Source organism: Natrix helvetica, assembly GCF_964273705.1.
Source record: "Natrix helvetica genome assembly, chromosome: 9".
Lineage (NCBI taxonomy): Eukaryota > Metazoa > Chordata > Lepidosauria > Squamata > Natricidae > Natrix > Natrix helvetica.
Window position 1 is genome coordinate 12,204,076 of NC_138560.1, and position 144,179 is coordinate 12,348,254.

The 144,179-nt window shown below is 41.9% G+C and overlaps 3 protein-coding genes across 8 annotated transcripts; all 3 read left to right on the top strand.

The window, feature by feature from the left end:
* Positions 1-10,158: 10,158 nt before the first annotated feature.
* MECR (mitochondrial trans-2-enoyl-CoA reductase) lies at positions 10,159-33,365 on the top strand. Its single transcript, XM_081962491.1, has 10 exons — positions 10,159-10,363; positions 18,392-18,489; positions 19,852-19,983; positions 20,321-20,464; positions 22,617-22,719; positions 24,730-24,832; positions 27,189-27,262; positions 29,537-29,597; positions 30,197-30,269; positions 31,213-33,365. The coding sequence occupies exons 1-10, from the start codon at positions 10,218-10,220 to the stop codon at positions 31,374-31,376; spliced, it is 1,098 nt and encodes a 365-aa protein (XP_081818617.1). The 5' UTR covers positions 10,159-10,217; the 3' UTR covers positions 31,377-33,365.
* A 5,255-nt stretch (positions 33,366-38,620) lies between these two features.
* On the top strand, positions 38,621-50,584 carry SRSF4 (serine and arginine rich splicing factor 4). Of its 2 annotated transcripts, XM_081962484.1 has the most exons (8): positions 38,621-38,916; positions 40,610-40,767; positions 44,596-44,738; positions 45,012-45,253; positions 45,611-45,723; positions 47,067-47,281; positions 48,656-48,745; positions 49,103-50,584. In XM_081962484.1, the coding sequence occupies exons 4-8, from the start codon at positions 45,223-45,225 to the stop codon at positions 49,965-49,967; spliced, it is 1,314 nt and encodes a 437-aa protein (XP_081818610.1). In that variant the 5' UTR covers positions 38,621-38,916; positions 40,610-40,767; positions 44,596-44,738; positions 45,012-45,222; the 3' UTR covers positions 49,968-50,584. The 2 variants fall into 2 exon arrangements, with proteins under 2 accessions (XP_081818610.1, XP_081818609.1); XM_081962483.1 differs by lacking the exons at positions 40,610-40,767; positions 45,012-45,253.
* A 9,411-nt stretch (positions 50,585-59,995) lies between these two features.
* Positions 59,996-110,132, top strand: LOC309396434 (lethal(3)malignant brain tumor-like protein 4). Of its 5 annotated transcripts, XR_014176114.1 has the most exons (21): positions 60,255-60,424; positions 70,818-70,914; positions 73,815-73,962; positions 74,692-74,746; positions 75,963-76,051; positions 79,622-79,726; positions 80,451-80,586; positions 81,357-81,448; positions 82,681-82,832; positions 84,057-84,133; positions 86,842-86,927; positions 88,003-88,113; positions 89,363-89,477; positions 90,098-90,200; positions 91,679-91,843; positions 93,809-93,943; positions 94,570-94,634; positions 96,242-96,408; positions 100,118-100,180; positions 107,751-108,888; positions 108,921-110,132. XR_014176114.1 is itself a non-coding variant. In XM_081961571.1 (20 exons), exons 2-20 carry the CDS (start codon positions 70,874-70,876, stop codon positions 107,877-107,879), a joined length of 2,034 nt encoding a protein of 677 aa, XP_081817697.1. In that variant the 5' UTR covers positions 59,996-60,176; positions 70,818-70,873; the 3' UTR covers positions 107,880-110,132. The 5 variants fall into 5 exon arrangements, 4 of the variants coding, with proteins under 4 accessions (XP_081817697.1, XP_081817694.1, XP_081817695.1 ...); XM_081961571.1 differs by lacking the exon at positions 60,255-60,424 and adding an exon at positions 59,996-60,176 and having other exon boundaries at positions 107,751-110,132; XM_081961568.1 differs by having other exon boundaries at positions 107,751-110,132.
* The last annotated feature ends 34,047 nt before the right edge of the window (positions 110,133-144,179 follow it).

Consider the following 144,179-nt stretch of genomic DNA (forward strand, 5'->3'; position numbering starts at 1 on the left):
AGAAAAATCCACTAAGCCCACCCCAAGCATGGAAAATATTGCGTTCCTGGTGAATGTTGAACAGAACCAGAGGGAATTGGATTTGCTATTCAAATTGTTAATTAACCTGTAGGAAGCTCATATTAAGCTCATGGAAGACGTATTTACTTGGGTCTATTTAACAAACCAAACAGGTGGTTTTCTTGATCCAGTTCGGTATTTATATAGCTTTCAAACACTTTGACACTTGCAGAATGCAGAGCAATAAATCGCTTGGCAAAAACTATGGCGCCAGAATATTTCCCTTGCTACATAGGTCAGTTTGGGCCTTGTAAATTCTTGTTTGTTAATTATGTTGATATTTTGCCTATCTGTGTTATTATTTCTTTATTTTTCTTATTGATGTAGCCAACCATCTCATCTGTGTAATTCGGGGAGGGGGAGGGGGCTTACAAACAGTTAAAACAATGTAAAAACCATCAAACATAGAGCTGAGGTGGCGCAGTGGTTAGAGTGCAGTCCTGCAGGCTGATTCTGTAAACTGTTTGGAGAGGGCTGTAAAAGCACTGTGAAGCGGTATATAAGTCTAACTGCTGAGTGCTATTGCTAAACAGTATCTCAATGTATTGTTTGGATTGCCACTGGTAACAAATAAGTTAAAATCTACATAAAAGTAGCCAAACATTTAAAAAATACATTAAAATGTGCAAAAGCTAGTAAAATATTAAAACACTGCCAAAGCAATATCCATCCATCAATCCATCCATCATCCATCCAGAAGCTTGTAACTCAGTTCTGGTTGTCTCCTCTTTCTTCATAACAACTCTATGAAACAGGCTACCTTGGAAGCTGACGATGAATTTACCTGGCCTCAAATTTCAGCTGCCTCTTTCCTCAATGTTATTCCAGCATAATAATATTGATATCAGTGAGCCAGTCTGGCCTAGTGATTAAGGCACCAGGCCAGAAACCAGGAGACTATGAATTCTAGTCCTGCCTTAGGTAATAGACATGAAAGTTGGATGGGTGACTTTAGGCCCATCACCAGGAGACTGTGAATTCTAATCCCGCCTTAGGCAGTAAACCTGAAAGCTGGATGGGCCACTTTAGGCCAATCACAGGGAGACTGTGAATTCTAGTCCTGCCTTAAGCAATAGGCATGAAAACTGGATGGGTGACTTTAGGCCAATCACCAGAAGATTGTGAGTTCTAGTCTTGCATTAGGCAATAGGCATGAAAGCTAGATGGGTGACTTTAGGCCAATCACCAGGAGACTGTGAGTTCAAGTCCCACCTTAGGCATGAAAGCTGGATGACTGGCTGAGTGACTTTGGCCCAGTCACTCCCTCTCAAGCCAGTCCACCTCGCATGGTTGTTGTGGGGAAAACAGGAGGAGGAAGGAGTATTATGTATGTTCGCTGTTTGAGTTATTTATAAAGTAATAAAGGAGGGTTAAAGCTCTAATCAATAAATAAAGGAATAAGTAATAAACCAGAAAGAGTAAGCTATGGTACATGTCATTGTCACCCAATGGTGAAATTTCCCAATACACATAAGCAGGATTCTCCTGAACAAGAATGTTTATCTTAGCATGTAGCAAAAGGAGAGCCATCAATCCCACTGTTTTCTTTAGAGGAAAAACTTGCATCTTTTAAAAACTAAAGCAGCAGCATACCAGAGCCTGGGGGAAAAGCAATTGTTTCTGAGCCTCTGATTAAAGATCAGAATCTCCTGAAATCTGGAAAATTTCAGAGAAGCAAGCAGAAAAGTTTGTGGCAATAACTCCTTTATCTCTAAGGGATAGGTAACAAGTTTGAACTGGAAAGACGGTGTAAGGTTACTTTCATTCCCAATGTGATATGCTATTAAGGTTTATAGTCTCTGATATCTGTTTTCTCTGATGTTTATTTTCTATGCAAGCTTAGGAGCTGTATGTCTTAGATAACAGACCAATTTTATGTATTTTTTTTCCACTGGAGATTATCTTGAGATCCGTTCATGGGCTTCATGTCTTTCTACTTTTATTTTCTCTGCCACTGGTTATTTCATGTGGAAATGCTTAAGGTTAACAAGGATTGTTTTCCCTCCCACTCGCTCATTCCCCTTTGCTTCAAACACATTTTGTTTATAACCTGTGAACTTGTTCCAACTTCTTAGTTACATACCTCATGCCATGGAGTCAGGATTACAAAATTTATTTCATTTTTTCATTTCATTTTTCAGTTATTTGCCCTAAAGGCACATGAAGATTTTTTCTCTGGTAACACTATACTGCTGACTAGGGCATACAAAACCTTTGCTAGACCAATCCTTGAATACTGCTCACCTGCCTGGAATCCACACTGTATATCGGACATTAATACAATAGAGGGGGTCCACAAGAAGAGTACTTAACTGGCAATAAAATATCTTATGCCACCAAGCTTGAAATTTTATGGGATTAAGGCTTGATGGTATTAGCCCTTTACCCATCTCCGCACAGGGCACCTGGGAAGAAGCAATGCTCAACCAAACTTGGACTCAAAACACAGCCTAGAGAGTTGCCCCTGCCATGTGATCCTGTCCACCATTAAACCATCTTTCCAAGTAGCCTCCATGTTTCCAGTGTCTTTTTCCCCACTTGGAACTGAACCCAGAAGGACATTTTTTTCCAACAATAGTTAGGAAATGATTTATCATTGTCACTTTCTACGTGTTTCCCCACCCCCCCAAGGCTTGTCTATAGCCTATGGAATTACTAATGTTTCCCAAGTACTAACCACGTTTAGTCCTAGTTAGTTTTTTGAGATGAGTGAGGTTGGTTCAAAGCAGCTGCAACATGCTTAATGTAATTTGAATCTCCATCATCCTTTTCTAGTCTAGATTTTTGCCATTAGCGTAACCTATAGATATTACCCTTAGAAGAGATTGTGTACTTCAAGATTGAACTGTGGATATTCAGTGGTAATGACAGTTGGTAAGAAAACATTTGCAAGCAAGCAAACAACCTCAGAGAGCCCCAAGGACTCCATCTATAGGTGTGTTAGATTGCACACCCCATTGTCCTTAGCTTGGAAAACACCATGCTGGGAAATATTGTCCAGTTATTATAGTCCTTGCAGGGATGACATTTTGACTCCTGAAAAATGAATTTGCATTCACACAATGTGGTGAGCCATGTTTAAATCAATTATAGTTTATGGAATTGACCCAGTTTTCTAGGTTCTCACAACTAACTGAACTTACAACAAGTGTGGGCTGGGTTTGGAGCAAAATTCATCCCAGAGCAAAATTCTTTAAGTGTTTTTAATGTTTTTAACAGTTTTAGAGTTATAAATGCCCAGAGTCCCATGGCTGAGATGTATGGCAATAGAAATTGAATGAATAAATGAAAACAATGTAATTGGTTGATTTGTGGCTCAATGTGTCTTGCAAACAGCTTGAATGTGAAGCAATTTCTAGCTGGTAAGAATGCCCACCTGAGCTATATAATGGCTGAAGGAAAAGGGCCATTAGCAAATGGTCACTTGCAATATCACTGAAGAATTTCTCAAGTGGAGGAGACATATCATTTTCCAATTGATTGGGAATAGAAATACCTCATTGTTGGAGGGATCGCAGAAGATGGGTATCTTGATGTTAGATACGGGCTGCCACAAAGAAGAATGGATCAACCTATTCTCCAAAGCACCAGAAGGGAAGACAAGAAACAGTGGAAGGAAACTAATCAAGGAAAGAAGCAACCTGGAACTAAGGAGGCATTTCCTAACCGTGAGAACAATTAACCGGTGGAACAGCTTGCCTTCAGAAGTTCTGGTGCTCCATCACTGGAGGCTTTTAAGAAGAGATTGGACAACCATTTGTCTGGAATGGTATAGGGTCTCATCCTTAAATAGAGGTGTCAGGCGTGCTTCCATCAATAACCAAGAAAGAAAACTCCCAACTCCATTGTTCGTGGAATTTAAGATACTTTTACTAATTATGAAAAGATAGCAGCAAAAGAAAAGCAAGATCTGAGCCAAAAAGCACGAACAAGTACATATTTATTTATTTATTTATTACTTGAACTTATTAGTCGCCCCCTCTCCCCACAGGGACTCGGGGCGACGTACAAAAGTATTATATAGCGTACAGAGGAGGTAAGAATAAATAAATAAGTTACAATACCTAAAAAAGTTAAAACCCCAGTGAAATTAACCCTTAAAAACTAAAATTACCAATTAAAAATGCCCAGGGCTGGAGAGGTTGTAGAATTATGCCAGGTCAGCTAGTCGAAACAGGTAGGTTTTCAGCTTCATACGGAAGGAGCGAAGGTCGGTTGTAGTCCTGATGTCTGGGGGGAGGTCATTCCAAAGGGTGGGGCCCACTACAGAGAAGGCCCTACTTCTGGGCGCTGCCCTCTGGCACTCTCTGGAGGACGGCACCCGGAGTAGTCCCTCTCTGTGTGAGTGGACGGGTCGCAGGGATGTATGGGGCAGGACGCGATCCCGCAGGTAACTAGGCCCTGTGCCATATCAAAAGATACCCAGCCCCCTCCCTCGAACGACCCCCCCCCCCCAGTGTCCAATCTGCAGCTCCCTAAGGTGTCATGTGGGTTGCATCTTCAAAAGGCATCATCAGGTTGGTATGCGAGACGGTTGGCCTTGACCAGACTCAAACACTGGCCACCAGCATGCGCAGAAGATGATGAGAACAAAACTCCCTTTTCCATATCTCCTCCAGTGCCATATTTTCCCATCCCCAATACCATGCCCCCACCCTCCCCATTTCTATGGAAGCCGATAGCAAGCAAGCGAAGCAGAGGCTGACAAGGGGGTTGGACTAGAAGGCCTCCAAGGTCCCTTCCAACTCTGTTATCCTGTTGTATCAAAGTTACCCTGCCAAAAACTTCCTCAAATTCACAAGCTCACTTCCCATATGCCTGTAAAAAGAATATATCAGGAAGCAACGATTTGATTGCCGTTTGGGGTCCTTTTTCCCTATTAAAAAGCAATGGCATCAAAGCAATGAATGTTAACAGAGTAGCCCTGTTGGATAGGTTCCCATATTGTGCTATGACTAAGCCATAAGGTTTTGGCAAGCTCTTGGCATCTGCCGAACCAAAAAGAAAATATTCCCCCAAGCATGATTCTCACATGGTCTCTTTAAGAAGATTTATTGGGGGTGGGGGGAAAGATCAGGATTACAAAAAACACTGCAGCTGAACAATTCTCAACTCCACTTGTACATCCCACAGGATACTGAAGGAGCGTGGTTTTCATTTCCTCTCTGCCTTTTTTTTTTAACTAGCAAAGTGATGTGCCTTCACTGATAACAAAGGAGCTTGCAGGCTGGATGCTTGGACTCCTAGATTATTATTATTACTGTTAGCATTGTTACATTAGCCAGGAGACTACAATGCTAATGCAGACTAGTAGTTTGGCTGCCAAGTTACTAGCTCTGTTGTGGTACATGCTTACGCACTTCCCACAGTGCACCAAAGAAGAGCAAGTTAGCTTTTCACCAGATAAAGGGCTCTTCCTGCAGCAGCATCCACGACCCTCTCCTTCCAAAGGAGCCACCTCGCAAACGGGTGTCAATTCAGATTCAGACGGCAGGAATCTGACTGCCTACACAAAGCACCAGCTCGTCTCCCTACCAAAGTGATACCTACTTATCTACTCGCACAGAACATACTTTCGAACTACTAAGTGGGAAGCTGAGCCAAATGACGGGATCTCACCTGGCCATGCAGTGTGCCAGAACTCAAACTGCTGGACCAGACCATGTCCATCATCATTAAGTCCAGAGGTGGTATTCAGCCAGTTCGGACCGGTTCACCCAAACCAGTAGCAGAAAGCAGCGGAAAGCACGCACACGAGCAAAGAGCGTGTGGAAGGCCGGGCACATGCGCGGAAGTGGCTGGTGCGCTCGCAAAGTAAGTGGGCGCGCGTGCAGTGAACCGGTGGTAACAAAATGTGAAGCCCACCGCTGATTAAGTCGCTGATCCACCGTGCGTCTTTTACTGGTTCATGATCTGTCTGGGAACCAACCATTACAGGCTTCTTCAGTTTGGACTTTGCATAAGGAGGAACCAAGCTAGGCATATCAACATAGTTGTCCAAGCCTAACCAATTCTAGATTATTCGGTAAAGCTTAGTGAAGTAACTAAGTAGCCTTAAATGTGAACCCAGCTGCTGATCTATGAAGCTTGCATGCTAGGAGACCATTTTGCATAAATACAGCATTCTTTTGCACCATTTTCTGCCTATTATATGCAAAAGAGCAAGGCAAGATTTCAACAGAATGTCATTTTTTTAAAAGCGTCTTGGTGCTGAGTATCCCGCTAATGGGCTTCATTTGGTCCAATGAAAGTAGCACATTTGCATGCAGCAGAGTTAGAGGCATTATGAAAATGATGTGTTTATGAACTTACATTAAAGCAAAGGAGGTCATTAATGTTTCATTTTTTACAGATAAGTCAGGAAATTACTAAGTGCAAGATTTTAACCACAGCAATAACTCGGCTTCTTCCGAACATCTGGAGCTCATCCATCTTGTTTATTTATATATTTATTCCGGCAACAGGCGTGGAAATGCTTGGGCTTCAGCGCTAGCAACTCAGATTGGGACCTTGAAATGTATTGCTATTTTTGAGGCAAGTCGGCAGTTGATTTCCCTTGATAAGGAAAAGTCCAAAAATGGAATACCATGAAATAGGAGGCATTTGTAATCTCTCCCAGGGTATTTCTAGTCAAGCAACTACAAATGGAAATAAATAGATAAATGATCCATTTTACAAGGTCTGGAAGGGTGTTTACCTAACATGATCAGGAAACAGAAAAAAACCAATCTCTCTTTCACCCTGATTATTGTATATTGGAAGGCTTTCTTCAAACAAAAACTATAGAATGAAGGGTTCTTAGCACTCTCTGAGCTTGCATCTGGATAATGAATCATCTGCAAGAAAATAACCAAGCTCAGAAAGCACCAAGGACTCCTGGTTTCAACCATTCTGGGGAATGCTAATTGGAAATGCAAACCCAGTCCTGGCTTGGACTGCTATGCTCAGGTTCAGGAGAACCCGTGACTAAAGTTAGGGCTGGTTCAGAGAACCTCCAAATCCCACTCCTGGCTGGTCCCTCCAACCCCACCCTGCCCTCCCAGGAGTCTCCATGTTGGTCCGTTTTGGATGGGAGGTAAGTGCAGGGCCCAGGCGGAGGCTTGGGGAGGAGGAAACATTGGCCTCCTGAAAATTCCGGAAGGCCGGGAGCACAGGGGAGGCAGTTTTCGCCTTCCCAGAGGCTCGAGGAAAGCTTCCAGAGCCTAGGGAAGGCGAAAACGTTCTCCTCGCCATAGTGCAGGAGGCCGATTAGTCCATGCCCACCATGGCTATGCGAACCCAGCAACCAGGCAGAGAACCCATTGCTGAAATTTTTGAAGCCCACCCCTGAGGCTTACCCAAGGGAATGCCACCAAGTATAGCTACGGGGAATAGGATGGGAAACCCATAGTAGCAACTGTAGCCCTGAGAAAAGAGGGCTTTCCAGTAAACACAGACCTATCCAGACACAATGTAATGGGAGAAACAGAAACACACACAACTGCAAGAGTTATTTCTCACCCAAAACTGTCAAACCCTCTTATGAACACTGCTAGTAAAAAGGCTGGAAAGAATTCAAGTAGCCCTGCTTTGCATAATTTCCCCTGCCTTGTTTAAATCTACATTTTGACCCATCTCGTGCAGGGGGAAATACTGCTCTAGTTGCCAGGAATGTTGGAAAAATTGCAAAGGGAAACACACACACCCCAAAAAACCAAGGGGCAGAACTAGCCTCTGTTTGAAAACTGATGGTTTGAAAATGTGCAGGTAGTCCTGGACTGACGACCACAATAATGAGCCCAACATTTCCGTTCTTAAGTGAACATATGTTCACATATGAGTGTTGCCCCATTTTATGACCTTTCTTGCCACAGTGGTTAAGTGAATCACAGCAGGCGTTAAATTAATAACACAGTTGTTAAGTAAATCTGGCTTTTCCGTTGACTTTGCTTGCCAGAAGGTCTCAAAAGATGATCACATGACCCTAGGAGACTGCAACCGTCCTAAATACTAGTCAGTTGCCAAGTGTCTGGATTTTGATCATGTGACCATGGGGATGCTGCCAGAGTTGTAGGTGTGGGAAACCGTCGTAAGTCATTTTTTTCAGTGCCGTTGTATCTTCAAATGGTCACTAAATGAACTGTTGTAAGTCTACCTGTATTTGTGTTTTGTTTTGTTTCATTGATTGTGTGCCATCAAGTCAATTTCAACAACTAAACCTGCTGGATAGTTTTTCTTCATGATCATCTAACCCTAACCTGAGCCTTTAGGTTTTCCAACAATGCTCCCATGGCCTCTGAAACGGAGTCTCTCTATCTTTCTGCTAAGTAGCCCTCTTCTCTTTCCTTCCATTTCCCCCAATATTAGAGGTGTTTTTAGAGCTGGGACTTTGTCCAAAGTAAGATAATTAGAGCCCATTGGAACTATTTAGGTCAGAACAAAATAAGAATAAGAGCGATAGTTGTTTATAAAACGATATATGGCATGGCAAAAGTAGATTTCATCCCCCCTTGCATAAGGTATTAGAGAAACATAGAGAATAGAATAGAATAGAATAGAATAGAGTTGGAAGTGGCCTTGAAGGTCTTCTAGTCCAACCCCGTGCATAGGCGGGAAACCCTACACCACTTCAGACAAATGGTTATCCAACATCTTCTTTAAAACGTCCAGTATTGGAGCATTAACCACTTCTGGAGGCAATTTGGTCCACTGATTAATTGTTCTATCTATCAGGAAATTTCTCCTTAGTTCTGAGTTGTTTCTCTCCTTGATTAGTTTCCACCCATTGCTTCTTGTCCTACCCTCAGGTGCTTTGGAGATTAGCTTCACTCACTCTTCTTTGTGGCAACCCCTGAGATATTGGGAGACTGCTATCATGTCTCCCCCAGTCCTTTTTTTCCATTAAACTAGACATACCCAGTTCCTGCAAACATTCTTCATGTTTTAGCCTCCAGTCCCCAAATTAATAGACGTATAGAATGGAGACCTCCCAATATCCAATATTGCAATGCAGTCTGTGGCAAACAAAATAATTTACCATTCAGGGAATTGATTCTGGGTTTCTTTTTCTGGACAGCCCATGTTGGAACTCAATCTGTCTTTTGCTGGCTTCTCCCACCATACCAAAATCACTCTCTGTTTTCCTCTGATTTTGGACAGTTGTCCCATTTGACAGTCCAAAACCCTTTATAAAATTGCTTTTTTGACAATTTGGAGTTGGAAATAAAAATCGCCTATTTGTCACTCCAAGTATGGTAACCACACTCAACAACCACTCGGGGGAAGGATACTTTTAACAAGCTCAGGCTAAAAGGTTTATTTTTAAAAGGTGCACCACGGTGTTAAGTAACTTGTAATATTGGTGTCCTGGGATGCGGTTCTCATTCTCTGCGGCTATTGATACGTTCTTATGTTTATGGCTGCGTTTTATTGTTCGTCTGTTGGAAGTCACCCCCGGAACTTGATTTAATTTAATTAAAATATCGCTGCAGCAAGGGACCCTCCATTTCTTTCTCTACTGAAAGGCGCATGCTGCTGTCTATATTCTTGTCTTTGCAATTACCCTTGCATTTCCGTTTGAGGTTTTGTCAGTTATGATGACAGGTTGCTACTGCCAGCCCACCATAAAACTTTGTTCCCTTTTATTTAATAACATCTTGCTGCGGTATATAAAGAGGCTGTTTTCCTTCTGCGTGGAGATACCCACACCAGGCGCTGGTGATTTATGGCTGCATTATTTTTACTGATTCCTTTCCTGGTATTGTAAATCAGCCAGAGAATTTGATGAGGGTGTACAAGCGTGCACACATATATACATACATATATATATATACACATATATACATACATACATACACACACACACACATACATGCACATATATACAGGTACATACATATACACATATACACACATATATACATATATAATATGTACACACACACATACAGGTATACACATACACGCGCGCGCGCAACCTAGCATCTCCCCTCCATCAAACCTTCTCTATCACTACTACCATCGAGGGGGCGGGGCCACAAACGCGGAACAGCGGGATCGGGGCGGAGTCAGGGCGTTAATTAAGCCCCGTGGTGACGTACATTTCAACGGCCCGAGTAAACTTGGTGTGTCGTCATCAACGCCGCGCCGCGGATTCTATCAATTGTTGCCATTTAGGTATGGCGGTAGTCGGAGGATCTCGGGTTCGAGTCCTGCGGCTCCTTTTTGGTTACGGCTCCCGCGCTCGGTCAGCCGTGGCAGCGACGCAAACGGGGCCTCGAGGACTGGTCTATGAGAAGCATGGAGAGCCGGCTCAGGTCCTACAGTAAGCGGAAAAAGATTGGTTTGCTTTTTGCCCCGAAGTGGGGCTGTGTTCTATAGACCAACCTTGGCGGCTTTAAGACTTGTGGACTTCAACTCCCAGAATTCTTCAGCCAGCAAAGCTGGCTGAGGAATTCTGGGAGTTGAAGTCCACAAGTCTTAAAGTTGCCAAGGTTGGAGATTCCTGTTCTAGACAGGCATCAATCCCAAGTTACATTATTATGGCTTTTTATTATTCTATGCACAGCAGTGTGAAATCGCAGCTGCCGCATGTTTCTTGGGCTTCCCAAGAACCTAGGATGTTGAACCTAACGTATCAATGCGGTATATTTATGGATCCAGCCAGGGTAGCTTTTTTGCAATTGACAGATGGGGATATTGCCGTGCACAGATTTTCCAGGATTTTTGGGGGTGGGGGGGTATGTTAACCAGTGTGCTGAAAACCCCTGGGACCACTGTGGCTGGTCTTACGCCATCATCTAGATCTCGATCCTTTGTGAACTTCTCCAATTCTTGGTCTTCTGTTTTAACATCCTCTGATATTGCGTCAATTATCTCCACTTCCTATTTTTTCCCCCAAGCAAAGTTATTTCAACTATTATGTCCCCGCCATTTTTTTTTTACTATTGGCACATAATTTTTGCAGATATTCCAGTGAATCAGCTTGACAACTGTGTTATGTTATTTATTGACAATTTGGGAGAACTTTTTTTTGGCAGCGCCTGAGTATATGAGCTACTGTTTGTGTGTGTGTGTGTGTGTGTGTGTGTGTGTGTGTTATTCCTAAATATTTTGAATACGGTGCATTGTAAGGCTATATCATTTACAGGAGAGAAGTAGAAAGATACACCCATATACAAGTACTAGTAACAATAGTGGTAATGTAAGAGTAGTTTTAACTAAATTCCTCTTTATATTGGCTTATTTATACTTTTCATTATATTGGCATATTTATAATTATGAATCATATTTATATTTAATTCATACATAGTAGTGTTTCTTTTAGTTCTTTGCACAATCTGCACTTTGAATGATTTGATGGTGTTTTTTTCCAATTCTGACCTTGATTGCATTTGTGCATTATTATTTTGTCCTATCTATCTTAAGGCAATAAACATACCTAATATCCGTTCCTTCCTCCTATTTTCTTCATAATAACAACCTAGTGAGGTGGACTGGGCTAAGAGAGAGGGACTGGCCCAAAATCCCCCCAGCTGGCTTTCATACTTAAGGGAAGTCTTAAATTCACAAGTGTCCTGATTTCTAGGCCAGCACCTTCACCGTTACATCAAACTATAATAGACACTATGGGGGAAAGGTTAGCAATACAAATAATATAGAATCTATATTATTTGTATTGCTAACCTTTTCCCCATAGTCAGCATCAGCCAGACTAGTAGTGAAAAGAGGCTGTAAATGTTCAAGAAATGTGGGTCATGACGGAACAATAGGGCAATCTCATGGATTTCTTTGCAATTTGCTAAGCTGTCCTGTGTTGTATTTGCTTTCAATGTAGATATTATTGTTATTCCTATAATTATGAGGGGATACCTGTTGCAACTGAGACCCATGAACTGTGGTTTTCAAAGCATGATTTGGGATTGGATGATGTGTATGAACTCAGGCAAATTATGGTTGAATCAATTAAGTAAAAAATGGCTTGGTGTGTGAATAGAGTTTCTATGTTAGGTGTGGAGATATCCACATATTTACTAAAATATAATATTTACTACCGGTAGTAAAGCAGTTCTAAGGGCCCCAGGGCATATTAAGCATCTTAAGGTTGTGCTTGTTGAGCAATCTACAGAATATCTGATATCAACTAGACTAACTAGAAATTAATAAAACAGAATAACAGAGTTGGAAGGGATCTTAGAAAAGAAATTTCTCCTTAGTTCTAGGTTGGTTCTGTTCTTGATTAGTTTCCATCCATTGCTTCTTGTCCTGCCTTCAGGTTCTTTGGAGAATAGCTTGACCTCCCCTCTTTGTAGCAGCCTCTCAAATATTGGGACACTGCTCTTGTGTCACCCCTAGTCCTTCTTTTCATTAGATTAGGCAAACCCAATTCCTGTAGTCGTTCCTCATATGTTTTAGCTTCCAGTCCCAAAAGAGAGAGAACTAGCAAAATGAAATGCTGTAAATAAAGTCTAAGGTAAGAACGTGGAGACAGGACGGTACATCTCACTTAGCTGTCATAAAAAATTTGGAAAATGCTGCCTCAGGAGGGCTTATTCTTTTTTGATTCAAGAGAGTTGTGCTTACAGTGATCCTATACTCTTATTCCATCACTTTTTCTTTTGCAAGTGCTGCTGAGGTATTTAATTTGTGTCCAGAAAGGAAATCAAATATTATATTGGCCGTAAAATTCCCTGGCCAGCAGCTCGTAGATTAAGCGACAGGTTTCTTACACAATTTACATGATCGTTGCAGCAAGTGGCCATTATTCAGCTGAGTGGTATAATATATTTGAGCAAATCTGGACAATTAGGTTTCTGTCATACTTTGCAGGCTATATGGTAATTAATGGTCTGTCAGCATTTCCATTCCAACATCAGTTTTTCAAGGGAGCTATAAATTATTGATTGAAAAAAGATGGTCTGTGCCACATAATGAGATGCATCTCATGTGGAATTTTTCTCTGTGCTGGTTTTATTATATTTAATTCTTCATTAGCCACAAAACCTATTCATCCAGCATTGCAATTAGCCACATACCTGTTCCGGACTGGAAAAAGTTAGCTGACAAACACCCTAGAATTAAGCTGCAGGAGGAAAAGATTTAATCGACATTACCGGGTTGAAATTTCCATTTGTAGCAGCCTTGGATTAAGTTGTGAAATGCTTTGGTTTGAGTAGGCCAAAATTGTTTTATCACAACAAACTACAATTCATAGCAAAGCACATTATCATTAGTGAAATACATGAATCCTGTCCACAATTAACAATGGAATACTTAGGATGCGATGCTTAGAGTGATGGTGATGAGAAAGAGAGACAGAGAGAGAGAGAAATGAACACTTCTAAAACTTGTTTAAAGTTTTAAAAGTTCAGCATGTGCTCTATTAGTTTAACAGCAGGTCACACATCAGCAATAGCACATATACTGCTTTATAGTGCTTTACATCACTTTCTAAGTGGTTTTTAGAGAGTCAGCATATTATCCCCAACAATCTCGGTCCTCATCAATCTCATCCCCAACAAGTTCACCCCCCAACCCTTGAAGAATGAAATATTTTGGGGGATATTAAAAGAAGCAGCATATTATATTTTCCCAAAGGGAGAAATGGAGAAACATGCTCCAGCCCCAATTTCCTGCATACTTAAAACAGCTTCCAGCAGAAATCTTTGGAGATGGGAGATTTTGGGCCCATTAAGAAATCCCTGGGCCAATCTATTCATAAACAAAACATCTTCAGCTCCAGGGTGATGGGATTAAGAAAGGAGAGGACCTGACCTTTTAGGACATAATAGGATGAACCCACTATCATTTAGCAAAAGACACAAGCCCCTTCATTGCACAATCCCCAGAACAGTTCAAAACTTCAAAGTCACAGAAACCTATAAAGATCCATCCACTCATTCAACCATTTGGTCAGTTGCCCCAGAACTGGATGCTGTGGTTCTGATCATCAGTAAACAGAGTCTTTCTTTCCAATCAGCCTCCATGTTATTTCCAGCGTCTTTCTCCCATCTTGGAACTGAACCAGATGGATTTTCCTTCCAACAGAAGGATGGAAGGCTGAGTCAACCTTGAGCCTGTTGGGATTGAAATCCTGGCAGTAAACAGAGTCAGCTTGCAATACCTCCGCCACGGTATAAGATTTTGTTAAAAGAGGTTTCCTGTATTTGTATCTCTTTAGATTGCAAATCAAAGCTAGTACAATTGAATGTTACCCTACTAGCAAATTAAACTTGCTATCCCCATCCCAAAATCAACTTATTTCTAGAAAACTAGCATGTGTGAATGTTTTCTTTTTGCCCTATCTTATACCTACCTGTAAAAGGGATGTGGTGGCTCAGTGGCTAAGATGCTGAGCTTGTCGATCAGAAGGTCGGCAGTTCAGCGGTTTGAATCCCTAGCACTGCCTAATGGGGTGAGTTCCCGTTACTTGTCCCAGCTTCTGCCAACCTAGCAGTTCGAAAGCAAGTAGAAAAATAGGGACCACCTTTGGTGGGAAGTTAACAGCCCTCTATGCGTCTTCGGCGTTTAGTCATGCCAGCCACATAACCATGGAGACATCTTCGGATAGCACTGGCTCTTCGGCTTAGAAACAGATAAGAGCACCGCCCCCTACAGCCGGAAACAATTAGCACACATGTGGGGGGGGACATTTACCTTTACCTTATATACCTGTATTAACCTTGGTTTTTTTAACTGAAAGTAAATAAACTTCCCCGGGTTTAAAATCAGTATCAGAGACATATTAGTTGACTTGTGGGTATAATATTAAGTATTTGGTAAGCGTTGAAAATTAATCTTTTTAGTCGCGTCCCCATCATTGTGCAGCTGCATCCCAAGAGAAAAATTGGCTTTATTTTTCCCTTAAGGCTTTAAAGATCCATTCGTTTTTAATTTCTTCTAGCTGAGATGCATTTCTTGTATTGTTCGTTTGCTTGTTTATTCCATTTATATAGCCACCCAAATTTATTGTATTTTATGGAGTGCCCTCAATTAAGGAGGGGCTGAGTATTGGTGAGCCTATTATTTAATGTTCTTGCATCTTTTGTGTTTTTTATAAGACTCATTTTATATATATATATATATTTAAAAAGGATCCTAAAAATATTTGAAATATATTTTAAATTAGACCAGCACCATCCCAGTCGAATCTGTAAACCACTTGTAATTGAAGGGGAAGTTATTTGTGCTCTTGGGGGAGGATAGAATTGAAAAGCCAGGAAATATATAGTACTCATTTTAATGATAGAACAAGGCTGTGGTTTAGGAAGAGAGTAACACCACAGCTATGTGCGTGATGGATAACTCTATTCTAATTACGTTCAAACAGATGAGCAGTAATTCCAGAAATAAGCCATAAAGCCTCATTGAGTGCCGCACAGATGTTACTTAGAATTTTAAAAAGGGCTTGGGTTGCTGTACTGAAAAAGCTTATATAAACATTCCTGTGGCATTAATAGTTGAAGCTGAACAGCCGTGTTTGTGATCAATTAGTTCAAAACTACCTAAAACCTGTTGGAAGACTTGTCCATCTGGGTTCAGTTCTGGGGGGGGGGGAGACACTGGATTCATGGAAGTTGCTTGGAAAGAAGGTTTATTGATGGTGGACAAGGTCACATGCCTTGAAGATCTTGGGCAAAGAAAAAGGGAAGAGATGCTGAGGGTGCCTGGATTTTATGCCCTCTCTGGGCTTTTGAATTTGAGCTTATATTCTGATTGGTTGCCAGACTCCCATGGGGCCATGCAAGGGCAACTCTGTAGGCTGTCCTGAGTCCCAAGCTTGGTTGACTCTTGCTGGGTGATGATGTAATGAAAGGGCTTTGGGATTCCTATTATGGCTGTGCCTGAAGGAGGTAAATCTTATGTAGAATAGACTGGCTCAGTCCTTAATGGCTCATTGACAAAGATGGGAGGGGGATTGAGTTTCTGTCTCCCTTTTAGGGAAAATATTCTGTCCTTTTAATATTTCCTAAAATATCTTATTTTCCTAGAAGAGGGATGGGTGCTAACTTTCTACAAACCGAACATTTTGGAGTTATCAGGACCGTTCTGTTGAAACAGCCAGTCCCATTTTAATTCCAGCAGTACGCGACCTTTTTTTTTTCTTTATGAAGAAATTAAACAATGCTTTCTATGTTCAAGTCTGAGAAATAATAGGACTTATTACCTGGGATATCTCATATGTCTAAAAACTGGTGTGACGGAAGGGGAAAATATAGTGTTGGAAGAAATGTCCTTCTGGGTTCAGTTCCAAGTGGGGAAAAAAGACTCTGGAAACTTGGTGGCTGTTTGGAAAGATGGTTTTAATAGTGGACAGGATCACATGCTTTGAAGATGTTGGGTGAAGAAGAAAAAAGGGAAGAGATGCTGAGAGTGCCTGGATTTTATGCCCTCTCTGGGCTTTTGACTTTGAGCTTGTATTCTGATTGGTTGTCAGACTCCCATGGGGCCATGCAGGGGCAACCCTGTAGGCTGTCCTGAGTCCCAGGCTTGGTTGAGCCTTGCTGGGTGATGTAATCTTCCCAGGTGCCATGTGGTGAGATGGGTAGAGGACTTAATCCTACCTTTGTTGGATCTTGGGTGAGGGCATTTGCCTATGAATAGACCTAGCTATCTCTTTATCTCTTAAGTGCGGACATCTGCTATTAAGAGTGAGTCTGTTTCCTGTCTAAAAACATGTTTCTACATTTCTCATCCAGGGAAATATAATAATCTGCCTTTTTAATATTTCCTAAAATATTTCATTTTTCTAGGAGAGGGGTGGGTGCTAACTTCCTACAATAGTACCCTAAAACTAGATTGGTTTATAATCTGATAGCAGTTTAGAGACTCCTCCGATCTGATTTGAATTGATTTTACCAACCTATTGTGTTTAATCATGCTAAGTTTAAAGAGCTGGAATGTATTCTTTCTATATATTGCTTTCTGCATGTTGGTTCTGGCTGAGGATTTTCTATTGAGTGATTCAAATCCACAAGTGGGTATTTTATGCAACCTGGGAATTCCCAGGCTTATTGAGAATTATTTTTATTTTGTAATGGAATCAGCTGGCTTTGGAGATATTCCTTTCGAAATAAATCAGGAAGATAAAAGCAGCTGAACTAACAGATGACAATTTTTTAAAAAATTCAAAATACTTGTAGCACTTAATAGAATTAATTTAGCACTTAATGGAATAAATTAATAATATAGCACCTAAGGAAAATAAATATACTGAAACAGTATTCCCCCAGTCCTCTATGTTCAAACTGATATTTCTGCTGAGATGTGATGTTGACATTGCTACTACAGATTGGAGTCTTCATTTCCTTATCACAAAACAAAATTAACATTAAATATTTTCCGTAGTGTTTTGCTAGCACTTAATAAATGGACATTGTACTAAACTGGGGGGAAAGAAGAACCAGGAATTAGGCTTTAAAGGAAACAAACTGGAAGGGCATCATTAGAAAAAGGGCCAGCAGTATTACCTGTCAAAATCAAGTGAATTCATCTTAGGCTAATTATAAATCTGTACAAGTAATCCTCAATTTATGAATACAGTTTGGACTCGAATCTTGATCTTTGAGTGAAGCAATCATTAAGCAAGGGCCCATATGACTGCCTTGTTCAATAACTGCAATCCCTGCACTCCCAGTTGTAGTCATTAAATGATCTCCCAGAACAGTGATGGCGAACGTATGGCATGCTTGCCACAGGTGGCATACAGAGCCCTCGATGCAAGCACGCCAACCATCGCCCCAGCCCAGCTCTACCACATACGTGTGATATATTCTGGTTCGCATTATCATACGAGGTGGACATGCCCAAAAGCAAAAAGAAATTGGACAAAAATACATATCATTGGAAAAAAATGATAAAGCAACAAATAGATTTAAAACCAGAAATATTTTTGTTGGGCATTTAACCAGAAAACAAGGAGAATGCATATTTGATTTTACATGTATTAATGGCACCTAGAATTGTCTGCACAACAATAGAAAAATGAAGAGATCCCTAGAGATGAAAATGAGATGAAAAAAATACTAGAATATGCAGAAATGGAAGAAGAAACACTTAAAATTAAAGAGAAGAAAGAAACTGAATACTTTTTGACATGGGACTTATTTTTATCAATGGTTAGCTAATAAAAACAGAAGTTAGAAACATGGAAATATATAAAAAGAGGACTAATGATACAAGGGAGGTTTGTTAAAATAGGTTGTTATTATTACCATTATTATTATTATAGAACTAATACCAATGTAATGAACATTGTTGTAAACACTTTGATTATTATTCCTAAAACTATTTGTATCCAGATAACACGTTATAAAAAGAATGATAACTATATTCTGTCCGCTTTCCCTTGCAGCCTAAAAAACATAGCTTTATCCAAACTCGGGGATTCTGGAGTCCATGTGAAAATGGTTGCAGCTCCCATCAACCCAGCAGACATCAATATGATTCAAGGTAACCTTGGCATAACACACATTGTTTAATTTTTGCCTCTCATATTCTTCCTTTATGTGGTGCTTTCAAGGGAAGATTAAGCCTTCTAGATTGTCCACGTTTAATAGTATTCCCAGTGAGATAGTGCATAGGATTGACAGAGTTAGCTTGCCTACAGCTGCTGCTATCTTCATCCATTCAATTTAGGCTATATTACGGTGCAATCTCTGGAAACATTCCTAAGAGCCATTAATAAAGTTTCTATATTTGGAAATTGCCACATGCAGAGGGTCTCTAAATGATGGCAACCTTAATAGCAAAGCTATATAATAATATACGTGCCATCCATAATAAGCAGTATTATCTGCCTAAGCTTGGAAATAGCTATTACACCAAAGATTAAAGAAGAAACAAGAGGATTATTTCTTGCTTGTGGGGGTACAGCTGTCTATCAATCCTACAGGATCTTTTCTAACCAATGACCAGACCTAATTGGCTAAGAAAATTAGTAACCCTAGGGAAAAATTTCAGCCACTCCATGCCCGGATTCACATATTATTACATTGAGCTATAATACGATTTGCTTGGTTTAGATTTTTCATCTGTGAGCCGTTATATATATATTTTTAAACTATAGTTTATGGCTTAGTGTTATGATATGCATCCAGTTCAATTGTGTTTTAAGAAGCAAAATTACCTAAAGCTCAGCTTAATGAAATTAATTAACTAAGGTTTTTATAGAACATTTGCTCCATTAAGAATCCCCCAAATTCTCTTCCAAGATTGAAATCCTTCCCATTTTAAGAATGCAGCTTCAGTCTGGCCAGTGCTTAGAGAAGTGGCAAACCCATGGCTTAAAGCGATAAGTGAAGCAATTCAATATTATTACATTATTGGAATCTACCTTGGAAATCTTTATGACCATATATGTTATATGCCCGTAATGGGTGGCATGCAGAGCCCTCTCTGTGGGCATGCACTCCACCACCAGTTGCTCTTCTGGTTTCCGGTGCATGCATGCGCACCAGCCAGCTGATCTTAGTGCATGCCAGAGCCTCGAAAACCCGAAGACTAGTTGTCCTCGTCTTCGGATTTCCAGCATTCCGGCATGCGCGAAGACCAACTGGCTGATGCACATGTGCATGCTGGAAACCGGAAGACCAGCTGGCTGGCACGCGCATGCACACCGGCCAGCTGGCCTTCGAGTTTCCAGGGCTCCAGTGTGCACACACGTGCGTTCCAGTTTGGGCACTCGGTGCCGAAACGGTTTGCCATCACTATTATATGCTATTTGGAATTTGCTACCGAATAAGAAAATAATGTACACGCCAAATCAAGTTTTAATGCCTTCATATACCAAAATTGCTCCTGTTTTTCCTGCAGGATCCTATGGCATTGCTGCTGACTTACCAGCAGTTGGAGGGAACGAAGGAGTTGGGCAAGTGATGGACACAGGAAACTCTGTGACGACTTTGAAACCAGGAGACTGGGTGATTCCAGCTGATGGAGGACTTGGTGAATTTGGGATGAGGGCAGGGGAGAGGAATTGAAGCAAAACTCTTTTTTCCCTTTTGTCCAGTCCCTCTGCTGAGCTTTAAACGTTGGACAACAAGGAGTAGTGGACAGATTGTCACAAAGAGGCCAAGTCAGAGCTGAGGAAATCATTTTGTAGCATAGCCCAATGTGTGAAACATGGCGGCTGTTTGGAAACCTCAGTTTATAACTTACGTACGTTGTGCAAACCCAATCACTTTAGGCCTCTTCTGAGAGCTGAGAACTTCCAGATTGCGATTAGCTGTTCCATAGCTTGAATCATGTCGTCTTCTTTTTTTTTTTTAATCCTTTATAAAAGGAACTTGGCGAACAGAAGCGGTATTCGATGAGAAAACTCTGTTGAAAATCCCACCGGATATTCCGTTGACTTGTGCTGCCACATTGGGTGTTAACCCCTGCACAGCTTATCGGATGTTGTCTGACTTTGAGAATTTAGAACCAGGTATGCATAAATGTATGTATGTATGCATGAATAGGGATGCCGTGGCTCAGTGGCTAAGACGCTGAGCTTGTCGATCAGAAAGGTCGGTGGTTCGGATCCCTAACACCACGTAACAGAGTGAGCTCCCATTACTTGTCCCAGCTTCTGCCAACCTAGCAGTTCGAAAGCATGTAAAAATGCAAGTAGAAAAATAGGAACCACCTTTAGTGGGAAGGTAACAACTTTTCCGTGCTCCTTCGGCATTTTGTCATGCCGGCCACATGACTACGGAGACGTCTTCGGACAGCGCTGGCTCTTCGGCTTTGAAATGGAGCTGAGCATCGCCCCCTAGAGTCAGGAAAGACTAGCGCTTATGTGCGAGGGGAACCTTTACCTTTACCTTTTATGTATCCATGTATGTATATTTGTAGAATTTATATGATTGTTCAACTTGAAAACTGCAACTTTGGATGGTGTACAGGAAAACAGATACAAACTTGACAAGATTTTCAATTTTTCAATTTTATTTAATTTCTAGACCGCCCCCTCTCCCCGAAGGGACTCGGGGCGGTGTACAGGCACCACATTAAAAAACCATATACATAGAATAAATACCCTTAAAATCAAATACCCTTAAAATCAAATTAAACCTTAAACCCTGTACAAGATAAACAATCCCAATTAAAATCCAGTAAATGTTAATAGATGATCAGTTCTCCATATGATTATCAACCCCCCAGTCATCTTTAGCCCCACACCCGAAGAAAAAGCCACATTTTCTAAAAGCCAATGGGGTCATAGCTCGAAGGATAGTCCTCGCCTTACAACAGTTCATTTAGCGACCGTTTGAAGTTACAACATCACTGAAAAAAGTGACTTAGGACCATTTTTCACACCCATGAAGGATCCCCATGGTCACGTGATTTACATTCGGATGCTTGACAACTGACTCACATTTATGACGCTTGCAGTGTCCTGGACTCAAGTGATCCCCTTTTGTGACCGTCAGACAAGCAGCATCCATGGGGAAGCCAGATTCACTTAAGAACCATGTTAGTAATTTAAGAGCTGCAGGGGTTCACTTAACAAATGTGGCAAGAAAAGTTGTAAAATGGGGCAAAACTCACTTAACAAATTTTTCACTTAAACACTGTAAATTTTGGGCCGAATTGTGGTTGTAAATTGAGGACTACCTGTGTTGTGGCCAATGGCATCGACAGCTGGTAAACCAAACCGTAAAGGACAGCTAAAACCGATACACTACCACCATCTTGGAGCCACCAAAGATCATGGACAAATGTGACCAAAACTGTCTCAGTAATTATCCCAATTTGAATCCTAAATGAAAATAATCTACACAATCAAAATGGATGCAGGCACTCTTTCATTTGCACATCCTGGCCTACATTATCTTCTTCCAAAAATATTTGCCGCAAGTGGCCAGAATTACTTCACCTTTACTGACGTAGAATGTTCATGTAGTTATGATGAGGGGTGGGATTCAGCCTGTTCGGACTGGTTCAGGCGAACGGGATGTTCATTTTACATCTGGTTCGACAAACTGGTAGTTGCAAGGACTGGCAGGCCCCTCCCAGGAGTCTCCATGTAGCCCGTTAATCATGACAGGTAAATGCAGGGCCCAAGCGGAGGCTCTGGGAGGGCGAAAAACAGGTATCCTAGAAGTCCGCAAACGGGCCCGTTTTCGTCCTAGGGAGCCTTGAGGGAGCCCATTTTCACCCTCCCAGAGGCTCAGGGAAAGCCTCTGGAGCCTGGGGAGGGCGAAAACAAACACACACACACCGCCATGGTCCAGGAGGATTAGTAGGCCACGCCCACCTTGGCCACACCCACCTTGGCCACACCCACCCAGCAACTGGGCTTAGAATCGGTTGCTAACATTTTTCAATCCCAACCCCTTTTATGATTCGTTAGGCAAAGGGAAATTGAGGGCTGAGGTTCATCCTTATTTATTTCCTTTTAAAAACTGGATTTCCTCGTCTTTTTCCAAGACCTGTTTTTTAAATTGGGAATAAAAGGTGTCAGGTGACCTGACTTTCCCCTGGCTGTGCTGTTTTCCCCAACACACGATAAGGATGAGAGTGTCTTCCACTCGAAGGGAGGCAGGAAAGAAATATTTTTTGAAGCCCGGGATGACATGTCTGTTTGTCTGTAGGGCAATCTGTCATCCAAAATGCAGCCAATAGTGGAGTGGGACAAGCTGTAATCCAGATTGCAGCAGCCAAGGGCATCAAAACAATAAATGTAATAAGAGATAGGTGAGTGTGCCTTACAAAACTTTTTTCCCCCTCTCTTTTTTTTCCCCCTATTCTTTTTTGCCCAGTCAGATCCTTTTGGTTTACGCTAAACCTGCACAAATAGGGCATTCTCTTAGACGCCTTTTATTCAGATGGAGATTATATGAATCCTAGATGTATGATTATAGGATGCTCATAGTTTTTTTTTTAAAGATTGCCAGCTTGTAAACTATGGCAACACCATACTTGGAATACTGCATCTAGTTTTGGTCACCATGATATAAAAAAGATGTTGAGGCTCTGGAAAGAGTGCAGAGAAGAGCAATTAATATGATTAAGGACTGGAACAGTGGTGGGTTCCGGATTCCGTTCCAACCGGTACGGTTGGAATGGGTCCGGCGTCACCCACATGCACACGCGTGGCGCACGCATGTGTTGTAGTTGCCTGCGATGCTTCCGCAAGCCTCCGCGACGCTCCAGCTGCTTGGCGGAGCATCGCGCAGGCGCCGTATGTGCCGTGCTCGGAAGCGCCAAAGGCTTAAAGCACAGATAAGGAGCTCGGGCAGGCAGGCCCTACGGAGCACTGTACCAGAACGGTACCCGGTGCTCCGGGTAGGATCCGGTAGGCCCGTACCGGGGCATATCGCCTGCAACCCACCACTGGACTGGAGGCTAAAACCTATGAAGAATGATTGCAGAAAATGGGTATATCCAGTCTAGTGAAAAAAAGCACTGGGGGAGTCATGAGCCACAGTGGTGCAGTGATTAGAGTGCAGAACTGCAGGCTACTTCTGCTGATCACCGGCTGCCAGCAGTTTGGCAGATCGAATCTCGCCAGGCTGAAGGTCGACTCAGCCTCCCATCCTTCCGAGGTGGGTGAAACGAGGACCCAGATTGTCGGGGGCAATAGGCTGACTCTGTAAACCACTTAGAGAGGGCTGGAAAGCACTGTGAAGCGGTATATAAGTCTTAAGTGCTATTGCTGTAGCAGACTTCCAATATTTGAGAGCCTGACACAAAGGAGAGAGAGTCAAATTATTTTCCAAAGCATCAGAAGGCAAGACAAGAAACAATGGATGGAAAGTTAACCAAGGAGACAAACTATCTAGAACTAAAGATAAAGTTTAGCGTAAATTTTACAGCGTAAAACAAAATTAGCCAGTGGAACGGCTTGCCTTCAAATATTGTGGGCATCACTGGAGGCTTTTAAAAGAGACTTGACAGTAATTTGTCTGGAATAGTATAGGGTCTCCTGCTTTAACAGGGTTGGACTGGAAGACCTCCAAGGTCCCTTCCAGCTCTGATGATGATGAGCATTGGGTTTCACTAGGCACATCATACAAAAGGTTTCCAATTTACAGCCGAGACAATATATTTTTAAAATTTGAATACAGGACTTTAATATGAGAATATGCTTTGGATTTGATCGGAAAAGATGCTTTGGAGTATACGAGGGCACAAATGTCGCGCCTGCCTGCAGTTCCTTAAAGCAGCTGCGATTCTGCCCCCCCCCCCTCCCCCAGAATTGAACAGCAATTGTGGAGAGCTTTATCTAAAAGCTTCAGACTTTTATAGTTACTTGATGCTATTTTTTATTCATAGCAATTGATAGATTTGCTCTTAACGGCAAGCGTTCTTTGTTTCTGAAGGAGGGCCCTGTCTTATCAGCAGTTGTCTTTTCACAGAGGAAGTCTCTCCTCTTGTAGAACATGCACAGAGAAGCGATCCGGCTGATAAGTTGCCGAAGGATAAGTGGTCTCCTGAACCACTTCACCAGTTGGCAAATGTTGTTACTTGTACATCAGCAGCTTATTCTAAGCTAGCTTCTTTAGTACCTAAGTGCAAAAAAGACAAAATAAAGGTATTTTTTCGACTGCTGAAAATTGACTCAGCTTATGCCAGAGTGAGACTATTGACAATGTGCATTCTCATATCAATTTAATGTTTGGGTTCCATTTTATGGCCCATCAAATCATCAACTTCATCTGATTCTTTTGTTGTTGTTGTTGTGTTGTTGTTGCTGTTCCACAGACCAAATCTCCAGGATCTTGTAGACAGACTTAAGTCCCTTGGAGCAGACTTTGTGATCACAGAGGAGACGCTAAGAAAGCCAGAAATGAAAGAGTTGTTTAAGGTATATATGATCCAGGGCTGCTGGGGGTTCGCAGGGGTTCGGGAGAACCTCTAGCTAAGATTCTGTGCAGCTCGAAGGACCCCTAAATCCCACTCCTGGCTGGCCCTGCCCATCCTTCCCCTCCTAGGAGTCCCCACGCGGCCCATTTTGGATGCAGCTAAGTGCAGGGCACATGCAGAGCAGTGGTGAAATTCAACTTTTTTTACTACCGGTTCTGTGGGCGTGGCTTGGGCATGGTGTGGCTTGGTGGGCGTGGCCTGGTGGGCGTGGCAAGGGAAGGATACTGCAAAATCTCCATTCCCACCCCACTCTAGGGCCAGCCAGAAGGTGGTATTTGCCGGTTCTCTGAACTACTCAAAATTTCCGCTACCGGTTCTCCAGAACCTGTCAGAATCTGCTGAATTTCACCCCTGATGCACAGGCTCGAGGAGGGCAGAAAATGGGCCTACCCGAGGGCCTCCGGAGCTTGGGGGGGGGAGGCCATTTTTGCCCTCCTGGAGGCTTGAGAAAAACCTGAGCTTGAAATGTCAGCAAGAAAACGAGCAAGCTCAGAGAGCACAAGAACCCCTCAAACCCGTTTTAGTTTGGATTGGTCCACTGTTTTGCATATATCGGTAGTCCTCGACTTACGACAGTTCATTGAGTGACCGTTCCAAGTTACTACAGCGCTGAAAAAACCTCACGTACGGCCATTTTTCGCACTTATGACTGTTGCAGCATCCCCATGGCCCCGTGATCAAAATTCAGGCTATTTGGCAACTGGCCTGTATTTATGACATTTGCACTGTCCAGGGGTCATGTGATTTGTAACCTTCCCAGCTGGCTTCTGACATGCAACCTGGAATTAAGGAGAAACTTCCTAACAGTCAGGACAACTAACCAGTGGGACAGCTTGCCTTCAGAAATTGTGGCCACTCCAACACTAGATGTTTTTAAGAAGAGACTAGACAGTCACTTGTCTGAAATGGTATAAGTTCTCCTGCTTGAGCAGGGGGCTGGACTAGAAGACCTCCAAGGTCCCTTCCAGATTCTATTCTACTGTACTCCACCCTACTCCACTCTACTCTACTGCACTCCTATTCTTATTTTGAAAACCCACTTAATGACCACATGGTTCACTTAACTGCAGTGATTTTCTTAACAACTCTGGCAATAAAGGTTGTAACATCAGGCACAACTCACTCCTTACTTAGTAATGAGAATTTTGGGCTGAAGTGTGGTCGTAAGTCAAGGTCTACCTATACCTAACCTTTGTGGTTTGAATCTTAGTATGTTATGTGGACCCAGGCAGTCTGTAGAACCTCAAGGAAGCATAACAAGCTAACACGGGCAAGTGAGAAAGAGACCATTTTGACTGGCTACTGAATACAGCTCAGAAATATGCAATTCAGCCTTCTTTCCCATGAATATTTTATGGATTTCATTCCTCACAACTCTTGACGCTTTGTGGTTAAGAGCTGCCAAGTTTGTATCAGAAAACGCAGGGAAAGGCTTCTTGTTAAAAGCCAGTTTAGCCGTGTTTTTTATCTACTACACTGAGAAATCTCTATCATCTCTTAGATTTTTATTACTGCAGAAGGTTGAAAAGAAACCTCCAGATGGGCGTTTTAGGGGAAACAATAGAAAAAAACTCATACGGGTGCTGTTTACTCGCTGGTTATTTTTATAAACGTTTTTTTCTGTCCAGTTTTACCATTTTGAATTATAGATTTAATTTCAGAGGAAATACAAAAGGGGCAGGCAATGAGACGAACTGATTGGGATTAGAGGCAAGGACATAATTTATTCTCCTCTGTCTTCCTTCTTTGGTTCAGCCTGTTCCTCGTTTATGCCACCCTGCAGAGAAATAATTTCCAGAATCCAGATAAAAATGCTCCATACCTACAGGTGGCACACAGCGATATCGCCCTAATAAAATGCTTAATGGGCAAAAAATCAACAAAACTTTCCTCATGCGTGTTTTCGTTCTACTACTGGTTTGCCTTGTCGGATGTTAAGCCAACTCACATATGTTTTGGCATTTCGCATACAGTTAGTCCTCAACGTACGACCACAATGGAGCTCAAAATTTATGTTGGTAAGCAAGATAGTTATTAAATTAATTTTGTCCCATTTTATGACCTTTCTTGCCACAGTTGTTAAGTGCATCATTGCAGCTGTTAGTAACAGAGTTAAGTGAATCTGATGTCCCTGTCTGTCTTCCCATTCTATGTTGAAAAGATGACAGAAGTCTAAGAACCTCTTAGCAAAATCAAACATTTATTTCTAGGAATAATTTGGAGGACTTGAAGCAAGAAGCCACTTGTTTTTACTGTTTGGTTTTGTTTTTATTTGGTTTTACAATTTTGTTCTCCAGGAAATTCCTACCCCCTCATTAGCTCTGAATGGTGTTGGAGGGAAAAGCGCTACTGAGCTGATGCGTCACTTGAGGTAAATTTAGCTTTTGTTTGCTCGAATTATATCTGTGGTCATTGTTCCACTCAATTTAAATGCTTAATGGGCAGTGTGTCTTTAATTTTCATTTGGGTTGTGAGTTGTCTAAGAAAGAGTACTTTTTGAAGCATGACATAGACACGCCCTTAAATTTGCTAGTATGGATTAGTGCAAGGATTTGCTGTTTAATGGGGCAGATTTGTACTGTCTGAACTCTTGTCTTGAAATTAACAAGTGTGCAAATTGTATTGAATACTGTCCAAAACGCTTGGCTCGTGTGACATTTAAAAAAGAAATTAAGAGGTGCTTAAAAATCTCATGACAAACCTACTTGCCCAGCTAGCTAACTGCCAAATATCGGTCAGGGTTGAAGGATTTTGTGCTGTGTCTAAAAAATACTGAAACTTTATAATTTCAGTGAAATCCAGCTCCACAGCTCTGGAATAGTCAAAATACATCCTGGTATCATCATTTCACTGTAGTAAGATTAATTTACTGTGTATTAAGAGCTGTGGTGGCCCAGTGGTTAGAATGCAGTACTGCAGGCAATTCTGCTGCCTGCCGGCTGCCTGCAATTTGGCAATTCAAATCTCGCCAGGCTCAAGGTTGACTCAGCTGGAAGATCCTTCTGAGGTCTGTAAAATGGGGGCCAGATGGTTGGGGGAATATGCTGACACTGTAAACTGCTTAGAGAGGGCTGTAAAGCACTGTGAAGTGGTATATAAGTCTAAGTGCTAATGCTATTGCTATTAAAGCCATGGTGGCACAATGGTTAGAACCAGTGGTGGGTTTCTACCATTTCGACCAGTTTGGCCGAACCAGCAGTGGTTTGGCAGCCTGGGTCACTGGAGCCTACAGCACCGCCATCTTGTTTTTAGCTTCTGCGCATGTGCAGAACAATTTTTATTTACACACGAGCAAACCAGCAGTAGTGCCTGTTGGAACCCACTCCTGGTTAGAATGCAGTACTTGCAGGCTACTTTTGCTGACTGCTGGCTGCCAGGAGTTTGGCAGATCGAATCTCACCAGGCTCAAGGTTGACTTAGCCTTCCACCCTTCCGAGGTGGGTAAAATGAGAACCCAGATTGTTGGGGGCCATAGGCTGACTCTGTAAACCACTAAGCACTATGAAGCGGTATATAAGTCTAAGTGGCATTTCTATTATTTTTAGCAAATAAAACATCGTTATTAGACAGGAGAAGGTATTCTAAGCCAGTTTCCAGAACTGGAGGGGTTTTATAGATCAGAGTTTATCTGGATTTTACAGTTTAAAGGACTCACTTGAAAATGCCTTGAAAACCTGGAGATATCCGACATGAAAGCAACCTTAATATATTTAAAGAAGCTTTGAACCAGAACCATGAGGAAAAAAATTCTCTGAAGGACAGCTACGTGGAAGATTTTAGTGAGATTTTGTAACGGAGGCTGTAATTTTCTCATTTGATTTTGCAACATCTAAACCAGTGGTTCTCAACCTTCCCAATGCCGTGACCCTTTAATACAGTTCCTCATGTTGTGGTGACCCCCAACCATAAAATTCGTGTCTCAGTTCCTAAGACCATCAAAAATATGTGTTTTCCGATGGTCTTAGGCGACCCCTGTGAAAGGGTCGTTCGACCCCCAAAGGGGTCCCGACCCACAGGTTGAGAACCACTGATCTAAACTTTAATCCAGTAAACCCTCCAGAAAAGGGCAGCATGCTGCTTCTTGCTCTGAATCTCTGAACTGTATGGTGTCAGGCCTGGAAGCCATTTTTTGCATTGGGCCTTCAGACCTGCCATATTTACTGCTGTGGGAAAATGGGAGAGGGAATTATATGGAGTATGGGAGATATATATATAGTCTAAATAACATTCCTTTCTCAGAGAGTCAAGCTTGCCCTGCACAGGAAGGGTGTGATTAGAAGTTGGGACGGTGACTGATTGGACCATGTCATGGACATGTGGGAGCTGGGCAGGGACTTGAACTTTCATTTGGGTGGGGAAAACCTGGAAACTTTCAGATTTGGGTTTTCCCAGATGTGCCAATAGGACATCTCTAATAAAATGGAACTTTGAGGAACTTCACGCCTCAGAGTCTTCTTTCGTTGGGGGTGTTACTCGGAACCTTGGCACATGGTGTCCAATCAAAGGTTGCAAAAATTAACCAGGTGTCCAGAGGCTGAGGAAGCTGGACAGTAAAAAAATAGGGTCTGAGTTAAAGTAATTTGCCATCTTAATTGCGTTCATCCTAACCTTCATTGGCCTAAACCTAACCCAATTCTTCCATTAGGCATAGTGGGACCGTGGTTACCTACGGTGGGATGTCAAAACAGCCTGTGACCGTCCCAGTGGTGAGTAGCCCTTGGCTAGCCTATTTATCCTGCACATGTTCCCTTTCCCGAGATAACACAGGTAGCCCTCACCTTACGACCACAATTGAGCTCAACATTTCTGCTGCTAAGCGAGACAGTTGTTAAGTGAATATTGCCCCATTTCACGGCCTTTGTTGTCACCGTTGTTAAGCGAATCACTGCCGTTATTAAGATAGTATCACCGTTGTTAAGTGAATCTGGCTTCCCCATTGACTTTGCTTGTCAGAAGGTCACAAAAAGTGACCGCAGGACCCCAGGACACTGCAACCATCATCCATATGAGTCAGTTGCCAAGCATCTGAATTTTGATCACATGACCAATGGTCGTAAGTGTGAAAAATGGTCATAAATCATTTTTTTGTCAGTGGCGTAACTTGGAACGGTCACTAAACGAACTGTTATAAATCAAGGACTACCTGGATGCTATTTCTATCGGTGCATTAGGTTTTCCAGTTATTTGAGCAGGATTAGAGCTAAGAGAAAAAAAACGTTCTGATATCCCCACATTGTGATGCTAAATTCTTCCCCCAATCCCAAAATTGTATTTTGGCATTTGTGAATTTTAATTTCCTCTGCAGAGCGCACTGATCTTTAAGAACGTCAACGTTCGTGGCTTTTGGATGACCCAGTGGAAGAGGGACAATGCCCACAGTAAGTGGGGCGCGTGTTATTTTTATATTAGAAAGTGATGAAATCTGCCTTCAGCTCTAATTTTTCATCTCTCTAGTTTAGTGGATTAAAATGCCTACTAAATAACCTGCAGCCAGTGAAAATAAAACTCGATACATGAAAATTGAAAGAGCTACGTCTACTAGAAAAATAAGGCAACGGGAAAAGAAGGCGCTGTGGGTTCCTTAGCTTAGTGCAGGGGTGTCCAAACTTGGGAACTTTAAGACTTGTAGACTTCAAGTCCCAGAATTCCCCAGCCAGCCATGCTGGCTGGGGAATTCTGGGAATTGAAGTCCACGAGTCTTAAAGTTCCCAAGTTTGGACACCCCTGGCTTAGTGAAAAGGGTTATAGCAGAGTTCTGTCCCCCACTACATGTTAGCCTGTGTGCAGCTCAACATGCAGCTAAACCCACCTATCCTCCAATAAAACAGACCATGTGCATAGATATGAAGGCTTATTGAAAGAACAGGATACGGTGAAACTGGGATGCACACAATGAGAACCAAATACAAGATAGACAGTATTAAGTTACTGCTGAACATAACAATTAACAAATACAAGCAATTTAAATCTCACCAGCAGTGCTGTGTGTTTGTATGTGTGTGTCCTGTGTCCGTCCATGTGCCACAGATTAAGATGGATTCTTCTTTGTGCTTCTGCCTTCTCCAAATGCTAAAGGAAGTGGAGTCTGGCTTCCAGCCTGCACTTGCTTTGGAAATCACCCATGATTTCCCCTACCTGTTCGGCCGAACCAGTCTGAACCAGCTGAATACCACCTCTGATTCCAGAGGGCAGGCAGAGGAGAAGTCGAACAGAATTTATTGTTACCAACGATTATTATTTGTTCTCTTGAATCTAAACTCAGCAGTTTCAGAAAGAAAGAACAATCGGTGATGGCCTTCTGCCTTCTTTTTCCATTCACAGGCAAAGAGAAGCTGGAAACAATGATAGCCGAGCTGTGCACTCTCGTTCGAAAGGGTCAACTAGTTGCTCCCGCCTGCCGAGAAGTCCCTTTGGTAGATTACCAAGCAGCTTTGAAGGTTTCCCAGGAACCCTATGTCTCCGTTAAGCAGATCCTCCGGATGTGAAGATGGTCCTGCGGGGAAATAACAGACAACATTTTCCGTGGATTTCAATCCCAGGAAGCTTGAGTGATTCAGAATTACAGAACGGATTTATATCCTCACGTCCATCTTCCAGCTCAACAGGGACAGGCAGAGGAACTCTCTCTCTCTCTCTCTCTTTTAATATTATTATTAAATTTATCTGTCGTCCATCAGGTGATGATAGAAAGCTGGAGAAAAAAAAGAGACATTTCAGCCCATGGAGGAACGGTTCTTATCCTGGAGATTCTCCCATTATGCTGATGTATGTGTGCACACTCAGAATATTTATTATTGTACAATGTGGTAAGAATTCCTCAAGAGTGGAATGAGATGGGGCAGAGGCTGGTCCCACTGGAGTTACAGACTTCGTATAAATCTTATTTCACATTCTGCAGATTATAATGCATTAGGTAGTGTTGATCGTCCCATTGGGCATATTCAAATCAAAGAAATTCTGGCTCTTTAAATCAGGAGGGTCACATGCAAGGCCCACAGGTCAGTTTCAGCCCATGGGGTGCTTAGATCTGGCCCATGGGACCGCCCTGGAAACAGTGAAGGACCTTCCTGCGGTGTCTCTGCCAGTGAAAATGGAGCTCAGAAGAGCCACGTGCAGCCCCCTTGAGCTCCATTTTTGCTGGCAGGGGGTTGCAGGAGGTTGTCCCAGCTGAAAATGGGGCCACGCCCACCCCAAGCACGCCAACCCAGCACCCCGAAGTCAAACACAACCCTGATGCAACCCTCAAATAAAATTTGACATCACTGCTTGAGATTAACCAAGAGTGTAGCTTTATTGAAAAATCCATCTAGGCACAGCAGAAGCAAAGTCAGTTCTGGGATTTTCCCACGAAAACCCACATCTAGATAACTCCTTTTCCCCTCCGGGCCACCCACAGTTCAGAATTCACCAACGGAGTTCGATTCTTTTGCTTTGGGAAAAGCTGTCTGCTTCCCTCAAAACATTCTTCAGCACTTGACCTTGACAGATGACATCTCTCCAGCAACAAATGGTTCGCTTGCATTCCAAAGCGTCCTTCCACTCTTAGGAATTCACCCCCACCTCCCGTCCCAGTTTGGCAAAGCTGAGAGCAAAAGCAGGAACAGGCAACTATGGAGTCGAGTCAGGTTCGACATGTAGCTTTTTAGTATTTTCCTCAGGAACACAGGAACTTGTTGACAATCTTTGCAGCCAGATCCTTTTCGTTCCTGAGCAAAATGGCTCTTGACAATTTCGTCATTGAGCAGGAAAATCATGGTGGACGCATTCAGCTTTAAAATGAGTTCTGTGGCTTCCAAGGTAACTTTCCTTAAATTCATATTCGATTTTCATAAGTCTCGGCCCACACAACTGATCGCCATGCAGGCTGGGAGTTATATGACCCAGTCCAAAATATTTTTGGAGAAGGGTTGGAGAATTTTCTAAACCAGTGTTTCTCAACCTTGGCAACTTGAAGGTGTGTGGACTTTAACTCCCAGAATTCCACACATCGAAGTTACTAAGTCCACACATCTTCAAATTGAAGTTCACACATCTTCAAGTTGTTCTAAGCCATTCTTGCACATTTTTCAGAGGAGTACTTTAGAAGAATGATGCTAAAAATGGAGGCAAACTAGTTTCACTTAGTAGTAGATTTCTTAGCAGCTCCTTTTCATTCTAATGCTAGTTTATTAAATTGTGGCTGAATAATTAGCCCACCAAAGTGTTTTCCTTGGAGCAAGCAGCTTCCAGGGGAGTTTCTAAATAGTTGCAAAGTAATTTGAGAGCCTGGATGGATCAATTGTAGCCTGCAGCATCAAAAGTCCTCTTTTGCGATATAATGTCTGAAAAAGAAGAGTTTTCCATTGGTTATTTATATCATGTTGGCTGTAACCGAGATGAAAGCAAATTGCATTTGATTACAAACCTGTTCTTGCAAAACCACCGTTGAAATGTCAGTGATTTTCATCTCCAATAAAATGTTTTAGCTCTAACCACCCATGGGATTTTTCCTTGGCCTTAGTAACAGCAAATGACAGCCTTGAAGCTCTTCAATTGCACAGCGTTGCTACTTCTGCCTTACTGGTTTAATCGCTTGTGTCAGGTTTTCATACATTACCTCATATGTAGGAATCATGTGCTCTTACGTATAAAATGCAAGTGATGAAGATGCTGGGCTTAGACAAATGCTTGGCACAATTATAGTGAAATGATAGGTTGGCCCTACATAAGTTGGGCACGGCATAATAAAGACATATGGGCATTTTAGTTTTGAGTCCTTTGATTTGCTTTAGTTTCCATTTATTGTTACATAGCTTGCAGTGGGAACCAAATAATTAGACCTGTTCTGAAAATGGTCTACGCTCTTGCTTCATTTCAAAGGATAACAAACGGAAGAGCTTTATATCTCCTCAATTTAATTAATAATTTTGCCATAGAGTAGAATGCTTAAAAGTTTAAAAATTGGAACCTAATAGTTTGAATGACAAGGGCAGGAAAATTATATGGATTGTCTTTGAAGTGTTAGAATTCAACTCAAACGAGATTTTATTTTTCAACCCGGTGAGTTTGCACCTTGCATTAAACTACTTGAGGGGCGGGGGGGCTTGATTGAATTTCCATGATGGTGTGCTATAACCATACAGACAACGCAAGCACCAAAAGTACCATTACTTAATTTACTGGGTCACATCCTGTTGAGCTGCTGATTGCTTGCGTTATCGAATAAGTCACAGTTTACCATGTTTCCTTGAAAATAAAGAGTCTTATTTTCTTTTGACCAACCCCCCCCCCAAAATAAGCGCTTGGCCTTATTTTTGGGGAGGTCTTATTTTTGAGGTGCAGGAGGCCCCTTAACCCTGGCCTGCGGATCAGCTGATCCAGAGAGAGCTGGAAGTTCTGTCTCTGGCACACTTTTGCCAGGCCTAGTGTCAGCTGGGCCTGCTATTCCTTTTATGGCAGCCACTAAGAGAAGGCACGGTAGCTAGAGTTTGCAGTAGCGGCCTCCACAAGGCCATTCCGCGTGGATGGCAGGGGCATGTGGAGCGCATGGGGCATGTTCCCCCCCCACTGGAAATGGCGGGGACCGGCTGCACATGCATTTCAATATTTTAGGAGAGAGCTTATTTTAGCGCATGCGTTCAAGAGCCCGATTGGGCTTATTATCCAGAGAGGTCTTATTTTCAGGAAGACAGGGTAGTTGGGCTCACCCCACATGGTAAGCCATAAATTTTGCCAATCGCTTTTTCACCTAGCACATTCAAGTCAAAATTAAATAGCCTAATGGCTGGTTAGGACTGTTTGAAGCCAACAGCTTGCTTTTGGGTTTGTTTGGGGGTTTTTTTTGCCTTCTATCTGAATGCAGGCAAAGATTGAGCTGCCATCTCTTATGTTTGCTAGGAAAGTAGATGACTACCGTTCCGTCCTGGCCCAGATGATCCAGGGTGACTGGATTTGTTATCTGTTTGTGAGTCCATCCATCTCTTTTCTGCAGCTGCTCCACATTCCTTCTTCGGACTCATCCATCATCTCTTAATTGGCCTCTTACTCCTTTGGCCCATTAATCTCAATCTCCGGACCACAGGAGTTTGTCTTCATTTAACCAGAGACTTGGAGAGAGAAAGCAAGCGCACGCATTTTGCTTTTGCAGCCGAAGCAGCTGTCGTTTATCATACATGAGCCAGTGAGCACAGAACATGGCTGAGTTGGGAAACTGCTTCGGTGTCCCTAATCAGGGGGAAAGCACTGACAACTAGGGCTAGGAAGCCAGTGTGTTCCCTCGGCACAGAATGGCATTGTTTGCGAGCAAGCAATTAGATCGCCTATAAACATTTCCCCCCACACATACACACGCAGCAATCTGCCAGGAGGAACTCGTAGCCCTTGGGATGACAACCACCACGGTGGGTCTCTTTCCAGACCATTAGCACCAGCAGGCTGCAGCCTGGTGATGGCCTTCTTCACTGAAGTTGTATTGCAAGAGAAATGAGGACCATTTTCCTGTTATCATTGCTGCCATGATGGGCAGAGAAGGAAGAATTGGCTCCACGAGGCACAGGGATTAATGGGACAGAACAATGCTGTAGCCGAAGTGGAGGGGGGGGGAGAGGTGGCCCACTCAAAGGCATTTAAAACCGATTTAAAACAACTTTCTCAGCAATGTTTACACTTGTTTTAAAAACAGTTTCCGCTTTTTGATTTTCCTGAACCGTTAGTCAAGGGAGAGATCTTTGAAGGCTGAGGGCAAATTAAAACATATAACAATAGGCCTCGGAGGTCTTCTAGGCCAAACCCTGGGAGCAGATTCAGACAGTGAGAAGGTTGGGGAGGAACCTGGGCCAGTCCTGGAGTCTGGGGAAGGCTCTGAGGAGGGCTCTGTGTTGGAGGCAGAGAGGAGGCCAGGGCTGTCTGACAGTTATCAGCTGCCTTCGGAGTCGGACCTCAGCGAGGCAGGCAAACAGCTGGAGCCTGTTCCCAGTGTGCTCATGGGCAGTGTTGCCAGATGAAGGGAACAGCTAAGAAACCAGGGTCGACTTGGGAGTAACGACACAGGTGGACAGTAAATGGCCCCTCCCAGAGGAAATAAAAGAAGAGAGGGGAGGGGAGTTGCAGTAGACCAGGGGTGTCCAAACTTGGGAACTTTAAGACTTGTGGACTTCAACTCCCAGAATTCCCCAGCCAGCCTGGGGAATTCTGGGAGTTGAAGTCCACAAGTCTTAAAGTTCCCAAGTTTGGACACCCCTGCAGTAGACAATTAGTTCACTTAATTGGTGACTCTCTGAGACTCCTTGCCTCATTGTGCAGATTATCAGCCTGTCAGCTCTCCAAGCCAGAGAAGATCTGTGACTGTAAATTGAGCCTTGAAAGACTTTGCTGGATGTGGATGAGAGGAATTCACGGTAACTTAATAAAAAGGGGGTTTTGTCGGGACAAGGAGTTTGCTTCATGCTCTTGGGAAGCCTCAGTCAGAACACTATGCTGGCTGGGGAGCTCTGGGAATTGGAAGTCCACGGGTCTTAAAATTACCAAGGTTGGGCAACTCCTGCCCTATACCATTCCAGGAAAATGGCTGTCTGAACTCTTCTGGTAAACCTCCAGTGATGAAGCACCCACAATTTCCTGGGGTTAGCTGTCATCATTTGATAAAATGCACCAAGAGAGAAAGACCTGCTCTCTCACCAAGACAGCAGGGGACAAGGAGCCAGTTCTATCATCCAAACAGCCCCTGCAAAGCAACATAGGGCACTCCCTATTGTCCAAGCATTTGCTTAATTACTTCATTCTTTCTAAATGTTGTGTAGATATCGAGGGTTTGAAAATTTTACGGTTGCCAAATAGAGCAACAGCACTTATGTACCGCTTTATAGCCCACTCCAAAAGGTTTACAGCCTCTTTCTCCCAACAATCTGGGTCCTCATTTTTACCCACCTCGGAAGGATGGAAGGCCGAGTCAACTTTGAGCCTGGTGAGATTCGAACTGCCAAACTGCTGGCAGCCGGTGATCAGCAGAAGTAGCCTGCAGTACCGCACTCTAACCACTGCGCCACCGTAGCTCTATAGGTAGTCCTCAACTTAAAACCATTCATTTAGCAACTGTTCGAAGATACAATGGCATTGAAAAGAGTGGTATAGAACCAGTACTTGCCCTTTGGATAATTGCAGCATCCCTATAGTCACATGAGCAAAATCCGGGGGCTTGGCATGTATTTACAAAAATAGCAGCATCCCACGATTGCCATTTGTGACCTTCGCAGCCAGCTTCTCACAAGCAAAGTCAATGGGGGAAGATGGATTGGCTTAATGATGGCATGATTCGCTTAACCGTGGTGTATCTTGTAGTAGCATAAAACAAAAGAAAAACAGCCTGTGATATAATTCCTATTGTGCCACCACCAAAGTGTACCCTAGAATGGGACTAAGCTTGCTCAACTGCCGTGGGCAATTGGGGGAAAAAAACTACTTTTGGGAGGGGCAGGAAGAGGAGTCTGAATAACACCCATAGTTCTCAAATAAATTAGCTGAAATATTCTGTACTAAATGGGCTCCCACCATGTGTTCAGGGTTCTCATGCAGAATTGAGGACAGCGACATTTGACAAATGCAGGCTACTTCTGTTGACTGCCTGCAATTTGGCAGTTCAAATCTCACCAGGCTCCAGGTTGACTCTGCCTTCCATCCAGTGGTGGGTTCCAGATTCCGTTGCAACAGGTACGGCTGCAATGGGGCCCGGCGTCCTCCACATGGACGTGTGCGGCGCGCATGCACACAGCGTGCGTCTGCATCTTACCTTCCAGCAACACCTTGGCAAGCCTCCGTGACACTCGATGCTCTGCGGAGCGTCATGCAGGTGCTGTATGCACCATGCACATGCATGGAAACGGCGAAGGCTTTAAAGGACAGGGAAGGAGTGAGGGCAGGCGGGAGGGCGGGTGGGCCCTCCGGAGCACCGAACCAGAATGGTACCCGGTGCTCCGGACAGGCACCGGTACGCCCGTACCAGGGCATACCGCCTTCAACCCACCACTGCTTCCATCCTCCCAAGGTGGGTAAAATGAGGACCCAGATTATTGGGGGCAATAGGCTGACTATAAACCGCTTGGAGAGGGCTGTAAAGCACTGTAAAGCCTAGTATATAACTGACTCATATTTAAGACCGTCCAAAGGTCACAGATTCACTTAACAACCCTGTTACTAACTTAACAACTGCAGTCATCCACTTAAATCACTCTGGTGCAAAAGGCTTTCATCATAAAATGAAGCAAAATTCACTTTTGCTAAGCGAAACATTTAGGGCTCAATGGTGATCATAATTTGAGGAATACCTGTATAATAATGCAGGGGTGGTGGGGGAAAATTTTGAATTATTAAATTGCAAGATTAATAAATGATCACGCCTGTTGGGAGTCCAGCCCACCTACAAGGTACCATGATGGGAGGCAAGAAAACAGTGCCACCCACTCCTCTGATTAAATTAAACACTGGGACGTTCTCCAGAACAGGGGTCTCCATCCTTGGCAACTTCAAGCCTGGAGGACTTCAACTCCCAGAATTCCCCAGGCAGCTTTGAATTGAAGTCCTCCAGGCTTGAAGTTTCCAAGGTTGGATATCCCTGCTCCAGAAAGCGCCTCTGCTGGTTAAAGGAACGCGTCCCCTTTAAGAGCCGCCGCCGCGTGCCGGAAGAAACAGCCCAGCTTCGAAAGCGCCGCCGCAAAAGCTGTCTGGGAAGCTAACCGCGACGTCATGTGACGTGCCTACGTCAGCGCGCACGCCGTTGCGTGCGTGTACTACGCCAGCGAGAGGCAGCGAGAGGGAGGGGGGCGAAAAAAAAATCGCCGCCGCCGCCGCCACTGCCGCCCCCCCCTCACCCGGCCGCCCCCGCGTGCCACGCCGCCCCTCGGTCGCCGCCGCCGCCGTCCCCGCCGGTTCTTCTTTGTCGGGGGAAATGCCTCGGGTCTACATCGGGCGCCTTAGCTACCAGGCCCGAGAGCGGGATGTGGAGCGCTTCTTTAAAGGCTACGGGAAAATCCTCGAAGTGGATCTCAAGAACGGGTGAGGCGGCTTTTAAATCTTCTCACTCCGCCTCAGCCCGTTGCCCGGAAAGTCCGCTCTGGGCCCTAAATCCGGCCCGGGTTTTCATCCCGCGTTTCTTCCTGTCAGCGCGGCCTTTCTCTCCCCCCCCCCGTTACGGCGCATGCGCGCCCTTTCTCCGTCCTTTCCCGCGCGCGCCTCCCTCCCTTCCCCCCACCGATCCTCCTGTGGTTGGGGGGGGGGGGGTTGAGCCTTGCAGTCGCTCCTGGGCCAAGTTCCGTGTGTGACCCGCCTTATGGTCCGTGCGGTGCTGTTGGGGGGAGACTCGGGCACTCCTCTCCGGATCAAGGCGGGCTTGGAAACCTCTTTAAGAGGGGAGGTTGGGGATCACTCCACATCCAATCGCGCTGGATTTCTTAGCCCGCCTTTTCATTCCCCGAACTCTCTGGGCTGAGAAAATATTGCAGAAGTTGACCGGCCCAAAGTCACCCTCTCTTTCGGGTTTTTTTTTTTGTTTTCAAGTGGCTGAGGATGGACTTGAACCTGCCATTTCTTCCCTCCCGCGCCTTCACTACAGGTAGTCCTCGACTTACGACACACCCATCACCTTCATTTAACAACCCCCCCCCCCCCCAATCATCCCTTTGTTGGGTGAAGTCTGGGCAGCTGAATAGAGCTAGCAGAGTGTTTTAATGGCCGGATGACCTTCCTGTCGCCAGTGCGGAGTTTGTTCAGCAGATACTCAGAGAGAATAGGTGCCCAGAGAAAGAAATATCTGCCTCTACCTAGGATTGAACTTACCACTACAGTGGAGGCCAAAATTTATGTTGCTCAGTGAGTTTTCCCCTCCCCCCTCCTTTGATGACTTTCCTTGCTATAGTTGTTAAGTGAATCACAGCACTTAACAACTATAGTTTTTTTAAAATTTAGTAACACGGTTGTTAAAATGAAATCTGGCTTCCCCATTGACTTTGCTGGTCAGAAGGTCACAAAAGGAGGATTGTACGATTCCGGGACGCTGCAACTGTCATAAATATGAGTCAGTTGCCGAGCCTCTGAATTTAGATCAAGTCACCATGCTGCAGAGGTTGTAAGTGTGAAGAATAAGCCACTTTTTTCAGTGCCGTTGTAACTTTGAACAGTCACTAAACAAACTGCAGTAAGTCGTGGACTACCTGTATTTGAGGTTCTTGTGTTTGGGGGGAGGAGATGCCTTCAAGTAAGTCATTGACTCCTGAAAACTGTCTGGACTTGTTCGGTCAGTTTTCCTGGTGAGGTTTTTCAGAAGTAGTTTGCCATCTAGGGCTGAGACAGGGACCCAGCCCATAATCATGCAACTGGCTTTTTGCTAAAGGCTGGACTTAAATGATTTCCAAAGTTTCTAGCCTGATGCCTTAACCACTGCATCCAACTGGCTCTGTTTTAACTGCCACAAAGCTTGGATGATGTTATTATAGTTTTTATTCCACCTTTAAAAAAATATGTGTGTAACTGGCAGAGGCAAGCATAATACCTCTGCCTTCTATTTTCCCCACAAGAGCCTTGTGAGTTGGGTTGGGCTGACTGGCCCAAAGTCACTCAGCCAACTTTCATGCCAAAGAACTCATAGGTTTTAGGTCAGTACCTTCACCAATAGACCAAACTGGCTCTCTTGCTTTCATCTCGTGTTTAAAGTCTTATCATAGGACAAAATGAAATGTCTTCTTTCCTGAAGGAAGACCTGGAGCTGGAAGTGGGTCCTGGATGAAGCCCTTTTCTTAATGAACGAGCAGTACTGGAAGCTGCCGTGTACTGTCTGGGTTCATGCATTGTGCTGTGCTATGATTGACCATGGCTTATTGAATATCTAACAGCCAGATCCACAACAATATGGTAAGCCACAAACTATGGTTTACAAACCACAGTGGTTCAATTCAGGCAACATGCCAAACCAAGACTAGGCAAACCCAATTTTAATGTGGCATTCTATACAATGGGTAGACAGCATCTTGCATGGACCATTAATCTAATTTCAGTGTTAGGTCTCTTTTGGTTTAACTGGAGATGTTAGATGTTAAACCTGGGATTTTTTAATAACAGATCTTCTGTCTAATCAGCAGCCATTCTAATAAATACAGTGTTTGACATTTTAGACTTGGGTCAGGAAAACATATATTTGCTTAGAAAATTTATGCTATGCTGTCTTTACTTATTGTTGAATTTAAACAAATCTAATGTAAAGTGCATTTTTAGCACTTGTAAAACAGTACAGTGAAATACGTATGTGTTTAGAACCAATCCCATTGCATTTTTACAGAACATAATGCCTCATGAGAGGGCTTAAGCCTTTGTTTAAAGGGAGTAGGCTTCATTCCTTTCATCAAGAATTATTTCATGACAGAATTGTAACATGATTTATAGAGCAGCGCTAGAGGTGTTTATTTGAAATACTATTTAATTTACTCTAGGTATTCTCATGTAAATATGCATACACATTTTTAAGTATTTCTTTACAAATGACAAGTTTACAAAAATAGTTATCTAGTTGAAATGTTTCTTTTGTAAAGAAGCACTGTGAAATTGATACAGTAGTAGTGGTGCAACAGTAGACAGGCATCCATAATCCCCTACAGTTGACCAGGAAATTGTTGCCACATTGGGATAAATGTTCTAGGATATGTGAATTATACATGACTAAATCTTGTATGGGTTCCTTTAGTTGAGTAGGTTCTTTTTAACACAAACGCTTGTACCAGCTATCAGAAGATTAAAAGATGTTAGTTATTCCTTATATAAGATAAAAATTTAATTGTAAAGTCCCCTATTTAATAGTCTTTACTTGCAAGAATTAACATTTATCTGTCATATTTGTGATATCATTTTTCAAATGATACAAATTATATATTTCCTCCATAATTCATGTCATGCATACTGTCATTATAGACATGATGCAGACATTTGATAATAGCATACTAAACTGATATTTTACTATACTGTATAAACAACTAGCAATCAAACAAAGGTTCTTGCACTTAATAATAAACTAATGGTGATGCTATCTATATTTATAAATGCCATCAACTAATGAAAAGAGCCAGATAGGATCAGTTCTTGGTATTCAAGCAATGTTCAAGCTGATCTCAGTTTGAACATAGATTTCTGAAGGTGATTTCTATTCTTTGCCCATCTTCAGACATTACACGATGCTTTGCAGAATAAGGGGTTCCTAACTTCCTATTTTACTTTTGACTAACTGAGGTCTGTGCTGTCTAATGCAACAGATTGAGTAAAGGTAACTGGCAAATTTTCAGAAAGCCACCTTCAAAACTGATAGAAAATATGTATAGTTTATTAAACTCTAGACCAGGGGTCCGCAGCCCTTGGTCCAGGATCTGGCAGTGGGCTGTAGCATGCCAGAAACCGGGCTCCACAAGCAAGTGAAGCTCCATCCGTGGGATGCAGGCAGCATGCAGAACCACTCCCCTCTGGTCCATGGAAAAATATCTCTCCATGGAACCGATCCCTGTTGCCCCAAAAGTTGCGGGTCGCTGCTTTAGACAGCACAGTAAACGAAATGATTACCGGTACTTAGAAATAGAAGTATAATTTTTCAAATTATCATTGACAGTAAAAGTTCATGGGGTATTCAAGAGATTTTGCATATTAACACCAAATTGTTTTATTGTAATTTGAGCGCACTCTTGTATTTTCTATTTTAGCCAAATTTAATTTTTCAGATGACGTTATTAATGGGCCAAGAGTTTTAGTAGCTAAACAATATTAACTCGATAATAAACTTCATACTTTTTTGAAAACTAGTTTGTTAGCTTTGTTTTAATGTTTGTAAATTTTAATACAGTGATGGTTAGCAAACTGCCGATGGGTTTACTGCAGTAGATTGTAACTGCTTATTCTGTGAGAAATTGGCAATATGGGTAAAACAATTTGGGATATATAGGAGAAAAACAAAATTGGGATCACATTAAAAAGTCCATACTTTTTGACTTGCCTTAATGTCTCTGGGGTAATATTTTTCCTTTTGTTTGCTGGGATCTTATCCCTTACCTTATTCTGAAGCTTTGAAATGGCAGCATGATATCACATATAACTGTTTTACTCTGGGTGGCAGTAATATTAGGGAGCTAGATGCTTGCTTTACTGCTGTACTAGTTTACCTTTCAAAATACCAACTTTTGAACAACTAACAGCATCTCCTAGACTTCTGTCATATATTGATGGTACAGACCACTGGTGATTTCTAACTACTAAAATTTCAGGAGATGAATGCCATCAGAATCTGTCTTTAGCAAAAGAACGAGTGGATTGCAACTAGGGAAATATAATTTCTGATAATTTGAAAGTTTGAAAAAGCACTTTTCTTTATTTGGTAGAAAAGTATTTTATTTTTTTGGTATCAATCCAAATATTTACTTCTTTAACTGCATTAATTATTTCAGATAGCGTGCACATTTTATACTATCTGGCTTTTTTTTTAGAAGCCTTTATGAGTGAACCGTCTCAAGATAATTTATAAAAAAAATCCTGCCTAGATATTTACTTGGATGTTATATTTATATGTATGTCTGTTAGGGCAGCTAACTCCCAGTTAAAGCATAGGATTGCAGACTCAAGATAATAAATTTTAACTTTTTGCAACCAAAATAAGAGACTTTTGGTAATCTGAATCATCTAATTCTAGAATGCTACAATCTGTTTTACCATATGCTACTCAAGCATATGTCACTAGTCAACAAAAACATTATGGCTTAACATTAAAGACTAAGAGCATATTTGGATATTAGAAAATGTTCTAGAGTTAAAAAAAACAGTAATGAAATATTAATGCAAAAGGTTTCCTTCCATTAAACATTCTAATATTATTTTAATGGGTGACTTAAACATTTGGAAAATATATCACTCATTTAAAAAGAGATTATGTTTCATAATAAGGCCTTTTTAAATAATCCCATTAATTTTTTGCTTCTGCTTTGGGGAAATAGAAGAAAGTAATTAGCAAAATGTGGAAGGCATAATGTTTTTTTTCTGAAATTGCCTCAGTTTGCTTCTTTTATTCTTCCTTTCCTCATATTTGAAAACAGCAGCTCACTCTAGTCAACCCTGTAAGAATGTAAGATAGTCAGGTAAGAATTTCTATCCAGAAGCTATTCACAGCAGCCCAAAGGACATCCTTTGTTTCTTTGGTGACTACTAGCCTTTAAGCAATGCCAATTGCCCAGTGTCTCCTAAATGCAGGAAGATCCAGTACAGAATTTCTGTATGGTCCACTTATAGCAGAAACTTTCAAAAGAGCCAGATTGGCTTATGTAAAGTTACCAGCCTCCTAAGTGTCTACTTCCTGTCTATAATGTGCATTAAATAACTTGATATTCTTTTGTCTTTTTAAAAGAAAAAATTATAAAAGCCTTAATGCCAGAGAGCAGTTAGTCCCTGTGATTTCCTAAGCTATTAGTACCTGCTGCCATAACCCACTTTATGCTTTGTAAAAAAAAAAAAATAGTTACGTTATGTTCTTCCTGTTAATGGCAACAAAGGAAACCCTTTGTTGCCATCAACAGGCTTAATTTTTGTTTGGAGGAAGATGCTTTCTGAAATACGTATCTCCCACATTCCCTAATTTTCAAAATAGTTTCTACTGCTAGCGGACCTGCTGAGGTAATTGGTGACATATTTGATTCTGGAGTAGTTTCTTCTCTTCTCCAGGTATGGCTTTGTTGAATTTGATGATGTGCGTGATGCAGACGATGCTGTTTATGAACTAAACGGCAAAGATCTTTGTGGGGAGCGTGTAATTGTTGAGCATGCTCGAGGCCCTCGTCGTGACAGCAGTTATGGTTCTGGACGCAGTAAGCACTACATACCATTGTACCAGTGACTCTTCTTTCTATTTAAAATAGAATATTTTTTAAAAACTGTAATTTTTTTAAAAAAATGTAAACTTTGACTACTTTCTATTAAAGTAATATCTAGATGTTAATTTGTATTAAACATTTTTAATGTAATTAAATCAATGAGATTAATTTTTGTTATTTTACTTTTGTAAATATTTAAATGGTTTATTTGTAATGTAAATATTTGTTTAACATAGACTTAACTAAGACCTCAATGTTTCAATTAAGAGTCCTTTGAGGCTAAGATGACTGCCTGTTCCATTTGCTGACCCTGGGTTGCCTTTCCATGAGTGGCTCTTTGACCTTTGTGGCCCTTGGCTGACCAAAAGGAAGCCATGTGACGACCGCAACTTTTTCCCATTAGACCTGGGTGGTGAGGACCCCAAGGGTTAGAAAGAGATGTGATTAATCTGAAATAGGTGCCTGAAAACCATTATTCATGTCAGATATTCAGAAAACTTTAAATCAATGTAAGTAACATTAGTAACTGACTATAGTGATTTGGTTGTTTTGTTTTCAAAAAAAAATGTTATTTAAAAAAAAGTAATTGTAGATGCATGTACAATATTAGTATTTAATGTAAAATATACAGTCTTATTGTGGTAATATTCTAGACAGATGTACGTAGATTTCTGACTGGCTCTATTAGTATTACATTTAAAGCAAGGAGAATGCAGTTTAGGCTGGGGCGGGGGTGGGAAATTGTTAATATAACTTTTGGATAGACTAGTTCTTACATTGTTTGGAGGAGGGGGTGGGGGATGTAGGTTTAATTCTTAACTCCACTATATTAGCTAAAGTACTGCATCTGCTTATCACATCTCAAGGTGGATATGGTTATAGAAGAAGTGGAAGAGATAAGTATGGGCCTCCGACCCGTACTGAATACAGATTGATCGTTGAAAATCTGTCAAGCCGTTGCAGTTGGCAGGATTTGAAGGTAAGTGGTGTCTGGGCTTCTGCCAGTTCTGATTTAGTGATGGGTAGTGCAAACATAAATTGAAGTCTTAATTCTTGCTATATAATCCATACCAAAGGAAATAGATATTAGTTTCCCCCAAAAAAATATTTATAGTTTTTATTTGAAATCTCAATGCAGTGTACTAAGCGTAATTGTGAGTTTCTTGAGCATGAAATGTTCACTGTCTATGCTCTTTTTATTACCTATATTACATTACCTATTAAGTACAGAGAAATGCTTCCAAAAGAATAGAAGTCTCTATATCAAATCTCACGCATGACCTTGCTCTTTTAGAAGCTATTCAGAAAAGCCAAGAGCAACTGCTTCTTTGGGGCACTTTTTGCAGTGGCTTGCTCTTTTTATGATAGGATCACTGTTCATTGGGGCATTTGAATTGGCTAACCTACTTGTCATGATTACATACAGGTCACTGGAATAGTTCTTTATCTCTAGGGATTCAAACTGTTCTCAAGTACAAGTAGTCCTTAACTTACAACAACGAAGCCCAAATTTTCTGTTTGCGAAGTGAGACAGTTGTTAATTGAATGTTGTCTCATTTTACGACTGTTCTTGCCACGGTTGTTAAATGAATCACTAAGGTTAATTTAGTGACACAGTTGTTGGATCTGGCTTCCCTGAGTTCGCTTGTCATAAAGTCAAAAAGAGTGATCACATGGACCCAGAACATTGGAACTATCATAAATACGAGTCAGTTGCCAAGCCTCTGACAATTCAGATGCTGCAACAGTCAGAAGTATGAAAAATAGTCATGTATCATTTTTTTCAGTGCCATTGTAACTTTGAACATCACTAAACAAAGTCTTGTAAGTCAGGACTATCTGTACTTTTTTTGGATTGCTTACGATGCATTTCTCTTGCAGGGCTGTTGATTACACCTTTATTGTAACAGTGTACCCAATGGTATTGTCTAGTCCTTTGGGTCTTGTTTCCGCCTTGCAAACTCCAGCCTTTATAACTACCTCCATTTTTGCCCTCCCCCCCCCCCACTCCAATTGATTTCTTGTCCTGTTCCATCTCCTTTTAAAATTCTACAAAAATGATGCCCTGAAAAGCAAGGGGGTTGATATTTTAGGTAAAATTAGCAATTAACTACGACACCTAGAAGTTGAAAGGTAGATAGAGATATAGAAATGAGAAAATCTTGATCAATAAATCAGTAATTCTTTTAGACATACAGATACTGCATGTACATATCAAGACACGACCAAGTGTGCATGTATAGACGTGTCTCGTTTTTTTTTTTTCATTTGTACCAGTATCAGAATTAGACAAAGATACTGAAACCCTGTATCTGTTCTTAGGATTATATGCGTCAGGCAGGTGAAGTGACATATGCTGACGCACACAAGGGGAGAAAAAATGAAGGTGTGATTGAATTCAAATCTTATTCAGACATGAAAAGAGCCCTTGAAAAACTGGATGGGACAGAAGTAAATGGTAGAAAGATAAGACTAGTGGAAGATAGGCCTGGGTCCAGGCGCCGCCGTTCTTACTCCAGAAGTCGCACTCATTCAAGGTAAGTTTGTTCATAATGTCATGCTTACTAGGGCAATTGTTCAGAACAGTTAATGAAAAATAACAGGATATTCACTTGCAGGAAAAGCAGGGAAGTGTTAAAAGAACCGAAACTCTCAGAAATAGAGGCGTGGTTCAGGAATAATGCCAAATTATGACTTGGCATTACACTGTTGAGCAACCAGGACAATCATATTTACACCTATGGAATCTATATCTCCAGCCTCCATTTGCCATTGAGGCAAGCCATAGGCTTTTCATTTGAGGGAGCAGATAAATTACCTGTCTGGGGAAAGGGCTGTATGATCCTTTCCCAGAGGCATTGCTGTGAAGCTGTTCTATAGAGAAGCAGATAATGGAGTTTATACAGGAAAATTATTTTAATTAAGGATCTTTGCATGAAAACTGGAACCTGATGAAGCAGAAGAACTATGTTTTGAAGCCACCTTTTACTATATTGAAAACCTTGATACATTTTACTTTTTATTTACAAATATATAAATATGGTACAATCTTGCAAGCTTGAATCAGAACCCAGATCCAGCATAAGAATGGCAGTATCTCATTGGCAGAACATATATTTAGGTTGTAAAATGTCATGAAATAAATGCCTGGCATGTTTAGATAAAACTTTGAAAAATAGCCTGGAAAGTTATTACCAATTATTGAAGAGAATAAAAGCAAGGCTAATCAATGACTTGAGTTGTGTTCAAGAGTTCCCTTCATATGTTCAAGTCAACATTTAAGTAGTACTGAGCAGTTTTTAACTCCATAGTATATCAGTTGGAATCCTTATAGTGAAGGGTTCCACATCATGCAGAAATATTTGAACGTACAAAAAATGGTTTCACTACAAGCATGGAAACTATTAAATAATGTACAACTTTTCTTGAAGATTAAATAAATAAATAAATAAATAAAATAAAATAACAGGTTGGATCTTCCTCTGCAACATAAAGTTGTTGAAAAAGCCTTGTGTCTTCGCAGTTTGAGTTGTAATAAAATTATTATCTAAACAACTTAATTCCTCCTGCTTTCTTTTCTTATTCCAGTGAGCACAATTGCATTCTCTTTTATTTCATTTTTTACATCTTTGTTAAAGCTGCCTTTTGTTTTCCTTAATGAAACTAATCTTATCTCCGACATTAGAAGGTTTTATGGAGCCCCACATGCAAAAATAAAAACCCCAAACCCAGTTACATTTCTTAATAATACATAGACAGAACTATGCTGTCTCAGAAATGGTCTAGGGAGGTAGTGTCTTCTGCTGTACTGTGTTATGCAGCTTCAAAGGGGATTTCTGTGCCATGCTCAGCTGATTCTCTTGAACGCCCATGGTGACTTAACAACTGTGACACAATTGTATTACCTCCAGGTCTCGCTCTCGAAGCAGACATTCCCGTAAAAGCAGGAGTCGTAGTGGCAGTAGTAAAAGCAGCCATTCAAAGAGCAGATCACGATCCAGGTACAGTAAAGTTTAATTAATAGTGGGCATAATTTAAGCTTATGCTCCAGTAACGTGCATTCTGAAAAAAGTTGGCAGTGTTGTAATAATTGCTCTTCAGGAACAGTTATATAGTGTTACAATCAACAGTTATATGCCTTATACAGTGGGATGCAGGAGGTTATTAAGTATTTAGAATATTGTTGAAATCATAATTGTGAAAATATAAATAGTGTTATTTAAGTAGTCGGCATGTCTACAATCTGAAATTTGAACTGTCTTGAGATGTCTGCTGAATTACAAGATAAAGATTTGGGGCTACCAAATTATTGAATACCCGCAAAACTTTCTACTTTTTTTTTTCTTTTTGACTACCAGATCTAGATCTCATTCCAGAAGCAAGAGCCGCAGTCGGAGCAAAAGTCATAGCAGAGGCCAAAAGGAAAAAAGCAGGAGTCCAAGTAAAGATGATAAAAGCAGGAGCCGCAGTAGAAGCGCTGAGAAATCTCGAAGTAAAAGTAAAGACAAACCACAGGATATAGTTCAAAATGATGGTGACCACCAAGCAAAAAGCAGAAGTCCCAGCAAGGAAAAGAGTAAGAGTAAAAGCCGTAGTAGGAGTGGCAGTAAAGAGAGGGTAGAAAGGGAGGAAAGGAGAAGCGTTAGGGGCAGTCGGAGTAAAGAGAGAGAGAAGAGTGTCAGCAAGGGAAGGAGCAGGAGTAAAGAAAGGAGCAGGAGTAAAGAAAGGAGCAGGAGTAAGGAAAGGAGCAGGAGTAAAGAAAGGAGCAGGAGTAAAGAAAGGAGCAGGAGTAGAAGCCGCAGCAAGAGCAAGGACAAAAGGAAAGGTAGGAAGAGGAGCAGGGAGGCCAGTAGGAGCAGGAGCAGGAGTCACAGCAGAAATGAGAGAAACAAGAGAAGGAATAAACGTGACAGCAAGTCTAGTAGCAAGAAGAAAAAGAGAGAAGATCAAGAGCGGTCCAGGTCCAGGTCTAGGTCTCAATCCAAGGAAAAAGAGCGTATAAAAACAGAGCCTGACCCGAAAGACGCCAAAGGCGAGGGTGAGGAAATGGACACCAGTTGTAGATCAAGATCAAGATCAAATTCCAAGTCTAAAAATGTCAAATCAGAATCTCGCTCCAGATCCAAATCCGTTTCAAAAACGAGATCCCAGTCGAAATCTAGATCGAGATCTGCTTCTAGGTCACATTCTCGATCTAGGTCGCGATCTCGTTCCAGATCCTAAACTTGCTGCAACCCACATTTAGAGCTCTATGAGAAGTCTTTTGTACATGTTTGGTAGTTGTAGCACAAGTGATTGGAGTAGAACACATGTCACTGCTGTACATTTTTAATCTCCCCCCCTCCCCCCCCCAAATGGTGTGTTAGTAAGTGTTTGGTCCAGTGCTCCCTCTCTGTTGCGCATTCTGGTACTAGAGACCGAGGGTTTTCTTCAGTACGTTGCATCATCCTAGATTTCCAGAACAGCCATAGAGAAGGAGCATTGCATTGATGGGCTTCTAAGTTTGGAATGATGACTCCTAGGTAGGTATGGTAATTTCAACAATTTGCCCTTAAATTGACGCCCCTTGATGTATGCCATTTAGTGAAAAAGTGAAAAGTCTTAAATTTCATAATACTTTTTTTTTTGTTTCATATTTTGGACTTGCAGAGTATGTGAATAGCACAGTCAGGAAAATAGATACCTACAGTAAACTATAGGAAGGGAAGAAACAAAAGTAGAGCTCCACATTCTGGTATTGTGACAATATCCTTGTTTTATATTTTTTATTTTTCCCCATCTTGCAAAAGTACAGTGACCCCTGTTTCCATTAAATTTGAATAAAGACTATTTTTGCTTGACCGGTTGTTGTAATGCTTTTAAGTTATGCTGCTTTGTCCCATAAAGAAACGTACAAGAGTTTCAAGTCAATCATGCAGCCCATTATAAGCAGAATCTGCAGCAAAGACTTCTGACATTTAATGATTTAACAAAAAATAACGATTGTCCTTTTCCTTCCCAAATTCCTCCAACACTTGGGAGGGAGGTAAAAATATGAACTTATGGGGAAACAATATCTCTAATAATTGTAGATCTGATAAAGTTTCCCTCATATCCTCAACTTGTGGATCTATCCATCTAGTTTCCTTAGCCATGGTATGGAAGTGACTTTTACACATTTTCCCCCTAATTGCAGTCCTGGCACTCCAAGTACTAAGTAGGTTCATTTCTGTGTAACTTTTGCTGCCAGTTGTGACACTGAAAACAAACTCCTGGTCTGAAAGTGTTCTCAGAGGCATCTCGTTTTTTAAATTCAGTACAGGTAGTCCTCATTTAGATATCACAACTCTGTTAAGCAAAGTGATTGCTAAGCAAAACCACAATTGTGTTTTATCGCAGTTTTCCTTTCTTTTACAAATCTGCAAAGTTTGTAAACTTTGGCTGCAAAGTTACTTTTTCATCATTGTCGTTACTGGACAGTCATTGTGCAAAGCAATCACTAAACGAAGACTGTTTATTTTCCTGAGCCATTTGCACATGGTTCAAAAAGGAAACGGTTCCAATTAAATCTGAAATCTGCCTACTCCTGTGATAATCAAATGACAATGAACTTTTAAGATTAGATTTCTCCATAAGCGGGATACACTTATTTGGGCAAATGGTTATTGTGACATCTTATACACCTGAGAAGGAACTGCTTCTACATACAGACTTCTGCAGATGTTCAAAGCTGCAAACGGAATATTCAGAGGAACAGAGTTCCAACTGGTACATCATGAGGGGATGGGATGAGAATTATATCAAATAGTCTTGGCTTCACCAAGGATTGGCTACCCAGGTTCAGTGGCCATCAACATTTGCAGGCTTTATCAATGGTGTTACAATATTACCTTTACCCAAAAGAGCAACACAACTAAAGTGTAAACATTTATCTGTGTGTGCCAGGCCTGTATATGAAATGAATTCCTCTATTTTATTTTTGCATTCACCTTGCTATTTTTGTAAAGAAACCAATAATATAGCATTTTATAGTTGTTGGGCTCTAACTCAATTTCTCACATTGTTTGCACAGCAGTCATCCCATAAGTAAATCATATCCATATTTTAACAGTTTTCCAGTTACACCATTACGTACATGCAGCCTTACCATTTTCAACATTCCTGTAACCTGATGGGCCCCTAAATATTAATTTCCAATAACCAAGTTTTTCATATAATGATATTAATAAGACAATAGATATAGATTAGGTAAATGGCCTTAATTACACCTAAGCCACACTATAGTGTCCGTTGATAACAATAGTACCGATCTGCTTAGGTGTACTTTGGGCAGTGTGGCACAGGTACTATACAATCGCCTCCCAATTTTATCCTCTGCATGTTCATGTTATTCTCTGCAAGCTAGAATCTTTAGAGGCTACTTTGCAATCCAAAACACATTTGCATCCCACCAACCAAGGAGATAATACATTGTGCAGACACAGTTGTCTTTTATCTGGATCAGGATGTTGTTTTGGAAACTTTGGGATTTCATGGCTCAACCAAGAATCATACATAAAATGGCCTTCCTCAATCTGATTAGGAAAAGCTGGCATACGTGGAACAATAATGCAGAAGATCAAATAAACTAGCACAGCAAAACAAAGGAAGAATTTGATGTGTGAATGGTTGCAAGAAACACTGAATAGGTAGGCAAACATTCCAGGATAAAATTAATGGTAGAAAATGTGAAAGGAAAGTGGATGTTAAATGTTAGTACATCACAGTGCTTTGTGAGAGGCTGTGTTTGTTGAGTTTAACTTTTTTTTTTAAATGGTCTTGAGTTTTAATAGAAGCATCACCAAATGGATGTGTTGATGTTTCTCTGCTTATCCCCATGATTTGTGCCCTTCACTTCAGTAAAAAAAAATTAGGGTTAAAAAAAAGAGGGTAAAAAGCATGGAACAAGATCATACTTATGAAAAATATATCTCATTTCCTAGTAAAATATATTTAATGGGTCCCAAAATTCCTAGCATGCAGGCTGTTGCTTTCTGTTTAAAAAGTCCACCTAGATGGGTTTTTTTAAAAGGAACAAACAAATCCCAAATCTATTTTCCTTTTCTTTGGTAATTTTTTGTTGTTATGTAGCAAAGCCATTTAAACTATACAAGTGCTCTGCAGCATCCTTGAGTCTCCAGCAGCTGTCATCTTCAATTCCATAGGTAACTTCATTCTGTTCTGGCAGCGGGCTGAAATTATTTCGGAAGACAAATAATCCTTTTGTAACATAAAAGCTTCCATTAGCAAGCTTAATTCCAACCATGTAAATTCATGCCCCATTATTCTATGGACAGAGATTTTCCCTGTCCCCCAAATGGTTCATTTATTCTCTATGATTTTGCACTACTGTGATGCCTGAATTCATATGATATTTTCTCTTCTTAGTTATACATTCTAACATATGACCTTAGGATATATGGTATATACATATGATATATATACATAGGATCTTAGAATACATGGTATAGCTGTCAAAAAAAATCTCTGATTTGTCCCAAAATGAGTCTATTGGGCTCTTTTCAAAGGCTGCTTCCAAGAGATTTGGGAAAAAGCAAAAAAGCGAGTACCCAGATTATGCTAAAAAAAACTTTAAGATACATCTTTACTAATTAGCAATTTGTCATGGTGGCTAAGGATTGTGGGAGTTGAAGTCAATGACATCTGAAGGACAACCTTAGGGAAAACATTTCTTCAATTTCTATCTCATCTTTTCGCCGAAAAATTAAAGGTGGCTTACATGAGCTCTCCCTAATTTTCTCTCCCAATACCACCCTGTGACATAAATTGGGCTAAGAAAAAAAGGGGGGGGAGATAGATACTGAGTTTCAAGACTAAACGTGATTCAGTACGCTATACTGAGTTTTCCCCTTATCTGTTTTCAGCAGACCTTGGTGGAATAACAAAAAAGGCTTAGATATAAGGGAAATTTGGTCTCTAGAATGTGTCCGAGAGAAAAAACATGGAAGATATTTATATTTGCCTGTTTATATATGCCGAATCTTGAGACTAAACAATCTGTGATAAGAATTTAATGGCTTTTGTGAAGATAGATGCAAAGTACAAAACCTTATCTCTTAGCTTCCAAAAAAAACCAACCCTCTTTGAAAAAATATTTGAGAACATATTTTTATAATTCAGGAAAGGACAGCAATGAAGCTATGGTTAAGTATTGAGATTTATTTTTCCCTCCTTGTGGCTAAGAAAATCTGAAGCAGAGAGGAGGAAATAATAGTTTGCCCATATTTCCACCTAGTGGTGGAAATCAACATTTTAAAAACTACATGCGTGTTTACTTTGTGCATCTTGAATATTCCAAAGCACTGGGTAAGATTGCTTTTAATGGTCTAAAAATTAAAGGATAATTTGATGTAATAGAGTTAAGATTCTGTCTTTGTTACTATTTTCATTTAGGAGCAAGGCAATTTATCTGAGAAAATATCTTCAATAACTCAACACTTGATTTGGATCTGGAGTTTTTTTGCACAATATATTGTCATTCACTAGTGCTTTATCCTCTACCTATGGTCCACCTACAATTTTCCCTCCAAATATTTCATGATTCTTTTATGGTGGAGACTACAGGGTCCTTGCAATATTAGAACAAGAAAGAATATTCTGCATCGAGACAGATATTCTGTATAGGAAAATTAAAACCCAACTTTTGGGGCACCAGGGACTGATTACGCAGAATGAGGTTTTTCAGTGGACTGGAGGGAGTGTGGTTTTGCATGCTGCCTGCTTCCTGCTTCCTGTGGATGGTACTTCACTTGTTTGCACTGTCAGGTTTCTGGCACACCACGGCCCGGTGCCAGTCCATGGACCAGGGATTTGGGGACCTCTGGTATAAGACAACACATCCAGTCTTCTTGTAGTTGAGTTCGAACTTGTAGGACTTCGTGTGGTTTTCCTGGCCATTGTTCAAAATCAATTCAACACTGCTTTCTTCCAAAATGTTATTTTTATTCCCCAATTTATCCTACAGCCAAGAATTTCCTGATTGTTTTCCATTCACATGATAAGGAAGGGCAACTGTGCTTAGCTTTTTGACAACAGCCAAAGTCAACTAGGTTCTGTCACTTCGTACATTTTATAGCACTAGACCAGGGGTCGGCAACCCGTGGCTCTGGAGCCGCATGTGGCTCTTTCATCCCTCTGCTGTGGCTCCCTGTCTCCAGTTGGTTCCACAATTGACAGAGCCTTCGGTTAGGACAGGTAGAGGAAAAAGGACACCGCACTAGGAGGAGACTCTATGGTGGGGGAACCGGACTTCCGGTCAGCAGAGGAAAAAGGAATGCCACGCTAGGAGGGGACTCTATGGTGGGGGAACCAGACTTCCAGTCAGCAGAGGAAAATGGACACCGCGCTAAGAGACTCTATGGTGGGGGAACCGGACTTCTGGTCAGCAGAGGAAAAAGGGATGCCACGCTAGGAGGGGACTCTATGGTGGAGGAACCAAACTTCCAGTCGGCTCCAGAATTGAATAGGGGGCTTGCGGTTAGGACTTTTGTGGCTCTTTGAGTGTTTAAGGTTGCCAAGCCCTGCACTAGACTACTAGACGTCTATGGGGATTCTCAGTCATCCAAATCATCTCAGTCTTTCAATCAGAACTGAAGAAGCTTCTTGGATGAGAAGTGAAACATTTTCAAGGGGGAAAAACAATCCAGAAAGTCCAGTTGCCTTTTGAAAAACACCTTTGGGGTAAGAAAAAATAATTTCCAGTGAATTCATTGGTACTTTTCTATATATGGTCAAACCTAGATCCAACCAGTTCAGAATATATTTAAATGGACAAATGTGTAATATATTTATTTATTTAAATGTGTGTACATGGGGAAAAATTTACCTGTATAAATATGTGTCTAACAATTTGCAGAATCAGGATCTTATGTTCACATCAGACTTGCAAATTAGGCAAAAGATGTTTTCTGTGAATGTTAATAGCGGTTTCAAAACTATCAATCAACTTGGCAATCAAGGATATTCTTTATTTATACCAGTTGAATAACTTCTCACTAACTCCTCTGTAAATTTCATTTCCTTGAAATTGCCCCAGCTTTATATCTCCCCAGGGTTTTATTTTTCTCTGTTAAAACTCAAAGGTTTAGAGATGGAGTAGGACAGCATTCAAGCGAGGGAGGGGAATGTTGTTGTTTTAACGGGGGAGTAGAACATTTCAATTTTGAAGGTAAACATTTTGAACTAGTAGAAAAAGAGGAAAAATATGATGCTTCCAAAGTACACATAGTCCTCAACTTACGACCACAAACTGAGCCCAAAACGTACGTTGTTAAATGAAAAATTTGTTAAGTGACTTTGCTCCATTTTATAATTTTTCTCACCACATTTGTTAAGTGAATCACTGCAGTTCTTAAATTAATAACACGGTTGTTAAGTGAATCTGGTTTTCCCCATTGATTTTGCTTGTCAGAAGTTCGCAAAAGGGGATCCCATAACTCAGACACACTGTAACCGTCCTAAATGTGAATCAGTTGACAAGCATCCAAATATAAATCACTCAACCATAGGGATCCTTGTCAACTGACTCACATTTAGGACAGAAGTGGAGCCTGGGCTGTCCATCAGCCCTCAGATGGAGAGTCAACAGCCCTCAGGTCTGGAGGTGGCTAATAAGGAAGAGGAGGAACATCTGGGTCCAGTGCCTGACACGTGGATGTGCAGAAGGCAGAGGAGAGGAGAGCAGTGGAAATATGTGGGCCGATCCTTGGGAAAGAAGACCCACCACTGCTAACGAAGCGCCACCCTAGCTCTGGGTCTAAAAGGCAGGAGGTGGAGATGAATAGATGTGGCAGACAACTATTCATCTTCCGTCTGGGCACACTTGTTGTGAGAGAAAAACTTTTTGCCGGGCTGCCGGTGCTCCTAATAAAGGGATTTTTGAGTTCACTTCAGAGGGTTTGTCGTGTTTGGGAGCCAATGATTCTCAATCTCTACCAGTAAGGCTAGTTCAGCTCCCAGAATCGTTGTTGTGGGGAAGATAGGAGGAGGAAGGTGTGTTGGATATATGTATGTTTGTTGCCTTGAGTTATTTACAAAACTAGTAAAGGTGGGATATAATTAAATAAAGCAAGCCTTTTTGTATAACTATGACTACTCAAAACATGTCACAGAACATTTTGACTTGTAATGAAAATGATTTAAATGAGATTAAGGCTATGAAACCATCAGCCATGCACTCTAAATAGTCCCTTAGACTAGGGGTTTGCAACCCCCAGGACGCAGCCCACTACCGGGCTGTGGCCTATTCAGAACCAGGTTGTGTGAGAGGCGGGCTGGTGTGCACCCACATATGCAGCTCCACTCAACTCAAGCGGCAGGCCAGCGCATGTGCAGCTCCATTTGCACAAGCGGTGGATAGGCATGCATGCGTGCTGACCACCAAAATAGTGGCTCAGTTCCCCTCTCCCCTGCCGTCAGCCGGGCAGCCAAGCCGCAAAGATTGGGGACTGCTGCTTTAGACAGGAAGATCTATCTAGAATGTGTAAATGCAGAAGTGAACATTTAGCTTCATACAATATGCTAAGTAGGGCTACCAGCTCCGGATTTAGGAATCCAGACACCACTGAGATGGCAGCAAAATTATGTGGGAAATGTTTGTTATTGCTTTTCTGGTGGTCACCCAAAGTTTTACAAGCCAGTTCTAGTATGCCTAGCTAAGCCATATATCATGTCAACTACTGCCAAGTGTGATTTTTTTCAATACTAAATTAAGATTAACTATGTTAAACCCACTCAAAACCTAATTTAGCCTAATAAATGTATCGAATCCCCACTACGGTTCTTTTCGAGGGGGAGAGCAGAAACAAAACAAAACAAAGAGGAGACATCTGTGCCATTATAAAAGCTAGCAAAATTATGACATATAATTTTTTTTTAAAGTTCACTCGTATCCCGGGTTATTTAATATCTACATTAAACTGTTGAGATATATCATCAGGGGAATTGGGGGGGGGGAGGTCTTGTCACAGTATGACATGCAGCAATATTTCCTGTCCATCTGTTTCCGAAGCAATAATAATGATCTGAAACAGTAATAAGTTGGATAAGAAATATAGTGTTGGTGATTCTATCAAGGGAAGATGGTTTAGCAAGGTGATAGACTCAGGTGATTTTTATCAGTTCTGGATTTAGTTCTTAAACTGGACGTGTTTTATATTAAATTTTATACAGAGTTTAATATCAGCGCAGGTGGTTGCAACTTGTTTATTCATGCTGATGCACTGTTGGAATAAATTTCCCATTTGTTCCCAGCTGGGACACACCACAGATGCTGAGAAGAAATGGATGCAGAAGCCAGCTGCCAGAAAGTGGAATTCTTTTAATGTAGGAAGGAAAGAAGCAAAAAGTGACACAGCTAGAGCATTCCTGACTTGCAAGCAGCTTGGGAGAGTGAATATAAAAATGCTCAATTCCCCTTTGAAGCTCTTGCGGCTTCCGTGATTCTGATTGCCCTGGGTTTTGTTTTCCTGGGTTAATCTTGGTTCCAGGTCCTTTGTTTTTCCTGTCCTTGGGGTTTAATCCTGTCAGGGGCAGAAAAAAGGGAGTTTCGGTTTGCCTTGGAGAGTTTATTTTTAGCCCAATTTCCCTTATCTTAATGACTCTACTTAAGTGTTTCTGTTACTTTTGTAACAGCCATTAACAGGCTGCTCTGAGTTTTCCTTTCAGCTGGTGCTTCTTGGTTTTCTTAAAGTGGGAAGGCTGGCTTGAGTCTCTTGGCACTATTTTCTGAGGTTTCTGATGCTGTGAGGTTTCTGGCACTGTCCTTTTGGGGTATGCTTCCCACAGCACCAATCACTTTTTATAATGATGCACTGTTGAAGTCATTTTTGGCTATAGTGACAAGTGCTTTTATCATACATAGAGAGACAAAAGACTACTTTTGAAGAGTCTTCAAAAACTATGTCCAGGATGCATCAGCAAAAATGGCGTATGTATGTATGTATGTATGTATGTATGTATGTATGTATGGTGTCACAACCCCTGGTATGCCCAAATATGGGAGGGAACACACTGCTTCCCCTTTCTGTCCTTCGGCTCACTCCAGGCAGAAAACCATATTTTTAATGTTGCCTTTGTTATATTTGTGTTGCATTTGTGCTGATAAATAAAGTCTCCTTTTATTTATTTATCAGCACAAATACATTTTCAAATGTATTTGTGTTTCAAAGCCGAAGAACCAGTGCTGTCCGAAGACATCTCCATGGTCATGTGGCCACCATGACTAAACGCCGAAGGCACATGGAAGACTGTTACCTTCCCACGAAAGGTGGTTCCTATTTTTCTACTTGCATTTTTACATGCTTTCGAACTGCCAGGTTGGCAGAAGCTGGGACATGTAACGGGAGCTCACTCCGTTATGGGGCGCCAAACTTTCTGATCGACAAGCTCAACATCTTAGCCACTGAGACACCACGTCCCTTTAAGGATACCTAAGATAGTATAAATAGGGGAGTGGTGGGTTCCGGATCCCGTTGCAACCATACGGCATCCTCCACATGAACGCGTGCAGCATGCGCTCACATCATACATCTTACCGTCCAGCGATGCCTCTGCGAGCCTCCACGACGCTCCAGCAGCTTGGCCATGCGCGGAAGCGCCGAAGAGTTTAAAGACAGGTAAGACAGGTAAGAAGAGTTTAAAGACAGGTAAGAAGAAGTGGGCGGGCCCTCTGGAGCACCGTAGCAGAACAGTACCCGGTGCTCCGGGAAGGGTCCGGTACGCCTGTACCGGGGTGTACCGCCTGCAACCCACCACTGGAATAGGGGCATCTTTAGCTGCCACATGACGTTTCTGAACAGCAAGGCAAAATCTGCCAGTGGAAGTTGGGAGAGCTATCTTTTGTATGTCCAACTGCAGAAGACATACACATTTTGCTTCCTTTGAAGGGTAAACTGGTTGACTTAAGAATTTAGAATATTGAAATCAACTTGTTTCTAGCACTTGGAACTATTTTCACAGATCCAATCTGTTTATATTCAGTATTTTATACCCCCAACTCCGTAGCCTCACGACAGTTGTCTATTATTTTGACTTTTTTTAAAAGCACTTTAAAAAGTTTGTTTTATTGCAAGTGTGGTTTGATTTGTCCATTTAAGACTTTTCCACTGTTCTCCCACAAACTGCTGTGGGGTCCTTTGAGAGGGAGGGCAGGAGATGCAGGCCTAGAAGGATGATGGCAATGATTTGAGGGGGAGGAATAATTTGTGTAAATAGGCCTGGTGATAAGGACTTTAGCCGCAAGCAACAGACGAGCAGAATTCCTTTCCCTGCAAGCCCCGAATCGATCAGCCTGTTACGTAATCTGTTTTTAGTCCGCTGGCAAGGCTTCTCCGGACGGATTACGCTCGGCGCTTAACTCCCGTGTCGAAGCGCAGCGCCTTTCCCCACGACCAGGTGAGCCTTCGCCATCCCGAGCCGCGCCCGCCAAAATAGAAAACGCCAGCCACGACGCGCATGCGCCCCCCTCCCTCCTCCTCCGGCCTCTTCATCCCTTCGGTTCTTCCAACAAGCCGGCCGGAACGGCCCGCGCCCCAGTTATTCCGCGCATGCGTCTTTGGCTTGTTCCGAGCTGCGCTCGTTTAAAAAAAAAATTGTTGTGGGAGTTTAAAGGCGAAGAATCGAGCCGAGGGGAGGCGGTGGAGGTGAGTCGAAAGAAAGTGGGGACTGGCAGGGGAAAGTTAGAGCGTACCAAGTGGGGGAAGCAAAGGGGGGGCGCGCTCTTTTCCTTTCCCTTCCTTTTGTCCCAGAACTTTTTGGAGTTTGAACTTCGGTGTGGGATGGAGAGGGAGTCCGCGCGAGGCGGGCGCCAAAGGACTCGCTTGGCCTTCTCTCCCTTTAAAAACCATTTTTGCCGTCCGCTACCCCATCCGTCGAGCGCCCCCCCCTCCTCTCACCGTTAGGCTGCGCTTCCTCCCGCCATTTTGTGCCTGAAGGGGAGAAGCCCGGGGTGTGGGGGGCGACGGTGTCCCCGTCTCCCCCCCGCCTCAGGGCAGAGACAAGCCCGAGCGGGGAAGAGAATGGAGGCTTCCCTTCTGGCGGCTCGGCGGGTGCTCTTTTGACGCTTCCCCCGTGGCCGGATGGCGACCCTTTGGTCGCCGAAGTTTGGGGGGGCTAAAATCGGCTGGGAAGTTTAGTTGGAATAGCGTAGCAAGTTGTTCTTTCAGAACGACCTGCTCCCCCCCCCCACACACACACAAATGGCTGTTATGACATAAACCAAACAAACGTCAAACGGAGGAAGGAGCCTCGCTCAACTGATGCTCTTTTCCTCAACCTGGTTTGGGTGTGTGCGTGTGTTAGATGACAGCCCCGTCCCCAGCCTGAGGCCTTCCTGAACTGAATGGGGCCACTTTTGGTCGGACGGGATTGGGGCTGTCACCCCTCCATCTTCAGCAGAACGACTGGACTCCAGAAGTGGTGAATGCTCCAACCCTAGAAGTGTTTTTTAAAAAGAGAATTGGACAACCATTTGTCTGAAACCGTATAAGGGTTTCCTGTTGCAAGGACGTTTCGCTTCTCATCCAAGAAGCTTCTTCAGCTCTGACACTGCCCCCCCCCCCAGCTGAAGAAGCTGCTTGTGATGAGAAGCGAAACGTCTTAAAAAAAGAAAAGGGGGAAAAAAACAAGTCCAGTTGCCTCCTGAAAAAGCACCTTTTGGGATTCCAACTCTTGTTCTGTTATTTTCCCAACCACCGCAGTTATTTGGAAAGGGCGTGTGTGAAAAAGCTGCTGCACTGGCACATGAGGTGTGAAAGTTGAAAGGGGGGGGCATCATGATGTTTGTGAGGGTGGTTCTTGCTCTCTTTGGTGTTGGCTTTATCCTGTATCTGGTCATTAAGCAAAATTAACTTTTATCTGAGATAAGGCATCCGGAGCTGGGCTATTAAAATGGGGTCAACCACCAGGTGGCAGCAAAGTGGGGAAATGGTTATCTCTTGGCTGCCATCCAGTGATTGCTTGGAGTTTTGCAGCCCAGATCCATCCCTGGATTTTAATTCTGAATAGAGGGGCATAACGTTTTTTCTTCTTCCGTTCGTAGAAAAGATGGCATGGATTAGCGCTTGCTTCTTCAAGCACTCCGCTCACATTTGATCTGTCTCCTTGTTGGCATACTAAAGCATTCACAGAGAGGGACAGATGGGTTATGAAATGTTTTATGGATATCTGTGTCTCTGTAATAAAGAACGCTCATGAACCATATTTCATGGCCTAATGACCTCACCATTTATAATTTTGTGTCTATTTAATTGTCTTACAATCATCTATTCCGACAGGCATCAGCTATTCAGAGTTTCATCAAAATACTTAAAAAAAACTTTTAGTAGGATGCCAGGAATTAAATGTTTGCATTTTTTTCTACTGTCCCCTTCCTTGATAGTCAGAATTCACTGAACTCATTCCCATTTGCTATAGCCAGGATTACTGATATGAAATATACAAACTAATAGTACCTGGAAGGTAGATTGTGCATCCCTGTATCATAAGCAAACCACAAAAATAAATAGCAGAACTTTGTGTCCAAAATTTAAGTGAGTGTAAATGAAGTTTTACTTCTTGCAACTGCAGAATGTTCTTTACGTGTGAGTGTATATTTGAATATCAAAAATATATGCAACTGATTCTAAAAAGTGACACCATTGGGATTTTTTGTGGGGCTCCTGTCCCCCTGTCCTTGAAAGGAAAGGAAATCCTGTAATATTATTCAGTAAATTGTTTTAGGTTTCCTATGTGCTTTTGTACACAGAGTAATATTTGATACATTTAATGAAAGGTGTGTAAAAGTTTAAATCTTAATAAACTTTTACCTTAAAAATACGTAAAGGCTCACATTAACATCTGTATATACACATACATGAGCCTATACATGTACATGTGTGCTTTAATCTTATATAAATGAGATATTTGAGATGTATATATTCATTGAATTGCTTAGCAGAACTATTAGTTTAATTGAAATTGCTCCTTTGATGAAACTGTACTAGCCTGGTATTAACTAACATATATTCAGATGAAAAACATCTTTAAATGTAGTTTTAGTACTGTGTTCTTTGAGTAATAAATAAGGGGGACTGTTAATGCTGGCCACAGTAATTGTGCATGTGAACATTTTGAGCAGAAATAATTGTATGTTTTTAAAGAGATTTTTCTCTGCTGGAATTTCTGTCTTGAAATTTCTACCAGCCTTTAGTGTAGAGTAATAGTGATAATGCATAGGAAATAAATGGAAGTTATGGCTTGCATTTCTAACATAAGATTTGTCTAAGCTTGTGTCAGGATCTCCAGGTTGCTAATACTGTAAGTAAAAGTGGTAGGAATATATAGTAAAATGGTAGAAATTGTCACTGAATACAGTACTGGATATCTTTACAGAGGGAAGAGGTAGTTTACTATCCTATTTTCCCCTTTCACAATATTTTTCAGCCTTGTTTATTAAGACTTTAAATACTGGTATTTTTTTCTAATTATATGACTAGGTAATTAATTCAATGTAAGGCTTGCAGGTCCGTGATACTTATCAATATGGGGGAGTTAGTTTACTCATGGAGTCCTTATCTCTTGATTGTAAAAGGCCTGTGTTAGGTTTTGACTGAGTAGTCTATGCAAATGTTCCACACTAAAATTAGTTTCCTGGGAAATGTATTTAATGGTGCCAAAACAGATACCTGGATTTGAAGCTATATGGAATTTCAGTGTAAAATACGTGATGAAGATTACTTCTCATTTGCCCTGATTAGCATAAACCTTTATCGCTTTATGAATGAAATTATAGTTCATTGCAACAACGATCAACAGTGTTAATTTTAATGAAATGAATTAATTAAGCAAACTAATTGTCTCCTGCAAATTCCACCCCCCTTTCGCTCCTCTTTTATTTCCTCTGGGAGGGGCCATTCATTGTCAACCTGTGGCCTTACTCCCAAATTGACCCCTGTTGAATTTGGCTTGGTCAGTTTCCCAAATGAAGCTATGCTTAAATCCGTTTATATGTTGTGAAATTAAATGCAAAGTGCCAGGCTTCTATGGAATTTCTAGAAGCCTGGCACTCTGACAAATTAGCCATCAATAAACACATAGATATAGGCAAAAGAGATAAAAAGGGTAGAAAAAGACCAAAACACCTCCCCACCAGCAGTCAGCACCTAGAGGAGCATAGATTAACTCCCAGATTAATACCAGACCAACCATCAAGTAAACAATACCCCCATCAAGAAACTGCCAAAGAAGCCAAGATTACAAACCGCCCAACCAAAGAACATCTACCTCACCAACATTGACAGGGCAAGTCACTAGAATATAAACAGAGAGCAAAACCCACTCCTGACTAGCACTTCCCTAGTTTGTGTAGTGAAATTAGAGTTTATGGATCTACCGTTTTAACCTTACATTGTGCTTTGCTGTCATTAAAGACAATAGTTCTTAAGTGTTACCCACAAGATAATTGGAGGAACTGTTTGATGTTAACTGCACAAAGTTGTTACACAGATTGTGCCTCACTAATCATGTATGGTTCTTCAGACTAGAAGATCTTTCTGTTTCAAAGGATGTCTTTTTAATTAAAGTCAGTGACACGATGTTCTATCTTCAGACAATAACAGACAGGGAGCCCATGCAAATGAAATGATAGTCTGATTTCCCCAAGGTTTTTTTTTCTTCTACCTAGCAGATGAAATGAATTGGCTATCCGTACCTCCGCTCTTGATTAAGTGTAATGCAGTTTGCAACCAAAAGATGATTAAGAATGTGTGCAAAGGTAGTCATTTTTCATCAGTGTTATTTAAGATAAGGCATGTTTTTCATTTCGGTTATTTTCTAGAAAATAGTTGTATAATTATTGGCACAATAATCCAGTAATAGTCCCCATATCATTATGAGCATAAAACAGCTATTATACCATTAGCAAAGCTGAATAGAGAGAAAACTAGCTCCACACATTTAAGTCATTTTAACTCTAAAATGAGTATTTTTGCAAGCTGGCTCAAGTTTTTATATTCATGCAGTAATGAAATAAAGGAAGGTGAGTTTGGATTAACCATACCAATTCATGCTTGATCACATTCAGTTGGTTCCACTTATAGGAATTGCTACAGAAATTAGAAAGTCTCCCATGGTTGGTTTAGCACGGCAACTATGACCTACTTACACTTATCAATTAACATAGGAAGATGTTTGGAGTAACCATAACAAATGACAAAGTAGCCCTTATGTGCACACCTTCCGCAGGAGAAACTCAACCAAGCATCCTTGTCCATTATTGAAAAGTCAGAAATTGGGGGAAAAAATGTCGCCTGAATTGTACCACAAGAAAGTTGTGGGAAACATCTGCAACACTGGCAAGCACACTGGATGACAACAGCATTTGTCATGCAACAAAGGACAACTCACAGTGTCATTGCACGCCTGATGTCATTTACCCTTCCACCCTCCCCTTGACTTTCCCTGCAGTCAAAGCTGCATGGAGTTCCGCTCAAATTGAGTGCATCTTCACCTTTAATCTAAACTACAGATGGTCCTCAATTTATGACCGTGATTGAGACCATAATTACAACCATACATTTTTATGGTCATAAGTTGAGGCATCGTGTGAACAGATTTGAAGTTATGACCAGTTTTTACTATGGTTATTAAGGGAATGCTGCAGTCATTAAGATAGTTCATTAGTTATGACTGTATTTTATTTGCATTGACTACACCGCCCCGAGTCCCTTGTTGGGAGAGGGGGCGGTCTAAAAATCTAAGAAATAAATAAATAAATAAAATAAATATTCCCCAATGGCCATTTTTTTTTTGCTAGAAACTGGAAGGTAACGCCAAAAACTGGCAAAAATGTTGCAAAGTGCAATCCTATGACTGTGGGATACTGCAAATGGCCATAAAGGTGAGCCAGCTGTCAAGGACCCAAAATATGATCACATGATTGTGGGGCCATCAAAACTATGAAAATAATAATTAGCTTTGAGAAGGTCCATTCTAACGTCAAATGGTCATAAATCAAAGACTACCTGCAAGTCACTTGAATGTGCCTCTGAACTTAATATTTCCAGAGCCAAACTGATAAGAATTTTTATATTTTTCAAGTGGAAGAATTTGGGTGATTAATGTGTTGCCAGGAATGTGAAGTGACATCTCTCAAATAACACTGGGACAGAGATTATTCATGGTAGAGAGTATAGTGTGTGAGTTAGTGCTTTGAGTACAGATGAGCTTTTACAGTGTATCTTTAGAATTTCTGAAATGAATCTAACAACCGTTCTTAACCAACTGTCTTGTCTAGCAAGATTTTATTTATCCTGCTTGATAGCAGTTCTCCACTAGTGTCAAGTCGTAGCATGGAAACAAGTTGCCTAATAGTCTAGATAGAGAAAATGTATTGCCCTCCTTCATAATTTGCAGACAAAAGGAAACAGATGCCAAGGCTGAAATTTATGGATGTCTAGTGTTGGCTCACTGTGCAACAAATATGAAGTTTCTGGAGACAAGTTTTAAGAAATGCATTTTTACCCTGAGATAAATTGTTTCATACATTTCCAGTTCTTAAAGAATACTTAGCTGAGAAGGAAAACAAAGTGTCCTAAAAACAATTTGTCAGACCAAAAACTTCTCTGACCAATTGTCCTTGGTCTTTCCTTTGTTCTGTCTATGTAGTAAATGGGTTATAGCGTCCTTTGGACTTGCTGGCATAGACAGTCTTCCCCCACTGTGCTTTCTTCTGCATTGATAGGGATCTGCGGAAACTTGAAAACACAGTTTTTGGTTTTATGATATTTGGAAGCATTGTGAAATAGTCTGTAGCTCTGAGTAGTCAGAACCTGGTTTGAGAACTTGTTCCATATGTGTTACCTGTTGAAGAACGCACTCTTAGCCCCACCTGTTGGGACTGTCCGAAAGATGCTTTTCAAAAGGCAACTGGACTGTTTTTTTTCCTTGAGGAAGAAGAACAAAATGTTTTGTTTCTCACCCAAGAAACTTCACTGGTTGTGATTTGGGGGTGGGTGGGTGGGGGAATGGAAGGATAGGTTCTGACCAGATGGTGGGGGCGGAGGGGGGGAAGATGGAAGGATTGTGTTTCTTTGCAGTCACTTACTGCAGTTGTGCCTTTGTACAGGCAAATTTTATTAGACCCAAAATAGTGTTTCATGTATTGCAACTTGCATTATATAATTTATTCAGTTTACTCTGATAAAGGCTTTCTTTCTTTATCAGCCTTTCTTAGTATCATTAAGTGCTAAGTAGCATTACAGGATTTTATCTGATGCAGAATTCATTTAGCCATTATGAAATACAAGTATCCAATAGAACAGAATACGTGCAGTTCTGAGTTGAACCTTGCAGGGTCCTTGCAAAGAACTCTCTGAGCTTTGCCATTTGCTTACAGACCTTCCATTAACTCACTGTGTAACATTGTCAGTGAGACTAAGTGTGGGGTTTGCTCACCCTTTTTTCAACCCAGTAGCTTGTTCTGCCAGTGTTGGTGGAGATTTGATTTTCTTGATAGTTCCTTGATTAAGTTATTGTTTTCTGCTTGATTGTTTGTCTTTCTTAATCCCTGCTTATCTAGGGGTTGATTGCTGGAGAAGATACATTCTGGTCTTTTTGTTTCCTTCTTAGCTTTTTTATTCTCTTTTTAAAATGGGATGTAAATGTGGTTTATCTCTATGTTATCTATTGATGGCAGATTTCTGCAAGCAAGCAACCAAGCTCAGACAGCATCAAGAATTCAACAATAGAAGTATCTAGAGAGTGTTTTTTCTGACCTCATACTCAGAACTGAGGCTTGTGAAACCGCAATGATGTTTAAAGTTAGTTTAGGCACATTTTCTTAATCAATAACAGGGATATTTAATCAGTTGGTTAATTTAAAGAGTGGTGTTGTGATTGGCATAATCTTAAAATAAACAATAATATTGTAAGAATATTCAATAATATGATCATCTCCATGTAATTTTATTTTATTTTATTTTATTGTATTGTATTTTATTGTATGTATGTATGTATGTATGTATGTATGTATGTATGTATGTATGTATGTATTTGTGTTACAACCCCTGGTATGCCCAAATATGGGAAGGAGCTCACTACTCCCTCTTTCTGTCATTCGGCTCATCACAGAAGACCATCCAGGCAGAAAACCATATTTTTATTTTTAATGTTGCCTTTTTATATTTGTGTTGTATTTGTGCTGATAAATAAAGGGAGACTAGTATAGATATATATATTTGTACTGAGGTCTTGATTTTAACACCCCTTCCCTATATGCATTCTCTTGTTGTTCCATTAATAAAAATCATTCGGTCAGTGTATATCTATTGACCAATAATTTATCTGAGCTGCATTTTTTAGTAAGACACTGTTATATTGACCTGGGATAAATCAATTTAATTGTGGAACAAATTATATAATAATATTCAGTTGCTATAGTCTAGTTAAAACAAAAAAAGGTTTTCCCTTATTTTTCAGGGGTTTGCATACTTAGTTTTCTATCATTTTTTTCTGTATTTTAAAATATCATATTGTCTTTTAAACATGTATATTGCTAAAGTGGGATAACATCCAATCAAAACAGATCAACTTGGATTTAATGCACCTTCTTAAATCTCTTATACTAAAATCATTAGAACTTAATGTTTAACACTGATTAAAAATAATGACTTAGTAGACAATAGCAGATACTAATTAAGTATTAAAAGGAGCCTATGTAGAGATATAAATTATGTAATAGAAATGTTATCTACACTCTTTAAGGATAGCTAAATAATTACAATTTGTTATCTGATTAATAGAAAAAACATTGCTTTTTTCCCCCTTTGGATTATTACTTGTATATACTGAAACAGTTTCTCCCAACCTGGAAGATTTTCAAAGGTATGGATTTCTACTTTTAGAATTTCTAAGCCTCTGTGTCTTTTCTTAAAAATTTGAGAGCTAAACCCCACACATTTGGAAAGTCCAAGATGGTATTTTGAACTGTATGGCTAAATATCAACATGATCTTCTGAGCCCATTTCAAAGCAGCAGATACTGGCAGTCATTTCTCTCTTTGCAGATTTGGATTTCATTACCAATGCCCTATAAATATAAATTCAATCAATCAATCAATCAATCAATAATAAATAAATAAATAATAAATAATAAATAAATAAATAAATAATAAATAAATAAATAAATAATAAATAAATAATAAATAATAAATAATAAATAATAAATAAACAAACATACATACATACATACATACATACATACATACATACATACATACATATATATATATATATATATATATATATATATATTTGTAGAGCCATGTGTATGGAATTCTCTGTCATACCTAGTAGTTTGCTTCATGTTATGCCAATAATATTTGCACCGTGAATACGGGGGTAAATTAATACATATTCCATATGTGTCTATGACATAGTGGTCATACTTTAGAAAATAACGTTTGTCCTACATTTCTTTGATAGAAATGTCTTCTGTACTTCCTTCCATAATTGTTGGGGATGAGCAGTGTGGAGGTGGTTGATTGAGTAATAACAGATCCCTTCTACCCCCCCCCTCCGCCTCCATCCTCCTCCATGTGTTTTTCGTTTAAATATTTGTTTTTAACTTTTTATGTTTTAGATTTTATGTAACTGTAAGCTGCCCTGGTATGGTATGGTAACATGGGTGCCAATAAATGTTATAAATAATAATGCTAATAGTGGATCACCTTATCAGTGTCTGCAGCAAATTCTCACGGACTGATTATATGCAACATCATAATTTTTCGGGCACTGGTGCCCGGCAGGGACCCACCCCTGGTAATCTCCCCAGGTGCCATGTGGTGAAATGGGTAGAGGGCTAATCCTATCATGTTTTGAGGGCCATGTCTTAATCCTATCACCCTGGAGCTGAAAGTGGGGGGCCGGGGTGGGGGACAGGGAGCTGCAGGAAGCTACTTTGTCTTTAAAAACTTGTTTCTCCTTTTCTCATCCAGGGAAACATTCTGCCTTTTTAATATTTCCTAGAGTATTTCATTTTCCTAGGAGAGGGGTGGCTGCTAACTTCCTACAATATATTGGAAGCTTTTCAACTTATTGACTATGACTGGGGTTAACATTCTTTTTGGATACAGAACATCATTCCTGACTTAATTTTTCTTGGGGGAATCTACCAGTAATTTTGGCTTCATCTTTGCCTTTGATTAATGAGACATCTTCCAGGGATATTTTTGCTGCTTAGTAATGAAATCTGATCTCCACTCTCATTTTTTCCTGTATCCCCAAGCCTGTGCATCCAATTTATATTCTTTTTCAACCTGGGTCTACACATTTACGTAAATGAATGGTTCATTACACTCAAGTTGGAAACCCCTGCTTAGTTGAATATAATTTACTCTTCAGATATTATTGTTATTGCATAAAAGACTAAAACCAACTTCTGTACATGTATTTTATGTAAAAAAAATCCTATATTCAAGTATAATACATTATTTTCAGGGTTACAATACCTAATTACAATATACTGTGTCTCTCAGTTTTATAGAACATTACTGGTGTTTAAAGGATTCATCTTGGTTAGAAAGAAGTTCTGAAATTCAATTAAGTCCTCATACTTAGTTCAATCACTCATTTCTTGACTGTGTCCTTAAAGGGCTTTTTTTAAATGAAATGTCTATAACAACTGTTAAAGTCATTTATTATTCTTTAAAGTACTACAACATTCTTCTGTTGTTGCAAAGAATGCACATAATTTTCTCCTCTAAATTTTTTTCAATGTAAATGAGTATCCAGAGGCACTCAACAAATTTTCAGACTTCTCATCTCAGAGGTTTCTTCCATAATTAAAATATCACTGGATATGTCAGCTGTTTGTGATTTGGGGCTTAGGTATGAGTGGCATAGCATTTTCATTAAAATCCATGGTGATTAATTCATTTGCAGGAGATTGTGAGATTCAGTTAATGAAAGGCTGAAAAAGCAGAGAGAGAGAGAGGGAATTTGTTACGTAATAAATATTTGAAGTTTTTTTTTTTTCATTCCCGACTCTTGGATTTTGCAGAACCAAAGACAGGAATCGTTCTAGACCAGAACTCAAGAATCACCTGTTCTGGACAAATGGAGACCTTTGAGAATTCTCACCAGGAGAGTAAAGACAGGTGATACCTTTTGCTTGCTTTCTTCGTTTCATTAAAATGCATCTTAACATGGATATAGTCTTGGGGTACAATCTATATTTACAGGTAGTCCTCAACTTATAACAGTTCGTTTGCTGACCATTCAAAGTTACAACAGCAATGAAAAAAAGTGCTCTTAGGGCTGTTTTTTCAAACTTACTACCAAACCTTTTGGGGACCTTCTGACAAGCAAAGTCTATGGAGAAGCCAAATTCACAACAACCTTGTTACTAACTTAGCAACTGCAGTGATTCACTTAACAACTGTGGCAAGTGTTGTAGCCTGCCAGTGGCCAGGAGAGCTGGCAGCAGATTCAAACAGTGAGGAGGTTGGGGAGAATCATGGGCCAGTCCTGGAGTCTGGGGAAGGCTCGGATGAGGGCTCTATGTCAGAGGCAGAGAGGGGGCCAGAGCCGTATGCCAGTTAAATATCAGTGATGCAGATGAACAGTTGGAGCCTGTTCCCAGTGTGTGCATGCGCAGTGTTGCCCGATGAAGGGAACAGCTAAAGAACAGGGGTCAACTTGGGAGTAAGGCCACAGATTGACAATGAATGGCCCCTCCCAGAGGAAATAAAAGAGGAGGGAAAGGGGAGTGGAGTTTGCAGGAGATAATTAGTTCACTTAATTGGTTCCTGACTCTCCGAGACTCCTTGCCAAGTTTTGCAGATATTGGCCTGGCAGCTCTCCAAGCCAGATAAGGTCTGTGACTATAAATCCTCCCTTGAAAGACAGCAAATTCACAGAAGAATTCACAGCAAATTAATAAAAAGGGTTTTTTTTGTTGGGACAAGGAGTTTGCTTCATGCCGTTGGGAAGCCTCAGTCAGAACAGCAAGAAAAGTCATAAGACGGGGCGAAACTCACTTAACAAATATCATAGCAATAGAAACGTTGGGCTCAGTTGTGGTTATAAGTCAAAGACTACTTGTATCTTTACGTGTTAAAGACTAAATAACAATATAGCAGCAATCTATGTTGGAAAGGTCACTTTAGAACTGGAGCGTTTTCAGCTGTGACAGCCTCCTGCAGCCTTGTGCCAGCGAAAATGGCAGAGGGCTGCAGGAGGCTGCTGTGGCCGAAAACAAAGCCTGGGAAGGCCGCGTGTGGCCCTACTGAGCTCCCTTTTTGATAGCAGAGGCACCACGGGCCTCTCCTTCGCTGTTTCCAGGGCGGACCCTTGGGCCAGATCTAAGCACCCCTGCTTTAGAAGAAATAAGAGGATAAACGGTTCACATCCATAGTTTCTGAACTGTGTAAAATCGTTTCTAAAAGGCTTCTGGATTCTCATGCCCATGTTTTGGAAAGGATATTGAAAACCAAAAGGAGGGCAAGAAGTGGAACTGTGTAAATGACCCAAAGGATATATGTAAATGATGAGGGACATGGGGGTTAAGTGGGTAAGATCCTGAGTTTGTTGATCAGAAAGGTCAGCAGTTCCGAGGTTTGAATCCCTAGCGCCGCGTAATGGAGTGAGCTCCCATTACTTGTCCCAGTTTCTGCCAACCTAGCAGTTCGAAAGCACGTAAAAAATGTAAGTAGAAAAATAGGGACTACCTTGGTGGGAAGGTAACAGCGTTCCATGCGCCTTTGGTGTTTAGTTATGCTGGCCACATGACCCTTTACCTTTAAATGACCCAGTCATATCAGAATATCAGTAGCAGAATATCATTTGCAGAGGAATCTCAGTTTGCTTTAATTCATTTTTTTTTTTTAAATTAAAAATTGAAGATGGGCATTGGTGACTATAGTTTCAGAGAGATACAGAAAAAGGAACCCTAACTCTTATGGTGTTAATACAAAATGCAATTCTTTTTTTTTTAACTTTGCAGCGCCCCTCCTGGATTTCCCCCGTTGTAGGCTATTATATCATACATTCTGTGTGCAGTTACACAATGTATGTACATATTTATTTATTTCCGTTATATGGTCACCCATCTCATCTGTGCAACTCTGGGCCAATGCTTCAAGTGACATCATCTTTGTCTGTGGTTTTTGTGTCCATAAAATCCATGCACTTCTGACTAGGGGCAACTAATATTGAACAAATTCATATATCACATTCATATATCATGTGAAGTCGGACTGATATGGGTGGGTTTGTTTAAGTTTCCTAATTAGGTTAGGATAAATGCAGCATGTGATTTCCAAATGGAGAATACCCACTCTTTGCTGAGCAGACAACACAGCCTTAAAAATCAGATTGGAACGTAGAACTAAGAATGACAACTGTTTGCTAAGCAGTTGAATTAATGCTCTCTATATTAAACCATTCTTGTAGCTTGCTATCCACATGCCTTAATGTCTGCGCTGGATCAATTTGGAAGACTTTAATACGTTGGCTTGTCAATAATTTGAAAACAAGGAATTAAAAGAGCAGTAATACAAGAGAATCAGCAGGAGTGGTGCGGTGGAGCTCTCACCTCACAATCAGGAGGCTGTGAGTTCAATCCTAGGTAGAGGCAGATGTTTCTTTCTCTGGGCACACCAAGAATATATTTGCTGAACAAAACTCTTCATTGCCAATAGGAAGGCATCCGGCCATTAAAACTTTCTCCATTCAGTTGCCCAGACCCTGGGTCTTAAATGAAGATGAATACAGAAGAATCAGCAATGATAAATGGAGCACAACCTTAAATGCATGCCGAAGTGCCAATGCTGATTATCTAACTTACGAATGAGGGTTTGACACAGGCAATATCAGATATAGCCACATGTATACCTGCGTGCACATTACCTCTGAAGAATGTAGAGCCTCACAATATTATATAAATTTGTAGAGTTTTGTAGAGAAGAAAATGGTGCAGATTTAAAATATGTTAACCAAGGATGCCATCTTAGAGTACGATGTTTTCTAAGTGCATGTAAATTACATCTTTTGGTAGGCTGTCTAAGGACAATACCACCAACTGTGGGAAACAGACAAATAACAGTCAGACTCGTGAAACCGATAGGCCCTCCAAGCGGCTTCGAAGGAAAAGGAAGCTGCTTTTAGATTCTGAAGAAGAAGAAGAAAATGGAGACGAGGAGGAGGTAATTCAATATGATTTCTTTAATTGAAAGAGTAGCTAGAAGGCTGTAATGAAACTTGTAGTGATAAGAATTTACCAGGTAAATTTAATTAATCCTTTTACATTTAAGTAGTATTTTTACAAATATTACTTATTGTGTCAAACCAAACGAAACCAAAACATACACATTGTATACATCTAAGTCTTATAACATTGTGACTTTACATTAAAACAAAAGGGAAAAAAGATTATTGGACACACTGTATACATATAAATCTGATAACATTGTGATTTTACATTAAAACAAAAGGGGGAAAAAGACTATTAGACACATTGTATACATATAAATCTGATAACATTGTGGTTTTACATTAAAACAAAAGGGAAAAAATAAGATTATTGGAAATCTTGATGCTTTGCCCTTTTAGCAGAAAAAAAATTTATTGCAGAATCAGATTTTGAAAAGTAACAATCCCACCATTTCACTACTGGAAATTAGAAATTAGTTGACATGTTGAAATTCAGCCATCAGAGAACACTACTTCATTAGAAAGTTTTAAAATGTTATTTTGCTGTAAAAGGTAGATAATGTGTTTCAATATATTTAGTTTATTTGTTTCATTTATATTCGATATTTCTGCTGGTAGTTTGAAATACTGAGCAAAAAATAAACATTGCAAAAAGAGTGAAAATGACGTTCAGCGATATATGAAAAATGTCAGTGTATTTTCATCTGGTTTGTTTTATCTAGGAAAAGAATAAATTGAATCCGAAAAACCGCAAGAACCCAAAATCAATGAAGCAAGGTAAGGGTGCAAAACTCACCTTTAAACTGTTCCATGGCAAAATGCTGCTATAAACTCAGTACTTTGGCAACCTCTGTAATAATACCCAGAGCACTAATGTTCCAAAGAGCATTCCATCAATTTTACACTTATCCTTATAGTCTGTGAAATGTATTACTTGTAATCCTTGACTTACAACCATTCATTTAGTGGCCATTTGAAGTTGCGACATTGAAAAAAGCGACTTATGACCATTTTTTTCACATTTATGACCATTGCATGTTGCAGCAGCATCCCCGTGGTCATATAATCAAAATTCAGGCACTTGGCAACTGGCATATATTTACAACGGTTGCTGTGTCCCAAGATCATGTGATCCCCTTTTGCAACCTTCTGACAAGCGGTCAATGGGGAAGCCAAATTCACTTAACAACCATGGTAATAACTGCAGTGATTCACTATATGTATATATGTATATATATTTTGTAGGCATAGTATTATATTCCTAGTTACTTGTAAGTTCCATTCCAAAGAATTTAATTCTGAGTAAATATATATAATACGAGCTTGTGTTGTAAATGTTATAAATGAGAAGGTTCAAGAAACCCCTAAAAAGAAAGGGATGATTATGGCATTGGAACTGTGATTTTTGAAATCTCCTATCCATCTATTGCAGTGGCTCTCAACCTGTGGGTCGGGACCCCTTTGGGGGTCGAACGGCCTTTTCACAGGGGTCGCCTAAGACCACCGGAAAACACATATTTTCGATGGTCTTAGGAACCGAGACACCAATTTTATGGTTGGGGGGTCACCATATCATGAGGAACTGTATTAAAGGGTCGCGGCATTGGGAAGGTTGAGAACCACTGCTCTATTGTGATGAGAAGGTTAAGTCTATCCAATCATATTCACATGATGAGTAGAATTATTATATTTATTAGGATACACACACACACACACACACACACACACACGTAAAGGTTCCCCTCGCGCTGTCCGAAGACGTGTCTGTGGTCATGTGGCTGGCATGACTAAACACCAATGGTGCACGGAACGCTGTCACCTTCCCACCAAAGCACTAACTGCTCTATTCCTTTTTTATCACAACATTGCACACCATTGCATAAGTACATTGTGACAAGTGTGCTATCGCTTGTCCCACGTGGCTCTCTCTACGGAGCATACTCTTGTCTCCCAGAAGCAATTTTTTTTTACATTCTATCTCTGATTTTCTCAGCTGTTCCTGCAAAGAAGAATGTTTGGAACTGGATGACATACTTAGAAGAAGAACGAATGCCAGCTGCTCCCTTGAAACTTTTCAAAGAGGTTTGCAATCTCCTAGGTGTTCTCTTGTGGATGACTATTGAATACAGGTAGTCCTTGACTTGCAACCATTCGTTCAGTGACTGTTCGAAGTTAACAACAGCACTGAAAAAGTACAATACAGTACAATACAATAGCAGAGTTGGAAAGGACCTTGGAGATCTTCTAGTCCAACCCCCTGCCTAGGCAGGAAACCCTATACCATTTTAGACAAATGGCTATCCAACATCTTCTTAAAGACTTCCAGTGTTGGGGCATTCACAACCTCTGGAGGCAACTTCTGTTCCACTGTTTAATGTGTTCCACTGATAAAGTGATGTGCGGCTGTTTTCACCCTTAAGACCCTTGCAGCATCCCTGGGATCACGTGATTGAAATGGAGGCGCTTGGCAATTGGCTCGTGTTGATGACGGTTGCAGTGTCCCAGGGTCGTGTGATCACCATTTGTGATCCTCTGACAAGCAACGCCAATGGGGAAGCCAGATTCAATTAATCTGCATTGCTAACTTTAGATCTACAGTGCTTCACTTAACGGCTGTGACTAAAAAGGTTGTAAAATGGAGCAAAACTCACTTAGCAACTGTCTTGCTTAGCAGCCGAAAGGTTGGGCTCAATTGTGGCTGTGGGTCAAGGACGGCCTGCATGTGAGTGTCTTTGCATTTGCCCTTAAACCAGAATTCTTTGGGGGGTGAGAAACTAAAAGAACCAGATCCTGTAATGAGATGGAATATGTTAAGGCTATTGAAATCCCGTAAAGAGCTTCTTCAATGCTTCAGAGAGACAAGCCTGGGTCCATCATAGTTCTAAGAAACCTACAGAGCAGAGGTGGGTTGCTCCCAGTTCAGCCTGGATTGGGTGAACTGGTAGAAGCGGCGGCAGGAGACTCTGTCCACCCGCCTGGACACTTCTGTGCATGTGCAGAAGCGTCATGCATGTGTGCAAGTGTTCGCGCCTGAACCGGTAGTAAAAAAATTATCAGTAGCAGCCCTCCTCTGTTACAGAGGCCCAAAAGTTGTTGTTGTGATGATGATGATAATTTTTGGTGAGATTCACAGCCTTTGGGGCTGGTTGGTAGCTCAACAGCTCGAGTCCTAACCAAGGACCTAGGAACTGTAAAGGCGTTGTTGTTGTTGTTGTTGTTATGGCATTTCAGGCTGGTTTTGCATCTCCATATAGGGTTTGTTGATGTGGAGAAGAGAATTCCTTCACCGCCTTCTTCATTCTCTCTTCTTCTCTTGCACAACTGCCTGTAGAAGAGAGATGCTAGTTTTCTCATGGCATCCAAGCAGGGAAACACATCTCAGCACTCCTTACGAGTGTTTGAACCATAAAGATTTATTAAATCTTCGCACTGCATTTACTTTGAGTTCAGTAGAGAGAAGTTGCAACTAGGGTCAAGGTTTCTTGTTGGGAGGAAATGGTGAGCATCAGAAAGAAGGAACAAGACAAACCACTATCGGTTTTTGTCTGGAAAGGGATTCAGTGCAAGTTGGGGTGTGCACGTGCTTTATTGTGCATCTTCCTTGTTAAAAGGGTAATATGTGAATTAACCATTGTAAGCAGTTTAATCTTCACATTTAATTTTACCCACAACCCCTGTTTTAATTTGTGTCTATGAAATTGCTCGACACCAGTATCATATCTCAGCCAGCAACTGTATAAAGCTAGTTTTCAGCTTTGGTAATTAGCATAGTGCTGACATTAATTTGTCCTTGACTTTTTAGCATGTTGTAGATTATCTTATTAAAAAGTAATCATTACAAGTGAGGGTACAAGTAGCAGCCAATTGCCATATCTAACAACATGCACAAAATCAAATCACAGAAAATGTGATCATAGCCTCCTTCCCGTCCACGCTAAATTATTTCCATTTCTTCAAATAAAATGGACATAATCGAAAACACAGCATTGGGAAGATGCTTGATTTGAACCATATTTCACTGCCAGTTTTTATATGTAAAGCTCAGCTTCTTAGAGGGATTTTCAAAAACATTTTTATCTTTCTTATATTACTATCTTATGACATTGTAAGCTGCTGAGAGTCACTTGACAGTGATATGGGCAGCACATAAATTGAATGAATGAATAAATGAGCCAAGATTTTAAAAAGACTTTCAGCTTTGTTTAATGTTTGCCTGAGTCCAAATTTCAGAATAATACTGTCTCTTGGTCTGATGCTTCTCCAGGTCAGATTCAGAAATTCAGTTCATACACTATATAATATCATGGTGTGAGCTAACTAAAATTTAGGATATGAAGCTATAGTTAGGATATCCAAGTGTATAAGTGTCAAATTAAACATTATAGCAATTTGCCTCCATTTCCCGCTTATGACCCTTTTTCACACTTACCACCATTGCAGCATCCTTGTGGTCACATGATCAAAATTCAGACAGTTGGCAACTGGTTCACATTTATGACCATTGCTGTGTCCCAAGATCATGTGACCTACTTTTGTGACCTTCTGACAAGCAAAGTCAATGGGAAATCCAGATTCACTTAACAGCCATGTTACTCACTTAACAGCTGCAGTGATTCACTTAAGAACTGTGGCAAGGAAGGTCATGAAATAGGGGCAACACTCATTTAGCAACAGACTTGCTTAGCAACAGAAACGTTGGGCTCAATTTGTAAGTTGGTTGCAAGTCCAGGACTAATTGTATCATAACAGCAATCTGTGTTTTACCAGTTAAGAAAAGAACGTTCCATGGATTGTCTTTAAGGCATCATTTTAGACTAGAAGCACAAGTCTGTCAATTCAAACACTGCACTAAGTGATCATTAAACTTTAACTGTCCTTCATTTCTATAAACAGCTTACTCCCACATAAAAAAAACAAGAGCATATTTTAAAAATGTCACTTAAACCTTAATTATAGAAAAGGAATACTACATACTTGATATTCCTGCTGTTCTGACTTAGGCTTCACCAGAGCGTGAAGCCAACTCCTTGTCCCAAGAAAAAAACCTTTTATTAACTTACTGTGAATTCACACATCCAGCAAAGTCTTTCAAGGGAGGATTTACAGTCACAGACCTTCTCTGGCTTGGAGAGCTGCCAGGCCCATATCTGCAGAACTTGGCAAGGAGCCTCTGAGAGTCACAGGCCAATTAAGCGAATTAATTGTCTCCTGCAAACTCCACTCCCCTTTCTCTCCTCTTTTATTCCCTATGGGAGGGACCATTCACCGTCCACCTGTGGCCTTACTCCCAAGTCGACCCCTGTTTCTTTAGCTGTTCCCTTCATCTGGCAACTCTGCACATGCGCCCACTGGGAACAGACTCCAGCTGTTTGTCTGCCTCACTGATGTCTGACTCCGAAGGCAGCTGATAACTGTCAGACGGCCTTGGCCCCCTCTCTGCCTCCGACACAGAGCCCTCATCCGAGCCTTCCCCAGACTCCAGGACTGGCCCATGTTCCTCCCCAACCTCCTCACTGTCTGAATCTGCTGCCAGCTCCGCTGTCTGCTGGTGGGCCACAACACCTGCTTCATTTTTTTTTTTTTTCCGCACATTGACCTGGCAACAAGGAGTTTGTTAAGTCTACAATAGTATTTTATTTCTTTCTACCGTAGTCTCAGTCCTTTCCACAAAACAAAAATGGATTTAAAGTTGGAACGAAGCTTGAAGGACTGGACCCTGAACATCCATCTTTATTTTGCGTTCTTTCTGTTGCTGAGGTACCCGTCTGACTTTTTAAAATAACAAAGAAAATAACTGGGAGAGAGATGAAAAGCATGTCAATGATCAGTTAATTAATTCTGGCTGAAGTTCACGAAATGCCTACTGGCATTAAGGAATGCTTTTTAAAAACATTTTAATATACTGTCTTGGCAATGTTAATATACATTGGTAAATGAACTGAATATTTTTCACCCTCAAAATATATATATATATATATATATATTGGTAGCCCGAAAAGATATTGAGAGATAAGACCAAGAATCTGAACATTTTTAATTGGCTTTTTATATAGTTCTTGTACAGGGACGTGGTGGCTCAGTGGCTAAGATGCTGAGCTTGTCGATCAGAAGGTCGGCAGTTCAGTGGTTCGAATCCCTAGTGCCACGTAATGGAGTGAGCTCCTGTTACTTGTCCCAGCTTCTGCCAACCTAGCAGTTCGAAAGCATGTAGAAATGCAAGTAGAAAAATAGGAACCACCTTTGGTGGGAAGGTAACAGCGCTCCATGCGCCTTCGGCGGCCACATGCTTGAGTTCTGCTAACAAAAGGGTGCAAAAACAGTGTCTGTGAACTGTGGCGCCACCAATAAATTAATACAATGAATGCATCCACTGTTAAAAGTTAATCGTGTTGAAAAAGAAATAGGAGCAGAGTTTTTTAACACGGGCTTTTGGTGTGTTTTGTAAAAGTGGTAACAATCTCGCCATTGTGGTTGGTTGTAGGTGCAGGGATACCGAATGCGATTACATTTTGATGGTTATTCAGAGTTTTACGACTTCTGGGTTAATGCTGATTCAACAGACATCCATCCTGTTGGCTGGTGTGAAAAAACAGGTCACAAGCTGCTCCCTCCTAAAGGTAGAGTGTGTGTGTGTGTGTTTGTGTGTGTGTGTGTTCATATATTTATGTGTGTGAATGTGAATGTGTATGTATATGTACACGTACTGTATATGTATCTACCAGTATCTATCTATCTATCTATCTATCTATCTATCTATCATCTATCTATCATCTATCTATCTATCTATAATCTATCTATCTCTCTATCTATAATCTATCTATCTATCTATCTATCTATCTATCTATCTTCCTTCTATCATTTATCTATCTGTCTATCTATCTATCATCTATCATCTATCATCTATCTATCTATCTATCCATCTATCTATCTATCTATCTATCATCTATCTATCTATCTATCTATCTATTTATCTATTATCTATCTATTATCTATCTATCATCTATCTATCTATCATCTATCTATCATCTATCTATCTATCTATCTATCTATCTATCTATCTATCTATCTTCCTTCTATCATTTATCTATCTATCTATCTATCTATCTATCTATCTATCTATCTATCATCTATCATCTATCTATCTATCTTCCTTCCATCATTTATCTATCTGTCTACCTACTTACCTTTTTAACCATTCTCAGAGATGGGACTTTGGACTGCAATATTTGGACCATAGAGCCTCTTGTAAGTGAAATCTTTCAGGAGAGAAAGTTATTTCTAGGTTGATCATCTTGAGGTGTAAATCTGAGAATGCAGTCTGTGGTACACCACAGGCTTTTTAAAATTTATTTTATCAAAAATCTTTTTTCTTTCTTTCTTTGTCTAGGTTACAAAGATGGGGAATTTAACTGGGCTTCCTATTTGAAGACCTGCAAATCTCAGGCTGCCCCAAAAAACCTTTTCAAGATCCTAAGCACAGTGAGTACCAACGCCAGTTTCTAGTTTGTCTGTTTTGGGTCCTTTCTGTAGAAGGTATCAAGGTGCCTTTGGCTAATGCTTAAAATTGAAACAAAACCGATGAGAGAGAGAGAGAGAGAGAGAGAGAGAAGGAAGCAAAAATCAAATAGGAACTATTATCTCTCACGTTATATTTAGAATTCAGAATTTATTGCCTGTGTTTGTTTGTTTAGAATTCAGAGTTTATTGGTTTGTGTTTATCTGAGCAGAGGAGTAAATTAGCCAAGCACAGCTGGCACAGAGTAGCTGGCTTTTTATCTCCTGTGTTAACCCTGCTCACAGAACCCCCGGCATTTGTTCAGTGTTTGAGCTGAAAACATTTATTGATTCATGTTCCTGCTGCTCATCTGGGTATCTTTTCCTAGTTGCACATCTGGCGTTTTTCAGGTATTTTGGTTCCTTTGGATTCTACTCTTGTCAAGTAGCCACATTTCTTCACTCATGTGCCAATCCTTTAGATTTCAGGGAATTAAAAAGATCTTTTTAATTTTGCATTCAGAGTATCACAGCTTTAGGGAGACTTACGATCAAGGTCACCCATCTCATGAAACCAGTCGTCCAAATTATGATTTCTTAAATGAAGCACAAGTCTCACAGCCTATTAAGCCAAAATCAAACATGCCCTGCAGGGGTGGGCTGCTAGGATTCACAGGGGTTCGGGAGAACCTCTAGCTAAGATTCTGTACAGTTCGGAGAACCCCCAAATCCCACTCCTGGCTGGTCCCGCCCACCCCTCCCCGGCCTTCCCAGGAGTCCCCACTCAGCCCGTTTTGGATGCAGGTAAATGCAGAGTATGTGCGGAGACTCGGGGAGGGTGAAAAACGGGCCTACCAGAAGTTCAGGAAGGCTGGAAATGGGCCCATTTCTGGCCTCCAGAGCTTGTGGAGGCCATTTTCGCCCTCCCAGAGGCTCGAGGAAAGCCTCCGGAGTCCGGGGAAGAGCAAAAAGGTCCTCTCCCCGCCATGCTGCAGGAGGCCAACTAGGCCACGCCCACCATGGCCACGCCCACTCAGCAACCGGGTAGAGAACTCCTCGCTAACATTTTTTGAAGCCCACCCCTGAACATGCACTACTTCGATTTAGAGTCTTATGTGGATCCAGCAGTAAGATCAGATTTTCTTCAACTCTGTGCAGACTGAAATACATCTAACGGCAATTATTTTTCCCCCTCCCTGTTTTCTCCCATCCAATAGCCAGTCACACCTTCTGGTTTTCGGGTGGGCATGAAGTTAGAGGCAGTGGACAAAAAGAACCCTTCCCTGATGTGTGTGGCAACCATTGCAGACATGTTGGATAACCGACTGCTAGTTCATTTTGACAACTGGGGCGAAAGCTATGATTACTGGTAAGAACAAGAATGTGTTGTGTTGGTCAGAGCAATCAGGTTTTGCCCAAGAACTGCAGAATGTAAAAATCACTTTGAGATAGGGACACCTCTGGAGCAGTGGTGGGTTCCTGCTGGATCGCACCGGATCGCGCGCGCTCCCTTTCGGCGCTAAACCTGGATCGCGCGCTCCCTTTCGGCGCTAAACCCGGAAGTACGGTCTTGCCCCGCCCCTGGCGATGCGATGACGCTTGCCTGCGCTCCACCAGCTCGGCTGGGAACGGAGACGTTTCTCTGCTCAGCAATGTCTTCAGTGGAGTGGTGGCAGCCTGGCAGGCTGAGCCTGCGTCCCTTTCAGGCGCTCTGCTCCGCTGAGGAAACGTCTCCGTTCCCAGCCGAGCTGGTGGAGCGCAGGCAAGCGTCGTCGCATCGCCAGGGGCTGGGCAAGACCGTACTTCCGGGTTTAGCGCCGAAAGGGAGCGTGCGATCCGGTGTGATCCGGCAGGAACCCACCACTGCTCTGGAGCCAGTTCTGTTGTTCAGTTGCGTCCAGCTTTATTCCCCATTCGGTTTGTTGAAGTTCTGATTGTAAGCCCACGAGGAAATATGTGCAGTGTTCCATCCAGCTAATTATATTTTGGGCCACATAGCTTGTCTACAAACTGTAATGAATAAAGAACTAAAATCTAAACTTCGTTTGGTCTAATGTAGAGATATAAATTCAAACCATATAGCTTACCACGTATGAGATTAATACAGGAATGTGCCATTAGAAGAGAATATTTGTATCAATTAGAAGAGAATATTTGTAGCTCAAAGTTGAACTGTGAAGTCCTTGGGGCTCTCTTGGTGGTTTTCTTGCAGACATTTCATTACCAAACTAGGTTACATCATCAGTGCACTGATGCATTGCAAGAAAACCACCAAGCTCAGAGAGCACCATTTACAACTTAAATTTACTCAAAAGTCTGTTTGACAGGTATTTGGGATAATGAGGGGTGAAATGGGTGTTTTAACTTTCTGGAGGTTGGATGTTTCAGTTAGAGCTTGTTAAAGCTCCCTATATTTCATAAATACAAAAAAAAATCATTCTAAATCTAGATTACCATTTACAGATCTTGAAGGCTACGAAAGAGATGCTATTGACTTGCCCTATTGCATCCTTGATATTAATGTTCAGCATAGAAACATTAGGCAAAGTTTGCATAGCTGTATTTCATCGTGTATAATATACTTTTGGTGCAGGTGTGATGCAAGCAGTCCATATATTCGACCTGTTGGTTACTGTCAAGAAACTGGAACTCTCTTAACAACACCAGCTGGTAGGTTAAAAGCACCTCATTTTCAGTCACCATGGTAGCATCTGCACGAAATTTAAAAGCTGCAACGGAATTATGTTATGTGTCTTATTTCAGTCACTCTGCTTACACTGAGGAAGTCCTACTTACTTGTGCATGTTCTACAGATATTTTTAGAAAGTAGGTGTCCCAACCAAATTCGTATTCCTTGGAGCAGGGGTAAAATGCTTGCAGTTCGAATCGGGTCGCCCGAACCGGTAATAAAAAAATGCTACCGGTTCGGGCGAACTGGTTTTTCCGAAGAACGTCATCATGTCCGTTTTCGACGCTCTGCGCATGCACGGAAGGTCCTTCACATGCGCGGAGGTGGTGTGTGTGCTCACATTTGTGAACTGGTAGCGAAGGTAGGTAGATTTCACACCTGCATTGGAGTGCTAGACAAAATTTGGCTCATGTAAATTATCTGGGAGTTTCAGCAGAAATTGATTAACAAAGGTATCATACCAGGGGAATGCAGGATCTGAATATTTTCTTCAAAAGGAGCAGGACATTAATAAAAGAGAAAGACTAACTTCTTCCATTAAGTTGATTCAGATTTACTGGCACAGTTTGGTTAGAGCCTCAATTGATTCTTACTTTGTTGCTTGCCATATTTCTGTAGATATTCCATCAATTCCTGTAGTCGTCTGCCTTGTTAATGACTGGAGTGCTAATCTCACTTAAACCTCTAGTAAGACTAGAGTACTAGAATGATGCTCTTATAAATAGGGAATACCTTCCAAGATATCTTAGATGCTGCTATTTGATTATATAGAATTTTGGTAGGCTTTTTCCATCTTCGATCTTCTTTCAGTCAGTTACTATCAGTCCATTGGCAGCTTTGAACTTCAAGCTTGAAACATCGTCCTGAGTTCAGAAATCTTTTGGAATATTTCCCTTGATTTTCCATGTCTGTTTCCATCTTTCATATCTTTACGAATGTTATTATACTCTTCTGGTCTCTTCTAACAGCTCTTTGAAATTCTTTCAGTTCCTTCCTAAGATTTTTCTCTTTCATGTCTTTGGTTTTTGACTCTGCTTTTTTTTTTCCTGTTTCTTGATCTTTTATTGTTTGATTTCATGCCACATTTGTTCTGGTTTCCACTCAGTGAGTTCCTGTGGTTTTCTATAAAAGTAATTCCCGATGTTTTCCTTGAAAATTTTAACTCCAGATCATATCGTGGAAGCTAGCTTTCTTCTTCCACTTTAGCTTGACTTAGAATTTGCAAATGAGCAGAGTGTGTGATCTGTTCCACAGTCAGCTCCTGACTGTATCTTTGTTAATTTTTTCCTCCTGCTTGTACCAATATTGTAGTCAATTTTGTTCCCTGTATTCTTTTGGTTGTTTGAAAGCTATTAGCAATGAATAAATCATTGGCTTGGCAGAAGCGGGTAAATTCTCCTGTTTCATTTCTATTTCCTCCAAATATATTTTTCTCCTTACTTTTTCCCAGTTTAGCATTCCAGTTTCCAACTGCAAGCAACATATCATAAAAGGGTTGTTGTTATAGGTAAAATAGGAGGAGGGAGAAGTATTATGTATGTTCGGCTCCTTGAGTTACCTATAAAGTAATAAACACAGGATAAAAATCAAATAAATACCTTGCATGTTCTGTCAATTTCAGATTGAACTTGATTATAAAACCTATCAACAAACTCTTCTTCTGCTTCAGTGCTTCTGCTTTCCATAAACTTGGAAAATAATTGGATCAAAGATTCATTATTGTGATATTATGGAAGCACTGAGGACATTGTACCCGCATTGTGTCCTTGAGATACCCTTCCTTTTTTGTTTTTCATGCCCTGAGTAGTAAATGATCTTTTTAATGGAAAGTGTCCGATTCCAGTCCATTTCAATTTGCTGATGTCTAAGAGTCAATATTCCATTGATTCATTTCATCTTTCACTGTATTGAACTTTTCCATGTTGATGCTGATTTATTGGTTGGTTGGTACAATATAAAGGCCATCCAACGCCCAGGGAATCTTACATTTCACGTTCCTACTGTTTTATATACATATACACATACATGCATACACACATACATATATACATACACACACACACACACACTGCTTCCCTTTTCTGTCTTTCGGCTCACCCTAGGAGCCATCCAGGCAGAAAGCCATTTTTTTATGTTGCCTTTGTTACATCATATATATATAGTTTCATGTGCAACACTAAGATGGCCTCCCCATATCAGAATTGGAATTGATTTGTGTTCTTATTTTCCCCTCTTACTCTCTTTTTACCTCGCACTCTTATTTCTCTCCCGACAAGCCATAATTTATAGCTTTGGTTGTCATTCTGATTTAGGAGGAAATATGAACCATCAGTCTCCGTTGCAGATGCAGAGACAAGCGAATGGTTTGCCAGAAAAAGAGAGACATTGGGGGAAAGCATAAGGAGGGGGAAAGTATATTTGAACGCAAGGTTCGTTTTGTGTAGTTGCAAAGTGGAAGCTTACAACAGTGAAAAGCAAGTGAGCAATCGCATAATGAATGTGTTTCTATGACGTTATTTTACTGCTTGGGTTGTTCTGCTCTACGGCCGCACTTCAGCTAAGCTAACGCAAGCCACTCCTAACGTAGGCATGTGGTCTCAGAAGCTCAGTTGTTACCACAGCCATTCAATAATGAATTGGTCTTGCAAAGGTAGGTGTAAACTGAGGATCATCTGAAATCTCTTTACAGAATACAAAGATTTCAAAAGCTTCTCATGGGAGAAATATCTGGAAGAAACTGGTTCTCAGGCAGCACCAGCAAGAGCATTTAAACTGGTTGGTCAAGAGCTTTTTTTTTGCTTTCTTTAGTTTAGTTTTATATTGAAATAGCTGATAACCTGGTGTTGCCCTGGTATTTATTTATCCTAATCCAGTATTAAGACAGGAAAAGCCCTGATTTCGGCCACAATTAAATTAGTTACAAATGTTTTCCCCGTGGCCCAGTAATGTTTTATTGATCATGGCCATACATTTGTCTTCAAAGATAATCAAAACCTTGTTGAAAATGTCCGGACCAAACATAATTTCTAATGTTGGATTTTCCCCCTTACCAGAGGGAGTCCCCCCTTGTGGAGTACTGCGAAGCCTTTACCATGGCAACTCCAAATGCGCTGTACAGTAGAAGCCATTGTACGGCAGTACAAAAGAAGCCATTTTAAGGCACAACAGGGTGTATCTTAACAGAACACCCCCACCCCCGAGGAGTGTTAGGGGTGTCTTACCACCACAGTATTTGTTTCCAAAGAGTTAGTCATCTCTGTACCAAGCTTAGCTGAAATTGCTCCAGGCGTTCCAGAGCTACGCTGGAACACACATATACACACCCCACGCACAGAGCCATTTTATAGAGAGAGAGATGAACCGTATCACCAAATGATGTAATTGCGTTTTTGTACTATCTCCTAAATAACCATAGTCAGGGCACATTTATTTTGATTACGATTGTCATCATTGTTATCAATTTCCCCTATTGCATTAGAAAGTATCTAGATAAATTAGGTGGCAATCTTGGCTTTAAGTGCCTATTACCAATGTAACACACATGCCAGAAGAGAAAGTTGGAAGCGCCTGTTTCCGCAATTGAACAAGCTAATTTGTTGTGACGTACAAAAAAAAAAGAGAATTCACAAATCGGTCCAGTTGCATGTAACAGCAAATTGCAGTTAAATTAAAGCAGAAAATAGACATTTTCAATCTTTTCTTAAAATGTGTGATGGGGAGGTGGGGCACTGCTCCAGCGTAGTCACATTAATGCTAGGATATGATGTAATGAAGTCTTCAAATATGCCCTTTAAATTATATAGCAACCATCCGTAGTTGCTTCTGACTGCATGTGTAATTTATTTAATAGCGTCCAGCTCATGGATTTCAGACTAACATGAAACTAGAAGCGGTAGACAGAAGAAACCCCATGCTAATTAGAGTGGCAACTATAACTGAAAAGGATGACCACCGTGTCAAGGTATGTAAACAAATAGCAGCATTGAACCTCATAAAAATCCCTTAATAATTGGAAAGTGAAAACTTTTATTTGGGTTCTTCAGGTGAAGGTGAACTGCAAAGCCAAAGCCAGTCAGCCAGTTTATTTGGGGGTGGGGGTGGAGGGCTGAGAGCTGGAAAAGAAAGCAGAATTTGATTTGGCTTTTGTTCTCCGAGGAACTTACAGTTGGGTTTATTTATGTTGCTGAGCCAGAGGGAGCAACCAAGCAGGGAATTAGTCTGGAATCATTGTGTAGGCACATAAAGGCAAGATCCAAAAAACCCCTTGAATGCTGTTGAAGCTTATCTAGTCTGGCCCAAGTGCAAATTGCCAGTCTGGGAAGATTCCTGTGAAAGAGGCATTGGGCAATAAAGTAGTTAATTGAACTCTTCACACGAGGATCTGGTTTTTCATGCCTGACAATTTCTATGCCATGAGAGTCAGTGACTGGAGAGAAAAAAAAAAACTTTCTACCATAGAATCTGGAGGCCTGGAACTGTACTGATTTAAAGGCTAAATTTCGTAATCTGAAGAGCTACTTCTATTCTTTTATTATTATTCATTGATTGTCAAGTTATATATGGATCCTCCAGGTAGACTAGTCTGGAGCCAACAGAGACAATACTGAATTAGATGGACCTACAGCAGGGGTGTCCAAACTTGGGAACTTTAAGACTTGTGGACTTCAACTCCCAGAATTCCCCAGCCAGCCATGGCTGGCTGGGGAATTCTGGGAGTTGAAGTCCACAAGTCTTAAAAGTTCCCAAGTTTGGACACCCCTGACCTACAGTATAATAGGAATCTTCCTGTGTTACATAGTAGTAGGATTCTTCTCTTAAATCAGCTGCCAGAAAACTGGGTTAGGTTCAATTCCCCAAAAAATCATGAGTATAAATGTGAGTTACAGGTAGTCCTTGGCTTATGACCACAGTTGAGCCCAAAATTTCTGTTGCTAAGCGAGACCGTTGTTAATTAGCTTTGCCCCATTTTACGACAGTTCTCTCTCCACAGTTGTTAAGTGAATCACTGCAATTGTTAAGTTAGTAACAATTATCAAGTGAACCTGACTTCCCCACTGACTTTTGATCACATGATTATGGAGAAGTTGCAACGGCCATAAGTGTGAAAAAAACAATCATAAATTTCTTTTTTCGGTGTCACTAAGCAAATAGTTGCACTACCTGTATAAGTAAACTTTGTCTATTATCCCCTTTCGATCTGCTTTATTAAGGTGCACTTCGATGGTTGGGATCAAGCCTTTGACTTTTGGGTTGATGCTGACAGTCCAGATATTCATCCCATGGGCTGGTGTGCCAAAACTGGACATGCCTTGCAACTCCCACCAGGTAAGAGGAGAAATAACAGGAGGGTTGTTGTTGTTGTTTTTCTTCCCTCCCACACTCAGATCTTGTAATTTGAAAAAAGACAGAAATGAGAGCCATGGTGGCGCAGTAGTTAGAGTGCAGTACTGCAGGCTACTTCTGCTGACTGCCGGCTGCCTGCAATTTGCAAACCGGCAAATAGGTTGGCCCTCCTCCACTGCCTCCCTGATCTTCTTTTGTTGCCCTGAACAGGGGAACAGAGCTAGAAAGCAGGTTAGTGGGGTGGGGAGGGAAATGGGGATTTTGCAGTCTCTTTCTCTTGCCACGCCCACAAAGCCACGTCATGCCCACAAAGCCACGCCCATAGAACCAGTAGTAAGAAGTTTTGAATCCCATCACTGGCAGAACTACAGGCCACTTCTGACTGCTGGCTGCCTGCCATTTGGCAGTTCAAATCTCACCAAGCTCAAGGTTGACTCAGCCTTCCAGCCTCCGGAGGTGGGTCAAATGAGGACCCAGATAATTGGGGGCAATAGGCTGACTCTGTAAACTGCTTAGAGAGGGCTGTAAAGCACAGTGAAGCGGTATATAAGTCTAAATGCTTATTGCTATTGCTACTCCCTGAATTGGCTTTGTTTTTCTAGGGACTTCCAATGCAGCATCAATGCCAGCAGGACAAGTATGCCCTACTCCTGGTTGTCAGGGATTGGGTCATGTCAGGGGACCGCGATACGGAACCCATTACACGTATGTATTTCCTGAGAGTTACAGGACAGCTTTCCCGAGGAGCGTATCTCCTGTATTTAAAAAAAACAGCACACCGCTTCAGTCAACTGTAAACACAAATGCGGATCTTAGTACTAAAGTGTTGTGTTGTAGCTCCCTCTTGTGCTTTCTGCTTGGTGTCCTTTGACCGTCAGGCAAATAACTCGCATGATAAGAAAAGCAGCATCAACCTCTGTCTACCTGTTAGGGAGATTCACGTGATCATGTGCTAGCTCTAAACATTCAAAGTCCCAAAGTGATCCTCTCATATTTATTCCGGGAGGTGGGGAAAAGCTGGAATGGCTCAAAACAATATCCCACATTTTTCCTTGCTTTCCCCATCTAGCCAAATTGAATAGAGAATTGCCCCTTGCTTTAGAGAAGACGTTGTGTGTCACAGATTCTTTGACGATAAAGTACTATACATCAGAATAATAGGGGCAGAATCTATGTTCCAGATCTCGAAGTCGGCAGAGATTCTCAGCCATCCAGTTTATGGTTGTTCCAGAAGAGCTTTTTCAGGAGTCAACTGGACTTCCTTGTTGTTTTTTCCTAGAAGACGTTTTGCTTCTCGTCCTAGAAGTTTCTCTATTATATTCCTTCTGCCAGGAATATAAATCCTTCCGACATTATCCTGTAGAACAATGGTTCTCAACCTGTGGGTCGGGACCCCTTTGGGGGTCGAACGACCCTTTCACAGGGGTCGCCTAAGACCATTGGAAAACACATATTTTCAATGGTTTTAGGAACTGAGACACCAATTTTATGGTTGGGGAGTCACCACAACATGAGGAACTGTATTAAAGGGTCACGGCATTGGGAAGGTTGAGAACCACTGCTGTAGAGTGAGGGAGAACACACCAAAGTCTGTGTAGCAATTTTTTTAAAAAAGGTCCAGTAGAAATCTGGTGGCACGGATGAGTATATAAATAATAGAGATCCTGAATCCTATTATTTTCAGCATGGGAAACTTTGTGGATGGCTACAAAGAAGAGAAAGCCAGAATCTACTCTTTTATTCTCCTGCTTCTTCCTTCTAAATTCATTCAAAGCCATTTGTTAAATCATTCTTCTCTTAACTCTTCCTGCGTGCTGCCTCTAGCTAGACCTTTTGATGCTCTGTATTCCGTGCAAGGTCTTGTTTTTATTTAATGATGCTCCCAGCTCAGCCAGATTCTCAGCCTTCCCCAGGAGCACTTGTTTTGTTTTCTGCTCGCTGGGGTCTGAAAACGTCCTCCCCCCTCTATAGAATTTCTCATTTAGTAAACAATTCGATTTCCTTCCCAAGCTCCATTTGCCTACCAATCCTACCATTATTTTTGCTCTTGCAGGGTTGATGTGTTACATGCCCGCTTGTTTATTTAAGGTAGCCTTCTGTAAAAAAAGAAAAAAGAAAAGGAAAGGAAAAAAAACTGCATGTTCTTTTGCAATGGAATCATTGTTTTGTTGCTTTTGATGTAGGTTAGTTGGCTGCCCTTATTCCGAAACCAGTCGCACCCGGGACAGTTTGTTACAGGATCGCCTTGGTGGAGAAAAACCATCGCCTGGGAGTGGTGCTCCCAAACCCAAGAAATCTGACGTTTCAGCACAACTTACAGATTTGCAAGGAGATTCTCCACAGTCCAGGTGAAGCTGTAGATTGCATCTTGAGACCTGCTTTACCCTGTTTTATTAAGCTTTTATTTGGACTAACTACTGCAAAAAAAAAGTGTTGCCATTTTGCTGGCTTTTATTCTCTCGTGTCTGTAAATCTGGTTCGTAAAGTTTGGCAAACTTTATGAACTTTAAGTTTGAGCTGGATATTTTGGGGGGAGGTGGGGTTTGCAGCACTGTCCTTCTCTGTGCTTTGGTAGGAAGTGTACAATACAAGCCTAGCTGGGTAAATTGAAATGGGGCAAAGCAATGGTTCTTAACCTGTGGTCTGCAGACCATTGGGAGGCCGCGATGTCACAGAGGTTTAGAGCAGGGGTGTCTAAACTTGGCAACTTTAAGACTTGTGGACTTCAACTCCCAGAATTCTGGGAGTTGAAGTCCACAAGTCTTAAAGTTGCCAAGTTTGGACACCCCTGGTTTAGAGCAATAGAAAGGGTTAAGAAATGTTATGATTTAAATCTTGAGTTAAGTCTTTGGGGTCCATGGCTACATTTATTTTTTATTATTATTATTTTTAGGTGACAAATAAATTTAATAAATAAACACATACATCAATACATAAATTCCATACTTTGTGATAATTATTTTGAAGTCACATACAAATTCATGCTAGTTATAATACCCAAATGTTTCCTTTTCCCCCCAATCTGAAACCCATTTTTTACAGACAGTTCGTTTTGATCTTCCATCGTCATGTTGTTTAGCAACATCTTTGCTTTCTCCTTATTAATTTTAAATCCAACCGATACTCTAAATTCTCTTACTTTTGCCATTAATACATCTGTCCCTCCAAGACAGTCCTCCAGAATTAAAACCAAGTCATTGGTGAAGGCTCTTAGTGTATGCACTTCTTTTTTTAACTTTCACCCCAGCAATTCTCTCATTTGTTTTATGTCTTTATTCAAACATTAAGGCCCAGGATGAATCGCAGTGGTGAAAGTGGCCATGGCCACCTTTAAATGGTCCGTGCTAGTGAAGCATGGTCCGTGGGGAAGAAAAGGTTAAGAACCATTGGTGTAAAGTCTACAGAGTACAAAATTAGTTGTATAGTGGAATGTTTATTCCAGTATACGTTATATCCTAACTACACGATTGCCTCAAAGAACTTAATGAGATGAGACTGACATCTGAGCCAGGCCGTATCAATCTAGCCATGCGCGTGAAACTCTCTTGGGTCCTGTTCTCTAGATAGATAGATGGTTTGGAAGGGACAAGTATGGACGGATGGATATAGAATGCATATGCAGTCCTAGTGGACAATGCAGTCCTAGTGGACAACCATTTAAATATGAGCCAGCCGTGTGCAGCAGCTGCCAAAAAAGCCAACGCAGTCCTAGGCTGCATCAACAGAGGGATAGAATCAAGATCACGTGAAGTGTTAATACCACTTTATAATGCCTTGGTAAGGCCACACTTGGAATACTGCATTCAGTTCTGGTCGCCACGATGTAAAAAAGATGTGGAGACTCTAGAAAGAGTGCAGAGAAGAGCAACAAAGATGATTAGGGGACTGGAGACTAAAACTTATGAAGAACGGTTGCAGGAACTGGGTATGTTTAGCTTAAGAGAAAGAAGGACTAGGGGAGACATGATAGCATTGTTCCAATATCTCAGGGGTTGCCACAAAGAAGACGGAGTCAAACTATTCTCCAAAGCACCTGAGGGTAGAACAAGAAGCAATGGGTGGAAACTAATCGAGGAGAGAAGCAACTTAGAACTGAGGAGAAACTTCCTGACAGTCAGAACAATTAATCAGTGGAACAGAAGTTGCCTCCAGAAGTTGTGAATGCCCCAACACTGGAAGTCTTTAAGAAGATGTTGGATAGCCATTTGCCTGAAATGGTATAGGGTTTCCTGCCTAGGCAGGGGGTTGGACTAGAAGACCTCCAAGGTCCCTTCCAACTCTACTATTGTATATTGTATATTTTTTCTTACCAGAAAGTCATCCACGCAAGAAGGAGAGAGGTCAGGGAGAAGCAGCGTTCATAGCTTTTCTGAACAGTCTGAGACCAGCCAAGAGAAAGAGTGGGCCGAAGGGGAAAGACCTACTATTACTAAAATCAAAGCAAAAGGGTAAGCAAAATGTTTCAATCAGAGTCCAACCTATCAAGCAGTTTAAGTTCGAAGAAAGTTGGGAAATAGATGGGCTGCAGATAGGAAGGGGACTTTATTTTACAAATGCACGGACTCATTCATTCAGTGACACAAATGCATTCAATGGGTTCATATTCAAACGATCTCAAAATAAATTCCAAGTTGTTTCCATCAGTTCCGAAGCCTGTAAAAATGACCGTGCCTTTGTGTACTTGTTTTGATCAAATGCTGGCTAACATAAGCCGTAATGCAGCTACAGGCCACAATATCCCTGTTGGTCTTTGAAGTGCCATCTCCAGGAAATGCAGTATTTTAATGCAGGTAGTTCTTGACTTATGACCACAAATGAGGCCAACGTTTTTTTTTTCAATACAGTTAAGTGAATTTCCCTATTTTACAAACATTCTTGCCACAGTTTTTAAATGAACTACTGCAGTGATTTAAGTTAGTAACATGGTTATTCAGTGAATCTCCTTCCCCATTGATTTTGATGGTTAGAAGGTTGCAAAACAGAGACCTTCTGGGTCCCCTGTAAATACCTGTACTCCCTGTCTAAAAACTCACACTCTCTCTCTCTGTATTAACATCCAAATGTGATTTTGCAGGATTGGCTGTTCACATAGCTATATAAAGCTCCAGCTAGTGAAGCAAGAGGCCGATGGAGAAAGAGGTTAGTGTTTGTGCTATTGAAAATACTGTCGGTTTTTGTGCCAATGGATTCTAAATATTGAATAAGGGGGTTCCATGATAACTAGAACCCCATTATTTTGTTCTTTAGTTCACGTTTGCCTTGATTCTTCTTCCTTTCTTGAATTGTGAGGGCCACTGTTGTCTTGGACATCTGTCTGAGAGGAAGTGCTCTGTTTCTACCAGCAATCAGTAAAAACAAATTCAGTCCCCACAGAATTTTGTCTTCTCTACAAAGGAATTGGGATTTTTTAAAAAACGTACTTCTCAAGTAGAGTAGCAAAAAAAAAAAAAGAGAGGGGGGGGGATCCATAATAAAATGCTGCTGGGTGTTCCTAGCTCTTAACGCTGGGAGGTTCTTTTAGGGACTCCAATCCTCTTCTAGCATCTTCCCCCCTAAAAAATCCCAATTCTAGACTTGAGTGAAACACATCCCCTTTTTCCTTTTTTAAACCTTCCCATCACGTCACCCTTTGTAATCTCTTCACCTAATCTTTAAATTGTCCCAAGTGTGCTTCTGATTGAGATAAATTACCCAGGCCTAATTGTCAACCAGTATACAGACAGTCCTCAACAACTGGTTGCTTAATGAACGTTCAGAATTATGAACGTTTTATGAACCAGGCCAGGTGCGAATCTTTTAAAACAGAGTTCCCCAAAACTTTCTGGGTCGGCAGCCCAGAGGAGAAGGCCCACAGCTTGGAGCCCCTTGTTTTAAAACATCTGAATTATTTTAAAACTACCGGTAGGAGTGATGCTAAGAGGAGCAAAAGGGAAAGCCACCATCCTTTCTTGTCGCCAGTAGATGTCACCAGAGCTGTTTCCAATCATCCTTTTGGAGGGGGGGGAGTCAGTTATATTGCCTCCTTTTCATCTGTACATGGAGGAGGAGAAGCCGAAACCCTAATTAGCCAATATTGTCAATCAAGGGTTGCTATGCTGTCTTCATCAACGATTCCTCTTCTTCTTTCTTCCTACCTAGAGTCAGGCCCCTGGTTCTTACCGCAGTATGAGACAGCAAAAAACACCAAATGATCTCACATACGTCACATATCGGAGGGAAGGGGGCAAGGAGGGGCAGAGGGAGAAAAGATCGAACTGCTTTCCATTTCCTTTAGCATCTCTCCGGTCCTTTCACCCATGGGGAGCGATGCTAACATCAGGATGGAGCTGCCAGGCTCCCTGACCATGGGGGCTGGTCTCCTGGGAGTCGGCCAGTGCCTGTCATTATCTGGCGTGCTGAATGCTCTTAGCCGGCTGGGAACAGACCGTAAGCTGGAATGGTGCCATTAATTTCCAGCTGAAGATGCAGTCACCCAGCCGCCTCCTCTCTGGTAATAGATTGCTGGCAACTCCTCCGGTGTTAGCGTCAGGACATCTCTAGCAGCCGCCAGAACAGCACGGGGTCCTGGTCTTTCCACCCCCCACCTCTTTTTGGGGTGGGGTGTTTGGAGAGGGATGTTCTGAAGAAAAGTGATTTCTTGATTTCCAAAGTGCACTTGAACCAGGATTAACAGATTTATTTTTCTTTCTTTCTCCCTTCTCTTTCTCTCTCCCTTCCCCCCTGCTTCATCCCTGACCTCCTACCAGACACTGCCTTTGCTCTGCAACAGACCCTCCACCAGTCTGTCTTCATGCCTTCCTTGTCTGCCAATCCAACCCACCGTCTCCATCTCTGCTGGGAGCAGCACTGCAAACTGCTGCCGGAGGTCTCGGGCCTCACCGCTAAGAACGTGGCCAAATGGAGCGTGGAAGAGGTAAGTTCTGCTTTTGTTTTCTCTCCCTCCCTCCCCTCCCTCCCACTCTCTCTCTCTCTCTCTCCCACCCTTATCCTCCCACAGCCAGAGATTTTGTTCCTTGCTCTGCTGTGCAGCTGGGGTTAAATTTGGGAGCGAGGGTTAACCCAGCCAGAACTTTTAACCAGCCAGGATCTGGAATGTATGGATAGATATCGATCCTGGGTGTTGCAGTGAGCCCTCCTCTTTAAGCAGCTGCCCCTTTGGGGGCCTCCACTGACAATAGCTTTTTCTGTGCTTCTCTGGGCTGCTGACTCACTTTCCCTTGCCATTGGCCCTGCGCATGCTGGCATGGCTGCGTCACAAGCCATCCCCACAGTGTAACAGGATTGCTGACACCCAGGCTTGTTCTGCCAAGGTTGTCATTTTATAGTGAAAGCTCAATTTGGAGACCAGGCCACCCATTGTGGTATTTTCCCTTCTAGCTGGCTGGCTTTAGCTGTGCATCCTTACCTGTCCCAAAGATGCTTTTTTTCTTACTTACCATGTCTTACTTACCTATTTCGCACAGTCCATTTCTTTTTCATTTTGCTGGGGATCACATATGGTTGAATGAGGGATTAAACATGGTCCTGAACGGTTCTGTTGCGGAGCTATGCATAGCCACGTGGGTGGGTGGAAATCCAACTTCGGTTGGATATTAAATTATGGGTACTACCAAACCGAATCCCTAGTGCTGTGTAACGGAGTGACATACTCATCCCAGCTTCTGCCAACCTAGCAGTTCGAAAGCACGTAAAAATGCAAGTAGAAAAATAGGAACCACCTTTGGTGGGAAGGTAACAGCGTTCCGTGCACCTTTGGCGTTTAGTCATGCCGGCCACATGACCATGGAGATGTCTTCGGACAGCGCTGGCTCTTCGGCTTTGAAACAGAGATGAGCACCGTCCCCTAGAGTCAGGAACGACTAGCACATATGTGGGAGGGGAACCTTTACCTTTACTACCAAACCAAACATTTTGGAGCTCTTTGCAGTTGTGCTGGGGAAAGGAAGGTGAAGTTCAGGAACCCAAAGGCTCTTGGCTTTCGGCCCACTGAGTTGTACTTTATAGAGGCACGATGCAAAGTTCTTGAAGGGAGCCCCTGGGTCCAGCTGGCCCAACTTCATACCCTGCAGATGTGCAGCACCTGTCCTCTCCAACCGGCACCATCAAGGTTGCTGCTGATGGGGATGGGCGAGAGTGAACAGGCTGTATTTGCATAGAAACCATAAGGAGGTTAAATATGTTTTATTTTGAGAGGGTGTCTGGCGGTGTCTTTCAGCTTTGCTGACAGAGCTGCTTAGCTACTGTTAATGTCAGCCTCTTCTTAGTATAGACAAAACCTGTTGCAAGTTTGGAATAGTTGCTCTGAGTTTTAAAGTTGACATTTGCAGAGATCTGGGAGACATTACTTTATAAGGGACATTCGATTTATATCTTGAAACCCTTCTGTATTTAACTCATCCTATTCACATTTGGGGACGCAGTGGCTCACTGGCTAAGCCGCTGAGTTTGTCAATCAGAAAGGTCGGCAGTTTGGCGATTCAAATCCCTAGCGCCGTGCCAGACAAAATGGGGTGTGGGAGGGGGAGGGCTGCATGACCCAGGCCCCGTTTTGGCCGGCAGGATGCTGCAGGAGGCCACCCAGGCCGAAAATGGGCTGCAGGGAGACTCAGTGGCTAAGACACTGAGCTTGTCAATCAGAAAGATCGGCAGTTTGGCGGTTCAAATCCCTAGTGCCATGTAATTGAGTGAGCTGTTACTTGTCCCAGCTTCTGCCATCCTAACAGTTCTAAAGCATGTAAAAATGCAAGTAGAAAAATAGAGACCACCTTTGGTGGGAAAGTAACAGCGCTCTGTGCGCCTTCGCCGTTTAGTCATGCCGGCCACATGACCACGGAGACGTCTTCAGACAGTGCTGGCTCTTCGGCTTTGAAGCTGAGATGAGCACCGCCCCCTAGAGTCGGGAATGACTAGCACATATGTGCGAGGGGAACCTTTACCTTTATTCACATTTATTGGAATGGAGGTCTTGTTGAGTTCAACAGATCTTACACATACGTGAAGAGCAAAGCTTCATTTCTGGGCATACTTTTATTTAGATATCAAATACATGGTAACGTTACCTATTAGGACTAAGCCAATCTCTTTATTTTCACAATGATAAATGTTCAGCCTGTTTCTTGTCCCCTGAGCAAACGCTCAATTTGCAAACCTACGTACAAATTCTCTTCTACTTCAAAGGAGATGAAAACATGGAGCATTGGCAGTGAAGAACATTTATTCCATAAAAGACCACACTAATATAATGCCTTTAGCCCTGAAACACGAAGTTAACTTCCACCAATTTTTAAGGGAGCTGACTGTCTGATAAATGGGTTTGTTTGTAACCATTTACATCAGAAAATAAGATCGGTTTCTTTAGTTTTGTGTTTTAGTTTTCTAATATAGTAGAATCAACGTTATCTACTGGTCAGAGCATAATATAGACATCGCTTGTTTTGTTGCATATGAAATCAGAAGTTGACTGGAATGATGTAGGTCAGGGGTGCCAAACTTGGTTTCATTGAGGGCCACATCAGGGTTGTGTTTGACCTCAGGGGGCTGGAGTGGGCGTGGCCAAGGTGGGCGCGGCCAGCTCGACATCACTTATGTCAGGAGCGCCTATGGTGGCCCATCCTCCCACATACATCCCTGCGGCCAATCCGCTCTCACAGGGAGGGGCTTCTCCAGGTGCCGTCCACTAGGCAATGCCAGCGGGCGGCGCCAAGGACTAGGGCCTTCTCTGTGATGGGCCCAACCCTCTGGAATGACCTCCCCCCCGATATCAGAACCACCACAGACTTCCACTCCTTCCGACAAAAATTGAAGACTCACCTGTTTCGATTAGCTGGCCTGGCATAATTATAATTGTGACAACTGTTACCTCCTGGAAACATATTCTTACCTGGTTATTTATAGGGTACGGTTTTAAATTTAACTGATTTTAGGGTTTTTAGAACCATATTTATATTCTTCCGTACAGTTCTTTTAAATTTTTAACCTCCTCCTCATGTGTATTTATATCTGTATTTATATTTGTATTTGATACTTATTGTTTGTTGTGTGGACTGTACACCGCCCCGAGTCCTTTTCGGGAGAGGGGGCGGTCTAGAAATTCGAAGAAAATAAATAAATAAAAAATAAGTGCTCTGCCAGAGAAAACGGGCTCCCGAGGTCTGTTTTCGAACGCAACGGCTGTGCCATTCCATCTTTTTCCCGCCCCACACACCCCAGCCGGCCCGTGGGAGAAAACTACAATGCTGATCCGGCCCACAAAGAAATCCAGTTTGACACCCCTGTATAGGGGATAACATACCAAGCCTGCTGGGGCCCGTAGAATACTAGCTCTATTGCTGCTGTCCGATGTGTGTGGTTAAAATAGCTATTTACTTAGCTCACGGTCTAGGCTCTGTCTTTGGGCCTCTGTCTGCCTACCTGCCAGGGTTCTTGTGTCCCAGGTAGCTAACCTTTACATACTTCTGCCAACTTCATTAGTAAGTATAATACATTTTTGATTTATAAGTTGCAGGATTCTCTCGACCGAGAAAACCCTTTGCATTACATTTTTGCTCAAGCTAAGGAAATGGTCAAGTCGCTAGTTGCCCTTGTAACATTTTTTTATTTTATTTCTGACATTTTTTTCCTAGGTGGCCGGTTTTGTTCAGCGTCTGCCCGGTTGCAAGGAACAGGCCACGCTTTTTCGACAAGAGGTAAGTTATCTTGCTTTAGGCTTCTGGAGAGTCATAAAATCTTCCTGCCCAAGGAATGATCTCAGGAAGGGTATCGGAGAGTAAAAACTGTACCAAATTAACCCAGCTTTAGTTCCAGAGAAACTTTGTGGATGCCTTCTGTGAAACAGATGCGTCCTGCAAACAACTGGATCTGCCTACTCTTTTATTCCTTTCATAGTCCTTGGCAAAAGTTGCCACGTAGAATAGGGTTGACACGTCCAATTGCTTTGAACAAACATAAACTTGTGTTGGCATCTAATACCTGTTTTGTACATAGGCTTTGCTTCGGTTTGTTGGCATACCCAATTGTTTTCAGTGGACATTTAATCTTGAGTTGTATTCGAAAAGTGGGATAGTTAAAGTCATCTACATTTGTAGAACAACCAACTTATTTGTAAGAATGTTACACCCATGTTTTTCAGCTTTAAGATGCCGAGTTGTAAGATAGGAGATTGCTGTGACCATCTACTGTTGATCAATGGTTCACTCAAATGAATCATTTAGAGCAGGGGGTGTGAAACTCACAGCAGTGTCACGTGACGTTTCGCAATGTGGCCTGCGTGTGATGCACCTGGCCCGGGGGCCACCAGTTTGACACCCCTGATTTAGAGCAGTTCAAATTCCAGAGGCCGTGCCAAAAGGACTAGAAAATGCTGTCCAGGGGTTTCATTAGATCATGTTCTATAAAAAGGAAAACCAGGTGATCAAAAAGCGAGGTGCAGGTAGGAGTTGATGTTTAAGAAAAGAGTCGTTTGTTTACTCAGACATGTCTGTTGATGAAGAACACATTGGTGATCTTTGGAATTGGTTCTGAAGCCAAGAACCTAGTAAACAGAAGCTGGCATCTGGGACAACAGGATTGGAATAAAAAAAAGCACACAACTCCCTCTGATAGGCCTGTGGCTGACAAACAGCAGTAGAAGTGTGATAGCAGTGTAATAATTTAAGCATTCTTTGCTTCACTGTACAGGCTTGTATAGTAGAGCAGGGGTGTCAAACTAGATTTCTTTGAGGGCCGGATCAGCCTTGTAGTTCTCTGTGGGGCGGGGGGGGGGGGGAGAGATGGGACAGATCTTTCCTGTAGCACCCTGCCGGCCAAAATGGGGTGCCTGGGGGGCGGCAAATGTCCCGGGTCCTGTTTTGGCTGGCAGGATGCTGCAGGAGGCCGTCCAGGCTGAAAATGGCCTGCAAGGGATTGCACACAGCCCCTTCCCCCCCCCCCCCCCCGTCCCGTTTTGGCTGCCAGAGGTACCACAGACTGGTCCTTTGCTACTTCCAGGCCGGCCTCGTGGGCCAGATTTAAGAACCCCGCAGGCTGGATCCAGCCCGTGGGCCTTGAGTTTGACCCCCCTGTAGTAGAGCATTGCAGAAAACATGAAACATTTCTAGCCAAGCAGGGCTGTTGTCCCTGATTCTCATTCAGTCGTATAGAAAAATTGAGAAGACAGGCATTTATAGGATAAGCAGCTATAACAACAAATCAAATGCTGCTAGTACAAAGCCGGGCTTAATCTGCAAAATATTTTGCTATTTGGAGTTGAACCCATAGGGGGACTCAGACATAAATTAATAAAAATAGGGAAGAATTTATAAGAAGGAAACGCGTGTTGGTACGTAGAACCAGATCCCGAACATCTGGTTTCAGAAAGCAAAAAATAGGGTTTGTAGGACACCTCATTCTACACCTTGTATGAAGCAGATGCAGTTCTCATCAGCCTATTAAAAACGTTGGACTGGAATGAAATCTATTTTAAGGAAGAGACTTGGCTTGCACTAAGATGTAAATGACAGAACTGCTGAACTCTGCTATAATAGCCCATTAGAAGCAATTGAGCTGCCCAAGCATATTACGTTTAAATAAATAACTTTGGGTAGGGGTGCTTTCAGTTTAATTTTTATTTTTTATTTCCTAAATGACAACAACAACGAGGGGGGAAAAAACAATTTCTGAAAATGATAAAAGGAATTCCAAGGGATTGGGCAAAATCGCTAGCAAGGCCTAGCCAGAGAATAAGGGTGTTTTTGTTTTTTTTAAAATATGAAGTCATATTCTGAAACAGCATCTCTAAAGAACAGGGCTTGATAGTCCACAGGTTGAAAAGAAATTGAAAGGCGAACTTTCTACAACATTAGCTCTGCATGGTTAGAATTTGGGGGGGGGGGGGGGCTATGTAGTATAATAGGCGTGTACATAAAAGGAGATGTCTGCTGTTTGGGCACTGGCTGCGGGACAAAGAGAGACTTAGTGAAGAGGTCACAATCCCTACATTGCTCTTAAGTTTTAAAAAAACCCTGCAAACCTTCTAGAACAGAGTGGTCAGACTCAAGACTCGCAGGACAGATCTGGTCCGTGGGGTGCTTAGATCTGGCCCGTCTGGAAATAGCAAAAGACCAGCCCGCAGTGCCTCTGCTAGCAAAAATGGGGTGCAGAGGGGGAAAGTCTCTTTTGGCACCAGAGTGGTCCAGGAAGCCAACCAGGCTCAAAATGGGGTCTCCGGAGTGCTACAGGAGGCCATCCTTGACTCCGAAGGTTATAAAAGGGAGGAAAGGATTCTGCTGCTATAGCATGCGCAGAAGCAAAAAACAAGATGGCAGCACCTATGGTGCCGCTGATAGCACCGGGTTGGGGGTCGTGAGCGGCCAAGTTACTACCTGCTCTGGCGAACCGGTCTGAACCGGTAGGAACCCACCTCTGGCGCCATCATGGTCATAAGTCACTTTTTTTCAATGGTTTTGTAACTTTCAACATTCACTAAGCAAATGGTTGTAAGTCAAGGACCACCTGTGTACCGTTTTATGGAATCTGTTTTATTTTTCTGGTTTCTGTTTTTTTAACATACCTTAGAACCAGAGCTTTGCAAAGTTTTGATCTCTTTACATACGTTTGCAGGATCGATTATTTGGGGTGTTTTAAATTTGCAATCTTAAGCGCATCATTTAGCTTTATGAAATATTGTTCTTTTCTCTAATGAAAAGTGTGTAATGCTAAATGTTTTATATATATATATTTTAAAAATGACTACTCGCATTTGTTTGATATTCCGTATCTAAGCTGAAAAGCATATTGCAATGTACAGATGGGAGGCTTGAGTTAGATACTTAAAATATGTTTTTAGTTGAACCTGCTTTAAAAATTCAGTCACACACCATCAGTTTTAAATTTCCCAGTTTTGGTGCTGTAATTACCAAGAAGTATGATAAGCAAAGAATGGGAAGGCAGTTTCTTCTTTCTTGTTTCTCTGTTTTGTCTGAATGGATACCAGAATTGACGTTGGTCTATATCGATATATATAAAAGCGAAATGCCACTCATGCATCATCACAAAATCTCCAGAACCGTAAAGCCTACTAACTTGAAATTTGGCACGAATGTTCCTCTTGGCTTCTAGGTGCTTGCTAAGAAAGGATTTTTCGAAATGACCATCAGATCATTAGTATTTATTATTTATTATTAACACGCTCTGATGCTAAGGACTTAGACGTTCTGCTCCCCCTCCCCACCCAAAAAGAACTCTGTTCCAACTGCCACTTGGGCACGGGTGTGGCCAGTGCATGACTCATCTGGCCTGTGGGCTGGGAATTTAGACATTCCCCACCTGAAAAATGCTCTGATGCTAAGGAGTTAGGCATTCTACTTCCCCTCCCCACCTGAAACCCTAACCCAAACTTCCGATAGGCCCATTTTTCACCCTCCCTGAGCCTCTGCATGCGCCCTGCACGTACCTGTATCCGAAACAGGTCACGTGGGGACTCCTGGGAGCGGGGGTGGGTGGGGCCAGCCAGGAGTGGGATTTGGGGGTTCTCTGAAACGGCACAGAATCTTAGCTAGAGGTTCTCCCAAACCCTGTGAACCCCCAGCAGCCCATCCCTGCCAAGATCTCCAGGTCGGAGTACCAACAATTTACTTTTCCTATACTTTTTCAAAAGCCAATCATCCTCTGCAGAGCTTTCTCCACGCTCTTGATGTTTGAAGGGTTATGGCTTTCTATCTCCACTCTTCCGGTTCCTTTAATAAGAATCTGTGCTTATTATTCTGTTACTATTTGGGTCAAGGCAAATTACATAATTTCTCCTTAATATTTTGCTAAATGGGTCACAGCCCTTACTAGGCTACGTTGCAGCCTAATTAAGCAGTCATGCCTTGTGGGTAATCAGAGTCACGTGATAAAGACCATGACCTCTTCGTGGCCACGTTGAAAAAAATCTGTTGTCCTCAAGTCAACGGATTTTTTTTTTCATCTGGCCGATCTCTTTCCTTCTCTGTTGTTTCAAGTAAACGAACTACACAGTTCCCCAATGAAGATGTTGATATGTCACAGTTTTGGGGGCCAACCGGCCATCCTCTGCTCTCCTTAAGCTCAGTGATAATTTATCAGGATTAGGATCTGCAGGAGTATTCAGAACTGAGAGAAATTTAGATTTCAACATTAAACGGTAGATCACATGTGTTATGGAGTGGAAGGACTCTCTCTCTCTCTCTCTCTCTCACACACACACACACACACACACACACACACACACAATAGTAAAATCTGGGGACATCCAAATAACCTATTGCACTAGCACAGACCCCTTATATATGAATTTCATGGCTAATCTCTTCATGAGCCTATTACAGCTAAGGGACCAGCTATTTTTCTACTGTCTTATTATTGCTAATTGCCTGTGCTAATTCAGCTCATTGCCACCAATATGGGCCCTAACGTAACGTAACGGTCATATTTAAAAAGGTAAACATTTCCCTGACAGTCACGTCCGACTCTTAAGGCACAGCGCTCGTTGCTGTTTCTTGGCCGAGGCAACCCGCGTTGTCTGAAGACTTTTTCCACTGTTACTTTCCTTGAAGTGGTACCTATTCATCTACTTGCATTTACATGCTTTCGAACTACTAGGTGGGCAGGAGCTGGAGCAAGGGAGAGGAGCTCACCCCGTTGCAGAAAGCTCGGGTCTCAAACCGGGCTGCCAGCTCTCCAGCTGACAAGCTCAGCGTCTTTAACCGCTGGATCATATTATCCTTCATCAAAGTTCTAATGTAATCTTGGGAACGTAAAAACGCAAACTACGAAAAGGTATTCTGTAATCATCGTTTCTGGGAGAATCCGCCTTATCCTAATCAAGATAGTTCTAGAATTCATATTAATCTGCATTAATGGTACCATACAGTGGTAAGCTTGAGTTGAGCGGTTAGATGTTGGTGGCTAGGAAGTGAATTGTGTAGTTTTACATGGGAGTACAAAGTAATGATAAGCGTTCAGACGCAAGAAAAACGAAATGCACAGGTACAGTATAGGTGGTACCTTGCTCAGTAGTAGGAACTGTGAGAGGGATCTTGGAGTCCTAGTGGACAACCATTTAAATATGAGCCAGCCGTGTGCAGCAGCTGCCAAAAAAGCCAACACAGTTCTAGGCTACATAAACAGAGGGATAGAATCAAGATCACGTGAAGTGTTAATACCAGTTTATAAGGCCTTGGTAAGGCCACACTTGGAATACTGCATTCAGTTTTGGTCGCCACGATGTAAAAAAGATGTGGAGACTCTAGAAAGAGTGCAGAGAAGAGCAACAAAGATGATTAGGGGACTGGAGACTAAAACATATGAAGAACAGTTGCAGGAACTGGGTATGTTTAGCTTAAGAGAAAGAAGGACTAGGGGAGACATGATAGCATTGTTCCAATATCTCAGGGGTTGCCACAAAGAAGAGGGAGTCAAGCTATTCTCCAAAGCACCTGAAGGCAGAACAAGAAGCAATGGGTGGAAACTAATCGAGGAGAGAAGCAACTTAGAACTGAGGAGAAACTTCCTGACAGTTAGAACAATTAATCAGTGGAACAGCTTGCCTCCAGAAGTTGTGAATGCCCCAACACTGGAAGTCTTTAAGATGTTGGATAGCCATCTGTCTGAAACTGTATAGGGTTTCCTGCCTAGGGAGAGGGTTGGACTAGAAGACCTCCAAGGTCCCTTCCAACTCTGCTATTGTATATTGTATGTGTGGACGATGTTGAGGGTTTGAGGCACATGCAGGAAACAGAAATGGGAAGGAAATGTAAATGTTGGTGAAATAGACTTGAAACTAACCTGAGGAGCCATAGAGGACCCTGTGTCATGATCATTAAGAGCTTTCAGTACTTGGACTTCCTGAAGCAAGAGGCAGAGATCCCAAGCTCCCAGTTTGTCAATCTAGAGCCATTTGGGGTCTGCAGTTTTATTTTCTGATTGTTCCTTTTACATTTTAGTGCTGTGTGTTTAATGTGTTTTATAGATTTATATTTTAAGGCTATAAACTGCAGGAAATTCTCGTAGCTTATAATGGACTTCATAGTTATGGACTGTATTGTATTATTTATAATATAATTATAAATACAACCAACCAGTCAGTGGATTATGATAAATAATGAGCCTTCCCAAAATAGAACACACAGGCTGCCAGGACATATCCTGCCAAGCAAACAAATCAGATAACCAGGAGGTGGCAGCAAAAAGCTAGCTTTCGGTGTCTCTTTGCTGCCCTTTAGTGGTCATTTTGATTTTGCAGCCCCGGACAGGAAGCTCCAGTAAAGCCATTATTAGCACAAGGGTCATTATTTAATCAAGAATCAAGTTTTCTTAAAAATCCTAGTTCAAAGTTACGACTCAGCATGATATGTTCAGGGAGTGTGAATAAAAAATATGGATAAGATACATATTTAAAGGAAAGGATCTGAATAAAAAAGATAGTTTATTGTGCTATATTCCTGTCCAGCTTTCTTCCCAGATTAATTCCTAAAACTGCAAACTTAAACACTTTTAAAGTGATGAATTGGTCCATATAATTTAAGTAAAACTTAGCCCAGACATTTAGCCCCCACAAAAAACCAGGTACAGGTAAGAAGGCATTACTTTTCTTCTATAGTAATGCTATATATCAAAACAAGAGAGACAAAATTAGTTAACATCACAGGAAGGAGATATAATCCAAACATGTTCTGGAAATTTTAGAGACTGTACAAACATCATCTGTCATGATGGCCTGAACCTAAAGCTTCTTGGCAATTATGCATAGATAATGCTAATCAACTTTGTAAGTGCTAATTGTGGTCCTTTTGGGCAGCATGTGTAATATTATCAGAATGGTTTTGAGTCCTTCGCTGATGTGGATTGTTCCTTCCTAGGATTACTTTCCCACTTACTGTGCTCTGTTAGACAAAACAAATCAAATCAAAAGACTTCTATATTTTCTACCAAGAATCCTGCAATCCATTTATGGAAAAGGTCGTCAGAAGGGTTGAAGTACACTCGAGGATATTAATGTGGAAAGGGGAGATATTAAGGATGCCAGCGACTTTCTGTGTCTCTCCAAACATAGGATGCTTATGGTCCCTGGTGATTCAGTTTTCATCTTTTAAAGCATCTTCCCTAATTAGGGTTTATTGTAATATATGAGCCAGGCAGTCATAACTACCAATTGTCGTTTTTGGGGCCTTTCACTTGCTGTTAACTTGAAGGATGTAGAAACTGGCTTCACTCAGTCAGCACGCTAACGCCATTGTTCTTTTTTTCCCCGTTCTGCAGCAAATCGACGGCGAAGCTTTTCTCCTCCTCAACCAGTCAGACATCGTTAAAATCCTGAGCATCAAATTGGGGCCTGCACTGAAAATCTATAATGCCATTCTCATGTTTAAGACAGCAGAAGAAGACTGATGGAGAGATTTCCCCTGGGCCAGGGGGACAGAGCTATGAAGGACCTCCAAGTGCAGTTCCACAGCAAAGCACCCTGTCTCCTGTTTGTTCCTAAAGACTGAGTTGATTGGAAGCTCGGAAAGAAAATGGCCAGATCGTATTTCACACAGTTGTGGATAGATGACTCTGAAAGCGTTCTGAAATTCAGTCCCGTTGGCAGTTTGGAACGGATGCGATAGCTTCCCTTCTAGGAAGAGATGTTTATTATTATTATTATTATTATTTTTTCCTAATTGAATTTGGATATGGTTATATTGATCTTTTGTAAAGATCTTGATGATGCCTCTAGTTATAAGAGGAATCCTGAGTATTTCTATTGATGGGAAGCTAAGTTTAAGCAAACTCACTTAACCTGTTGTAGTGCCTAACAAGAGAATCCAGCTCACCATTGATGTGCTTCTAAACTTACAACTGGGCTTAAGAGAGTAAGGGAAGAGTGAGATACTTCAAAGCAGTGCAGATGAATTACTCATCAAAGTCCTTTGTTGGTAGCCGGTTAGTTTTAAACCTTGTCCTTGTGTCTTGTTTAGCTATTTAAATATTGGCAATTAATATTTGATGAATTGGAGAAATGAGGCCCATCTCCAAGTAGATTAATTTTCAGGTTATTATTATTTCTGCTTTGCACACTGCACAATTTCAGAGTTCAAAATATTAAATTAAAACTGTAAAAAGAAGACCACTGGATGTGGTGCCACTGGAAGGTAGACCATCTATTTAAGTATAGGATCAGAGTAACAAAACTAGGAGACTATGTTTGTTTGTTTTTTAAGTTCCTATCTTCCTGCAGGTCAGTGCAAGGTAGAATGAGATATATAAAGAGGCAGATCCAGCTTTCTGGCAAATGTATTTCTGGCAAGGTTTATGGGAGGTTTTCTAAAACAAGTACTAACAGTCCCTATTTCTTTGTTTTTGAAAGTACTGTTGTTTTACGACCAGGTCTATTAGCTTGAACATATTCTCATTTTAAGTCAGAAAGAGCTAAGCATTTATCAGCCACAGAGCATTGCCTGTCAATTTTAGCTGGGCTTTTGTCAAGAATTTCTCAGGTCTTGCTGAAATATAAAATATATTCCGTCTGCATAGCAGTAGTGCCAGATGTCCTAAGCCTAATGCTTTCATATTTGTCTTTCCGATGACCTATGGATCTAAGGAAGCCTTTTTGTGCCACAGTGCAGGGGAGGAAAATGGAAATGTTTTACCCCCAACATTGCCATCATTTTCTCTGTCTTGAGAACAAAATCCAAATATTTTATTCTGCAAGAGCAGTTTCTCCAAACTTGGCAACTGGAAGACTTGTAGACTTCAACTCCCAGAATTCCCCAGCCACCCATGCTGGCTGGAAGACATTTTACATTTCATGCTGGCTGGGGAATTCTGGGAATTGAAGACCACAAGTTGCCAAGTTTGGAGATGCCTGTGCTAGAGGATACTCTGTTGTGAGATTTTGATAGAGCAGAGACATTTGATTGGATGAGAAGATGAAAACTGTAACGTTAGGACATTAGGACATGGAAATGGACCGATCTGGCAGAAGTCTTCTATGGTCTTCTAAAAGGACAGCACAATTTTGAAAAAAAATGATTTGCTTGTCATGATGTTAGTCTTGTGCAAGTGATGACTGAGTAAGTATCCTTTACATCTAACACTATTCAGAGATATATTTTTTCCACTAACCACCTACGCATAACTTGGGAACAAGACATTCTTTCTTAACGGCACATAACCTGCTTTTCCTATGACACCTACATTGATTGATCTGATGTTTTGCAAGCAAGAATTCTTGAACTAATCAAATGAGGTCTTTTATTTATTTTGTATGATGCCACTTGTTGGTTGGGTGAACATCAGTCTCAAAAAGCTTTTGGGTAGCATAAAAATGATAGTGTTCTACTGTAAGTGTCAGGCATCCCTTTCTAAAGCATGAGCTAACAAGGGATGTATGTTTTCCGGTGTGTTGATGGCAGTGCACTTTTTGGTAATTTTATCGTTGGCTTTGCAAGTGAATATGGAGCCAACCTTACAAATGAATTTGAGAGAAAACAGGAATGATGTTGGCATTTGAGTTACAGCGTCTACACAGCTATCTCTGCTTCTGATTTTCCAAATTTGTAAGACTCCCTTCCTAAAATCAAGGTGACACAAAAAATAAATGTGGAAATATTGCACAATCCAGGCTGCTGAATCTGAACAATATTGAATAAATCTGCAGTGGCAAAATGCCTCGTATCTTTCTATTTGTATATAAATCATTAAAAGAATATAAGCCTTACCTACACCGGTCACTTAAGGACAAGGATTGAGAGATCCAACAAGAAGATGCTGATATGCCATATAGAACAATATCCCTCAACCTTGGCAATTTTAAGATGCGGACTGAGGAATTCTGGGAGTTGAAGTCCACATGTCCAAAAGTTGTCCAGTTTGAGAAATTAGCGTGTTTTCATGAAGTTATGGCTTTACCTATAATGTTAGATCTTAAAAGGTTGAGAAACATTGCTATAGACAAATGCATCAAACAGTAACACTATATAACTTCTCTCCTACTAGGAGAACATTTCTAAAAAAACAATTTTGAAGTGATGTGAGAGAAGAATTGTGGAAGGTCTTCCTCTTTAACATTCTCTAGCTATATTTGTTTTCTTTTTTAAACCATTGGGGCAAAATGTTTAAGAATGTCACATCTTTCAGAATCCTTTTACAAAGCAGTATTTTTTTTAACAGAAGCCTCATAAGTGAGGGTTTTTTTCCCCTCTAAACTGACTTCTAGGACAGTTTTGCTAATTAAGATTTTAAATGCAGGAATACTCTAGTGATTGCCCATGGCCCTGTGAGATGAAAATGATAATTACTAACAAAAGAGGTTATCAGCCCACTCCTATACCTCCTGTAGCACTTGGTCAGTGAAAGGGTTAGTAGTTGAGGAAACACACACACAAAACGTCAATTGACTTGATCAATTGATATCCCCAGGGGGGGTACATTTGAATCCGCATATACCCAGCCATGTGCAATGTTACTTCAGCTCCACTCAGAGCTAATTCTGCTTTGAGGACATCTAAGCCTGATTACCTACTTAGTCCACTAAGGAGACAAAGAAAACTAGAAAAAGAAGAGCATCGGCAAAATGAGTTTCCTAGGTTATCTCATCTTAGAGTATATATTATTCCCCAACCCAGCAATAAAACTAAATATTGGTGTTCTGCTTAAAGTGAAATGTTGTCCTATAACCACTCCATCTCTTGGTGTCCTAGTCTATGCCTACTGCATAAACATACTGTCTTAAGTCATCCGGTTCCGTCTTAGAAGTAGCAATTTCTCAGTGTTCATTTTAATTCAATATATTTTATGTTTCAAAGCACACCAGGATTGACTTGAGTTTCTACTCAATAGAGTTTTGTATCAGTGGAAGAAGATTGCAGTGTCAGAGTTCCAAGTAACAGCCCCAACGAAAGAAGACTCCGAGGCTTGAGTTTCCTCAAAGTTCCATTTTATTAGAGATGTCCTATTGGCACATCTGGGGAAAACCCGAATCTGAAAGTTTCCAGGTTTTCCCCACCCAAATGAAAGTTCAAGACCCTCCCCAGCACCCACATGCCCATCACATGGCCCAATTAGGTACCATCCAAAATTGGAGATGCCTCCAGTCACACCATTGCAGTTGCCAGGCAAGGTGTCCTTGACTCTGAGAAAGAATGTTATTTAGACTATATATCTCCCATACTCCATGTAATCACCCCTCACATTTTCCCACAGTAGAAAATGAAGGCCCAATGTAAAAGATGGCTTCCAAGCCTGACATGCAATGGTGGCAGCCTTTGAACTAATGAATTAATCCTTGTGAAGATCTTTGTCCTAGAGAAAATGAATGGAGGCTTATTTTCCCCCCCAAATGATGTTTTTGGGTTTTTTTTTTTTACATGCTGGGGAGTTCTGGAGAACTTGAAAGCCTTTGGGTGATATAAATTAAATTAAATAAACTAAACTAACTAACTAATATTTTGGCCAGTTGTAATAACATTATTCCTACCTAGAGTGTGGGTGGAAAGAAGCTTAAGATCTTGACTTCTCTTGGATTCTCCTACGCATATACACAATTTTTGTTTTGCATGCATATGTAGCAAAACTTTATTCCCACTGCATTTACACAACATTAATCTTCTGCAAAGGCTTAGATATTTCTGCTTGTCTAGGCATTTCTATCTGTATGGAAAGTGCAAGTGAAGGACATAGAAAACGGGATAAGAAAGAGATTTATTTTTAAAGTTGACTGTTGGAGTTTGGTTTGTTTGCTTTTTTGAAGTACAAGTAATCCTCGACATACGATCACAACTGAGCCCAAAATTTCAGTTGCAAAGCAAGACAATTGCTAAGTGGGTTTTGCCCCATTTTACGACTTTCTTTGCTGCAATAGTTAAGTGAATCGTTGCAGTTATTAAATTAGTAACACGGTTGTTAAGTGAATCTGGCTTCCTCATTAACTTTGCTCATCAGATGGTCACAAAAGGGGATCACGTGACCCCAGGACACCGCAACCGTCATAAATATGAATCAGTTGCCGAGCATCTGAATTTTGATCACGCCACCATAGGGATGCTGCAGTGGTCGTAAGTTTGAAAAATAGTCATAAGTCCCTTTTATCAGTGTTGTCATAACTTTGAATGGTCACTAAATGAATGGTTGTAAGTTGAGGACTACCTGTAGCTACTTAGCGTCTTACATACAGATAGCCCTCGACTTGCAACCACAATTGAGCCCAAAATGTATATGCTGCCAAGTGAAACATTTTGTTAAGTGAGTTTGCCCCCTTTTACAACTTTTCTTGCAACCGTCGGTAAGTGAATCAGTGCAGTTGTTAAGTTAGTCACATGGTTATGAAGTGAATCTGGATTCCCCATTGTTTTTGCTTGTCGGAAGGTCGCAAAAGGGGGATCACATCAGTGGTGGGATTCAGACGGTTCGCATCTATTGGGGGGAGCCGGTTATTAGCTTTCTAAGCGGGAGAACTGGTTGTTGGAAGAAATCCCCTTTTGTGTTTTTCCCACTTTGCAGGGCTAATCCTGTAAGGAAGGCAGGAAGGAAACGTCTGGTGTTGTTTCTAGCCTGATCTTTATTGCCCTGTTTACAGAAACTGCCTCTCCATTAACCCTTATTACATTGTCACAGCATTCATCGACGTGAGTGACGTTGAGTTGGCCACTCCCACATGGTCACATGACCACTGAGCCCTGCCTACCCAGCTGGTCATTAGGGCAGAGAACCGCTTGTTAAATTATTTGAATCCCACCACTGTATCACATTGACCCCAAGACACTGCAACCGTCATAAATAGGAACCACTTGCCAAGCGCCTGAATTTTGCTCACGCGACTGCAGAAATGACAGATTGGTCATCAGTATGAAAAACAGTCATAGGTCCGTTTTTTCCAGTGCCGTTTTAACTTTGAATTTACTGTATTTTATTATTCTTTTATTTGGTTTGTCAAACGTGTACACCAGAGGTGGGTTGCAGCCGGTTCAGCCTGGTTCAGCCGCACCAGTCGTGGAATTCAAGCCTGGGTCGTAGAATTGGCAGAAATCTAGGTCTGACATGCCCCCAAACCAGTTCTCCGGTGTCTTCTGCCGTTGACGGCATGATTCTAAGCATGCGCAGAACAATGTTTAGTCAAGCAATATATGGCCAGCGCGCACGAGTGCCGCGAACAGTAGGAACCGGTTCAGGAACCCACCCCTATATACTTATACCTCTTATATGATAACAGGTGTAAGTATAAACACGAAGAAAGGGAATGAGTACAAATGAATGGGGACAGTAGGACAGGGATCTTAGGCATGCTGGTACGCTTATGCACGCCCCCTTTATGGACCTCTTAGGTATGGGGTGAGGTCCACGCTAGACAGTTTGAGGTTGAAGCTGGGGGGGGGGTGTTGAGGATGTAACAACTGAGTCAGATTGTAAGTCAAGGACAACCTGTATTAGCTCTGATACTTTTGGACTCCGTTTAAGTCTCGCTGAAACAAGATGAAATCTCCATTCCAATTGCATGATGTTCTAAATTTAGATCCCCTCCCTTTCAATTTCCTCTCTGCAAGGGGCCTTGATTAAAATTTTCTGTTCTATCAGAAACGATCGCGGACATCATCTGACATTAGTACATTTCAGCTCTGGGTGATGCTGGCTATCAGGATGCGCACGGAATGACAGCCGTTGCCGGAAACATTACAGGGAAAGTTTCTGAAAGGGGCGGGGGGGGGGAAAGTTCGCTCAAGGGAGAAGCGAGCTGGCCATGAGACGGCTTCAGTCGTGCTCCTTCCGTGCCCGGAGGAAGAGATTTCATCTAGAAAAAGCTTTAAGTGCTTGACAGTCTCTTCAGCTATGTGGTGATGAGCGAGCCCAGTTCTGAGATGTCCTATTACTTCAATTTGAGATACATGCAGAACAAGAAGCAGCTGTCAGAGGGAGTTTGGGTTTCAGTGCTGGACATTAGTTTGCTCTTTTTCCTGCCCTGAAAAATGGACCTTGGAAAGGTATCCTGTCCTATCCCCTCAGGTCTGCTAAAAGGAGGCCAGGAATAGAATAGAATGGAACGGAATGGATTTGGAATTTGAATTTCAATTAAACCTTGGAAGCCTTCTAGTCCAGTCCCCTAATCAAGCAGGAGAACCTGTACCATTTCAGATAAGTGGTTGTCCTAGTCCCGTGATGGCGAACCTATGGCATGGGTGCCACAGGTGGCACGCAGAGCCATTTGTCAGGGCACGCGAGGCATTGCCTTGTCAGCTGGTCAGCATGCATGCACCCGCTGGCCAGCTGACTTCAGCCTTCTTTTGAGTCCATTTTTCGCCCTCCGGAGTGCAAAAAACGACCCCTACGGGCAAACCGGAAGTTCAGGAACATACTTTAGCCCTCTGGAGCATTCAGGAGCCTTCAAGAGGGTTCCCTGAAGGCTCTGGAGGGCTAAAACCGGCCCTAAAACCAACCTTCCTGAACTTCCGGTTTGCCTGTAGGGCCGGTTTTTCGCGCTCCAGAGGCTTCAGGGAAGCTCCTGAAGCCTCCAGAGGGCCTGGGGGGGACTGTTTTCACCCTCCCCAGGCTCCTATAAAACCTCTGAAGCCTGGGGAGGGCAAGAAAAGCATTCCAAAAATGGGGGGGGCGTTTGTGTGCGCATGCACACTGGGGTCGTGCACATAGCATTATGGGTGTGGCACGCTCGTGCACAACCCCCTGCACTCCCCTCGTTTTTGGCACGCAAGCCAAAAAAGGTTCGCCATCACTGTCCTAGTCTCTTCTTAAAATCCTCCCGGTATGGAGCACCCACGATTTCAGAAGGCAAAGCTATTCCACTGGTTAATTGTCCTCACTGTTAGGAAGTTTCTCCTTAGTTCCAGGTTGCTTCTCCCTTTGGTTAATTTCCAACCATTGTTTCTTGTCCTGCCCTCTGATGCTGTGGAGAATAATTTGACTCCCTCCTCTTTGTGGGCAGCCTCTCAAATACTGAAATTCTCCTATCATGTCGCCCCTAATCCTTCTTTTCACTAGACTAGCCAAACCCAAAACCTGCAGCCTTTCTCCATAGGTTTCAGTCTCTGGGCCTTTGATCATCTTGATTGCTCTTTTCTGAAACATTTTCCAAGGTCTCAATATCTTTTTTGTCATATGGTGACCAAAGGCAGTGCTTGACTCTTAGGACCACAAACGAGCCCAATGTTTCCACTGCTTAGCAAGAGACTTGTGAAATGAGTCATACCCGTTTTTGTTGGGGTTGTTAAGCAAATCACTGATGTTGTTAAGTGAATCATGCGGTTGTTAGATAAATCTGACTCTTCCCCCTCCCCTCTTCCCCATTTACTTCTCAGAATGGGGGGTTTTTAATTCAGCAATTTTATTTAGGGGATTTTAAACTGTGTTTTAACTGTGTTTTTAGCTGTGTTTACTGTCTTTCACTTGCAGGTCTACTCTCCTCCATGCACAAATGTAATTGTCCTTGTTTTTTCGTATGTATGTGTGTCCTATGTGTATTTTATCTTTTTGATTGTACGCCGCCCCGAGTCCTTCGGGAGAGGGTTGCGGCTAATCAAATAAAATTTGATTTGATTTGATTTGAGAAGTTCCCTAAGAAGGTTACAAATGACAATTCCAGGAAGCTGCAATCATCATAAAGGCATGCTGGTTGCCAAGCACCCAAAATTTGCTCATGTGACCATGGGGGGTGCCAGGCACGGTCGTAACTGTGAAAGTTGATCACTTTTCTCAATGCCAATATAACTAGGGGTAGTCATTAAATGAATGGTTGCAAGTCAACGGCTACTTGAAATTCAGGACTACTTGGCTGTTGTTTTGCAGAGTTCTGTTTTATTTCCTGGGATTTGCAATCTCACAGAGGGACGCAGTGGCTAAGACACTTAGTTTGCTGATTAGAAAGGTCGGCAGTTCAGCAGTTCGAATCCCTAGCGCCGCATAACGGAGTGAGCTCCCGTTACTCGTCCCAGCTTCTGCCAACCTAGCAGTTCGAAAGCGTGTAAAAATGCAAGTAGAAAAATAGGGACCACCTTTGGTGGGAAGGTAACAGCGTTTTGTGTGCCTTTGGCCTTTAGTCATGCCAGCCACATGACCACGGAGACATGTTCGGGCAGCACTGGCTCTTTGGCTTTGAAACACAGATGAGCACCGCCCCCTAGAGTCAGGAACGATTAGCACATATGTGCAAGGGGAACCTTTCCCTTTACCTTACAATCTCACAATGTTGGGAAGGTCTGGCCAAGAAGAACAAACCCCACATTTAATCTTAGATTTCTCTAAAATTAATTATAGGTAAGGGTTTAATTCAACAGTTCTGTGACAACTTTGAAGGCCGGAGTTGTTCAGAAAGCTACCATTAAGAGATTACTTTCAATTAATTGTATTGTCTCTGGTGATTTTGCCAATACCCTGATTATGGTAATTATTCTTTAAAAAACGATTATGGCAATTATTACCCTCTATGCAGAATGCTTGCAAACATTTCACAACAACGCAATAATTTAGACTGGGGAAATGAATAAGAAAGGTAGGCTTTGCGATCGGTAGCCAAACAGCCAGTTTGGGAGAAATTGTGCATTTTTTTTTCCTTTTTAATTATAGGTCTGTTTAAAGCAGTGTGGGACTGTAAATTCCCAAGGAACTGATGTTAGATAAAAGGATAATTTACATTTCTAATAAGAGAAGAAGCTTGGCTTTGGATCAAAACATTGCAAAGTTCAATATTATCAATTTGATGGTGAAGCTTTTCTTTTTTTAAAAAAAAAAAGTGCACGGGCAATTTTATATTTCCCTTATAAAATTTAGATGAGAGCATTATGTAAGTAGCACAGGGAAAAGAAACCAGACTCAGGTATTTTTCGTTTCTCTCTCCCGTCATTATCATTTCTTTTACTACTGCAGCAATATTATTATCTTGAAATAAATCAGGGAAGTTTTCCATTCACCTACTGCTTCTTCGATTGCTAAGTTTTGGTTATGGAACAGAATGCTAATTATAAATCTTTAAATGTTTTGTTTTTCCTATGTAAGTACATCGAGCAGCTCTGAGCAATTTTGTCTATTGACTCTTTTTTCTGGTCCAAATTATAAAGAGCTGAGTGCCGTATCCAGACCTTTCTTCATATGCTGAATCCTACAATTCTCATCATTGGATAAAAGAGAATATTTGTAGCTCAGGGTTGAAATGGGGGATATTTGGTGCTCTCAGAGCTTGATGGTTTTCTTGCAGATGTTTCATGACCCAACTAGGTAACATCATCAGTGCTTGTACTGAGGTAAGGTAAAGGTAAACGTTCCTCTCACACATATGTGCTAGTCATTCCCGACTCTAGGGGGGGGTGCTTATCTCCATTTCGAAGCCGAAGAGCCAGCGCTATCTGAAGACGTCTCCGTGGTCATGTGGCCGGCATGACTAAATGTCGAAGGCACACGGAACGCAGTTCCCTTCCCACTAAAGGTGGTTCCTATTTTTCTACTTGCATTTTTAAGTGCTTTCGAACTGCTAGGTTGGGACAAGTAATGGAAGCTCACTCTGTTACGTGGCGCTAGGGATTCGAACCGCCAAATGGCCGACCTTTCTGATTGACAACCTCAGTGGCATCTTAGCCACTGAGCCACAGTGGGCCACCTATTTGTACAGGTGATGTTACCTAATTTGGGTAGTGAAATGTCTCCAAGAACGCAACCAAGCTCAGGGAGCACCAAGGACCTGTCAATTCTCATCATTCTCCAGAAGATTTGAAAACAGATCACACAACAAGGTGATTAGGATTTTGAGATGTTTGCAATTTTTGACAAATATATAATTTAAGTGTTAAGAGAGGCACAGGTGTCGCCATAGTTAGATTTTAGAAATCCAAACTCAGATTTTTGTGTTTTGTGTACTATCGCTATGCCCAAATTAAATCTGGAATTTCACTTCTCAAATTCCATCACCAACATAGCCATTGCAAAAAATGCTGGTACTTGAAATGTCATCTCTGGAAGATGCCCAGCTCAGTGTATGTGTGTGTGTGTGTGTGTGTATGTATGTAACACAAACACACACACACATACACATATTCTCTGTATTAGTTTGCCATATAATTAGGCCTAGTAGTTAAGGTGCTGGCCTAGAAACCAGGAGACTGTAAGTTCTAGTCCCACTTCAGGAAAGAAAGCCTGCTGGGTGACTTTGGACCAATTACCAGGAGACTGGGAGTTCTAATCCTGCCTCAGCCATGAAAGCCAACTGGGTGACTTTGGGTTAGCTCTCTCAGCCCAACCCACCTCACAGGGTTGTTGTGGCGGAGAGAATAGGAGGAGGTATTAGAAATGTTTGCTGCCTTGAGTTACTTAAAATTAATAAAGGCAGAATAAAAATTTAATATAAATAAATCATATAAAAATAGCTCTCTGTGTGTGTGTGTATGTTTCAGCTTAACAATTTCAACCAAACTTAGTACACAGATGACTTACTCTCTGGAAATAAATACTGTGGGGGTAAGACACCTCTAACATCCCTCGGGATGTGTGTTCTGTTAAGATACAGCCTGTTGCGCCTTAAAATGGCTTCTACCGTACTGCCTCAAAATGGCTTCTACTGTACAGCACAGTGGAGTTGCCGTGGTAACGGCTTCACAGTACTCCACAAGGGACTCTCTGGTAAGGGGGAAAATCCAACATTAGAAATTACGTTTGGTCCTGACATTTTCCCCCTATAAATAAATACCAGGGCAACACCGGGTTATCAACTAGAAAATAAATAAAAGTGTATTAGATTATAGGAAGGATGCAGCACCTGTGGCTTTCCAGATGCTTTGACTGTTGATTGGCATAATTCTTGGCTACAATCACATTGAGTATGCTATAGTTGATTGAGTTTGCATTCAGTTGTTTATTCTGGTAGATAAACCTAATCCATAGAATCTGAGATTCAGGAAAAAAATACAATTATGGATATAAGTTGGATCCAAAACCAAATGCTCTTACATAATTAGAGGTTTCTAGGCATTCTTTATTGCATTCAAGAGAAGAGGGATTGACCTATGTACAAGAAAGGCAGGCATATGTACCGCATGGGTTTATGCACATAATTTCGCAACCCACAAGCACAACAAGGCACAAATTCGCCTCCATTTGTAGAAATTTGGCAACGGGCTTTGTCCTTTCATGTTCAAAGTTGTCCTCCTAGCCAGAATCACCACTATAAATTCGAAACACTATTTAGAAAAACCCTGAAATCAAAATAGGTAAAAATATAGCCTAAAGCCTAGATAAGTTGTTTGCATTTGTTGTAAAATATTCCCCTTAAGAATGCAAAGCACACATAATCACATTAGGGGTTTTTTTCCACAACACCACAATGCTGACATAATTATATCCCATTTTTTTCTTTTCTTCTTTTTGTTTTTTAACCTATTATATAATTGAAACCATGTCAGGGAAAGCAGGATCCTATTCCATTATGCAAACAGCCAAAAAGATCTCGTTCCCCCAGGAAGCCGTTTTCGTGTTCTACAACATTCAAAAGTTCGTTCCTCCATCTACTTGATTTTGGGAGAAGGAAGGTCCGCAAGGCATCGGATGCACATATGATATCAGTCTTGTGGGGTTAGTAGGAAGTTAGCGCACCCACCCCTCTCCTACAAACATGAAATATTCTAGGAAATATTAAAAAGGCAGATTATTATATATTTCCCTGGATGAGAAATGGAGAAACATGTTTTTAGGCAGGAAACAGACTCACTCTTAATAGCCCCCACCGTCCTCAATAATCTGCACTTAAGAGATAAAGAGATAGCTAGGTCTATTCATAGGCAAATGCCCTCACCCAAGATCCAACAAAGGTAGAATTAGCTCTCTACCCATCTCACCACATGGCATGTGGGAAGATTGCATCACCCAGCAAGAATCAACCAAGCTTGTGACTCAGGACAGCCTACAGAGTTGCCCTTGCATGGCCCCATGGGAGTCTGACAACCAATCAGAATACAAGCCCAAATTCAAAAGCCCAACAGAGGGTATAAAACTCAGGGACTCTCAGCATCTCTTCCCTTTTTTTCTTCTTCACCCAACATCTTCAAGGCTTGTGATCCTGTCCACCATTAAAACCATCTTTCCAAGCAGCCACCATGTTTCTAGTGTCTTTCTCCTCACTTGGAATTGAACCCAGATGGACATTTCTCCCAACAGGTCCTTGGTGCTCTCTGAACTTGGTGGTTTTCTTGCAGATGTTTCATTATTCAGCTAATGAAGTTATCTAGTTGGGTAACGAAACATCTGCCAGAAAGCCATCAAGCTCAGAGAGCACCAAGGACCAGACAATTCGACCCTGAGCTACAAACATTCTATCGATATTATTCTTGTGCCATCCAAGGCAAAACCGTGTTTGCCTTTAGATATGTTGGCTAAAACATATGATGAACAATTGCAGGAACTGGGCACGGATAGTCTAGTGAAGAGAAGGACCAGGGGAAACATGATAGCAGTATTCCAATATTTGAGGGGCTGCCACAGAGAGGAAGGGGTCAAGCTATTTTCCAAAGCACCAGAAGGCCAGACAAGGAATAATGAATGAAAACTGATCAAGGAGAGATTCAACCTGGAAATAAGGAGAAATTTTCTGAGAGGTTGGACTGGATGACCTACAAGGACCCTTCCAACTCTGTTATTCTGTTAAATCTGTTAAATAGAGTTTTCTGGTGCAACATGTAGCTCAATCTTCTTCTTCTTCTTCTTCTTCTTCTTCTTCTTCTTCTTCTTCTTCTTCTTCTTCTTCTTCTTCTTCTTCTTCTTCTTCTTCTTCTTCTTCTTCTTCTTCTTCTTCTTCTTCTTCTTCTCTATGCACAAGCAAGATCACTGCTATTGAACGCCTTACATTTCTAATCCTCTCCAACATTTGCATCGAAGCAGGTGCAAATATTGGACAGGGGAGGTGAGATGCTTCCTAAAGCTCTGGGCTGCCTTGCCAACTCCAGATATCTTGGCAAAGACCAACAGCACCCATAGCGAAGATATTAAAATCCCTTCTTACCTAGGTATTATACATCTTCTATGACAAGCTGCAGTTCCCTGCTAGGGATTTTCGTTGTGGTTTTCCCTAACAGTAGAAGATCCCATTTTTAGCTAGAAATCCCAAAGCTTAAAGGTAGAACATTTTGTATCCGTGGTATTGATCTGCCATAAGAGATGGATGAGTAATGATAAGAACGCTGCAAAAAAGGCCAGACTTATGACTTCGTTTGGATCTCTCTTCCCTCCCTCCCCCCCCGAAAAATCCCCCCACCGTATCCTCATTTGGTATTCTTCGCACATAATGCTTACCTGTAAATCTTGCCTTGACCCACTTTTGCTCCAGCGTAATCGGTTTTCCCTTTCTCTTTTGCTTGGGAATTGGCAGCATGCTGGTTTTTTATGCCCCAGTCTCCAATGGGTTCTGTACGGATCCTTCAAGCAGGGATTGTGATTCTCATCCCATCACTTGCTCTCTGATCCATCCACAGCTGGAGAGCCTTCCAACCAGGGATGAAATGGCAGAGTACGGAGTGGCTATCTTGATTGATTATGTACTATCAGGGTGATGGCTAACCTTTTTGTCCTCCCGTGCCGAAAGTGTGCGAGCCCAAGACAGCATGCACACGTGCCCACGCCCATAATGCAAAGTGCATGCGACACCCCCTGTGCCTCCTGCCCCTATACATGCCCGCATGACCCCTCCATGACCCCCACGCCCCCCACACATGCATACACGATCCCCGCCGTGCCCCATTTTGGGCTTAGTAGGACTCCCTGAAGCCTCCTAGGACCAAAAATGGGGTGTGGGGAGGGGCAATGCACCCCCCTGCACTCCCCCCATCGCCCTGCGCATGGGCACGCATCTCCCGCATGCGTGGCAGAAACCTGAAAATCAGCTGGCTGACGGGAGGCATGCCATGAAGCTGAGCTGGGCGACAGCTAATGTGCCTGCAGAGAGGGATCTGTGTGCCACCTGTGGCATGTGCGCCTTAGGTTTGCCATCATGTTCCTATCAGGTCAATTTTCAACTCCTAGAGAACACACTGATAGATTTTTCTCTACAATTGATAGGCCTCTGATCTTGTTCTTTCGCGTCACTCAATGGTGCACTCATCACCACCATAACTGGTTTCATCCACCCCACTTCTGGTGAACATTATGTTTTCTTCCACCTTTTTCGGAATTACAGCTTTCTCCAGAAATCTGGGCCTTCATGTAATAGGTCTAAACTGGGATAATTAATTTGAGCCTGCTCATTTGTGCTTCGAGTGAGAACTGTGGATTAATTTGTTCAGTGATCCATCCATTGTTTTCTTGGCTGTCCTAAGCGTGCTGTTCACAGGAGTGAAAATGATTTGGGGGCTGGAGGCTAAAACGTGCGAAGGATGGTGACAGGAATTGGATTTGTCTAGTCAAGTGAAAAGAAGGACTGGGGGGGGGGACATGATAGCTATGTTCCAGTATTTGAGGGGCTCCTACAAAGACGAGGGAGTCAAACTCTTTTCCAAAGCATCAGAAGGCAAGACAAGAAGCAACGGTTGGAAACTAATCAAGGAGAGAAGCAACCTAGAACTAAGGAGAAGCAACCTAGAACTAAGGAAATTTACTAAGGAGAAACTTGGAAACTAATCAAGGAGAGAAGCAACCTAGAACTAAGAAGAAATGTCCTTAATTTCCTGAGAGCAATTAAGCAATGGAATAGCTTGCTTTCAGAAGATGTGAATGCTCCATCACTGAAGGCTTTCAAAAAGAGAGTGGACAACCATTTGTCTGAAATGGTATAGGACAGCGGTCACTGGTAGTCCGCAAGAAAATTTTGGTGGTCTGCAGAAAAATTATTTGCAGGTAGACTCTCAGTTAACCAGGTCATAGTTGTCTCAAAGGTGCTTTTTACAAAAGATGACTGGACCAGAAGTGGGCTGCTGGGGGGGGGGTTTGCAGGGGTTCGGGAGAAGGTATGGCTAAGATTCTGTGCAGTTCGGAGAACCCCCAAATCCCACTCCTGGCTGGCCCCACCCACCCCTCCTGGCCCCTCCCAGGAGTCCCCACGTGGCCCGTTTGGGATGCAGGTAAGTGCAGGGCGTGCACCCACCCAACAACTGGGCAAAGAACCCCTTTCTAAAAAATTGAAAGCCCATCCATGGATTGGGCTGTTTCCTGCCCTGAAGGAGGAGGAGGAGGGGAGGGAATAGGGAGAAGAAGGAGAAGGAGAAGGAGAAGAAGAGGAGGAGAAGGAGGAGGAGGAGGAGGAGGAGGAGGAGGAGGAGGAGGAGGAGGAGGAGGAGGAGGAGGAGGAGGAGGAGGAGAAGGAGGAGAAGTAGTAGTGGTGGTAGTAGTAGTAGTTGTTGTTGTTGTTTTGCTTCTCCTCCACGAAGCTTCATGAGTTTGGCTGAACTGATCCAACTTAATTGAGCCGAAATCATGAAGCTTCTTGGAGGAGAAGTGAAATCCCTTCTTCCTCCTCCTCAAGGGAAAAGAAAAAGCACAGTCCAGTTCAATTTTGATCACACTTATTTCCTCCCATTTAAAAAGATAAGGACCCTGGTGGGATTCAGACCACATGCAGAACACGGAATTCAGCTAACAAGCCAAAATTGCTGCAATGGCCTGATTCACACAACACCACTGCTTGTATCTTAAAACTGGCGGCTGTATCCATAACAGAGGAAACCCATCAATCTGCATTAAAATTAATTTGCTGACCAGCGTGACTGAATCAGCCATAAAGTGGATAGACCTTTCAGCACAATTGTATTCAATAACACTTGAAACCAAAATGAAATGGCTCAATTAATAAAAGACGGCCAAGGTTTTGCTACTATAGGAGCTCTGCAGTTGTATTGCAGTGCCCAATTAAGACAACGTAGCTGGCTCTGGAGAGGAGAAATCACTCAATTTACGATGGTCGCCAGGCAGAGCCAGTCCAGCCAAGCAAGGATCAGATTTTGTCAACTGGCCATCAAAAGGAGAAAGGGATGGGTTCCCTGCAGAGATGGAATAAAAAAAACAGTCAAAATGTGAGTTGTTTTCAATGGATGGACTTGTGCCACAATTCTGAAAAATATCAGCAAAGCTATGATAGCAGTGTTCCAATATTTGAGGGTCCTCTCACAGAGAGGAAAGGGTCAAGCTATTTTCCAAAGCACCTGAAGGCCAGACAAGGAACCATGGACGGAAACCAATCAAGGAGAGATTCAACCTAGAAAGGAGGAGACATTTTCTGACAGGGAGAGCAATCAATCAATGGAATAGAAGTTGCCATCAGAATGCCTCTGGAGGTTCCAGTCACCAAGGTCATGGATGTCCCAAAGTTGTTTTTTCAAGAGGCAACTGGACTTTCTGGTTTTTCTTTGAAGACATTTTGCTTCTTCAGCTTCTTGCCTTCAGAAGTTGTGGGAGCTTCATCAATGGAAGCTTTCAAGGAGAGACTGGGCAGCCACTTGTTAGAAAAGGGTCTCCTGCTTGAGCAGGGGGTTGGACTGGGTTAGGGATCAGCAACCTTAAACACTCAAAGAGCCACAAAGGTTCTAACCGGAAGCCCCCCGTTCAATTCTGGAGCCGACCGGAAGTCCGGTTCCCCCACCATAGAGTCTCCTCCTAGCGCTGCATCTTTTTTCCTCTACCTGTCCTAACCGAAAGCCCTATCAATTATGGAGCTGACGGGTGACAGGGAGCCACAGCAGAGGGATGAAAGAGCCACATGTGGCCCCAGAGCCGCAGGTTGCCAACCCCTGGACTAGATGACCTACAAGGTCCCTTCCAACTCTGTCACTCTGAATCATACCTTTACAGGAAGCCCTCAATTTACAATGATTTGTTTAGTGACCATTCAGTTACAACAGCACTGAAAAAAGTGACTTATGACCGTTTCTCTCACTTACAACTGTTGCAGCATCTCCACGAAAATTCGGACGTGTCAACTGGCTCACATTTATTATGGTTGCAGTGTCCCAGAAACATGGGATCCCCTTTTGCAGTCCTTCTGACAAGCCAAATCAGTGGGGAAGATTCACTTAACAACCATGTTACCAACTTAACAACTGCCGTGATTCACTTAACAATTCACTTAGCAAAAAAAAGTCGTAAAATGGGGCAAAACTCACTTAACAACTGTCTTGCTTAGCAAAGGAAATTTGGGGCTCAATTGTAGTCATACGTCGAGGCTTACTTGTACTGATATGTGCTTGTAATATCCATTTTGCTTCCTGTTTCCCTGAGAGATCTCTGCATAGTCACTGACATTTCTACCTTCTACCTGTTCACAGGGCTGTTGCAAGGCCACAGGTGGGAGGGTGACATCTTCAGTGCCCCTTGGAGAAAGGTAGATGCAAGTTAATAATACCTCTGTCATCACCATCCATCCAAGTATTGAACATCTCAAAGTAGCTGCCCAACAAAGAGAGATGGGGTTTAACTCCACCCAAAGAGATGGGGTTTAAACTCTCAACCAGATTAAGAAAACACAGTTGCTGTGTTCTCATAACAAGCCATCTCCAGGGATAATTAAATCCCTATCGTGGATCAGTGTGAAAGACTGGTTCACACAATGTGGTAAAATAACAGCTGTGTTTCCCGCAATACACTTAATCACAAACAACACAATGTCAATTGATTCTAGTCTACTGTGTGAACTCAAGCAACGAGAACGCAATGAAATAGAATGTCAGAATGATCTAGTCGTAGGCAGGGGAATCACGTTTATTTATTTAGATGCTGTTTATTATTTATATTTAAATTATATGCTGCCTGTCTCACTGTCCCAGGTGGGTGGTTTATAATAGCATGAAGAAGAAGAAGAAGAAGAAGAAGAAGAAGAAGAAGAAGAAGAAGAAGAAGAAGAAGAAGAAGAAGAAGAAGAAGAAGAAGAAGAAGAAGAAGAAGAAGAAGAAGAAGAAGAAGAAGAAGGAAGAGGAGGAGGAGGAGGAGGAGGAGGAGGAGGAGGAGGAGGAGGAGGAGGAGGAGGAGGAGGAGGAGGAGGAGATGGAGGAGGAGGAGGAGGAGGAGGAGGAAAAATTCAAACCAAGAGCATGCCGACAGAGTACTTGGGCCACCAAAGGCACCCCCAACATGAGTGACATTGAGCTGGCCACGCTCACCTTAGCCACACACCCCAACCCCACCCCACCCTCCAAGGTCAAATACAACCCTGATGTGGCCCTCAATGAAATCGAGTTTGACACCTCTGGCTTGGGGCCTTCTGCTTCGGCAGGGGGTTAGAGGAGCAGAGTCCCTTCCAACTCTGTATTCTGTATTAGGCCATGTTATGGTCTAAGCATAGCTGCAAGTTCCTGCGTTGAGGTCCCATGCGTGCAAATCTGTGACCTAGTATCCATGTGAGGTCTCTCAACACGTGTGGCTTTTCCATATTTGGTTATTCTACGCAAGTATAAAAGGGTAGGTTCAGGGTATGTCATTGCTCTGACATTTTTGGAGGCATTGTCAGTTCTCCTCTTGTCTGACTCCAAGGCAACATCAAAGAGGGAAGACGATGAAGCTACCGGACAGTTGATGGATTAGCCATATATCCTGCATAATGTATCTTCAGTGTTTAGGGCATCATGCGCAGGGCCTAAAAATAGACATCTAGAGGGTCTATGACAGGGGTGTCCAAACTTGGGAACTTTAAGACTTGTGGACGTCAACTCCCAGAATTCCCCGGCTGGGGAATTCTGGGAGTTGAAGTCCACAAGTCTTAAAGTTCCCAAGTTTGGACACCCCTGGTCTATGAGTTTCTCAAGATATTTTCCCTAAGGTGGTTTTGGGTGCTTGGGTGCCTCTAATTAACATCATAACCACGGATTCTGCCCTGACTTCCACCCTATAGGCCTTTTATTACTAATAGGCCTGGGGAAAGTATCCTAGAAGTAAGCTATGTGTATGTGTATCAGAGGTGGTATTTCAAACCAGATCACCCGAACCGGTAGCGGAAATCGCAGGTGGCTCCGCCCACTCGTGCCCGTCTCTATGGCATCCCATTTAGGCCCTTTTTTTCACCAAACGCACATGCGTGAACCAGTAAGTGTACATGTACATACATCGTGCTACAGGTATTCCTTGACTTACAACCTCAACAAAATTTGTCTGGTTAAGTGAGACATTTATTAAGTGAATGTTGCTGCATTTTACGACCTTCCTTGCCACCGTTGTTAAGGGGATCATGGTAGTTGTCAAGTTAGTGATGTGGCTGTTAGGTGAATCTCTGCCTTCTCCATTGACTTTACAATAATACAATACAATAGTAGAGTTGGAAGGGACCTTGGAGGTCTTCTAGTCCAACCCCCTGCCTAGGCAAGAAACCTTATACCGTTTCAGACAAATGGCTATCCAACATCTTCTTAAAGACTGGGGCATTCACAACTTCTGGAGGCAAGGAGTTCCACTGATTAATTGTTCTAACTGTCAAGAAAATTCCTCTTTAATTCTAGGTTGCTTCTCTCCTTGATTAGTTTCCATCCATTCCTTCTTCTACCCTCAGGTGCCTTGGAGAATAGTTTGACTCCCTCTTCTTTGTGGCAACCCCTGAGATATTGGAAGACTGCTATCATGTCTCCCCTAGTCCTTCTTTTCATCAAACTAGACATACCCAGTTCCTGCAACCGTTCTTCCTATGTTTTAGCCCACAATCCCCTAATCCTCTTTGTTGCTCTTCTCTGCACTCTTCCTAGAGTCTCCACATCTTTTTAAAATCATGGCGACCAAAACTGAATGCAGTATTCCAAGTGTGGCCTTACCAAGGAGTTATAAAGTTTGACTTTGCTGGTTAGGAGGTCCCAAAAAGTGAGCACATGACTCTGGGACACTGCAAAGTACGTCATAAATATGAGTCAGTTGTCAAGTGTCAGAATTTTGACCACCTGTCCGTGGGGATGCTTTAACAGTTGTAAGTGTGAAAAATGGACATAAATCTCTTTTTTCAGTGTATGTTGTAACTTTGAAAGGTCACTAAACTAATTGCTGTAAATACCTGTATTATTATAACATTGGGTTTTGAACCTTTATTCGATGCTCACAGTCATGGTGTTGAGATGGGGAGCTACACATTCAGAGTTACAATGGACCTTGTGTTGTTTCTTTATGGCCAGGTTCCAGAGCCATAATGGCTGCATACACACCTGCAGTAACACAACTGTATTTTGGGTACTTGGCAACTGCTTATCCCACATAACTCTGATTTTTGATGTTTTTTTGCTGGTGTCTGGTCTTTTCAGATGGTTTCTGGCACAAAATGTCCTTAGGAATGCATTGATTTGTTAATAACCATGGCATTAACTTAAAGACCACTGTAAAGAAAGATGTAAAATCAGATCTGGTCACATGGGCGCCTTGACTTACAACCGTCGTGACTTAGATAGAAATTCTAGGCTCCATTATGGTCATCAGTCAAGAACTATATATATTCCAAGGAACTGATGCAGAGTATAAAGCTATAACTATACGCCACACAATCTGTGTTATAAACTGTAAGATAGTTCATCACTCAGAATTCTTTGCAGCCTTAGAAACAGCGTCGAAAAACCACAGGATTTGCCAAGAAATCCAAGAAAACATATGGTAGACAATTGTGCCACACAAGAATCCAGAATCGGGACCAATTCAAAGCACAGGACACAGCAGCCCTCCAAAAAACTTCAAAAGAAGGGCAAAACCATCACCATCTTCCCACAGACAAAGGCCAAACCACAGCTGGACAGAATTCAGTACATTCAAAAGCCAAAGAATTACTGGAGGGCCAGAACTTGTATTCAAGATGACACTAATCCACTACAGAAACTCAACAACACGGTGAACTGGCTTTCTTCAATATATCCTAACTGGGAAAGTTGGCACCCTGATGAATCAACTGCTTCAATAGGCCTCATTTGGAAGGGCTGATCCAATCAATTATTATTGGAACTGGTTGTTCCCTGACTTGGTTATTACCTGGTTGAAGGACCACTTGGAAGTCTCAAAGTTTGTTTTATTTATGCATTTATTTTAATTTGTCAACAAGTCCAAGGACACAAGTAGGAAAAACACATGAAAAAATGGCACAAATAAATGAATATAAATAAGCAAAGTGTAGCCATAAACACATAAAAAGAGTAGATATAAATGGGACAGTAGGACAGGGACAGTATGCACACCGGTGCGCTTATGCACGCCCCCTTAGGGACCTCTTAAGAAATGCATAAGGTCCATGGTAGACAGCTTAAGGTAAAAGGTATGGCGGGGGGGGGGGTAGAGGAACTTTAAGGAAGTTGTAGACTACACTGAGAAGTTGGAAAAAGAAAACGCCAAACTGCTTCCGAATTATTGCCAAACAAAACTAATTCGGTCGGACTTCGATCACAGCTACATTCCTGCTTTATTCGTGACATTTTCTAACATTCAGCCGACATTAGGAATCCTTTCATGTTTTCCCATAACTATTTCTGACGTTTTTAAAAAGAGAAAAGAAAAGGCCAATCCGTTCGAAAGAGGGAGAAGGAATAACCCTGTTGCTCCTATCGAGAAGTTTTCCTAACCCCGGGGAGGGGGGAGATGAGAAGGGGAGCGGCAGGGGCCTTTGCGCCAGATGAGCTCGCAGGGAAGGAGATGGCAGAAAGAACATTTGGTGTGGCTGTCAGGCGGCCTCTGGCAAGAGCATCAGTGAATCTGCGGTGGGATGGAGGCCGGCCAGTGGACACTGTTGGCGCCTGGAAGCATTTTCCATGATGTAGGCTGTGAGAAGTGATTGGGGGGAGGAGGGAGGGAATGTTGGTATCCGAGCAAAGAACAAAAAAGGAGGAGGAGGAGGAGAGGAGAAGAAAGAAATGGGGAGAAGTAAGAGGAGGAGGAGAAAAAAGTGGGGAGGAGGAAGAGGAGGAGGAGGAGAAAGAAGGGGGGAGGAGGAGAAAGAAGAGGAGGAGAGGAGGAGGAGGAAAAAGAAGTGGGGAGAAGTAGGAGGAGGAGAAAGAAGGGGGAGGAGGAAGAGGAGGAGGAGAAAGAAGGGGGAGGAGGAAGAGGAGGAGGAGAAAGAAGGGGGAGGAGAAAGAAGATGGAGGAGGAGGAGAGGAGGAGAAAAGTGGGGAGAAGTAGGAGGAGGAGGAGAAAGAAGGGGAGAAAGGAGGAGAAAGAAGAGAGGAGGAGAGAAAGAAGGGGGAGAAGGAGAGGAGAAGAGGAGGAGAGGAGGACGAGTAGAGGAGAAGGAGAAGAGGAGGAGGAGGAGAAGGAGGAGGAGAAAAGGAGGAGGAGGAGAGGGGAAGGAGAAGAGGAGGAGAAGGAGAGGAGAAGGAGAAGAGGAGAAGAGGAGGAGAAGGAGGAGAGCAGAAGGAGAAGGAGAAGAGGAGGAGGAGGAGGAGAGGAGAAGGAGGAGAGGAGGAGAGGAGAAGGAGAAGCGGAGGAGGAGAAGAAAGAAGGGAGAGAGGAGGAGGAGAGGAGGAGGTGGGAGGAGGGGTAGGTGGTCACTTTATTCCATAACTACCACCAACTTCTAACTTTGCCAGATGCCAGCCTGGTCTTAGGGCAGAGAGAATTTTTTGCACTATTGAATGGTTTTCTCCGAAGTCATTTCAGCTCTAGTGGTTTGGGGCGGAGTTGCTGTTCCCTCCCCACCCACTTTCTTCTCCTTTTCCCCCCCCAGATCCATCCCCATTGTAAACATCTGCCCATTTCCAGAGAGCATCTGTTGAAATGAATAGATGCAACTCTGGAAATCAGCTTCAGCTCCCCCCACCTGTTCTGCAAGGCAGAATAACTCTAGGGTCGGTTGCTTCCTACCAGTCCTAGAGGAGGATATTTTGTGTTTTACCATGTCAGAGAATCCCAGCCTTGGCATCTTAGCATTTTGCACAAACTGAGCCATGATTAAGCCTTAAGACCGTTCATTATATTTGGGCATTGTATCAGAGGTGGATTGCTGCCGGTTCAGCCCGGTTCAGCCGAACTGGTAGTGGGATTCAGGCCTGGGTCACAGAAACAGCAGTGACCCAGGCCTGCCATGGCCCCGAACCGGTCCCCTCACCACCACTGGGGCCGCCGCCGTTTTGGTTTTTAGTGACTGCATGTGTGCAGTTCACTGTAAATTGTTCTGCGCATGCGCGAAGAACAATTTACATTGAACAGCGCACATGCATGCAGCGTGGGTTGCGCATGAGTTGCGAAGTGGTACTAAAACCGGCAGCCACCAACCCCTGCATTGTATGCTGTGAGAACATAGCAATTCTACGTTCTCAGCCCAGAGGTGGAATTCAGCAGGTTCTGATCGGTTCTGGAAAACCGGTAGCGGAAATTTTGAGTAGTTTGGAGAAGCAGTAAGTACCGCCTCTGACTGGCCCCACCCCCATCTATTCTCTGCCTCCCGAATCCCAGCTGATCGGGAGGGAATGGGGATTTTGCAGTATCCTTCCCCTGCCACGCCCACCAAGCTATGCCACACCCACCAAGCCACGCCCACAGAACCGGTAGTAAAAAAAAATTGAATCCCACGACTGATTTGAAAGTGTTGCATGAAAGCATCCTGTCGTTTTTACTCCGTGGTATCTTTTCAGATAGTTCGTCCTGAAAAAAATACTTTCATTTAGTAACTGGATTTATAGAAGCTGGTGGGGACAAAAAACCTCTCAGGATTAATAACACAAGAATTTGATGCACCAAGATCCAATTTGTCCTGAAACTCCCATGGGATGCAACCTTTCCAGAAAAGTGACCTGCGTGAAAATAAACTCTACACCAGCACTTTTATTAAATTGCTGAACTTCAAAGGATGATTATTCTTCAGTTCAGGGGTGCTGAAAGTAACTCTATGGAGATTCTCAGTCATCCAGGTCAGGGATGTCCCAAAGGTGCTTTTTTTCAAGAGGGAACTGGACTTCCTTGTTTTTTCTTTGAAGACATTTCGCTCTTCACCCAAGAAGCTTCTTTAGTTCTGACTGAACGGTGAAGAATGGAAGGATTTATACTCCTTGCAGACAGCTGGTCATTTGCATTCTTTTAGAGCTGTGATGGTGAACCTATGGAATGTATGCTGGAAGTGGCATGCAGACCCATCTCCCTGGACATGCCGGTTATTGACCGTTGATCTTCCAGGTTCTGATGTGTACATGTGTGCCGGCCGTTTGGTCTTCTCACATGCAGGAGCACCGGAAATGAGAAGAGCAGCTCCTGGGTGCGCATTCACATGCTGGGAAGCTGATCTTCTGGTTTCTGGCGCACGCATATGCTCCAGCCAGCTGATCTTCACCCCAGAAGACCAGGTGACCAGCATGCATAATCACTGGGGAACTGCTTTTCCAGTTTCTGGCACTCCCACACATGTGCACTGGGAAGCTGCTCTTCCGGTTTCCGGCCCTCGCCCCCACGTGCATGCTCCCATTGTGAAAAAGTGTGAAAAAGGTTCCCCAACACTGTTTTAGAGGGTTGTGGAAGCCCTTGGAGATTTATCTGTGTCCCCAGGGACAGCTGAGTAGTACTTAATGGTTCCCGTAGTCTGCTTTTTTTCTCTTTCTCTCTCTGGAAATCCTTTCCTACTCCCACACCATTCCAAGGGTCTTCATCCCAAATTGTACAGCTAAAAGTCTGCAGAGATTCTCAATCATCCAGGTCATGTTTGTCCCGAAGGTGCTTTTTTCAGGAGGCAACTGGACTGTCTTGTTTTTTCTTTTGAAGACGTTTCGCTTCTCATCCGAAGACGCTTCTTGGATGAGAAGCGAAATGTCTTCAAAGAAAGTCCAGTTGCCTCCTGAAAAAAAGAAAAAGCACCTTTGGGGCGTTCATGGATGCTGCCATTTATTTCAATATCAAAGCTCTGTCCCCACCACCAATAAAACTGAGCTGCTTTAGCGTATCCAGAGATCTTTCCATCTAAAAAGGGGAGCTCTGTCAGGCCATTAAAGTGTGAGCTTATGCCAGGGCTGGGCAATGATGACAACTTTATGACCTGTGGGACTTCAGCCGTGCTGACTCAGGAATTCTGGGAATTGAAGTCCACGCGTTGAAAAGTTGCCATAATTGCCCAAACCTGTCATATGCTGTCTTGCTTTGCAAATATAACCATAATATATAGTCCATTGATAAATTATTGGGAGTTATATCCAGGCACTGCTCTGGCTAGATCCAGATAATTTAAATAATATGTTTTAATTATAATTTGCTGAGGAAGTCACCATTGGCTGGCTGGCTTCCCCCTATCACATTATGCTAAAAGCTTCATGCTCTGCCCAGACTGTGTCTTGTCTCGGACAAGTGACAGATTGTCATAATGAGAGTAAAATATCAAGTAAAATGTAACAGTCAGAGGAGGAGTCAAAATAATCAGCGTGGTTGCCATAGAAATGTAATTGAAGCCCTGTGCACGTTTAATAACACATGTTATTATTAATTTTTATATAACATAATATAACATAATATAACATAATGTAACATAATGTAACATAATGTAACATAATATAACATAATGTAACATAATGTAACATAATATAACATAATATAACATAATATAACATAATATAACATAATATAACATAATATAACATAATATAACATAATATAACATAACATAGCAATGCAATGCAATGCAATGCAATGCAATGCAATGGAACACAATAAATAATACAATACAATACAATACAATGCAATACAATACAGGGGGATTGTGGGCTCCTTGGTGCTGTCTGTGTCTGGTGGTTTTCTTGCCGACATTTCATTACCAAACTAGGTAACATCATCAGTACTGCTATAGAAGGGAGTAGGGTTTGTTATTTTTATATGCTAGTTGCTTGCCCTGTTTGAAAGTTAAGATAAATTGCATTAGTGGAAACTAATCAAGGAGAGAAGCAACTTAGAACTGAGGAGAAATTTCCTGACAGTGAGAACAATTAATCAGTGGAACAGCTTGCCTCCAGAAGTTGTGAATGCCCCAACACTGGAAGTCTTTAAGAAGATGTTGGATAGCTATTTGTCTGAAACGGTATAGGGTTTCCTGCCTAGGCAGGGGGTTGGACTAGAAGACCTCCAAGGTCCCTTCCAACTCTACTATTGTATTGTATTGTATTGTATTGCATTCTCTTTTTGGGGCTTTTGCAGTTCCCGTTGTATTAAGGCATTGTCTGAAAATCTTCCCAGAGAACATCCATTATTAAGATTAAACAATAACCATTCTAATTATCAAGGACCATAACTGCTGTATTTAGTCAGATGCTAGTATGACAGCTCTGTCCTTTCCCTTGAGAAATAATCAATGCGTTTTCAGCAATCAGAGCGTCTCTATTATACCAGCTCCTTCCACTAATTAATCAGATGACAGAAGCAGTTTCTGAAGCTTTTCTGCATTTGCCAATAGGAAGTGACAGCTGAAACCCTCACAAATCCATCCCGAAGGAACTAATGGGAGAAGAAGGAATATGCTCTTCACACAGTAAAGCCCATTGGCCAGACTGTGAAAACATTCTAAAACTAATAAAATCCATTCCTTGTTTTCTTTTAAGGCCACCCCAAAAGTAAGGGGACAGAATGCAGGCCAATTTGGTACAATGGTAAAGGTGCAGGATTAAGAACTGGGAGTCTGTGAATTCTAGTCCTTCCTTACTTAATGTCAGGCCCAAGAACCAAGAAAGACACAATAAGTTACTTTTGAGCAGTTTCCTTCATTGTTTCTCTGCTATAGACAGGAATCTTGCCAAACTAAATCAACTATTCGCATCACTATAGATAATACTCAGAGAATTGCTAGTACAGAGCAAACCACACTCCTTTCTAGCACTGATGATATTACCTAGTTTGGTAGTGAAATGTCTGCAAGAAAACAGTCAACCCACAGAAGAGCACTAAGGATCCCACAGTTCAATCCTTAGCTACAAATATTCTCTTTGATCAGTACCACAGATGGGTGTCAAATGCTTCACAGGAGCTTTCTTAACTCTATTTGACCAAGCTCTCTGACCTTTACTGTCTCTTTGCTCTCTGGAATGCAGGGCCCTCCCTCCTGGGAATTCAGACTACATTCCACCACAGCTGGGGAAGTCAGAGGGATGGTTTTGATTCAGGTATTTTCTCTCTGCCCAGCTTTGGGGGCTTTCTATGTTTTTTTTTCTCTTGAAGACGTTTTGTTTCTCATCCAAGAAGCTTCTTCAGTTCAGCTGAAGAACTGAACTGAAGAAGCTTCTTGGATGAGAAGCGAAACATATTCAAAAAACATAGAAAGCCCCCCAAAGCTGGGCAGAGGGAAAATACCTGAATCAAAATCATCCCTCTGACTTCCCCAGCTGTGGTGGAATGTAGTCTAAATTCCCAAGAGGGAGGGCCCTGCATTCCAGAGAGCAAAGAGGCAGTAAAGGTCAGAGAGCTTGGCCAAATAGAGTTAAGAAAGCTTTGGGACAACCATGACCTGGATGGCTGAGAATCTCCAGAGACAGCTGGATGGAAAATAAGAGCTCACTTGAAATCTTGGGTTGAAAGTCGTCATTTATGGTTCCCACCTAAGAAAATTGATTGGAACCTTTCCTGGCAAATCTGACATTCCAGTTCTGCCAATGCATTTAAAAAGCTTCCAGCCCACAGGAATTCACTCTCTGCTATTGAGATTTATCCTGTGGGCAAAACATTTTGGAAGATACAGCTACCCTGCCCAGAAGAAAATAGCAGCCTGGGTAGAAAACCTACATTATTAATAAGAGGTGTAATTGAGCTGTATGGGTTTTTTTAAAAATTGGGGCAGCCTAAGATCAGTCATGCATGCTTTCCTATAGACCAGTCATGGCGAACCTTTTTTGGCTCGTGTGCCGTAAGGGGGGGAGTGCATGGGGGTCATGCACGGGCGTGCCGCATCCATAATGCAACACGCGACCCACCCCAGTGCACATTCGTGCATGAGAGGCGCTCCCCCCCATTTTTGCATGCTTTTTTCGCCCTCCCCAGGCTCCTATAAAGCCTCTGGAGCCTGGGGAGGGCGAAAAATGGCTTTTAAAAAGGCTGAACTCAGCTGGCCATTGCCGCATGCGCGCTTGCCAGCTGACAGGGCAATGTCTTGCGTGCCATAGGTTCACCATCCTGGCTATAGACCATTCTGTTATTTATTCTGAGTCAAATCCTCCAGTCAGTGAGGAGAGGGGAGGGAAGCAGGAAGATTCATTTGTCATGCAAATATTGACGGATTCTAAGAGAAAGATTAATCATTTCTTTTCAGAGGCTTTCTGGGTCAAAAAAGCAGGTGATTTTCTACTCGTCACTTTGCCAAAACAAGGGCCTTGTGGCTTTCCTTCCTCACCAATATTTTCCAGTACTGTTAAAACAAGGAATAAAACAACAATCAAAACCAGCTTCTTTTGTTAAAGACACAAGAGGAGTCCAGTTGCCTGCATGTCAGATTTTGGGAGAGTACATTCCAAAAGGCAGAATTGTCCATTTTCTTGTTATTTGAGGGAAGGGGTAGGGGCAGGGATGGAGACCCCAGAAATGCACTGGATGGATGCGATTAGAATGCTTGGAAAGGACACTTCAACACCGCCATTGCTTTGCGCTCCCTGTTCCCAGGTGGCCTTCCGTTTTGCTGACTCCAAACTCTTCAAATACAATATCCAGCTCGCGGTCCTGTCCCAAATTTCTTCATTCTGGCAGAAACAAACATTCACCTCAGTTCCACTCCACACAAAATAAATGGTCCGACTTATCCTTTTAACTTTCTCCTTCAGGCAGGTTGCATGCAAAAGAAAGAGAGAAAAAAAGAAAGGACAAAAGGAAGGAAGGGAAAGAAAGAAAGAAAGAAAGAAGAAAGAAAGAAGAAAGAAAGAAAGAAAGAAAGAAAGAAAGAAAGAAAGAAAGAAAGAAAGAAAGAAAGAAAGAAAGAAAGAAAGAGAAAGAAAGCTCCAATGGATCATGAGAGAGGAAGCTAAATGGTTTCAAGTTAACTTTTCTCTTGAAAGACCAAAAGCCCCAGATCTGAAAGGGATGGTCCCTGAATATAGAGACAGGATGTCTCTCTTTTTAAAAAATTGATTTTCTATTCAATGTAATTCTTAGTGCTTTATAAACATAGTGTTGTCTGGGTATTTAATTTCCTCAACAATACCAATTACATCCTTAATCTCCACCCCTTTTTTCCAACCATTGGTCAAATAAATTCCATGTTCGATAATATTTTACATCCTCTTTCTGCTTAATTTTCAATGTCAATCTATCAATTTCTGCACAATCTCGTATCTTCTTGACTATTTTTTCATCTTACAGTATATCTTCATTTTTCCAGTATTGTGCAAAAATAATCCTTGCTGCTATTAAAGACATGTAATATTAAATACATACTTTTCTTGTCAAGTTTTTCTGATATTATACCTAAAGAAACAACTCGGGTTTAAGATCTACGTGTTTCCCTATCATCTTTAAGACAGGACGACTCCTGAGTATTAAAGCAGGGGGTCTTCAACCTTGGCAACTTTAAGATTTGTGGACTTCAACTCCCAGAATTCCCCAGCCAGGTTGTGAGTTGAAGTCTGGAAGTTGCCAAGATTGGACATCTCTACTCTAAAGAACCACAACACCTTGAAATATTTTACTATCATTTGACTAGAGATATTCCTTGACTTACAACAGTTCATTTAAGGACTGTTCAAAGTTACAATGGCACTGAAAAAAGTGATTTAGTTATCCCCCTTTTCCATACTTAAAGCCATTGCAGCATCCCCATGGGCATGTGATCAAAATTTGGATGCAGGGCAACCGATTCATATTTATGACGGTCGCAGTGTCCCAAGGTGAAGACCTTTTATGATTTTCCGACATGTTATTAACATACCAACTGCAATGATTCACTTAAACACTATAATGTTGTGGCCCAACAGCAGCCAGCAGAGCTGGCAGCAGATTGGGGAGGAACATGGGCCAGTCCTGGAGTCTGGGGAAGGCTCTGATGAGGGCTCTGTGTCTGAGGCAGAGAGGGGGCCAGGGCCATCTGACAGTTATCAGCTGCCTTCAGAGTCAGACATCAGTGAGGAGACGAACAGCTGGAGCCTGTTCCCTGTGTGTGCATGTGCAGAGTTGCCAAATGAGTGGTCAAGGTGACTTGGGAGTAAGGCCACAGGTGGACGGTGAATGTCCCCTCCCATAGGAAATAAAAGAGGAGCGACAGGGGAGTGGAGTTTGCAGGAGATGATTAGTTCATTCTTGCCTGCTTGCCAAGTATTGCGGCGTCTGAAAAATATCGGCCTGGCCACTCTCCAAGCCTGATCAAGATCGGTAATTGTGAACTATCTTGAAAGACTGTGGGAGAGGAAAGACTTTGATGGATTTGAATTCACTGTAAATTAAATAAAAGGGGTTTATCGGGACGAGGACTCGGCTTCATGCTGCTGGGGGGCAAGAAAGGTTGTAAAATGGAGCAAAGCTCATTTAACAAATGTCTCACTTAGCAATCGAAACGTTGGGTTTAGCTATGATCATAAACTGAGGACTAGCTGTACATTTTTCTGAGCCAGAAATAAATTGGTTGAGTTCCGAATGCACTGAATGACTTTGTGAGGTCCTAAAGACCTGGGATATTTTTGAGCTGAGACTCAATGTGGATGAGATTCTTTTCTTCTCTTTTATGCCTGCAGGGAGCTGATTTACAAGGCAAAGTGGAATGACTTGGTGGGGTCTACAAACTCCAGATATTCCAACATCTACGCTAAGATCCACTGCTCTACAAAACTAACGGGGGTTTTAAAAAAAGGCAGGATTTTTTTACAATCTAATCAAAGGAGAGAAAAAAACCCCCACAATTTCCAAGTTTGCGTTTTAGATTAAAACCAGAGGTGATATTTGTGCTTTTAGGGAAATCTAGTTAAGTTGGGAAATATGCAATAGCTCTCCCTCGACTTTAATATCTTGGGAATTCAGGTTCCTGAGTCAGTCCTCAGGACGTATTAAAATATTTAGAGGTAATTATTATCTCAGTGACATGGAAGGATAACAGTTTTAATGAATAGAAATATGCATGAAAAATAGTTCAAGGATTTGGGCTGAAGCACAGCCACACCGTGATTTCTCCAGGTTTATTTCTTACAGTCTACTCACGTAAGACTTGACAAGAATCCTTGTGGATCTGACAGTCTATAGAGGATGAGGATGATACACACAGCAGGGTTGCCTCCTCATTTTCCCCCCCATGGCAACAACTCTATCAAGTAGGATGGATTGGCAGAGAGTGGTTCCAAGTCATACAGTGTGTGACTCCATGGATGAAAGAGGACTTAAATCTAGGTCATAAATAAAGGGAAAGATATATGTCCCAGGAGAATGAGACATGTATCTTTGGAGTTGGTCAATCTGTGTTGGTCAATGGGACCAGAGGTTTAGTCTTCCGAGTTTTTGGACTCATGTTGGGACCCATCCTCGGAGAACTTCTCTCGCACCACATTCTGGTGAGAGAGAAGTTCCATGAGGATGGGCTCCAACGTGAGTCCACAAGCCCGGAAGACTAAGCCTCTGGTCCTGGTGACCAATCCAGATTGGATCCTGTTAAATCTAGGTCTCCCTACTTGGGACAGTTCAGCACCTACAGATTACAGATTAGCAGAGTTGGAAGGGACCTTGTAGGTCATCTAGTTCAATCCCACATCCTAGCAGGAGACCCTACACCATTTCTGACAAATGGCAGTCCAATCTCTTCCTGAAAGCTTCCAGTGATGAAGCTCCCACAACTTCTGAAGGCAACTTCTGTTCCATGGGTTGATGGTTCAGAAAATGTATCCTTATTTCTAGGTTGAATCTCTCATTGATCAGTTTCCATCCATTATTCCTTGTCTGGCCTTCAGGTGTTTTGGAAAATAGCTTAACCCCCTCCTCTCTGTATAAGCCTCTCAAATATTGGAAGACTGCTGTCATGTCTCCCCTGGTCCTTCTCGTCACTAGACTAGCCATGCCCAGTTCCTGCAACCGTTCTTCAGATGTTTTAGCCCCCAATCCCCTAATCATCTTGGTTGCTCTTCTCTGCACTCTTTCTAGAGTTTCAATATCTTTTTAATAGTGTGGTGACCAAAACTGGATGCAATATTCTAGGTGTGGTCTTACTCAGGCTTTATAGAGTGGTATGAATAGCTTACTTGATCTTGAGTGTATCCCTCTGTTAATGCAATTTAGGATTGCATTGGCTGCACCACTACACCACACTGTCCTTTCCATTTCAGCATAGAGCCAGATTTGGGTTGTTGGACTTCATGGCCAAATATGGGTGCTTCCACCACCTGCCACATCATGACTTTTATGTGCAATCTCCAGCCATCCAAGATATTGCTCATGTCAGACTCCCAACTATATGCATCTCTTAAGCTTAGATACTTAATGTTGTTACTTGAAAGAACAGTTTGAATCTTCCTATTGTCTTATTTCCTCTTGGATTTTCATCTATAAGCATGAGCAGAACAGCAAAGATTATAACCAAGGCAGCTGATCTAAGAACCCGTTATAGTGACAGAATGGGGATATCCTGTAAATGCCATGAATTTACCTGGATGATGATTCTTTGTACCACATATGCATTTATATAAAGTATATTTGTAGCTCAGGGTTTAGAACTGTGGGGTCCTTGGAGCTCTCTGAACTTGATGGTTTTCTTGCAGATGTTTCATTGCCAAATGTCTGCAAGAATAGATAACATGATCAATGCTGTTATCATCATCTAGTACTGATGATGTTACCTAGTTTGGTAATGAAACATCTGCAAGAAAACTACCCAGCTCAGAGAGCACCAAGCACCCCACATACTGTATGAATTTTATCATTGTATTTTCCTATTATCTATTTTACCCTGGATATAAGCCCTGTATTTTATTTTTGTCCTGTATTTTTGGATTGGTAAAACTGAACAATCAATAAATTATCTATTTCAGCACAGAATAATGTGATTACTTAAAGGTGAGAATAGAACCAGGGTTCTGCTAAGAAAGATCTCTGTTGCCTTCCAGAAATTTGGCCACAACACACTCGCTGTAGCTTGGCCTGCCTACTCTGAACTGGGCAATTTGTCCAGGAACAAATTCCTTCTCCATGATACAAAGTCCTGGCTCCATCAAAGGGTTCTTTGCTTATATAAATCCCATCATTTTTCAGGCTAGTTGTTTTTAAAAAATGTCCCAAACGAAGTGTTACACACAAGCCTTAATTTCACCCCAGGAGAATCCAACTTGATGCAGATTTTCAACTGATCAACCTTTCTCCACATCTTCCTTGAAGTCTAGAAAATTTGCCCACATTTCACCACAGTGAACACCAAATTTCAAGGAAGATCTGAAATAGCACTGAATGCAGTCTAAAAAGCAGAGATATCACCTTGCCAACAAAAGTGCATATAGTCAAGGCTATGGTTTTCCCAGTTGCAATGGATGGCTGTGAAAGTTGGACCATAAGAAAGGCTGAGCGCCAAAAAATGGAGGCCTTTGAACTCTGGTGCTGGAGAAGACTCCTGCGAGTCCCTTGGATTGCAAGGTGATCAAACCAGTTAGTGCTAGAGGAGATCAACACCGACTGCTCTTTAGAAGGCCAGATCCTGAAGATGAAACTCAAATACTTTGGCCACCTAATGAGAAGGAAGGACTCCCTGGAGAAGAGCCTCATGCTGGGAAAGATTGAGGGCAAAAGAAGAAGGGGACGACAGAGAATGAGGTGGCTGGATGGAGTCACCAAAGCAGTAGGTGTGAGCTTGAATGGACTCCGGAGGATGGCAGAGGATAGGAAGGCCTGGAAGAATGTGGTCCACAGGATTGCGATGGGTCGGACATGACTTTGCAACTAACAACAACAACAGTCCTTGAGGGATTCTTTCGGTTGCAGAATTGCAGGGATGGGAAGGAGAGGGCAGTGGACGGACTCCATTTTGGGAAGAAATCCAACCTATGGGGGGAAAAAGCATGCCTGAAACTCACATCCATATCTAAAGCTTCTGTTGCCTTGAGAGTAATTTATGAGATTTCTAACATGGATCTTCCCCTTACATTCTGAAAGAGAACAATCCAGTGGGACATGCTCTCTCTGTTCTTGCAAGCACTATGTTGTGCTCTGACCAATTAATATTCTAGGCAAATATTTTTATTTCGTTGCTTCCTGCAGAATACAAAGCTCATCGCATCACGCTCCTTTCTGCCAAGGCCAAGGATCCAGTATATTTAATCACGGCCAAAGCTTCAAGTCACCTTGACTGCTCATTTCACTACTCCAGGTTCATTGTAGTCTGTTAAAAGTTGCCCTATTTTTTTCCCCTGAGTTCTCCTTATACATCCCTCCTGCTGCAATAACTCAGAAGCTCACCAGTCTCCTTTGCTCTCCAATTGTTCAGTCATATCCAACATTCCAGTACATTGGAAGACAAAATAAACAATCAAACATATCATGAAGGACTTTGTGGTATGTTAGAGTCATCTCTGAAAATTCTGACTCCAGAGGTTACAGGTGCATCGCTCTCCAAAGAAGCATATTTATAAGCCAAGAATGCACTGAATTACATGAAAGTGGTCTGTGGCAGGGGTGGGTTCTTGCCAGTTCTAACCTCTTCTATAGAAGAGGTTCCACAAATCTACAGTGCGGTTTAGAACCGGTTCCAGGTCCCTCTCCCCCGCCCATCCGCACATCATCAAGATGAAGAGCGAGAGGAGGAATTCTGGGAGTTGAAGTCCACAAGTCTTAAAGCTGTCCAGTTTGAACACCCGTGGGGTTTTTTTTCTAAAGGGTTAGGGGTGCATAATCTTATACACTTTTCTAACCTGCTGCTATTTTTTCCCTGTATCTTCTAATTTCAAACAAGGGGATTGGGGAAGAGAGAGACCCTGTTAGATCCAGATCTACCGGAGCAAATAACTATATGCAAGCTTCCTGTCCTGGTTTCAGAATTTGAACCGTGTGGTTTTTTTTTATCATTCCCCCATCTGAGTTTACGGTGCATTTCAGGAAAAAAAAAGATACCGTAATCTGAATCAGTATGTGATTTTTTTTTTAAAATTCTAAATCTTGTATTTCAGGATAGGAAATTACTGTTGGGAATTCAGTTTGTTGCAGGCTGGACTGAAATTTACAAGATCCCTCTCCAAGAGATGATAGGGGTAGGTAGGTGTGTGTGTGTGTTTGTTTTTATGTGTTTGTGTGTGCATGTGCCTGCTTGTGAATTGCGGTATCAATATACACAGGAGATTGACTAAGTGAAATGATATATCTAAAGCTGCTGCAGAGGAAATTGACTAAGTGGTTTCATAAATGGAAAAGAGAGCCTTTTGCCACCGAGATTGCTTCTTTCTGCAATTGTAAATATGGGAAGTCCTGCAAATGGATCTATTTTAGACTGACTGAAGCCAAGCTTTGCAAACAGACTTCAAGGAAACGGCAAGCTGTTGAATGCACTTGAGGCTCAAATTATAGCTGCTGCTAATGAATGCTGGAGAAAGTCAGCACTTCAGAATAAAATCAGATTTGGAGCTTCTTAAATGCCCCAGAGGTAGGGCTGGCCGGCCTACGCTCAGCAGCAGCATCTATTAAACCTTCACTTTGCAGTGCAACAGCTCCTCCCCTCTTAATGCAAGAAAACCTTTTCCATTTTAAAAGTCTATAACTTTTTTTCTTAGATGGGGAGAAGTATGAAATTTCACCAACCCATTTATCTCTATAGGTATCCAAAAGAGATATGTGGCAAATCGCAATATGCCAGAATAATATTAGAGGCACACAATGAGAAGAAGAGAAACCAACACAAACACATTGCGGATGAGTGTCACTGAGTTGTGGGAAGTGATATTCTATCATATTTATCATCCACCCATCCACCCATCCACCCAC

Excerpts from the sequence above, each read along its gene's own strand:
- MECR (XM_081962491.1), top strand. The coding sequence starts at position 10,218 with ATGGCGGTAGTCGGAGGATCTCGGGTTCGAGTCCTGCGGCTCCTTTTT. Across the intron at positions 24,833-27,188 it reads AAATGAAAGAGTTGTTTAAG|GAAATTCCTACCCCCTCATT; the intron begins GTATATATGATC and ends TTTGTTCTCCAG. Across the intron at positions 29,598-30,196 it reads AGCCTGTGACCGTCCCAGTG|AGCGCACTGATCTTTAAGAA; the intron begins GTGAGTAGCCCT and ends TTTCCTCTGCAG.
- SRSF4 (XM_081962483.1), top strand. The coding sequence starts at position 38,810 with ATGCCTCGGGTCTACATCGGGCGCCTTAGCTACCAGGCCCGAGAGCGG. Across the intron at positions 44,739-45,610 it reads CAGTTATGGTTCTGGACGCA|GTGGATATGGTTATAGAAGA; the intron begins GTAAGCACTACA and ends TCACATCTCAAG. Across the intron at positions 47,282-48,655 it reads AGAAGTCGCACTCATTCAAG|GTCTCGCTCTCGAAGCAGAC; the intron begins GTAAGTTTGTTC and ends TATTACCTCCAG.
- LOC309396434 (XM_081961571.1), top strand. The coding sequence starts at position 70,874 with ATGGAGACCTTTGAGAATTCTCACCAGGAGAGTAAAGACAG. Across the intron at positions 89,478-90,097 it reads TGCCTTGCAACTCCCACCAG|GGACTTCCAATGCAGCATCA; the intron begins GTAAGAGGAGAA and ends TTGTTTTTCTAG. Across the intron at positions 91,844-93,808 it reads GGAGATTCTCCACAGTCCAG|AAAGTCATCCACGCAAGAAG; the intron begins GTGAAGCTGTAG and ends TTTTCTTACCAG.